We start from the raw sequence: 144179 nt of genomic DNA, 5'->3' as shown, positions 1-144179 counted from the left end.
TCATTATAAATGTCCAAAATTAGTGGTTTAAGGCCTATGACAGTTTAATGATCATAACTCCACCACTGAAACACTTACAGGTTTCAAATTTGGAAATGTGGTAATATAACAGCTACTCTACACACAGCAGGAAGTTGGAACATTTGTGACATCATCAACCACCTCCATGATGTAATAACCATGAATATCTAACAATATGCATATTTCAATTTTTCTCAACAGATGTACTAGATGCCAGCTTAACATTTGAGTGCCACCAAGCTATGGATAGGAGGAAACTTTCCACTGAAAAATAATATTGATTTTTAATGATGGCATGAAGTTATGCCAGCTTTTTTACATATATAAATTACAATTTATCTGTACTCTACAATAACATAAGGTTACAAAACTTGAATTATAATTAGATACAAAAATTGCACTAAAAAAAATTTTAAATTAGTTAGTGTAATGAATTTACAAGAAGTTTTAAAAGCTCAATTATCTATTCTCAGACTTTACGGTGTGACTTGTACTGCTTTATAGCAGCTTCCATTTGTGGACCCAAAGTTAACCCTTCTCTATAGGCTGCTAAGTAGTCCCTCATTTTCCTAAAAAATCTCCTTATGGTGTTCAGTGGAATGGTATCTAATGATTCATCCAGCGTATTTTCTAACCCCTTAAATGAATAATCACAATGAGCTCTGGTAAACTTTTTGCTTTGTCCCCATACTCGTTCTATGGGGTTTAATTCACAGTGGAATTTTGGAATAAAATAACCTTTAAAATCGTTTGAATTCAATGTTTCAACCCTGGTTTTCTCGTACTTGAAATCTGGCATTTTTTGAAGTTCATTTCTCATCTATTCAGCTATCATTTTAGTCACATTAATTCCCCTCTCAATCAAAACTTTCTTCATCCCTTTAGACATACCATCAGGGAGTACCATTTTTTGTACCCTACCCCTCCACATAGTATCCCACATCTTTGGTTATGCCCCACCAGAACGTACATTCATTCTGTTTACATTTAGGGCATCATCAGCAAAAGCTGTGTGACCAGAACTATGGTCAAAAAGCCAAATCACATCATACAACTCTCTGGGATACTTAACCTTAACAATTTTAATAACATGCTCAACTTGGGCAATAAATTTGTCACTGTTCCAGTAACCTTCACCCTCAGCCCCATACTTCAGTAGCACACAGGCTGTCTGCTTTAAGTCAGGATACTCTAATTTGCCTCTTTCAAACTCTTCCATCCTTAACCTCAACAAGCCATTGAATTCATCAACAAAATTGCTTACCATTATCCCTCGACCTTGCCCTTTAGGTCTAATTAACTGGTTTTCCTTCTCAGCCCACATCCAGCCTTGATCCTCGTTTGAATGATATGTGCTCTCGTCATGAAAAAGCAAAACTAAGTGTCTACGTTGGGGCCCGATAAAAGACTCTGACACTTCATCTGTACATAGAGGTGGGGGTGCATGAGTACTAGACAAAATTTCTGAACACCTCAAATAATGGGTTCTGTATTCGACTACATCTTTCCTCTCATGCCCACCAATGTAGACACCCTTTCTGGTGCTGGAGGGCTGAAACCCTAGCTTGTGGAGCCACCTACAAGCTGTACTCAAACTAACATTGGCTGGTATGCTAGGATGGTGCTCCCTTACCAAAGGCAACAGGGTCCCATTTGCCCAATTACAAAAATCACGAGCAGTCATGTTCGGCATACCCTTCACAGATGCATGTCCATGAACCCACTCTAAAGTAAGATCTCGATATTGCTCGTCCATCATCACATGGTACCTATTGTGTCTTCCTCTGGAATCTTCAGTAAATTCTCCACTGTTGCTCAGAAAATCTTTTCTCCACCTTCTCATTCACTCTAAAAAGTAGCCCAGTTTCCTTCGCAGCTCCTGTCTTGGTTAACCCAAACCTCTGGATGTAGTTGTCATAAACTATCATCGTTACCTTCTGCTTATCTGTGCGCTTCATGTCACTAACCCAGTCCTCAAAATATAGCGTGAATTTCGTCTTCAGCAATCGAACCTTCGTAATCTTCATCTTCATTGGCTTCCTCATCACTACTATTTTCTTCTAAAGGTGCCGGCAAATCTTCAAATGGAACGGTGTCAACAGCACTAGTGCCTTCTCTGGTATCTTCACTTATCTCTTCCGACGTTCCAGCTCTGACCTCCTCGCAAGAAACCTCACCAGACCTCAAACGCTTCTTAACTTTTAGCTTATTCATTTCAGAAGCCCTTTCCCTTAGGGACGCCTTGCGCTTTCTTGACATATGCATTTTCCAGCTTGTTGAATTGAGCAAACAACAGACAGGAAGCAACAAAAGGTGCGAAATATTTATTGTTGTGATGCAATGCGCATGGTTGTGCTATGGCAACCACAAATATCAAAGACGCCGCTTTCGATCTGATTGGCTAAAATAAAACAGGTGATACATTAGCAACCATTTGCTCAATTGACGTCAAAATCGATACGTGACTTCATCATAGTAGCACCTACGACTCGCGAAAAAGATAGAGTTACCGATTCTTGGTGAGTGCGATTACTGTGCGATAAATATTTGGACATTCTTGATGACTTGCACTATAGATATGTTTTTAATTCTTTCTCTACTATTGAACCTTCTAAAAACCATCCACTGTGTTTTGAGGTATCAGTCCAACCATTTTTCTTTTGTTAGTTGAGGGCTCTACTGATTCTACTTCTTTTCCACTTGTTTCTTCTACTATAGGTGTATGATGAGTATTGTCAGAAATCATTGTCTACATATATAGTCACTAGTCAAATCGGAACGACTAGTGGTCAAATCTCCATGTAATATGGCTGTAAGGTACTTTAGGAAACAGGTCAATTCCTTTAGCTTGCAAGTTAAAACAAACACCTAAAATTTGGAGCGGTCAAATGCCCCACTAGTGGGGCAGAGTTTCAGATCAAATCAGGTCAAAATCCCCCACTAATCCCCTAGTAAGCCCGGGAGGGGGGTAGTGGGGCTTAACATTGATAGGTGCATTAGCATAACTTTGATTATTTACATTGAATTACATAATGATTAGCTATTGACTGAACAGCTAATTACAATTACCACTACTTTTATGATCAGTGAGCAATTACAATTACTTGAAAATTGCTAATGATTAGTAATTAAATACAATTACAACAAGCCTGATACAAATACAAAAAGAAGTGAAATCTAATCCAAAATGGCTATGGTGAAAAAAGATGTGAAATCCGAGGTGGCAGCCAAGAAATGGCTGTGATGGTAGGTTAATGGTAAAAATTTTAATAACGACATTTCAGGTGAATTTTGTGCCAAGACCAAGTAGCACAAAAATTCACCTGAATTGTCGTTATTAAAATTTTTACCATTAACCTACCATCACAGCCATTTCTTGGCCGCCACCTTGGATTTCACATCTTTTTTCACCATAGCCTTTTTGAGGGCCGCACTCTTTTTTTACAGCTTGGCTGTTTTGGATTAGATTATAATTCTCAAGATTTGTTTGGTTGCTCGACGTTGAATACACTCAAAAGATAAGATGTCCTTGATTAGGTACAGTCACCATAACTGTGAGCAATAGGTGAGATGAGGATGAACTAGAATAATATACAGATTAGGGCTGAGCGATACTGCCATTTTAGTATCACGATCGATACTAAAGCCACTATTCACGATACTGAATAGTTCACGATACTTACAAATAAGTCAATCATAGCTGGTGCCACATAATGTATTGCTTAGCATTTCTGCAGGAAGTCCTTATAGGTGATAGCAAACTAGCCACTATCATCCTTGTTTACAATAACAGTTATTGTAACACATGTTTTAAGGTTGTTATGGTGTTCACACCTCTCTGCAGGGGTAACCAGATGGGTGGACTTTATCATTTACAAGGATTCTTAGCCAACTACTGCATAACAAATGGATTTTTAAGGACAGTAATGTACAGGCATGGTATCACGATAGTTAACAACAAAATATCGCGATATCGATACTTTCAAAATATCGCTAAAACGGTAGTATCGCTCAGCCCTAATACAGATGTAGTTTGACTGATGGGCAGTGCTTGGAACAAAATATACGCCGTATCAAAGTCAATGATTTGTATGCTTTGGGTATTATAGAATTGCAATGTCTTTCCAAGACCACCCCTATAAGTTTATAGCTGACTCCTATTAATACTTTTTTTCCATCAACAATTACTATGTGGAACAGACAGCCAACCTCAGTAGTTGGAGCAGAATTTTCCAATTTACAAACATTCTTACCTCTAATTAATTTGTGTATTATATTGAATCCTGTACTTCAACAACTGTAGTCATGTGCGATAATGATTTTTCAACTATATCGATTTGTATCATAATACGATAGTTCATGATAATATATCTAAATGATAAGATGCATAATGTATTGCTCTAAGGTAACTTCTTCAGTTGCCTCAGTGGTAATTATGCCACTGCTATGTCATACTAAAATACAGCAAAGTACAATCTTGTGAGTAAATCAAAAAGTAATTTTGAAATAAACCAACAAATGCTTTAATTGTAAGAGTACAGTATTTTGAGATAAGAATGTCTGATATTTGATCACGATTATCACAAGCTATTATCATATCACAATGATGGATTTCTGCAATATGATTATCACACTATCGTTATTATTGCACATCACTAAACAACTGATATTAGTATTATGGGTACCTTTTTTTCCGAGGAGGGTGCTTAGAATTGATAAGCGCCACCTCTGAAGAAATAGGGTCTGCATAGCATGAGACTACACTGGTAATATCCCACTAAGGTTTACACAGATGTTTAGCCATCATTGTCAGTCATTTTAGTTAGGTGGTTTCTTTCATATTTCAAGTGATGCTTTTGGCAAGATCCTCACAGGTAGGTAGTCTTGTTAGATCCTAAGTATGTCTAGGTAGATGTTTCATCTTTTCGCCAGCTATTACAGGAATGTTATATTTCTATTGCAGGATAACAACAAAGAATGTCCTCCTCACTAAGCAATTTTACCTCAGCCGCTGAAATGTTCAAACAAGTTTTAGAACAGGTGGACCAGGAGAAACAACAAATGGAAGAAGAGAAACAGAAGTGGGAAGAAGAAAAGGCTAAGGTTAAGAGTACATTTAAATTTCATGGACAAGTAATAGACTTGAATGTTGGTGGCACACGTTTTTCAACTTCACGTTCTACACTGACCAAGTATCCTGAGTCAATGTTGGGAGTGATGTTTAGTGGTAGACATGATTTAGAGCCAATGAAGTGTAGTGATGGTAGTTTCTTCATTGATAGAGATGGGACTCGCTTTAGACACATACTCAACTACTTGAGGGATGGAGAAGAAGTGACCCGGTCCTATCCTAAGTCCTATGAAGCTGTACAAGAAATTCTCCGTGAAGCAACATATTATCAACTTGATGGTCTTGTCACTGCACTAAACCCTTTAGTACGGGAAAGTGATGTTGTACCTCAGAATGACATCCCACACAACTTTAAAGCTGGTACTGGTTACTATAGCACAGATTACTCTCAAGGTGCTTTTAATGTGAGCTACCACTCAAAGCAGGCCATTACATACAAGCTAAAGAGCATGAAAGGATTATCCTTCAATGCCCTGAGATTTCTTCATCCAGTATCCTTTATTAGTTGCAATCTTTGCAATGCCTCTTTCACTTATTGCTCTTTTGAGTCAGATGTCACCTTTGAAGATTGTATTCTTGATGGTACAAAGTTTAATTACATTTATGGACTAGTGACTAACTCTCATAAAATCAGCTTTACTAGTTCCAACACTGACAGTGCCAACTTTGACGCTAACTTGAGAACAGCACTTCAGTCTGCTGGGAAGATAAATTAATTGCTGCAATTGGTGATATTTCAAAACTGTAAACTGCGATTGTATAATTGGTACAGTACAGTATGTTGTAGCTAAATAGTAACATTAAACTACACTATAGCTCTAAGGAATTTATATAGGCATACCATACTAATGTGAGTGTGAGAAATACTAGTATAAATGCTAATGAAAATGTGACATCCTAAATTATGCATGTATAGCATTTTTGGCAGAGAGCTGCATATTGCATAGTTTCACATGAATTGTTTGTACATGCATGTGGGCATACGTGCTATGTGCTATAATAAGTTCCAGGGGCGGATCCAGGGGGGGGGGGGGGGCTTTGGGGGCTGAAGCCCCCCCCCCCCCCCCCCCTTCACTATTAGGCTTTACTTGATCAATATGTTGAGTATTATAATGAAATCTTGTCTTAGCATAATTATATGATCACTAATAATACAAATACTCATAAATCCATCTTATAAACATCTTTCCTAGATATTATCAGTGGATTTATGCTAAAGTTTATGCAACAAGAACCCGGATCAGCATTGGAGGTGTACAAGATCGAGATACTCTAATAGAGCAGTCAGCTAACTACTCTAATAGAACATTCACTGGAAGCATATAGTTGGTTCTGTTATGGAATTTTTCCAAATCTGCCTGCACCTATACATACAATGAAGTGCATTAGTCTGTTTAAAGGGCTTCCTTCATCTACTTGTGTAGTTAATATGTATGGCAATACTTAATTCAGCTACGCAATTTCCACTGAAAATGCTCTCAGATTCAATCTTGTATTGTTAAATTTCAAAATTTTCCACTTTCAACATCATTATTCTAACATGCACCTATTCAGTGTTGTACAATTGTGAGAGGGTGCATCATGTACTTGGTTGTCTAAACCTACTTAAACTTTTCCATTAACAAAATGCTTCAGAGAGCCATACCTATAATCTAAAGGCAGTATATAAAATATCTACAGGCAGAAAATATGAATTTTATTTGGAAATGTCTCAAAATTGCAGTATTTTAGCATCTATTTTTCAAAAATTTCCTGGGGGGGGCATGCCTCCAGACCCCCCTAGTTCCAGCATGCTTTGCACACCTCTACCCAAGAGATTAGTTGCTTGAGTTAGCCCCCCCCCCCTTTTATAAATCCTAGATCCGCCCCTGAGTTCTACCCTATAAATGAAACATATACACCACATGTACACTACATCTAGCTGTATAATGTTATCCATTTTCTTGATCAACTTAGCTATTTAGTACAAGTACTGATAGCATGATTAATATCTTGAATCATAAAAATTTCACCCCATTACAATACATATTACAGTAAAAGTCATCATACCTCTGGATTACAATTAGTTGTCAAACTATCTGATGAGAAGGGGACTCCTCCTGTTGGCTTACAAGTTACAACACTTCCATTGTCTGATCATGGGTCTTCATGGCCTTCATATTACACAAATGATTTTTTGCAATGCTTTCTGTCTGTCTCTCTCTCTTATGGGTGGCAACCAATGGCCCAACCATCATTCCTTCCTTCAAGCTGTGATTGTAGCAAGACTTTTACCATGATCATTGCTTGAGTTGTTCTTGTGGAGGACTTCCTTCTATCAGGCATTATGAACTACATGATAATTAATACTGCAGCTTTTTTATCTGAAGCATGTCATTGTTAGTATTGAACCAGCTTTGCAACCACTTCCTGGCGTATCTGAAGTTATTGTTTTGACCTATACATATACTGCATGCAGGAGCTTGTATAAAGTCAAACTATTTATTTTCTATCTTTTTCTTATTTTGTAAATGACAACAGGTTATACAGCATATATGAATAATGTTTTGTGAGTACTATTTAGATAAAACAAATGGAGTGATAGTAAGTTTGTCTCTTCATCTATTAGATGAGCATACCCAAATAGTATACGTTACTCATGGTCACTCAGTGTTCACCTGATATGCCTAGGTCTGGCCTGTGGTCCTTGGGTTTTGATATGTATCCTTATGACCAATGGTGCCAATTATAGTGGTATTGCTGAAGAGTTCATTTGTAGAGGGTACATAGAAGTTGCTGCATGTGAGGTGCATATAGAACAATTTTGGAGAAAGCCAATTGATTGTTGTTAACAGTGTTAGTAATTTTTTAAAATATATTGTAGATAGAATGTTAAGAGCCTCAATCGTATTGCTTAGCAAGGAGATGAGGTGGTAACATGCAGAATTCTGATTTGCAGACTTAAATACTTGTGAACTTTCCAGAAGTGGAAATTGTAGCAATTTCTTAAAGACATTGCATGATAGAGATGGTGGAGAGGCTTAGACAGTATATAGGATGAACAAGATTTCAGTACCACGGTTATCCACTATTGAGTCCAAAGAAATATAGTGGGATATACTTTGTACTTATAAAGGAGTCAGGAATCTATGGAAACGTGTTGATATTTGGAGATTCCACACTGTTAGGAATAAACACTGAATGATAATAAGGTTGGCTTTGTCAGTTTATTTCTTCAGTTTGCAGTCTCATCTTGTAGAATACATTTTCATCGTAACAACCAACAACTCCTACACGGTTTCTATTCAATATTGAATCAATCATTACATTTGATGACGTGAAGAAATAAACTGACTAAGTCAACCTTATTTTCATTCGGTTTTTATTCCTAACAGTGTGGAATCTCCAAATATCAACACATTTCCATAGATTCCTGACTCTTTTATAAGTACAAAGTATATTCCACTTTATTTCTTTGGACTCAATAGTGGATAACCGTGGTACTGAAATCTTGTTCATCCTATATACTGTCTAAGCCTCTCCACCATCTCTATCATGCAATGTCTTTAAGAAATTGCTACAATTTCCACTTCTGGAAAGTTCACAAGTATTTAAGTCTGCAAATCAGAATTCTGCATGTTACCACCTCATCTCGTTGCTAAGCAATATGATTGAGGCTCTTAACATTCTATCTATAATTTTTTTTTTTAATTACTAACACTGTTAACAGCAATCAATTGGCTTTCTCCAAAATTGTTCTATATATACCTCACATGCAGCAACTTCTATATACCCTCGACTATTCTTTTCTAACTACATCTGTACAGAATTACAAGTCTATGCAACAGTAAGTTTTCATCAAAACATTGCCATATTTAACTACTGTATATACTCCAAGGAGTCCATGTAACCATTTGGCTAATATTGATTTTTCTAATTGCTTACTGTTGCATAGACTTGTAACTCTGTACGGATGTAGTTAGAAAAGAATGGTAGATAATCCTCAGTTGAATTTGGAAGGTTGTGTAGACTAGACAAATATATAATTGTTAAGTATGCAGCTATAAATTTTACCATATCCACCTGCATGTTCAGTTTTTAATGGCTGAGCTACTTGCTATTCATGTCTTACATGGCTGTAACTATCTTATAGGCTATCAGGGTGGGGGTGTCCACAAGGAGCAAATGTATCCCCTCATAATTTTGCCCTACAATACACATAAAAGTCATCCCCAATACCTATATTTTGCTGAAGCATCAAAATATGCATAACAAGCATGCTAAATATTAAACCTCGACTATGATAATACAATAGTATCTCTAATAATAGGCAGCTGTATAGCCATTTCCATGACTATTTTATTAGAGTATAACATTACGTACGTAACACACAAAGCAGTTAACTGATTGAATATTTATTTGAAACAATACTTATATTAAACAGTCCATGCATGCAAACCAAAAGTATTATTATCCATTCACAAACAACAAAAACATGGAAAATAAGGCATCTGATTTTGTGAGTATAATAGGCTGAATTTTTGAACACTAGCATAACATAATAAGTAAAATTAAAAGCATAATAGGCTAGCTGGTGCTAGCTGGTGCTTAGGCATAAGATTTTTTCAGATTCAGCTAGTCTTGTATAATAATAGATTAAGGATACGTATACACCTAACATTGAAAAATAGACTACAAGTAAACCCTCAATTATCTAAACCAGTGACGGATCTAGATGGGTTTCTGGGGTTTCGACAGAAACCCCCTTTTAAATTTAGCTCAGTGGAAGTCTAAATACATAAACATTGTTGTACTGACAATTTGTCATATCAAACAACTATATACCACTGTATTTCAGTAGCATGCATGCAGCTGCACTTAACTGACACCATTTATACATCTATAATTAACCCTCAGCAACACTCCACTTTTCATCTCCCACTGCATTTAAAACGATCGAGATACTCTAATAGAGCAGTCGAGTAACTACTCTAATAGAGCAATCAAAGCTGCAGCTTATAATCACCATCTTTGCCCTATATAGTTAGCTATAGTAATTACAGTTTAAAGCATTGGATTTATTGTAATTGCCAACTAAAAGTAGCCTAAAATCCAATCTCAGGGTTTCTAAAATCTCAAAATTTTCTGGAGAAAGCCTTATTCAGCTATCCAACTTTCAGAAATCCCCTTTTAAAAATCCTAGATCCGCCACTGTGAACCCTTTGTTCTCATACAATGATAAAAGTGTTCAGATAAGTGAATTGTTTGGATAACTGAAGCCCAAACATTTACACTGTATATACAGAGCTCTGTTGAAATACTCTAATAGAACAGTAATTTTCAATTTCTGATAGATGTGAGGGTATGGATAAACGAAGGTCAGATAAGCAAGGGTCTATACCATGCACCATGCCTGAAATACCCTCAGATTTAATCTTAGAGAGCCAGCTAACTCTGATAATGGCTTATTACCATGAAAATACCCTCATACTCGATTTCAAAGAGTCTAATTTCACATTAAACCCAGATCTTTATACAGATTGCTAGTACTCATGATTACAATTACAGCCATTATTCACACAAATTGATCAACTTATAACTATACACTACATGAGGTGCATATAGTTGACCTATATAGATACTGATCTGGTTTACTCAATAAGACTCATGAAACTGCAGCTATAGTCAACAATTTCAACTATTTTAGTATATGGTTGTGAACTTGGAAAGGAGAAGCTATGTTAATACCATAAAGACTTACACTCAAATTTCCCCCAAAGGAGAAAAGCTCATGGACACCACTACTGTGAATATCCTTGATCCCTACAACTTGTGTTCAGTTCAGAAGGCATTATTTATTCACTACCACATTTTAATTAGAGAAATTGTGACTAGATCAGCGAAAAGGGGTCTTATAGCCTTTCCAAGTTTGACTTGTCATAACTCATCATGTGTTTAACCTATTGTCTTCAAAAAATTCATCCAGGAATAGTGCTATGTTAGGAGTGTTAAGTGACCAAATTTCAGGCTGGTACCATACTCACAAGTCAAGTTATGGATTGCCAAGTACATGCAATTGGAAAGGCTATAAGACCAGATCCGGTCACAATTCTAGTCTGTTTGCATGTATAATGCCTGTAGCTTATGCCACCAACCCCTGCATTCATCCCTATTTTTCCAAACCCTGTATTCACCTTTAGATACCACCAAGAGTTCATAATATTTGTATGGGGGAGAGTGTCTAACTCTCAGTATGGTCTGTACAAACACCCTGCGTAAAGTACACCAAAGTTCACCTTTCATCAAATCAACACCTTCACTGGGTATACAAAACTGTTGATTAGTGTTGACGAAGGCAAAGCCTTTGTTCTGAAATAAAGCTGAGCTGTTACTTTACGCAGGGTGTTTGGTGAATGCATTCAAGTTAGACACTCTCCACCATACAAATATTATGAACTCTTGATACCACTAACAAAATATTACATAATAATTATTTAAGCTATATACCTGCAATTGTATGTCTTCCAATGTACTGTAAAGTCTGTAAGCTGCAGCTAGCTAACAATTTGAACAGGGATCTGAGCTAGTAAGGTTTAAACTACTATAGCTGGACCTGGTAGAAAGGCCACTTAGACCAGCAATTAAATTTGACTGTGATCACTAAAAAATAGTTACAAACTGATAGGTTCAGAGAAATCACAAATGAAGTATGCCAGTCAAATTATAATTTAGTCTACATGAGTAGCTACAGCTAGGCAGTGTCTGCCCCTATGTGTATGTTATATCTTCTGATCACAGATAGATTTGGAGTATATATTAGCTGAATTTCTCATCTATAAAATATCCAGGAGGGAGAAACATAGGACACTAATGACATTTAACGTATCCAAATGTGAGTAAATGTGCATTACAAACAAACAATTAGATATTCTTATTATATGAATGGTGGGGAGATGATATCTGTACATGTCTAATGCAAAATATTTAGTAGTTACTCTGGATGGGCTTTTAGGTAAACATTTTATGAGCATAATAAAGCAAACCAAGTTAAGTCTATTTTACAAAGAAACATTCAGTGGTACACTGGTACTTGCCCAGCTAGGGTGAAAACAAGTCTGTTATATAAAGCAATATTCCAAACTAAATAAGAAATTGTAATTTTGGGGTAAAGTGCAGGAAGGAATTTTACACTTGTGTAGGAACATGCATGGTTCCTACATGTGTATAGCTTTAATTTTGGCTGAATTTTGTAGGAAATATTCCCACACTCTTTAATTTTGCTGGTATGAAAGATTCTTATACATTGAGCAAAGTGTAAGCCATCTTCTTACAGTGTAGAAATAATTCCTACAAGTGTAGGAGTCATTCCTAGAGGAAATAAATAAGGGGCCTAGACACAGGGGTACCAAGAAGCTTTAGAGCAGCTGGAGCCCTGGAAAAACAAACACATACACAACACAATCAAAAAGAAACAAAACACACACATACATCAATTATTAGAATTAATTAGTTTAACAGATTTGACAGATCCCACAGTTCTGAGGAGCTATAGCATTGAAAATTCTGTATGAACAAGATATTGCAATTCTGGCAGCTTGACAATGGCTTAATAGCTCTGGATGGTAACTTGCATGTACGAGATACATTGGTCAGCGTCGCAGATGTAAAGTGCCCTAAGCAACCAATCTCAATTGTAGCAAGCTGGGCATACAGGCCAGTACATCAATGTTCGTAGAATGAAAAACCTTAGTAAAAAGAACTTACACAGCAAAGCAGTGCATTAAGAAACAAAGCGATTAAACCGTGCCAACTATAATCAGCACGTCCCTGTTTTACTTTGCTAGACACTAATTCTCTCTGAGTGCTATCCCATTAGGGATCTGTGAGAAGACTAAGAATGAGTTCTTATCCACCCGTCATCTAGAACAGTCAGTTGAACTCAAACACACGAGAAACAAACAATAAGCCAGTGTTCATAGATTATTAATCCCACTGAATGGGATTAATAATCTATGATAGAATGAAATACCCATTAAGAAAGCAATTAAACCGTGCCAACTAATCAGCACGTACCTGTTCTACTTTGCTAAAAATGAGTTCCTATCCTACATCTGTCGTCTGGAACAATCAGTTGAACTCAAACGCAGGAGAAATAACAAAATAATGTACCCACCAGTACAGAAAGTCGAGCAGCATGTGTTAAATAAATTATTATCAAGAAACCACTAAAGTGCTATTGCGAATAAATGAACACCTTGCATTGTCAGTGAAAAGAACTGGTACAAAGGAAAGTCCATGATGCCTGTATTGTACATACTGTGGTTGGTGAAAAGACACATCTCAGGATGAAGCGACGTCAAACAGTGAAGAAATCAAGCTATATCCATTGTCAGGTTTGCTTGGCTGCAGACATCAGTTAATCAGGTTAAATAGAAATTTTATAGAAACTTTTTGAAAGAGTTAGAAGTTGGCATTTTTGGGTTTGGCTGTGCCTAACCAATACTGCCAAGTTGTCATGAATGGAAATTGAGGCTGCTGGAAAAGCCCAGATCATGATCCCTATTATATAGTAGTACCATACTGTATGATGTATTCCCTAATGGAGGTCTGCACAGTATCAATAACAAATAATAACTGTAAGTACATGCTATAATCTGTGTTGTGTTGAAAACACTGAAAACTGATTTTGCTGTGCACGCTGTAATCACGTGATATTTTCATCAGATTGCGGCACACTAAAAAAAGATACTAGGTAAACGCTAAAACTGATTTGTTTACTCCTTGGATTCAGTTTATTTAACAGGTGTGCACTGTGTAAGTATGTGTCATCTTTCTGCGTTAACCACTATTTATGTACGGATTTGCTCCCGGCTCCAATAAGTGCCCTTCACTCTCTGCTGCTTACACAAAGCACGAAAATATGGCCAACGGATCAGGGAGGTGGAACATGCCTCATTCACTCCGCTCGTTTTGTCAGCCACTGGGGGTGGTCTCGCATGGCCAGATCGCTTTTTTTTTCGTGTATTGGGTGGGGGAAAGGGTCTAGTCTCACGTAGCCAAACCACTTTGTTTTCTTTTGTGTGTGTGGGTGGAGTCCTGGCAAAACACACACCCATACGTAAAAAAAAAAGTGGTCTGGCTATGCAAGATTAGTGCAACTCCAATAGCTGTTTGATACTTCTGAACCATCCCCAGACACTGGGGACGCTAAATGAATAACATTGGCTGCAAAGGAGGCACCAATGACATCAGTAAGTAAACTCGAGATGGCTTCAATCTGTTTATCTTTTAAATGAATCTTGATTTGCTCTGATGTCTCTCTTATAACGTCTTGAAAGTTCATCCTCGTCATGTAACAAGACTCACAACCTGTACGAATATATCCACATCATCATTGGTTTACTGACGTCATTTGTGGCCAGTGGTATTCAATTAGCGTCCCCATTGTCTGATGTGATTCAATATTTTTAATATGTGCAAGTGCTGTACCGGCGAGTATCTAGCTTGCCAGCATGCCTACTGGTGGACCCAGCTTAGTACCAAGTCTGTGGTGTAGCCATGCAGCAAGGGGGTGTCACGTAAGTACCCACATTAGGTATATCTGGAATCATGGTTAAAGTCTTGACTTGCCGAAATTTCGCTATGATCTGTGACTAAGAGCCTTTTCCAGTGTACTTAGTTCAGTATGTGACTTAGAATTTGATTGCATCACAGATCTACCTGCACTGCAGCAAGTGCTTGTGTGTCACATCCCTTACTATGCGAGACTAGGGTGTGGCCAAGGGCCTGGCTCCAACATTTTACCTTGTTTCCTGTCACCTATAGCACCTCTGAACTGGTGAGGGTAGTTATATTCATTATTTTCAATCACAATGAGTTTGCTAATTTGTTACACTGTTCACAGTAAATATAAAGTTATCTGTCTTTGGAGAACAAACATATAGGCTTCATATTAGGTGTTCGCTACACAAGAATCCTTGCATTTCAACTTAACACATTGGTAGATTCTATTACATCAATCTTACAGTCATGGTACATACTGTAGCTATTATGTTACAAAGCAGTACTTTTTTATTCTTATATAATTTACACATCAATGTTACATTATATTGCTTTAGCTGTGTAGGTAATCAAGATTGTTCTATTACAGTAGAGTTGGAATGGCTGTTCTGTTACAATATTGGCTAACTGTTATATTAGAATATCTTGATCTATTCGTGGAACTAGACTCGCATTAAAACACTTGTATATCAACTACAGTGGAACCTGTCTAAACCACCAGTCCACCTATGGGCCAGAATTTCTTGGCCTTAGTTGGCAGATGGTTGCTTTAGACAATTGGATTAGTGTACAAGCTTCTCACTTGAGAAATTTAAAGTTGGCCTTTGTAGAGAGGAGGCCTTCCTATACAGGTGGTCAGGTTTCACCGTACAATGTCTCAAGTTAACTTTGAGATTACTAAACCACAAACTGCTATTCTGGCCACATGGATTTAACCGATAAGCGGAGTGTTTCAACTGCATTCGATGGAAGATAACACATGCATGCTCAGTTTCTTATCCCATTTCTGCAGGCTCTAATATATCTATGCTGGCACAGGTAATACGCTAGCTACTAAGGTTTAAGCAGAGTTTTCATCTTTGCAGTTTTCAGGCCTTACAAACTTGATTACCTCCTTACTCGTTATAATTAGACACCACATATCAGCGTCTTTGAGGCATTAATGCTGAGTAAGGGGGTGTTAGCATGATGCAACATAGAAATCGAGGTGGAGCTGAGGTTTGTATTGCGTCATTCTAAAACCTCCTACAAAGCATTTATGTCTCAAAGACAATGATATATAGTGTCTAACTGTCTTAGAAAATGGTCAGCCTGTAGTAAAAATGACATTGTAGGTATGCCTCGCGCCATTGCTAGTGAAGAGAAACTGCTCCAAAATTTACCTGTCTCTCAAGGCTCAGCCACTGAGGCAATGCTTTTACTGATCACACTGCTTATCAACAAGTATTGAATCAGTTTGAGTAAGAGAAATGTGTCAAAAAATAGCAGCATTATATTGCACAGTATACTGTTGGTTGTATTGGTATACCAGATGCTTGACTAGACAAGTATCCTCACAACTGCTACCTATGGCAGTTGAGTTGAGCCTTCTGCTATTATCTTCTTACATTTTTACTGCCTTGTTGAGCAGCAAGTGAAAATTTCTGTGCTGGAAAACATAGTCACATTAAACAGAAATGACTAATAAAAAGAATGGCAAAATCTGAGGCAGTGAGGAAAAAAGTTCCATGATTAGGGACCCACCAATTATGCTGGCATGATAATGAGCATAATAGGTACCTGAAAGCATTGAGCATAATGCTAGCATAATAGGCTTAAAATTTGTGCATTATCATAATTTCTTGCTTATCAAAATATATATCACAGAAAAAATTGATATACTCTAATAGAACAGTCAGAGAAATCAGACAGCTGACTGTTCTATTAGAGTATATCAATCTTTTCTGTGACATGCATTTTGACAATCAAGGATTTAGAGTTTGTGCTTCAGCAACTTACTGTTTTCCCAAAAAAGTGCAAATTTACTAGAAAACATGGGAACTGAGGTATAAATAACGAGCATAATTTGAGCATAATGGGTAAATATTGAGCATTAATTTAAGCATAATAGGCAAAATTTTGAGCAGTGCAGCGTTGCATAATAGGTAAAATAATGAGCATAATCGGCGGGTCCCTATCCATGATCTATGCAGAGAGAAACAATCAAGGTAGGGGTTAGCTATATAGCAGTTGGTTAGACTATAGCAGTTTGTCCAACCAACTGCAAGTTTGCCAGGAAATTTGTCCTGACACTAAAAAAATCTGATTATAAGTCATGCTATTGTACCTCTTTTTGTTCATTAGCCTACTTAATTTGCTTTGAGTTAGTAGAATATGTGCTAAAGGCTATACAAGAATGGAATACTACCTGAATCAGTGTTGGTTGGGAATGTAAAAGATCAAGATGCTCTAATAGAGCAGTCAACTAATAGAACATCAGCAAAACATACGTATAAGGCCTGCAAAAGTGGGTATGAGGGCACAATTAAACTACACCTCATTACATAAAAGGTCATACTGTATCGCAGTATTAGAATAGAATTGCTGCATTCTGTGACTTGTACTACAAAGCCAGTTTATAATTTACTAAGGGTTGAAAATTGATTGGCCATAGTTAATGGCGCAAAAGGTTATGTTATTAAATTTTAAATAATTTTACATGTTCACAATGATGCTTTTTGTGCACATTTCAATGTTAATGTGAACATTTGTCTAAAATTAGGTCTGCTTTTGTCCAGTGATCTCATTTTTCATTACCATAATGCATTTACATATAATTATGTTAAAACATTGCTGCGAGTGCTATATGAAAAATAAAGCATGAAGCTCGCGGCTGAGTTCGCCTCATGCTTCATTAGCATCTCAGCCACATGCCTCGTGCTTTATTTTTCATATAGCACAAGCAAAACAATGCTTTAAATGATTTATGGAACTTTCTAGTCGTGTAGGTTCACCATACACTAGGACTCGTAATTAACACAAGTTGTACGAATTATTAGCAGCCTGAATGCACACAAACTAGTTTAATGAAGTAACTCACACTTATAGTTCACCACAGTTTGGCATGGTAGACATTCATTGCGTATTTTGGCAGGTTTTGGTCACAACCCACAATCGATTCTTTTGTGACACATGGTGAAGTATTTCCGTGATATCTCCAGGACTTGTCCATTTACATTAACAAACGTAACAGCAACGTGACCTTCTCCCACCCATCATCGAAGCATCTTCTGCACTTCTGCTGTAAGACCTTCAGCACTTCTGCTGTAAAGCATTAATAAATAAACTAGTATCCATTTGGTTCTACTTGGGGTACTTAGAGATAATGAGTTACTCTCTAGAATTCCTATGGATATGATTACATGAAATAACAAGGAGAAAACATCCTGACCGCCTGGTAGACTCCTGTAAGCATTCGAGTGTAAATCGGATGGCTGCAGGTTCGAGGCTACCTAGGTCCAGTCATGGATTTTTCCTCCTTTCTCCAACTTTTCAAATACACCTTCTGTAGCTAAAGTCTTTGAGCAGGCTGTAGTACCAGGTGTCCTACAGACCTTCAACACTTCTGCTGTAAAGCATTAATAAATAAAAAATTAAATAAATAAAAAAGCATGTAGGTATGTCTATAAAAGAAAGCAATCCAGTGGTAGAACTCATATTGGCTGGGGTGATTGACCACTCAGCGCAGCAAGGCTATCAGCCTTCACCGGCCTGGGTAATTAGTCATACTGGCGTGAGCGCCACGAGCTACTAGCCTGCACCAAGGCACATGGGCAACTATGCTGTATTGCACCACAAAGAGTGCTTAATTGTACGAATAAAGACTCTTTGCGGTGTATTAGAACACCCTTTGTGGTCAATAAAGCACTGTTTGCCCTAAAGTGTACTTTATGGAATTTAAAGTATACTTTTCCTTTGATCTTTCCCATGTAAAGTTCTATAATACTTCTTATCGTTATTATCTCCTGATTTTATGTGTAAATAAATTATACCATTATTCATTTCAATTCTCTGTGACCAAAACAAAAACCGAAACTTTGGCTACTTGTATCTCATAAATGGCTGGTTCGATTTCCTTCAAATTTGGTATGTGGTCTCTCCTACTTGGTGGATATCTGTACAGCAAAATTAGTTCAATTAACCACATGATGATCATAACAACACAGCAGATAATCACACCACACATGATGATAACGATGATGACCATTAGTGCACAGAGCTACATATGTACGAAAATCATGTTTTCTTTCTTCCTGTCAATGTATGCACACTGTGGTGTGCCGGCTTCTTGGGCTGCACAGCACACTACTGTGTGTCTTGATCTCAGGCTGAATCTGAAAGCATCTTTAAGGTTGCATGTTTTAATTGACTAGTTTGGATAATTCTGTTTCTGAAATAAATCACATTCATGCTACAAAAATGATTTTGCACACATTTTAATTGATTCAGTGAACAGTGAAAGAAGATTTAAATTGGTAAAACCTATATACCATCAAATTTGCCTCTTCATTGAGAATATGAATATCTTTATTTAAGTTATGTGCCATGAAGCAAACATGAGTTATGTGTGTTTGTCTATGTTATGGTAAAATTGTTGCTGTTGATAAGCTTGAACAACCCTTTTGCTTGAAAACATGGGTGGATCAAGGCTACAAACTTATGAATTTTGTGGTGAACACAGTGAGACAATTAAGTCCTACAGTAACTCCATAGTCTGTTGCACTTGTGACTTACGTATGATCAACCAAATAAAATTAATACCTGTAATTTGTTTTCCATACAGTCACAGCATTCTTGCAAGTACAAATCAGTTGTTATGTTCCAAGTATTAGCCGGAAAAGACAAAACTGTTTTGGGAAAGGTATTTTTATTTCAAGGGAGGGGGATAAACACTGATGCAAATGTCATAAATAATTGCTATACTACTGCTATGTTACTTTTACTACTACTTTTGTTGTGTTACTACTATGTTACTTACATCATCTATATATGCCACAGTATTAATTATGTTACCTTTTGTGTATAGTTTATATGGCACATAAGTAGAAATTATCAGATTTTAGTGCTATTGTATTAGGACTCAGTTTTGCAATTATGGTTGAACAAATTGTGGATGGAAAACTGAAAGACCACTGCATGTTTGTCTGTAAGGTATTATTTCATCTCAGTATTCTTGTCTTTATAATATAGCTATCAGCACCCAATTCATCGATTGACAGTTAGTTAATTAGCTTCTCATTTTGTACATGCTTGGTGTTGCTGAGAAATAACAGTAAAAATAAAATAATAGTATACCATATTTTGGCAAGCAGAATATTTAGCGTTTGCTTAATAATTTACATTTGCTAAGAATTAGTTTGATGAGATGCATGTCTAAAAAGTGGAGTCACATATGTATGGTAGCATGTCAACTAGCTACGTGGCTTTCAAGGTGGCTTCTGGTTTTTGCAAAGATATATTATACATGGTAAACACTTTAATAATTACCTCATTGGCCTGCATACTGGAGAGACTTTCATGTGAAACAAAGATGTATTCAATCCATAACTGGTGCAGCAAAATGACTGGAACATTTTCCGAGCAAATATGATCTCCAGCTTCCTTTCAGCAAAAGAGTAGGACCTTAACCTGCGATATTACAGACAATCGTAGAATTGTTTGATTAATGCAGACTGGGGTTCTGTACATCAACCTTGCTTCTTGCCTGATCTCCTGCCTGTTCAATCAGTTAAAATATTAGAAAAACAATATGGCGAGATGTTAATTTGGCAGTTTTGTCTGCCAAATTGCGAATTTTAATTCCACACCAAAATTTGTGCTCATACAGTATGTATACAAGTTATGATTTATGATTAAAGGGAGACTACATCAGCTCAAAAGAGCTGCTTTTAGGTCATTACACTGTAATATCTTATAGTGATGTGCATCTTCCTCAGAAAGTAACTTTGCTACAGCAGCTAGAATGGCGAAGAATATACAACAGGTAGAGAAAGATAAACAGAAATGGGAAGAAGAAAACATCAAAATAAACAGCACATCTACGTTTCATGGACAAGTAATTGACTTAAATGTTGGTGGCACACATTACTCAACCTCACGTTCCACACTGACCAAGCATCCTGAGTCAATGTTGGGAGTGATGTTTAGTGGTAGACATGATTTAGAAACCATGAAGTGTAGTGATGGTAGTTACTTCATTGATAGAGATGGAACACACTTTAGACACATACTCAACTACTTGAGGGATGGGGAAGAAGTAGTCCAATATTTTCCAAAATCAACTGAAGCTTTACATGAGATTCTTCATAAAGCAACATATTATCAACTTGAAGGTCTTGTTGATGCACTAAACGCAATAATAACACGTGAATTAAGTGTTTTCCCCTATGGCAAGTATCTTAATGAATTCCGTTATTACAATTATTCTGAGAAATCTGATTATCAACTTTGCTCAAAGCAAGCTGTCTCATACAAGGATACAAACATGAGAGGAAGTTTTTTTGATGGCGTGAAGTTTGAACATCCAGCATCTTTTATTAATTGCAACTTTACTGGGTATGGTTTCATAAATTGTTGTTTTTTATCAGATGTCACATTTGAAAATTGTATTCTTGATGGAACAGTGTTTACTAACATCGTTGGACTAGTCGCTAGAGTTAGCTTTATCAACACTAAAACTGACTACATTACTTTTGACAGTGAATTAAAGGCAGGACTTCAGTCTGCTGGGAAGATTAACTAGTTTGTTAGCTTGTGTCATTGCTGCTGTGATAAACTGGTATTTGCTGAGTAACTAAATTTTATGTACGTTTAGGCATTTTTAGCATGTAATTACTGATGTATTGTGTATAATATGTACAGTACTATCCACTGCAGGAAGAGTGAAACAATCACACAATCAAATAGACTGCATGAGCTACATTCTTAGTACATGCTGCAGTTGTAATACTGCCATGTAAATTATTTGCAAGTTGCTACCGTGGTATGTTCTAATGTAAATCATTTTTCACATACCTCATAAAGGTAGCATTAATTGTGCTATAACTTACCAATGCATAATTCAGTTGAATACAGCGATGTATGCCACCTTTGTGTAGCAATGTTACTTGTCCTTTTATGCTATAATAGCAGCTATATATACACATTATTCTATACTAAATGAAGTCATATGGGTAGTTGGCACTAGTTGTCAAACAACATGTCCACGTTATTTTTTGTAGTCAGCCTGCACTATGCCAATTATACTATAGTGTTCCTTTACTTGTGTTGTAAAGCAATTATAAATAAACATTGTCAATACACAATTACACATACAGAAAAACAGGTTAACAAAGTTGCATATTGTTGTTATTTATTTGTAATTGCTCCATCATGTTTGATGATTCTACAATATCTATAGGTAATGTTACAGAGTGTGTGCGTGTGTGTGTGTGGACGGGCGGGCAGCCTCAAACCTGCAGCCATCTGATTGACACTCGAATGCTTACAGGAGTCTGCCAGGCAGTGAGGATGTTTTCTCCTTGTCAATTTCAAGTATATATATCCATAGGAACTCTAGAGAGTGACTTATTATCTATTAAAGTACCCCTTGTGAAACCAAATGGACATTGGTTTATTTATTAAGGCTTTACAGCACAAGTGCTGAAGGTCTGTAGGACACCTGGTCCTACAGTTTGTTTAGAGTTGTTACATAAAGTGTGTTTGAAAAGGTGGAGATTTCTTTCTCTTTTCTTTCTTCTTTTAGTTCTTCTCACAATAGCTGGTTAATTCAGCAGTCATGTCAGGGTTGATGTATACATTATTAAAATTTCATTTTGGTGTTTAATCTGAGTTTGTTGATCGAGACAAAATTTTCCATATATTTACTGCATTGTCTAAACATATATGTAAGGGTCTAATCTTATTAGTCTATTCCTTGCCAAGCTGAGTAATCAAAGAAATTTGAGCATCTACACCCAGGAAATTACACAAGTCATTGAAGATGGATGTATCGGCATTCATGGGGCTCTCTGGCAGGTTATAGATTATTAAATTACATATTCAGCTTTCATGATCTGAGAGTTCATTGACAGCATCAAAAGCAGTGAAGGTTCTGAGGATGGAAGAGAGACAGGGGGAGAACATACGTTTAGCTGTTTAAATGATTCTAAACAGTATATACAGTATACAGTGGCTTAAGTATAACAGTATAAAGGGTATAGAGATTGCTATACATTGTATCACAATTGACACCGGCAGGTCCAAGAATTTTATTGTTATTAGGTATACTTAATCAAAGAAAGCACTCATAGTTATTTGCATGTGTATACACACACATCTGTACTGTAATGTACAATTAATTATGATAACAATTTGTACATCAAATTAAAATTGTGACACACTGGCAATTTCAAGAATTTTAATCTTATGTATTGCGTTAATCAAGGCAGCACTTGTGTAGCCAGGGCTAATACCTAGCTAATATATAGCACACACTGGAAGTGGTATAGACATGATTTGGCGATAAATCAGGAAAATTTTGGCGTAGAAAATTTTCATCTCAGTATTAATAAAATTTTGACACAACTTATTTTCGTCCTGGCATACTCAATGAAAAGTTTTGAAGGAATAGCTAACTATACGTTAATATATAGTATGCGCAAATTATTGGCATAGTTAAAAAATCTGTTGTCTTAATTTTCGTCTACAACTAAACCCGACGAAAAATTTTTGACGACGAATTTTTTTCCTGATTTACAGTAGAAACCATTAAGTGTAGTGATGGTAGTTTCTTCATTGATAGAGATGGGACACACTTTAGACATATGTTCAACTACTTGAGGAATGGAGAAGAAGTGATGGAGTCATTACCTCAGTCTCCTGAAACTGTACGGGAGCTTCTCCATGGAGAAAATTACTATCAACTTGATGCTGCACTAAACCTTTTAAGTGATGTACCTGCAGGGGCGTAGGGACGGGGGGTTCAGGAACCCCCCTGTAAAATTTAGACTTCTGCAAGCAGGATCCTAACACACCATTTAGTGTGGCAGGACAAAATGAGTGAGCAATATAGTGTAATGGCACAGCACAACAATTGATAAAACTTACATTCATCTCTCAGGGAAGGATTTACAGAGGTAACATGGGCCCTCTTCAAAACGATCGATATACTCTAATAGAGCAGTCAGGTATATACTCTAATAGAGCAGTCAGGTATACTCTAATAGAACATGCATGTAAATATCCATGTCCATATGAAGTTTTCAGACATTCCAACATTAAATGCGAAACTTAACATGACCTTATACTGCTATAGCTTTGGTGTGCAGTGTTTAAAGATATAGAGCTCCAGTAATTTATCACTTGTGTTATGCAAAATGAATTCATGCTATGCATATTTGTATAGTTATATTGTTTTGATTCATTGTCATTTGTATCAGTGGATTCATGGCTCCTATACCACAGTGAGATATAACCATCACTTACAGATTACTATATGTGTCTCTACGTGTTATGCTGTCTGTTTCCACTAGGTAACTTTATCTAGTACTACCTTCTAGTACTACCTTCATCCCAGTGCATCATAATTAATGTACTTTTGCATAAAATATAGCAATTTGCTGAGTTTTGATTTATTAAAATATTGAAAGTCTCTCAGCGGCTGGGGGTGCAACCTCTGCTTCTAGTAACTCAATGCTGGTGCTGGAACCCTCCTTCAGAACATCCTGGCTACGCCCCTGGGACCTTAGAACATAGGCGGCGGAAAGGGGGGGGGGGGCTAGGGGGCTTAGCCCCCCTCAGAATGATACCACGCCGAAGTTATCCTTGGAGTGGGGCTGAAACCGCGATAAAGATCGAGGTACTCTAATAGAGCAGTCACTCTAGTAAAGCAGTTACAGTATTAGAGCAGTGTGTAGCGAGCTATGTAAGGATTTTTATGTAGTTTATCAGCTATGGATGCGTAGCTGGTGAGGTGGGCAGCTATTGTCAGCTGGTTGCGACCTTTTTTTTTTCTTTTTTTTTGGTCTCGCCATACCACCAAACCAGAGACTAAGTCTGGGTCAGCCCAGCCCCCCATCATATCAACTACTTCCTCCACCCCTGCCTTAGAATAACATCCCATGTAAATTTAAAGTCAACAATGGTTACTATAATACAGATTACTCTCAAGGTGCTTTTAATGTGAGCTACTACTCAAAACAGGCCATTACAAGCAAACAGCAGGAAAGGACTATCCTTTAGCACCCTATGACTACTTAATCTATAGCTAGCATCCTTTATTAATTGTAATCTTTGCAATACCTCTTTCACCTATTGATTAGTTGAGATACTAGTCATGTTTTTTCTCCACTCAGATTGACTCTATAGTGTGCATCACATTGCATGTTCAACTTAATATTGTCCTTCCAGTAGTATATACTCAGGAGCTTGTAATAATGACAGAACTTTAATGTTATTGTTGACAAATGATTAATTTTCTTTTTAGTGTTTTGTAAATGATAAAAAAACTGTACAGACTATGCGGCATATGAATAACATTTTCATGAACGCTATAGCCTATGCCTTTAAGCCATGATCAATATGTATAAAACATTGGGTGGATGTAAGTTTATCTTTTTACCTATTAGGTGTGCACACCAGAGTGGTACATATATGTGACTGAGTCTGACCAATCAGTCTTATAGCCCAAAAATACACAATTATGTTTACTTCATATGGTGTATCATCTTTTCTGTATAAGCCATGACAATTCTGTAAAATTCAGAAAATCTACAGGAATTTTCACATAAGTGGTAAGATGTTGCTTAATTATCATGTTCAGAGATGAAGTTATCAAACTTCAAACTGCTAAATAGTCAGGTCACATAATATGCTTAAACCATGTGTGACCACTCAGGATTCGCCTGATAATAACATAATTATATATGACGGGCCTGCAGTCCTCATGACCAGTGGTGCCAATTGTAGTGGTATTGCTGAAGAGTTTGGAGGGTAGAAGTTGCTCTATATATATATATTCATTTTGGAAAAAGCCAAATTGATTGTTGCATGCTATTAATATTAAGGTTTTTCAAAAAATAGATTAGATGTTTTAGGACCTCTGAGACGTTGCTTAGCAAGGAGTTGAGGAGATATAGCAGAATCTGATTTGCGGACTTAAAGACTTGTGAGCTTTCCAGGAAGTAGAACATATTGGAGTGTGAACAAGATTGTAGTACCATGACTATCCACTCTTGAGCCCAAAGAAATCTGTTGTAGTCAAGAGAGGATAAATTGAGATATATTAACTGTGCTTAAAAATAGTCCGGAATCTTTGGAAATGTGTTGATATTTGGAGATTTCACACTGTTAAGAGTAAACACTAAAATGAACTTTGTCAGTACATTTCTTCATGTCATCAAATGTAATATTGATTGAATAGACCCCATACATGTTGCATAAGTTGTTATGTTGTTACAATGCAAATCCTGAGTAGCCATGGTATAAGTGATATATACTACTCAGCCATGCTCACTTAATAGGTGAAGGAAGATAGACCTGCATTCACCACATTACTTTTATACAGATGTTTGTAAACATTAATTGTGGGTTTAACTTGTGGGCACAAAAAGAAATGATTGTGACTTTTGCTGGTTGTAAAGATACCATTTACCTAATAGCCACTATCATGACTTCTCATTTTTTTAAACCTATCACCTTGTAATTACATGCAGCAAGCAATATAGTGGTACAGTATCTTATAGATATAATGCAATTAAATTTCAGTGATCTTGGAGAAGATATAGCTGTTTAAGCCCAAGAGAAAAAGTAACAGGTAGATTTATGTCTATCTAGTACAACCGATTTTGTGTTGTGATCTCTTACCATTGTAACCCAGATGTATGACGTCTTACTAAAGACCTGCATAACAGGGATCAGAGTCTTGGCATCAAAAGTATTAATTTTACTGTATGCCTATGATACAATGTAGTACTATATAGTTATTATGATTTAGCCAGGCAAAGTTGATTCAAGTTTATATGAATGAGGGTGAGCAGTCAGTTTTCATTATTGAGTTGAATACTATATTGACTTCAGAAGTCATTGGTGATCTGGTATAGACATACCCAATAAGAATTATGATCCATATAATTATGCAAAAATTAATGAAATAGCTACTGTAGTCATGTGCACCACCAGGTACAAATACTATATATAGAGATTCTGTGAAATATTAAAGTAGCAGTGATGCTGTTGTACAATAAAATGGTATAAAATCTGGCATAGCCCTGGCACTGGTTACCTCAGACTGTCTGTGAGATATGCATGGAGAAAATCATAAGTTATGCATTTACTTGTTAATTTGATGAAGGCTAATTATCTGCAGTAGTGCCCAACTGATTTACGTATTAGAGTATTTGACTACTGGTTGTACTGGTATTAAAGATCTTACAAAGTATAAAAACTGAGAACCACAGAAAGCTCCAGCCCTCATAACCATCATTCCAATCTTCTAATACTATCCCTGTTGTAATAATACAAATAATTCAAGGATCAAGATGTCACATGTTAATATGACAAGTACTGTTATTTTGAAGCAATCTTGAAATACCATGACAGTGATTTGCATTAAACTCTTTTCCTTGTCTAAGCATATTATTAATTTTATAGCTATTTACCTACAACCAAATTATTGTACAACATTTCACCTGGGCTTTTAAAGCGCACCTTTTTTTCACAGCTTGGCTGTTTTTGTGCAGATATATATAGTCAATAATAGCTAAGTAAAATAGACATGTCAATAGTCGAGGCTAAAATGACTTCCTTTATGTACTGAGTCATGCACCACCCAGCTGCTCTGGAATATTATTCCATTCAATTAAGCGTAGTATTTTTGACTCCCTACTTCACAGCCTTTATCTTTGTATGGTGGAATAACGAATGAACTTGAATGAAACATGCATTGAGTTTTCTGCTAAGGACAAGTTGAATGTAGAGATGGAAATCCCCTCAAGCAAGTTGTCTGGGGAACAAGTCACCATTTGATCTGGGATTGTATCCATTAATTCGTCAGAGATTTAGTGTTATGTATCTGAGTCTCTGCTACACAGGCCCTTCTTGCTGGCCCCTAGTTGGGGGATATGTAACTAATGTTATAGCTAGAATAGATAATGTATTTCAACTTTACTCTATATGCTGAATTTATTGAGTTTCTTTAGTCAATTAGTTTGTATTATTTGAAGACCCCATGAAATAATTATAGCAGTTTACCACCGATCATTTTCTGGCAAATTTCTTCAAAAATTTGACCGACACTGAAATCATTTTGCAGTATTGTGCAGCAACCTTTCTGTGCATCCTCAATGTGAAAGGTTTTGGTAGCCAACAAAAAGTGACTTTACACCTTTTAAGATGGCTTACTAACATGTCACTGACATTCCAAGCAGATAGACAATGCTTCCATGCTCAAGTATGGGTGTACCTTGTAAGTAAGTGGCATATCATAATACTGTCTTTTGGTACATGTTAAGATTTTTGACAATTGCTGAATGAAATCATGCAACCTGATCAATGAGGATCCCATGTAAGGCCTGTGTAGGCTGAATAGGACAGCCTTAAAGAACACAGATGTTATAAGGCTTGCATACAACCAAAGATGTACAATTACACTTATACTGACATTACTAACATAGTTTGGAGACAATTTAGATACTCAGCTTATGGTACACATTTAAAGAATGGCAGAAGACTGTCAACTATCTGTATGTATGGTAAATGACAAGTTACAGTATTAACATGAACTTGATTCTTAAATCACCTTTGAAGTGAACATTTAGTGGCAAACAAATGATTATATGTACTGTACTTTGTGTGTTGGTCAGATCATGCTGTTTGTGATGCAAGTGTCAGAACTGAAAGTGCAGTATATAACTATACGTAAATGATTATTATTATTATTATTATTGTTTACTGAGCAGTCAGCCCTGCTGGTGTGCTCAGGAATCACATAAACAAATACATTAGGTACAATAATATGATTGGAGTCTAGCTGTAAATAGATCAGTATCTGCAATTTCAATTGTGTCAGTTGGTAGTATGTTCCACTCGTTTATTGTTCTTGAGAAATAGCTGTTTTGGTATGCCGTGGTGGATGAGGTAGGTAAAATATAGTGAAGATGGTGGTATTGTCTTGTTGGTCGTGTTTTTGGTAAGTAATAATGAGGAATTTGGAGTGATAACTGTTGGTAGTGTATCTTATGCAATATTTGTAACCTAGATAATTTCCGACGAATTTGTAATGTAGGCCATTTCAGCTGATCCAACATTAGAGAAACTGAACTGAATCTGCCATAGTCATTCAACACCCAGCGCGCTGCTCTTCGTTGTACTTTCTCTAACTCTGAAATATCTCCAACGTGGTAGGGATCCCAGACAGCAGATGCATACTCTAGTTGTGGTCTCACCATTGTTAGGTAAGCTGATTCTTTAACTTGTTTTGAACATTTGTTTAGATTGCGTTTTAAGAAATTGAGTGTTCTAGATGCTTTATTGACAACATTTGATATGTGAGGTGACCAAGACAGTGATTTATGAATTAAGACTCCTAGGTACATATGTTGATCAGATATATCTAGTATGTGACTGTGAAGTGTGTAGTCGTGAGTGGTGATAAGGATCTTGTGCAACGTATAACTGTACATTTACTAATATTGAACTTAAGTTGCCAAGTATCGGCCCATTCTGACAGTTTATTTAAATCTTCTTGAAGTCTGTTGATGTCTTCTACACTATTGATAACTCTATAAAGCAAGCAATCATCAGCGAACAGGCGGAGTGGTGAGTTGATGTCTTTAGTTATGTCATTTATATACAATAAGAACATTAGAGGTCCAAGAACTGTGCCTTGTGGTACCCCAGACATTACCGACACTGGACTAGAGGATTCACTATTTAAAACAACACACTGAGTACGTTGGGTAAGCCAAGTTTGGATCCAGTTATAAGTACTGCCATTAATTCCATAATATCTTAGTTTGGTCATTAAGTGTTGGTGTGGTACTGTATCGAATGCTTTAGAAAAATCCAATAGGATGATATCTATTTGTTTCTGATGGTCTAGAGCAAAGGATATGTCTTCTGTAAGAGTAATTAGTTGAGTTATGCATGAATGATTAGATCTGAACCCATGTTGATTTTCAATTAATATGTTGTTTTCGTTTAGATGGTTGATGATGGAATGATATATAATGTGTTCCATAACCTTTGCAAAAATGGAGGTCATGATAATAATCTTATAGCTATTATTACCATGTGCAGGAACATTTCATGCATTTCTGACATGAATATTTCACTAATATATATTTGCTATAATCTGTAATATTAAGTAACCAAATTTGAGTAAAGGTACCTTATTCATACACAGAATTTGACTCATAATTTATACTTAACAACCCTTTCATACTATATATGTACATGTTCTCTACTATACACACAAGCAGTCAGAGCTAAAATCATGTATAATGATGGCTGTTGATATTTAGCCGGTCATCTCTATTTTTTTTTTTTTTAACTTACCTTCTTTACAACTAGTGTGTTTGATACTCAAGTTATACAACAAACAACTGGCTAAATAAATATTTGCACGGTGATCGGCTAAATATACGCTTCGTATAATGATATGTCATGAGTCTCATGTTAATTATTCTCTGCGTATTTTACAAAAGTTAACTCCTATTCTTGTTGGTGTGTCTAGTCCTACTTTAGATTTGATTATGCATAGCTATAGTACATTATGACATGATCATCAATTAGCTATATAGTCACAAAAATTTTTAAGACTTCATTTACATGAGGGATGCACCCTTGTATGCCTTTTGGTGCCATCCTGTCATTTTGACAAATTATAGATAAAATATAGCTAGCTACCTATGTAGGTCTAGCTAGGATTCCACGCAAATTCCATTTGCATGTATGGGATTCCAATTCAAATTCCATGCACTGTGTATAATATGTAGGACTTCATGATGCGTGAATTGCCTGCCAGAGAAATTATAGCTACTTATTTTAAACGATAAGTAGCTAGCTAGCTATACATATAGCGTGGCGGAAAGTTAATTGTTAGTCGTCTTTAAACAGACTCAAGTGAAGACTCCAGTTCAAACTACCGTAGTTGATGAACTACTGCTAACGAGTGAAGAGAACTCACAGCATATTATTAAGCAAAGGTGAGTACGCATGCAAATGTCTTTGAGTATTTCACGAGGTATTGGGGCATGCCATATATCAGCAGGGCAGCCATCGCACCGGGGTTGCATCGCACAGTTTTACACAAGACGGTTTGCTGGCACCTCGGCTGGCACTGACATTTCAAATGCCGGGATGTCTCGGTTCGGCATTATTGAGGCAGTCAGTGGCGTTCAGTGATGACTAAAACCCAGTACTAAAAGATTAGCCCTTCGACTATGGCATTAGTACCAGGTAGGGGGTAGCCCACAATTTTCAGCCTTTAATTAGCGATTTCCAACCTACCAATTTTTCACACATATTTTTGCTACTTAAATTATACACCTTCAATAAACGTTTCACAAGCTGCCGTTCCAGTAAATGCAGGCCCGTAGCCAGGGATTTTGAAAGGGGGGTTCTTTTTGACCAAAAGTGGACCTTTACTTGCATGATGATTAATAAAGGTACTGAGACTCAATCTAGGGGGGTCTGGGGGATGCCCCCCCAGGAAATTTCTTGAAAATATACACTAAAAGGTTGAATTTAGTGGCATTTCAGTCAATAAAAATAACAATTTTTAGGTAGGCTCAAGACCAGCTATTTGGATGACATCTGGGAAATATCTCTACTGCTACTGTAATTATACCATCTGTGATTATACCATCTGTGTCTATAATATATTGGAATGTCACAGTGAATAAGAATGGGAAAGACTGAGCGCTTTGAAGCATGGATGCTATTTATGGGCTCTGCATGGGAGGAGCATGCCCACCAAACTTTTTATATTATGAAAGTTCTAGTTTAGACAACAAACATGGTTTTGTAAATAAATTAAGTAATTACATACAGATTTTATAAGAAAACGTAATTGTGACTGTTCTATTAGAGTGATTGTTTTATTAGAGTGATTGTTCTATTAGGGTGGTTGACTGCTCTATTAGAGTATCTCGATCTTGCATTGCATTACAAGTACTGAATGAGCCAGCTACTGGGAGCACTTAATTTAGCTTCTTATCAGTGGTGTTTATTAAACTGGAGCTAATGGACTTTTGCTACTGAAAATTTGGACTTGTATACTAAAATTGTGGACCTTTTTGCTAAAATTGTGGACCTTTTTACTGAAATTGTGGACCTTTTTCCCAAGAGGGCGGTTCTTCCGAACCCCCCGAACCCCCCCTGGCTACGGGCCTGAAATGGTAGCCAATGTTTCGTACTTTGTATTGCACTTTACTGGATTAAAATCCATGCGGTATTTATTGAAATACAGCAAATCAATGTTTGAGAAATAAAAATCCCCATAGGAAGCCCATACAAATAATTGCGTACGTAATTCTAATTGGAAGAATGTGGCACCTGTGATAGCCGAAGTTTCCGAGTGTTTCCGCGTGAATCTGCTGCTGATGAGGACGAAGAAAGTGGTTCTGGGCAAACCGTATATGCTGATTTCGATTTTTCCATGTGTTTTTTGTTTGGAGGACGATTGATGTTGGATTACGATGGAAATATGGCCCTTTTAAAGGTAAATCGCCATCTAACACTGCTCAGAATTCAGCATTACAATCACCCTGGGCTTCAAGGCATCCCCCTGCATCAATGCAAGTATAGTTTGAAGGTGAGCAGTTTGTTGTCTTGCGCGGAATTGCAAAATAAGGTTCAAGGTTGAGCATAATCTTTTCAAAAGTGGAGACTGGCATGTGATACCAACCTTACATGGCTTCACACATACCTGTTGTTATATTCTGGTGTATATTTACTGCTGTTTTGATCCATTTTATAGCAGCTTCAGTGATTGTAATTTTGATCAGAAACTATTTATAATTTCTCTTTGTAGTACAGTGATGTCATTGTGTTATATAATAATTATCATCCTTAGTGCTTACAATGTGACAAATAAAGCTGAGCAGTGTCCAAACAAATCTATTTTAAAAATAATGTTGCTCTTACATTGTGTTATCTGATTGTCATGTTTCCGAAGTACGTGTTAATTGCGACTTGTGATGCCAGTACTTGCCATTTATAAAATATTACCGATTTTTCTAGTTAGTTATCCTTGAAAATGCATTAAGTACCTGTGTATATATATTTAGTATTACACAATACACAGTTTTATTTATGCATCACTTGCTTTATTCATGTAATATTCTGAGTGGTCAGTCTACAAAGAAGTGGTCACTTTTGAGAGGTTTTACTTGCTTCATATGCTGTTCTTCATAAAATAGATATGTGGTGAAAATTTCATGTCGTTATTAGTTTCCTATCTAGATTTATGACACTTTGTATTGTGTTTGGTGCCATGCAATATACATAAAAAGCATTGAAATGCTATACACAAAAATCATCACACTGTCAAATTCTTTTCCTTATATCTTTTGATAGGAACCACTGATTGAGGTGGGGTTTGCACAAAAATGACCCTGACAAAATGCACAATATTGTTCATACCAATGAATGTATGGAATGTTAATTATTTAATTTAGTTGGAAATCTCTACTTTAATTTCGCGAGCGTACAATCCTACGCTACAAGGGGGAGGGGGTAAAATCGCATGCACTGTACGCTTTTTTTTTCATCATGTGAAGAAGTTCGCTACATGGCACGGACGTTATTTTGCTTATAATCACGAAACACTGTAATTTTCACAAACTAAGGCCACTCCAATTGGTAATTATGTTTCTGGTCCTTTGAAAATCAGTTTTAGGTGTGGGCGGGCGCGGGAATTCAGCAACAAAGCAACAATGAAGTGACTGCTCGATTAGAGTATTTTTGTGATTTACTGACTGTTCTATTAGAGTATATCGATCTGTACTATGCACTATGCCCATTTCTTGCATGTTTTCACTGATAAAAATACAAACCATGACACTTAGATCAGTAGTTATACTTGTTGCAGCCCAATATTTGTTTCTGAAATCCGGGTTTTTCAAAAAGCTGATGCGGGAATTTTACCCATGTATTTCTGAAATTTCACATTCTCCAAAAAAGGATACGGGCGGTGGACCAGAAACATAATTACTAATTGGAGTGGCCTAACCTGCAAAACTAATTCACAGTACCATCATCCCAGGACTGGGCAGAGTTTGCCTTTCTACCAACTGTTTAAGTGTTTATTATTGATTTATAGCTTTAAAAACTTGAAAAAATTTACTGCTTTTGTTTCATTGTCAGGGGCGTAGCCAGGGGGGGTTCAAAGGGTTCAGACGAACCCCCTTTTCAGAGTTAAGTTTTTTAAATCGTGATACTGGTTAACTAGAACTGAATTAACTTACACAAATCCACTGAAATGGGTAGCTACAGGTCTTCAGGCAGAGGAATTCAAGTATCTCTACTCGCTATTGCGAATGAATTTATAAGAATACACATGTTTACACGTGTACACGTGTTTACATGTGCACACCTACGAAATTCTATACTTAGGGCAGAACCCCCCTTTTGGAAATCCTGCCTACGCCCCTGATTGTATACTAATGTAGTGAAGGTTAATGCCTTTCACAAGGGGTGACATACATGCACTCACTGTAGATAGATCTGCGACTGCAGTCTAAGTCAAGGCCGCCAAATTCGTGCCAAGTCAAGACTTTGACCGCAGTTGCAGATCTCTCTACAGTACGTACCTATGTGACACCCCCTTGTTTCAAGACATCGAAATAACTCAGAGCATTGCCTTTCAAATATCCACCATACAATTTGCTATAGAAAAAGTAAGTGATTTTCAACCTTAAAATGACTCACTTAAATTTCCTGATTTCCTTCTGATATAGCTCATCTTAATCGTTATTCACTGCTTTTTCCAAATCTGGTTTGGAATCTGAGGCCTATTACGTGTCACGGGTTATTACGCCTTTTATTACATGCCCCTGAAACGCCCAATACAAAATGTATGGGGATTTGCTACACTGGGTCGGTTTAGGCCTTGACTTGCCAAAATTTCTGGACTTCTATTGGCATCATTGTACTCGCAGAGAGTCGCTCTACACATATCAAACCCGAAAAGTTACTAAACAGACTCAAGGTAGGCTAATTAATTTAAGGTTTTTCAATCGAAATGTATTGGACATGCCTGTTCCAGCTGGAATTTTTGCCATCAACAAAAGTATAGCAAAAGTCCACAAACTTCTTGATATGAATGCTGATCACATGAGGTTGCAAGAAATCCGAATGCAGTCCATCAGGCTTTAGTAAACCGCTACTGCTTCTTAATTAATGTAATTTTTAAATGGTGAACTAAAGCAAGCTGATGCTGTTGATGCATGGTCCATGACTAGAAATGGTGCAGTGTGCGAAATAATGTCCAGACACCGGACAATTTCCGGTCAATTACACCAGGTGTTAGGCCATAATTGAATTTGTCCAGAAATAGTGTCCTTTCAACGTTTATAGTGTTAGCATTGGGCTAGGAGGGGAGGCCAGACATGATGGTATTGACATGTAATTAAGTTATGTGTTTTTGGTTGTACTGACCACAAAGGCATGCCCAAGTTAACCTCTAAGGTAAACAGTTTACTATGTTGTGCCAGCCTACTAGTGTGTACTGCAGTACTAGTAGTAAAATGTATTTCAGGAGCGTAGGAAGATATTTAACTTATGGGTGTCCAGTGGTAAAGCTGAAGAGTGAAGACCAAAACAAAAACAAACAAAAAAAAAAAAAAAAAAAAGGCCACGACTGCTTTATTAGAGTCATTGACTGCTCTATTAGAGTATCTCGATTTTTCAGTAATATGTGGTACAATGTGCTGACACCCATTAGTTATGCAACTGGAAATATTTATGAGTGCCCAAACACCCATGGCACCCATGCTTCTTACACCTCTGTATTTATACCCTGATTGCAATTAGTAGCTTTTACTTGTGGTATTCATGATCACCTGTACAGCCAGTTTTAAGCTAGAATGAAGAAGGCATCAGTGCATCTATTCATATTAGGAATACAGCCAATAAATGTGACCGAATTTTGGAAAACTGTCAATATACGCACAATAGTACTTTTGTAATAAAACACTATGGGTAAACAATGCAAGCTCCAGAAAAAAAATTATGCAAGTTTTTATCACCTCACTGGTGGGAAAATTAAGCCTCCAATGGATACATCCTGGGAATCATCATGTTAGCCTGTTCATAGGGAGCCACTTTCGTGTTGTTGTTTCCTTGAACAAGAAACTTTACTCACATTGTTCCAGTCTACCCAGCTGTTTAATGGGGACCTGGTGGCCTGGTGTCAACTGGGGAAGCAGCCCACCCAGCTGTAACATCAATGGGTACCTGGTGTAAACTGGGAAAGCAAATGCCCAACTGTCCTTGTCTCGCTTAGTGGTATTGGGATCGTTGTGGAACTTTAGGTTCCGCGACCTCTCCGAGAGACCTGGACAGTCTTCCTGGGGGTTACTAGCCCTGCCCCAGGAGGATTTGTCTGCACAAGGCTCAAGTGCCTGAGTGGTGCACAGGCATCCCAGTGCTGGTTCACTGGACGGCAATAGCTTTGTTTCACATGGCTGCTGAAGGCTTTGCTTTGCTTTGCTTTGCTTTGCATAGGGAGTACAAAAATCTTTGTTTCATCCCCATACACGAAAGGATTTCAAAGTTACAGACAGTTGTTTACGTTGCGGTGACAAAAGAATTTACCGAAGATTGTTTTTCAGTGAATTTGCCTTCCTTCTCAAACACAGAAGCATGCCTGGGACAAAACTATACCTTGGTGGATGCGAAAATTCACGGCAAACACAGTGAGCCAATATTCAATTCCGTACACTGTTGTATCAGTAAGTTATGATGGTTTATGTAAGCGCCTGTAGATTCTTTTCTCAATAGCTTGTGTACATGTCAATTTATTTGCTCATCCGGCTGTCTAGTGCTGTATTTCCAATGCTGCTTAACTTATGAAGCTGAAACTTAGCTAATCCGTGTCCATTCCTCTGTCCCTGTAGAAAACAAAGAAGAAATAAAATGCATTTTGAAAATTGTGCGAATATCAACGGTTTTCTAAAACTAGGTCACAAATATTCTAAGCCATGGCAGCATACGCAAAGTTTGGCCATATAGCTATATCATTCCAAGGCAAGTAGAAGGCCTTGACTGAAATCCTTATGGCTCCTTTCCTAATTGATTCTATAGAAGTCCTTTCATGTGGCCAGTAGCTACCCTTTAAAATGCTGTACTATCAGTATCAGTGAGTGGTTGATAAATAATCAGCTCTACAGTACATTGGTGACCCCAATGTTTGAAACAAACATCCTAAGTGGTAGAGACACAGGAAAAGAGAAACAATAAAAGTTAAAATGTCCGGTCAAATTTCTTGATGTCCACTCAAATTTTGCAATGCCCTGACAGTACGACAGGTCATGTCTGAAAAGTTATTTTGCACACTGTGGTGTGTGCTTCAGTGAACTCTGGAGGGCTACCAATGAAAAGAGGCTTTATAAGCTGAAGAGAAGACAAAGATAAAGCCCATTGCATCATACTTCACACTACAGGTAACTATCAGCATGATAACACTACAGGCTTTATATACTGCTACGTAGTATAACAGCACTTACTTCTTTAACACTAATAGGTGATAACAATTGTTGCTTTTGTTTTTTACCTGTTGTTGTGGGTTTAGGAATACTATGGGTATGGAAGGCTGGATTTTGTGGGTACTAATTTGTTGACACTACATAGTTATGGTAGTTGTGGGTTGCCCATAGAGATAGCAGAGGTATGCCACATAAATCTATAGTTTGCAGTTTAAAACAAAACAAACATAGCTGTATAGCTTTAGTAATTAGCTACTAACATTAACTTTATGAATCTTCTTGAATATGAGTCCCTGAAATACCCCTAAAACTCAATCTCATTGCACTGTTTTTGTTTTTTCAAAAATTTCTGGCCCAACCCCCGTAGATAGAGCATGCTGAGTGTGCATACAGAATGTTCAGACTTGGGCATGACCAATCATGTGCATAAAATTAAAACATGATAATAATTATATATATTGCCCCACTTTAACTCTTTGCCCTGGGCCCCTTAATTTCTCTGGGCAGCCCTGACAAAATGTATGGAAAAATAGATGCTGGAAGAAAATAGATAAAATGCCAAACAATATAATATTATTTCCAACTCAACATATTCATGCACACGTACATTACTAAGTTAGGAGAAAAGGTGAATATACTGTCTTTATCATATCACTCACATAGAGCTGATCATAAGATGTTATGCACATTTCAAGTGGGGTATACCAAATGGTACAGTAGTACTGTTTAAGTAGGGATTGCCCAAAAAATTTGTGCACTGCCCAAAATCCCATTTCTAAAAATAATCTTAAAGACATTTTACAAGACAAAAATCACCTTTACGAAATAGTACTAGTCCATATAATACATAATACAGCATTAAATATAGCAAAAACACTTACAGGTGGCCGAATATAGAATTTTTTAAAATTGCCAAAACTTGAATTTTAGTCTTGCTGCTTGACTGCCTGACCACAGTTGCAAGGCTAGAGGCCAAACGAAGCAGCACACGGCCACCATTTTACGCCACAATAACAAACTCACCAGTAGGATGTGCCTTTTGGGGTTCCGACAAGTGTAGGCCCTCTGCTCCTTGTCTCTTCTTTCATCTTCAATCAGGCTATTTGTCTTCTTCATCCAACGAAACCATATCAAGGCATTAATTTTCCGTATCAACACTTTCTTTCAGCAGCATATTTAGACGCCACAGAAATATTTCAGAACTGGATTTTAGAAGAGCTTCGTCTCAGTTCTACTATAAGAGGTACACTAGCTGGATATCTGCAACTTCACAATTGGGATCCCATTTGCGATAGGTTCACAACCATGCCCCTCAAATAAAGATGTAGGTGGACTAATAGCATTAGATTATGGAGACCCCACCTATTGACAATCTAGCTATACAAAACAGTAAAGAAAACCACCTCACCCCTTATCGGTCTAGCTAGCTGCACACCCCTTGACTGACCTGAGATATACTCTAATACACCAGTCACTCTAATACAACAGTCATGTATGACAGAACAGTTACAAGTTACTTTGTTATGGTAGACATAGCTATTTTTATAAGAAAAAGAAGCAAGTACAGTATAAAAACATTCTTGTTCTAAAGGAGACAGGTACCCCTCAGCAACAGCAAGGTTGACAGCTGGACAGAATATGGGGAACTCCACTTCTCACTGAGCAAATGGGCAAGATGTTTATACGTGATGGTGTCTGCCTTCCCCATCCATACCTACAGATATGGAAAATACAAGTGGACTAGTACAAGTTACATTGTAGCTACGTAGCTGTGCCACAAGTATTTTTAAAAATTGTTAATTTTAAAATTGAAATTGGGATCTTTTCAATAAAAAGTAGCGAAACAAGAAATGAATGATGGTATTATAGCATAGTTTAATGGGAAAATCCCTACTTTGGCACATTAGTTATTGCTATTATTTTTGTTCAATGCCAAAGTAGGGACTTCCCACTGAGCTATGCTGTAATATCATCATTCATCTCTTGTTTTGCTACTTTGGTCAGTGGGAAAGTCCCTACTTTGACACATTAGATATTATTATTTTGTTCAATGCCAAAGTAGGGACTTTCCCACCATTCATCTCTTGTTTCACTACTTTTTATTGCGTACAGTAGATCCCTACTTCATTTTTAAATTAAATTTTTTTAAATACTAAACGTATGATATAGTGATGCTACAATATTTTTGGATGTGTGACCAGCTGAGCAAAAACTGGCCATTTTTGCGCATTCCCCAAATTCCATATTATTGCATCTCTGTAATCTATAGCAGTGGACAGCCAGAGTTTCAGCCTTTTGTGATGAATGGTCTTGGAAGTATAGCGCTTGACAGTTGGAACAGTGATAAATTCGATTTGTACTGCAACAATACGGGAAATAAATTACAGAAAAGAAATAGTTTACCCCCGTGTAGTTGAAGTTAACCCTATTAATGATTTCTAGATCGTTAGAACTATAATTAAGGTCTACAGTATTAACAATTGCTTTACACATACCCAGTGTTGGGAGTAACGCGTTACGTAATATTATTACTTTTGTGGTAACTAAGTAATATAATGAAATAAACTATAAAAACACTTAATATAACTCAAGTTACTTTACTTACAAATGTAACGCATTACCTAAGTAATATAGTTACTGTAACAAGTCTAATATTACGTAATATTATTACTACAAGTAACAAAGTTACTAATCTCATTAGTAATCCACTGAGTAACGCCTACCCACAACGAAGTAACAAAGCCTACTGAATGAAGCTTATCCACCAGCTTCTTACTTATAACCAAGATTTGCACATTGCCCAGCAATGCCATTATGTCACGTGATAAGGTGGTAGTTTCACACGTGACAGCTTAAGGCTGTGGACACAAAGTAATATAATATCAAGAGTAAATAATGGAAGAGAGAGTATCCAACTGCCATATACTGCATCAAAAATGAGCACGTCAAGTAGAGAAGCCATCCTGTAGTGCTTTCAAAGGCAGTGTTGAATGAAGTAATAAACACCTTCTAGCTCAGACTGTTTGACTTCAAATCATGCCTGGACACTTCAAACAGTCTGAGCTAGCAGGTGTTTATTACTTCATTCAACACTGCCTTTGAAAGCACTACAGGATGGCTTCTCTACTTGACGTGCTCATTTTTGATGCAGTATATGGCAGTTGGATACTCTCTCTTCCATTATTTACTCTTGATAATATGTAATATTATAGTTACTTTATTTTTTGGGTAATATGTAACTGTAACTAAATAGTTCAGTAACTAGTTACTTTGTAAAAGTAACTGTCCCAACACTGATGCTGGCAAACCCTGCATTAAAGGTCTGTGGACAACACGTACCCACAGTCAGACTGATACTTAAACTCGAAGAAAAGCAATCCCAGGTGATGACTTGATCCACAGACAACTTGTAATATGGGCAAGTGCCAGAAGAACCACACAACCTGGGATGACTGATAATCAGTACACTTTTGATCAGTCCCAGGCGCCCTTAGTTCAAAGGTTTCGCTGTATACGTAGATACATAAGAACCGTGAAAACTTTCCCATAACTACAAAAAAAAAAGTTAAATGTGTATGTCTTTTAGTTCCTTATAATTATCAATAAGTAGTCAAATATAGACATAACCATTAACCTAGCAATGCCTTCACTATAGACAATGACTGCAACTTTCAAACAAGCAGTTGAACAAGTGGTCAAAGATAAACAGAAATTAGAAAGAGACCGGAGGAAATTTGATGAAGAGAAAGAGAAATGGGAAGAAGAAAAGGCCAGGATAAATAATTCATTTATTTTCCATGGACAAAGGATAGTTTTAGAAGTTGGAGGCACTTGTTACTCAACCTCACGTTCCACACTGACCAAGTATCCCGAGTCAATGTTAGGAGTGATGTTTAGTGGTAGACATGATTTAGAGCCAATGAAGTGTAGTGATGGTAGTTTCTTCCTTGATAGAGATGGGACACACTTTAGACACATACTCAACTACTTGCGGGATGGAGAAGAAGTTGTGGAGTCCTTCCCCAAATCAACTGAGGTCTTGCAGGAGATTCTTCGTGAAGCATCATATTTTCAACTTGAAGGTCTTGTTGCTGCACTAAATCCTTTGATACGAGAAGTTAATGTCATATCTCAAAATGATATTGCAGTCCACTTTAAACCAGGATCTGGAAATTTTGTGAGCAGCTATATAAAGGGAGAGTGTGGCAGCTTTATGAATCTTACTCAACACTCAGCTCATGTTATCTCATACAAGAATAAAAACATGAAGAGATTATCTTTCAATGCTATTAAATTTGTTTATCCAGTGTCTTTCATTGGATGTGATCTTAGCATTGCTTCTTTCACTTGCTGCTGTTTTGAATCAAATGTCACCTTTGAAGACTGCATACTAGATGATACAATATTTTCCAATGTTGGGGGACTAGTGACTAACTCTCATGTCAGCTTTACTGGCTCAAAAACAGACAAAACTAAGTTTGATCCTGACTTAAGAAGAGCACTTCGATCTGCTAGGAAGATCAACTAGTTTTATCTGCATATTCATTGGTGTGAATTAAAATTTCGTATCACACAAGACTTGTACTGTATATAGCTATATATACAAATGTAAGTAAGTTATGCTATAATCATATCTTTACTACATAAAATCACAAAATGAATAAATAGAGCTAATGCTTAATGTGGCTAAAATTGAAAACTTCAGAGCATACATGACTTTTTAACAGTTCATATTATTTTGATCCTACATGGTGATGTATACATGAAAAGAAATTATGGTAATTTTGCACTACAATCACTCTAAGAGAAAATATTTAACAACCTTATATGGATACATGCAGGAACAATAATAAGTAGTTTGGATAAAAAAAATTGTGGTCTATTTATACCAGTAGATATACAGTTAACTACGTAGCTATGTGTGTATTGAAATTGGCTCGCCTTGCATATAGCATTTTTTGTTGCATAATTGTTTTAAGACATGCAAATTGTTTCTCAACTTAATTTTGTGAATGACTTGCATTTCTGTCTAAGATGAGCGGTGAGGCAGGTATACACTATGTGTCACAAGAGAAACATACATATACATGCATGCAGTTTCAAACTGAATGTCTATGTGATGCAACAATTTACTATCAATTTTTAATGTACATACAGTATATATATATATATATATATATATATATATATATATATAAAATATAGGGTGCAAGAGTTAAACTGTCAATGACTTTCCTTCACACTGCATATGGCCTCTCACTTTAATAAATGACGGACATAAATAAAATTAATGAACACACTTAGCACTGTTTATTATTTATTGCTATAGCTAGCTGCATGTAGTCCTTACCTTGCATGTCTGCATGTCTACACATTGTCTCAATGATGTCCTTATAAATTAGATTCAATCTCTTGCTAATTTCCCAGCTTAAAATTGTACACATGTCTGAGGTGCATGGCTCCAGAGGAGTTTCTGAGGTTTCCAGAAACTAGTCAATTATATATTTTTAAATCAATTAAAAGCATTAATTTTTTTGCAAGGGCACAAATTTTCATATTGAAATAATGTAATAGAGCAGTCAACACAATAACAGAACAGTCATATTTGTATCTCTTAAAATCTATAAGTATAGCCACTTACTTGATATACTTGCACCAACACAATAAAGCTAGTCCCTGCAAAATCATTTATTAAAACCTGAAAATTTTCCTAGGGGCAAACCCCTAGAATGACATCAATGTTGTTGCATGCTTACTCCACCCCTCACTCAATGGACTCTCTTGATACTGAGCCAGCAGAGGCAAACACAAGCAGCTTATATCAATAAATTTCTTTGTCAGTAAGATTTTTGGTGAAAACTGCTACCAGATTAGTGCTGAAACAAATAGCAGTTTTTGCTATTCGAATAGTTGTGACTCATGAACAAAACCGTGACAACCAATTATTCGATTATTTTTTAAGCATGAATATTATTATTATTAATTAGCAAAGCCCACCAGGGACAACACGCTAATGTCCATTACAATTACACACAATACCAATCAGATTGTTCTTAAAAGTGTCAATGTCAATCTTGTCAATATCAGAGATAGGTAGTTGGTTCCATTGAATAATTGTTCGTGGTAAAAAATAGTATTTGTAAACATCAATTCTTGTTGGTAAGTGAAATAGCTTGAGGGGGCAGTTGGAACGAGTGTATGATACTGGAACTGATGGAGGTATACAACGATCGGGTATGACTATTAACCTTCTCAAATTTTTGAATAGCAAAGTAAGTCGAGTCATTGTCCTTCTGTCTTGGAGACTAGGCCATTCAAGGTATGTCAGCATATAGATCAGGGGCTAAAAAAGGGGGCTAGTTGTGGCCAAAAAGCTAGTTGTAACTGACTTTTGGCTAGTTGTAAATGGTGATTTGGCTAGTTGTAAAGTCAAACTAAATAGCAAGCTGCACTACAGAAAAGAATAAAGTCAAAAATTACATACATGTGCTGTGCATGTTTACAGGGACTTAAAAGTACCTCAAGATCCAGTCTTGAGATTGCCATTTTCAAAAACTTCCCACTTGTGGTCCACTAAAATTGCAACTTATGGTCATTTTCCCAGTCCACTATTGACATAAAATAATTGCCTTAAAATCATATAATACAGTAGTTTGATCTAAAGAATTGGTTTGCACGTCACTGTAAGTTTGTTTGCTACGTATTTCCTAGTTCCAGGTCTCAGTCACTTATCTCAAATTGCTTCCAGATTCGATATTGCCACAACTGGTAAATATGCTCCCACACTCTCCTGAAATCCCTTCAATCATTCCCTTCACTGACATTTTGCTACACAACAATCGTGACAATATACGGAGCGAACACAAAATACAAAAATATGTAATTTAAACACAAGGAAAATTTTGTTTATAATTACCCCCCTAGTCTCAGGTTTGGGTTAGTTGTAAAAAATAGTTTTTTAGCCACTGGCATATCTGTTACACTGTCGTGTTGTTGCTCACTAGATCTGAACCATGCACGGTTTGTTTAGAACAAAACGAGCAGCCGATGCTGGATCATTTCAAGTTTGTATATACTTGTGTTGTGGTAGGGATCCCAGATGGCTGAACAATACTCAATGGATGGTAGTAGTAAATAATATTGATATTTTTGTTGGGCAGTAAGGTAAAGCCTGAGAGATATTTCTATCTGTTATAGATAAAAATTTTCAGCATAAACATGCCACTTTGTTCACAATCTGAAGCTTCTTTAATTCATCTGAATCCTACTAGCTACATGAGTGCTAAAGAATATTCGTATCATAGCCGGGGCGGAAAGGGAGGGCTAGGGGACTGAAGCCCCTCAAAATAATATCACGCCGAAATTATCCTTCTTGGGGTGGGGCTGAAAACAAGATCGAGATACTCTAATAGAGCAGTCACTCTAATAAAGCAGTCACAGTATTAGAGTAGGAGGATTTTATAGTTTATCAGCTATAAATGCGTAGCTGATGAGGCGGGCAGCTATTTTCAGGTGATTGTGACCTTCTTTTTTTTTTTTTTTTTTTGGTCTCACCTTACCAAACCAGAGACAATGCAGTAACTCAGTTCATTTCCGCCCCTGGTCAGCCCCCCCTCATATCAACTACTTCCTCCGATCCATCAACTACTTCCTCCGATCCGCCACTGCGTATAGCGTCACGTGTTAACGAATCAAATAATGTCATTCTGACCAAATAGTCGAATAAATGTTTCAGCACTATACCAGATTCAATCTCAGAACACATAATTTTCAAAAGTTTTCCCTGAGCATGCCCCAGATTTAAGTGTGTGTACAGCAGGAATGGAATCCTGTCACAAAATTCCGCCACTTATGCATGATCTTAAAACTAGTCTCAGGTTTTCCATCTCATATAGTCATATTTTAAAATATTTCACTAAATCACTATAATATTATATAATTACCAAAAAATTTTGCATAGTATAATTGTGACTGAATTTGACAAAACAAGGCTTCCACACACATTCAATTTTCTGACTTTAACCGACTGTAACTCGACTACTTAGTAAGCGATTTACCTACAATTTTCACACAATTATTCCATACCATTGTACAATACCAGATCAAAATTTGAAACTAATGGCATACTCCTACATTCAGTTATGGTGCTTCAAATTCGTGAAAGTGGATGTGTGTGGAAGCCTTGTTTTGTCAAATTCGGTCAAAATTATACAGCAACTTAATTTTACAGTACACGAATTCAAAAGCATACACAAATTGTACAACAAAGCAGTATGATGAAGCAGTTGAGTTGACCACCTTGGCACCGAATAAGCCCCCACCTGTCACCATTTGAGAGAATCCAATAATTAAACTGAAGGGGAACTTTCATGTCAATTTTAATGTGGGAGAACTTTTGCAAACTGTACAAGACATAAGAAGTTCTGCAAATGAAAGGCATAACTAGGCTTTGTTGTCGTGTATGGCTACTAGTTGTGGATCACTTGAAGCATCATTACCATCACTCCATCAGGATTCACACAGGAAGTACATGAATGCTGTACCAAAGAGTTAAACAAATTATCAGATGCCCTTCTGAAATGATCCGGCAGGTGCAGAGACATTTCCATCAGTTACCATCCATAAACATCCAAATCAGATTTGCAGGGCCACCCAGAGAATTTAAGGGGCCCAGGGCAAAGAGTTAAAGTGGGGCACCAGAGCAAGGAGGGTTCCACTCTGAATCACAACTCAGCCTATTTGTGAATTAAAGACCCAAAAAAAGGTCATTATCAATCTTGCCAGCGGAGGTTTTCAAACAGTGTGCAGATCAGTTATGTGTCCCTCTGTCTATCTTTTTTAACAAATCCTTAGAAAGTAGTGTACTAGCTGCCAGATGACTGGAATAGAGGATACCCTATCAAATTACCTCTCTGACAATAACTTGCTCTCACCTAATCAACATGGGTTTGTTCCTAGAAGGTCATGTTGTACTCAACTACTACATGCTTTAAATGATTGGACCTTATCACTTGTTGAACGTCCCTCTACTGATGTAGTTTATCTTGATTTCTCAAAGCATTTGACAGCTTCCCACATACCAGACTTTTATTGAAACTTCAAGCTTATGGAATTAACAGTCAACTTTTGAGCTGGTTCGAAAGTTTTCTTACAGGTCGACGTCAATGTGTTAAAATTAATGGTGTCTTGTCACCTTAGGTACAGGTTTCCAGCGGTGTCCTGCAGGGCTCCATAATTGGTCCGTTACTGTTTTCCCTATATGTTATGAACTGCCGTCACTTGTCTCCAGTCAGTTACTGATGTTTGCAGATGATATAAAGCTCTATCGTACCATTCGTTCTTCTGAAGACTAGCTACCTTGTACTGCAAAATGACATAAGTATCTTGCTTGACAGGTCAAAACATTGGTTATTATCTTTTAATATTTAAAATGCAAGGTCTTACATATTGGCAATGCTCCATACACCGGCAACTATACTATAGCAGAAATCCAGCTGGAGCTATTGGATAACATTCAAGATCTTGGCATACAAATTGACTCAAAATTAAAATTTCATGTTCACACAGACACGATAATTAAAAAGGCCTATACCGTATTCTATAGGTCTCATCTGTAAATCATTTGAGTGTAAAGACTCTGATGTCATGATAAAACTATATAAAACACTTGTTCACCCAATTGTTGAATATAACAATGTCATACGTGGACCTTCGATTCTTACACACTTGACAATCAAAAACTTAAAAGAATACAGCGTAAAGCAACCAGAATGATTCTGTCTATATAGATCAGCCATTTATCATACTACAACAGATTAAGACATCTAAACCTACCATCTTTACAACACAGTAGACGAAGGGGTGATTTGATCTATTTGTACCAAATTCTCAAAGGCAGTTATGACATAGATGATCATTTATTTACCCCATCCACTCTACTGCAGCAAGAGGTCACACAAAGAAATTGTTCAAACATCGCACCAATTCATATACAAGATCTAATTTTATAGTAACAGAGTAATCAATGACTGGAATTCATTACCTCAATCTTTTGTTCTTTCAATGATTTTAAAACACTGCTGGACATTAGGCCAGGCCAAATTAATTCACACTTTATCGTCATCGCCCGCATGGGTTTTTAGGAATAGAGCAATAATTCATAATTCATTATTTTTCACGTGATAATCATTGCTTACGCTTCCGAACTCGTTTTTGTATATTAAAACATGGTGTGTGCACCAAACGTGACGATTATCCCCAGCCTGCGGGACTCGTTAGTACCTTCAATAAATGGATTTCTTTTAAAATATGAAAAATGACCTCCCGCCCGCATGACTATCCCGGACGATAAACTGTCAATCAACTTGGCCTGGCCTTACAGTAATTGCTTATTATAGCTAGCTAGTAATTAGATTAGCTAAGTAGCTACATATAGCTAATTTGTTTGTGGATGTACAGGCATAAGCCTTTATACAAATACAAATACAATACAATTTTTAACAATTAGTATTCAGGGGGCCCCTTTCAGGCTGGGGCCCGAGAAAAAATGCCCCAATCCCCCCCCCCCCCCCCCCCCCCCCCCATCGTGGGCGTCCCTGCAGATGGCCTGGACAGCATTTCTAATCACAGCTCGAATCACAGTCCCACCCAGGGCTTCAAAAATCACATAGAGCATGCAAATCTTTTCAGGTCAGTCTAATGTTTCAGCACACACTTTCTTCCTACGGCCGCTAGTAGTAAAAATTAATGATTGGAACTCCTTACCAGTAGATCTTGTTGAAGTTGCAGATGCTGACATTTTTAGAACTGGACTACAATCATTAGGCCCCTATTCGGTGATTATTAGTTTCTCATCCAGCCTTTCTAATTATTATGATGCGGGCGGGAGGGTATTACCATTATGCCATTATTTTATAATATTAACACACTGATGTACAGACCTTGTCCAAATTGTCTTTCTTTCTTACTACAAACATTTCCTTCACCAGCTGATTCTAATTTTCGTGATCACCAACTGTTTTTCGACAGTCAACTGAAAGCCTGCTTTGATGAAGTCGATAGAGCACGATTGCAACTGGCACTGCAGTAATTTGCTAAGGAAAACAACAGTTCTCCTGTGATATATAGCGAATTGTAGCATTCATCAACAAAAATTATAACAGTTTGGTATCACGTGTTCTTCTGAGCATGCGCAGAGTAAATAATGGCTTACCATGCGGTAGCTCAAGAAGGATGCGGGCGGTGGATGAGAAACTAATAATCACCAAATAGGGGCCTTATTGTAATTGTGTTACATGTATTCGGGCAAATCTGAGCACACCAGCAGGGCTGACTGCTCAGTAATAATAATAAAAAAATAAGCTTTTTCAGCCGCCTCAATTAGTTACCGGGCGACACCTCACATGTTATTAATAGTATCAGGTCACGTGACGTTTGAATCTGTAACTGACATCCGAATTGGCCGAGGAGGTGACTCTAACACTGAAATTGACTTAGTTCCGCAGCAAGTAAACAAAGTAAGTATATTACAGTGTAATAAGAGATGTTTAAGCATCATAGATGCTGCAAGGGGAGTGTACACACTAGGCTGTTGGTGTAGGTCGATTTGCGACCGCGGTCAAGTGAGTCAACGAACAACGCCACGAAATTACTCTACAGTGGGTCGATGTGGCCCCTCTAAAATCAATAGTCGAGAGGAGACGAAGAATTCGAATCCCACAATCGATAACTATAAGGTAAGTGCGCCTAACTCCGGACACTCTTTACATCCCGTACTATTTCTCCGCACTGCAAGCATGGAAATTCGATATCTAAGTGTCACTGGATTGCTAATCAATCAGTGTATCTGACAAAAATTTCATCAGAGTATCTCAATCAGGTAGATCACGACGCTCCACAATCTCGTCTCGTGTAAATTTCACATGTGCTCCTAACTCCGGACACTAAGCAGCTGCTACTATTGGGAATTTTTTCCCATTTATTCACCATCTAGTTGCAAGTTATACCGTATATCAATTAAATTTGGCGGTGAACTAAATTTGGCGAATTGGCGATTCGTCACTAAACCGCCAAATTTAAATTTCGTCAATATTATTTTCAAACCTTGGGTCAAGCAGTTGTTGAAGATCAGAATGAAGGTAACGAGATTTATTCACTAAGCCCTGGGTATAGTGGCACTGGGAAGTGGGGCTGGTTTCGAAATAGAAGATCTTATCAGTAGCTTCGTGAAATAGGTGGCTAATTAAATTTCGATACATTACTCACCGATTCTAACTTCTTCGCCTTTTTTAATGAGCTTGGTGGTATTTACAATACAACTCAACACTGATTCGCTTCATTACAGCCTGTACCAAATCCTGAGAAAGCGCCTTTCAGCCAAAACGCTGTCCCGAAACTTGGCCGACAGCCACAGTTGCTTAGCAATTACGACGATTTACATCACGCTGCAAGTCCTCTATATAGTGGGCGTGGCTACACATAAGCTTTCAGACGGCAGCAGACATGAATTCATGCGCAGCCATTGATAAATGGGCGAGTATATCTACAGACAGCAAATAATCCTGAAAGTGGGTGTGGCCACAATATTCGAGTACAATAGTGTCTGTGGAAGCAGGACCCGAGTATTATTCAAAGCGAGTCAGTACAGCGTCGTACTTACGCCATTCGGCAATTTTTCAGTGAGAGCATTTCGCCAAATTAAAATTTCGCCAAATGCAATTTTATAGCAAATCGCCAAATATTCGTTTCGCCAATATTTGTTGTTATACGGTATACTATTTAGCCTTATAACCTGTACTAGCACGGAGTTTGAAGCTTTAAAATGTCAAGGTAGTGTTGCAGCACTAGGTCTGCAAAGCCTGTAGAAGACTACAGAAATTCGCTAGCAGTCAAATAGCGATCAACAACTTTCCACTCAGCAATACAGCCAGCTAAAATGTGTTTCGTGGGTTGTGTTGAGCACTGATTTATATTCGATGTTTCATTACCTCTCGTTTTAAAATTTACACACGGATAACTACGGATATTCATCAGCCGGAAATCCTTTATTCTTAGCGCCACGTGTTTCTTGTGATCATGTTTGTTATGATAAACGAGACTTGAAGGTACAGTTTTAAAAGTAATCAATTACATCTTGTCATTGCTTTTCACTTTGATCTTACAGATTCAGCATAATTTATGAAGTTCGTCTTCTTTGATGGCTTCCTCTTGAATCCCGCACACTGATAGTGAAACTATCTCCAGCACTTGTCACATCCAATCCAGGCCTTTTGCAGTTTCTCATCTTCATCATCATAACATTTTCCACATTCTTGGCAGTTAGCTCTTCACCTTCGAGGAGAAAACATAACAATATGTTGGTACGTATGCAATACGAAGTACTAGTAAGAAATCAGATAACTCCATGCATGCAGGACAACCCTGCCATGTTGATCCAAAGGAATGTGGTCCTCTTAGGTTCCAATCCATACTCTATATACCAGTATGTATAATGCTATATTATATGTAAGTATTGCTTTAATACATTGCAATATACCTTCATCATGACTTGAGTACTCATCGTCATCACCATTTTCATCATTGTTGCTGGTAATAACCGTATCATCATGTCTTTGCTGCAGCCTTCCTTTCCAACCTGGCTACAATCTCATCACTGGTCAACGCTTCTCCATAGCATGTCAGTTGGACTCTTCTTTTACGCTGAGGCGTTTTTTTGCAATGTTTTTTTTGCAAAATTCTGGTGAAATGAAGTGTAATATGAGCTCTCATTGGTGTTAATTCAGCATCACATTTTTTGCATTCCCCTCGTAAGATTACTGACGATGCGGAGGCAGGCTGAGTATGTGATGGTGATGCTGCTTTTGCACCCTGTACTTTCCGGTATGGAATCCCTGTTTGTAGCTGAGAGTCAGTGATGGCTTGTCGATTCAAAGGATGAAGCCCTGCAGTTTTAAACCCAGATGTAAGGTGATTGGGTTTAAAAGAGACCTCCCAAAGCTTTCTCAACAGTGATGGAAAAACAGCTTTTGTCACATTTTCAGCCAGTGTTTCCAATTTATACTCCTTAAGAATCTTAAAATAAGCTTGCTTCAGAGGATGGAAAACACTGATGTCAAGTGGCTGTAAAATATGTGTTAGATTATGAGGTAAACACATCAAGTGGACTTTATATTCTCTTGCCAAATTGATCAGTTCCAATGTAATGTGTGAATGGTGCCCATCAACAAACAGAACCACTGGACCATCCTTCAGCAAGTATTCAACCTGTTTCAGAAACATCTTCTTAAACCAGCTGATAAAATTGGCACTTTCCATCCAACCAGATGATAAAGCACTGTACAAAGCACCTTCTGGCCCTCCCTGTTTCCAAGTGTCGTACAGGTGTTTCTTTGGCCTTGTACACAATGTACGGTGGTAATCGTGTGCCACTTGCTGATCCACAAGCTGTAATAGTATGTAATGCATGATATATGCATAAGTGTTTGCTGTTATATCAGTGCTCACCTAATACTGTTATGTATTCTCTACCTGATCTACCTCCTACTTCATGTACAGTTTTTACACCCCTCTTTGTAAGCACTACTTTGGATGCTACTGCAGTGCAGAAACCAGTCTCGTTACAATTCCATACCCTCTGTCCTATATCTTTTTGGTCAAATTCTTTTAGTTCAGAAGACTCGAATAAGCACTGTACCTTTTCGAACCATTCATCTAAAACTGCAGGATCATTCGCTTCTGCCCTTTTCCTGGAAAGGTGTTGGGGTTTCCTTTGTGCAAGCTGTGGATGACGACTTAGAAAGCCATTCCACCATTTCCTTCCAGGAATGCCTAATTCTCCAAAAGGACTGTGCTTCCCTTGTTGTTTAAGGTAATCACTAACAACAGCACTTACATAAGCTTTATCCAAGGGAAAACCCATCTCAGCTAAAACTTAACAGCTAATTACTATTTCTGATTCTTCAGCATGGCTCAAAACTGTTGGAGCACCACCATACCTCATTGTGCTCTTTCCAGTTTTGTGGTCAGAAAGAGTGCTTCTGGGTATGCCATATCGAATTGCAGCTTGCCTTAATGACATCTCTTTGCTAGATGTCCTTTGCTAGATACTCTTTGAAGTGCGGCCTTCAGTTCAGGTGTTCCCCACTGGTTCTTCTTAGAAGCCATTCAAACATTTGAATTCACGCATACGTATCCCAGGGCAGCAAAACAACAAGCACAACCCTTCATCTATTTGTAATGTTGTTGGTTACATTTGGTAGCACTAGTAAGTGCATTCATTCCATCTTCAAGGCGAAAAGTTACGTGCCATGACCCGCGCAGCCTACAACTGCCGCCAACCCTGAACTCTAGCAACAAAGAAGAAGTCAGCTATTCAAATATTGCTTCACTCTTTGAAAGGGGCTTTTGTTTGGAATAAAATAGCTGTATACTTGTGTATTTATTATATGATTCTAGAAGTTTATCAGAGATTATTTATATTTTAAGCTATGCACGCCAACACAAAGGCAGACACAACTCCAACGAACGATCGAGTTTACCCAATGTCTAAGTATGTGTGTGAACACTATAAGTAGCTTTACTTATGGCAAAAATTTTAAAGCAATACGTTCAGGCGTTTCGAAGTTACAGACCAAAATATGCTGAAGTGTCCGGAGTTAGGGACTGTCCAAAACTAGGCACACTTACCTTATGTTTCAAAGTCTAGTTACGGCAGCGTTGTATAGCTACCATAAGACATAAGAGACTCCGGCAGACGTTTCGTTGTGATTGTAATGATGTTTAATATTTGTCGGACTATCATAAACATAACCACAACATAAGGTCATTCCAACTCAGATTTCCTGTCCCGTCCTGGTCTAACAAACTTTGCCATGCGGCAGCAAATTCCATTATGCTAACTACTACACAGCTACACTTGTTTTGTACATGTATTACACAGCTACAAGGTGTATGTTAACTGCTACTACAGCTGTACCTGCAGCATCTAATGTGTACTTGTGGCCATTCAGTTCGACAGAGGATTGCTTCACATGGGTGAGAAAAATAATCCTTGACTATCCTCATCATTAACTTGTATATAAGAACAGTTCCTGCAGTGTTTATCGTAAATATGAATATGTCAGCACACTGGTGCCATGTGTTTCCCCCCCCCCCCCCCCCCCCCCATAATATTATGAACTCTTGTTAGAATATGTCAGCTTATGGAATAATGGAGTTTCTGGCTTAACCATGCAGGCTGTGGATGAGAAACAAGAAATCAGGTTGGAGTGGCCTAATATACTCACAATTACAATCACTGAGTAGATGACAGCCACACTTGAGTCCTGCTGTGTAGAGGTTTTGGCAGAGGTGTGTATTAGCCAGGGAGAAAAACCAGGATTTGCATACAGCATCTTGTGCAACAAGCGGGAGGGATACCCAGAACCCCCAGCTCTTGGGTAACTTCATTATTATCGTGCTTAGTTGCTTGCAACTTTATTAATACATGCATATTATGCTAGAATAATGCTCAATGCCACTTCCATGCCCAAACTTTTACTAACATAATATTACATGTGACCTGTTGAGCAAAAACCCAATTTGTTTTTTGAACTATAAGCAAAATAGTGTACACAGTGTTACAAACAAAGATTAGTAGGAGAAGCACCTTTGGAGTTAACAGAAAATAAGGATGATTTCCAAATATAGGGAAGCCATTGCACTACTGTAAATTGACACCTTGGGCTGTCAACAAAATGGGACACAAAGGAGGACAAAGGTAAGTCCGTGATGCGTGCATTGTATGTACTATGGTATGCCAAAAGGCACCTGTCAGGCTGAAGTGACATCGAACAGTGAAAATTCCATTGAATAAAAAAATTAATTTTTGTAGCAATCTATAGACCCTGTGCGTACCAAGGCGTGGTCTGGCTAAAACCGAAAAAAAGTTGCTATGGCTTCAAGTTTCATGATAGTTTACAAGAAAAGTGAGGGCAAAAGTATCGAGTGTTCTATTGCAAAAACCTTCCCTAGGCGGAATAACTCACCATGCAGCAAATATGTTATATACTTTTACCCAGTAACTTGCTTTATACCAGCGCTACTCTATCTTTTAGCACGATTCCTTTGTATTAGCATTAAAAAAATTTATAGGCCTATGTTTTTTGCCCTCAAAAAATGGCGGATGCATTATTTTGATGATGTAATAAAGTGCCACGCCTTAGCACGCACATGGTCTATTGGAAGTAGGGACCCGCCGATTATGCTGGCATAATAATGAGCATAATAGGTACCTGAAAGCATTGAGCATAATGCTAGCATAATAGGCAGAATACTTGTGCATTACCATAAATTCTTGCTTATCAAAATACAAACAGGAAAAAATCGATATACTATAATAGAACAGTCAGAGAATAGTCAGACAGCTGGCTGTTCTATTAGAGTATATCGATCTTTTCTGTGACATTCATTTTGCCAAGCAAGGATTTAGAGTCTGTGCTTCAGCAACTTACTGTTTACTATAAAGTGCATATTTACTAGAAAAACATGGGAATTGAGGTATAAATATTGAGCATAATTTGAGCATAATAGGTAAATATTGAGCATTAATTTAAGCATAATAGGAAAAATTTTGAGCAGTGCAGCATAGCATAATAGGTAAAATAATGAGCATAATCGGCGAGTCCCTAATTGGAAGCATTTAGGGTCTTATTGAAGGCACTTTTGGGCTTGGTTATACCTAAGTTAATCTGCCAAGACACCAGGATGGTATTGTGAAGCTGGTTTTTGGGTGATATTTTTGGCCAGAAAAGCCCTAACCTCCATGTTTCCTAATATACAGTATTACCATACTGTATGATAAGGTGTTCCCTGCTTGTTGTAATATGTAATCACATGACACTATTCAACTGTAGGTACATCAAGTTAGTAATGTCTTCACTAAACTGTGACATTGATACTGCAACTGGGATATTCAAGCAAGTGGTTCAACAAGTAGCAAAGGATAGACAGCAGTTAGAAGAAGACAGAAAGAAATGTGAAGAAGAAAAACAGAAGTGGGAAGAAGAAAAGACCAAGATCAATAAAACATTTGTCTTCCATGGACAAGTGATAGACTTAAATGTTGGTGGCACACGTTACTCAACTTCACTTTCCACACTGACCAAGTATCCTGAGTCAATGTTGGGTGTGATGTTTAGTGGTAGACATGATTTAGAAACCATGAAGTGTAATGATGGTAGTTTCTTCATTGATAGAGATGGGACACACTTTAGACATGTACTCAACTACTTGAGGGATGGAGAAGAAGTGGTTGACTCCTTTCCTAGATCGGTTGAAGTTCTACTGGGATTTCTCCGTGAAGCAAAATATTATCAACTTGATGGTCTTGTTACTGCACTTGGGTCTTTACTACGTGAAGTTGATACCATCACTCAAAATGATATTGTGACAAATTTCAAACCTTTTTCTAACCAATATAGTGTGGATGGTGGTTCTAACGTCTATCATGGAGGGCGACATGGTTATGGTGCTATGTTTAATGTTAATTCCCATTCAGTGCAAGCTGTTGTGTACAAGCACAAGAACATGAGAGGACTATCCTTTAATGCCATCAGATTTGACCATCCACTGTCTCTTGTCAGTTGTGATCTTACTGGTGCTTCTTTCATGTCTTGCTCCTTTGGATCAGATGTTGCTTTTGTAGATTGTGTTCTTGATGATACCAAGTTTTCCAACATTAATGGATTAGTGACTAACTCTCACAGTGTCAGCTTTACTGGCTCTAAAACTGACAAAGCCAAATTTGATGCTAACTTACAGGCAGCACTCCAGTCTGCTAAGAAGATTTAAAGCAACTACTGTTGCTTAAGATGATGGTGGACTGACAATTTTGTATTGGTATTTATATAGTACGGTGATACTAGTAGATTATTACTTCATTATAGTGGCATTGAAAGGTGTACAAAATTATGTACATAAATTTTGTCAAGTGTGAAGTCAAGTGTGAAGCAATACTAACAGAGACACCATATTGAATTAAAGGAAATAGTCAAGTAGCCATCATAAACATTATTTTAATTCCTTATGTTTTTGTGTGAGCTGTCTAAATTTCCAAGGCTAGTCCACTATATGGAATGTAATGTCAACAAACCTATAGGCCTCAGTTATAATACCTACACATATACATCACCAGATGATGAGGTCTCCACATGTTAACAATGTCTACCAGCTAACATGTAACGTGATGAAATGTAATACCTACAGTTTAAAGAGTGTTGACAATACCAATAGAACAAAAACAGAACATATATACTTGTAGCTACGGTACATGTTCGTAAATTGTGAAGCTGTCTCATACTCATGTGATGTCAGTTGTGGACATGCGTTATACCTAATAAGAGTTTTACAGAACCCTTGTTTTTGGCTGAAGCATTTAAATCACTTTATCACTCAAGGGAGTAGATATACTTACTGTATGTCACAGTGTTAGTGGCCACATCCTGCATGCACTCAAATTTGTCTCCCTATAAACTTTATTGCAAAACCACTCAAACTGCTTCTTATCATGCATTAATGGTTAATGTTGAGTTCTTATTGGTTACCGTCACTCTTTAAATCCTTGTATATATCATAATTGGTATAGGATTCAACAGTGATGCAATGAATGCTCTATTACAGTATTTCACTATATACAAAGTAACTGTTCTATTAGAGAGTATTGATCTAAGGAGCTATGTACAATACATTTGACTGCTCTGTAAGGGAGTATCGATGTATTCTCATCTGTTTCATGGAAGTAAGCTCCATAGTTTGTAATATCCACCATAGCATTCCAGCCTATTTATTTTACTGGCATATTTGATGCAGGCCTACCAGCAAATTAAATGGTACTAGTGATTACTACAAGTGACAGTTATCAACATGACATGACCAGGGTCGCAGTGCCATCATAGTGTAATTTACACTCAGGTAAAATATATACATACTATGGCTTTACATCACTACTGCATGTGAGCAAAACTTGGTGCACCAAAGAACCAGAATGTTATGTATCAAAGTATGACAGTAGAAAATTCTTTCACCTATTTACACACTGACGTTCACTGTATTGTGATCTGTTTGCATTTCCCATGTGAAGAGATAAACATGTGTTCTCTTTTCACTAGTTTTGCATGCACTGCTTTCATGATACAAGTTTGCATCAATTTTTTCCAATACTGTGTAATTATGGTTATTTTAAAGCCTTACATCAATTTAGGGGTGGGCGGTATCTCGGTTATATCGTAAAACCGCGATATTCTGATGTAACGATACCAGTATCGTCAAAAATCTTGGAAATGATATTATCGCAATATCAAGACACACGGTAGTGTGTCGTGCGGCCCAAGAAGCCGGCGCGCAACCCCGTGAGTATATTGACAGGAAGAAACAAAACGCAATTTTCGCACCTCCGTAGCTCTGTGCTGCCTTGATGAAACAAGACAAATTTTGCTGTGTAGATTCCCTCCACCTTCAGCACTCCACATTCCAAATTTGAGCGAAATCGCTTCAGGCATTCCTGAGATATGCGACTTCAAAAATTGGCTTAGTTTCTTCGTTTTTTCTTCTTCTTCTTCTTCTTCTTCTTATTTTTCTTCCTCTTTTCGCACACTTACAAAAACTGCTATAAAACGCGAACGCGTTATCCGATTGCCTTGAAATTTGGCACACAGAAGGGGAGTATAAAGGCGCATCTCGGTACCAACTTTGGCTGGAATACCATAAACAGGCAAAGAGTTATGAGGGATTATGCACGAAAAATAACACCAATATGTTGTCACGCCTACAGGGTAAACCGCGTATGGGAAGAAGCTGAAATTCGGTGGGTGAATAGGTTAACTATTGAACCTCAAACCTTTTGTGGTTTGAAAGAAATCGAGCTAAAAACCAGGAAGATACAGCGAAAAAATCAACAGTGTGTAACAATTACGCAATCAAGATTAGCTAATTTTTAATTTTTTAATTTTATTATTATTAAGGTATATGCTGATATTTTGGGTCAGGTTGCATTAAGGGTCGCATAGCTTAAAATATGCTCACAGGGTTAAATCCTGTAGATTTAGAAAGAAATGGATGATACTACTTCAGACCAACATAGACAGTGATCATAAGCTAACTGCAAATCCAATTAAGAGATAACTTAGTTCATTAAGCAGGAATACTGCTCTGGATTAGCTACATGTACCTCTTACCATGTAGTAAGGAGCATGAAGATATAAAGTGCAAAAACCAAGTCAACTATGGTGTTTTGAATGCCATTAGAGTACCTATAAATATTTCCACAACATTTACCATAATTGAATATAAAATAATTAACTTATCAAGTAATGAATATTGTGACCCATAATACCCCCATATGACTCATAACAGGAGCACATAAAGTACTTTAGAGAAAAAATCATACAGCCCACCACATGATAGGATAATTTTAGAAATTTTAGGATAGTGTAGTTTATGGGTACACCTTTGCCTACAAGTAGTATGAAACATTGGGGCCACATTATTAGGTGATAGGAATGTTTTTAACTTAAGTGACTCATAATACCCACATATACCTTATTATTATTATGCTTGCCACGCCTACCAGATAAACCACTTGGGGTAATGCTTTGAAAATCGCTGTACAGATGGAGTTATCATCTTAGAAAGGCTCTTCAATGGTGTAGAAGAATCAGACTTAAAGCCACGGAGTTATAACACGAAATCCAACTTGGTGTAGCAAGTGCGAGATCGAGATACTCTAATAGAGCAGTCATCCTAATAGAGCAGTCACCCTGAACAGAATTCAAGAGATCAGTTAGAAATAAGTAACCTGTATAGAGATCAGCTACAAACAAATCACCCTGTAGAGAGTTCAGCTACAAACAATTCACCCTGTTCAGACATCAGTTAGAAGAAGTTTTCTTGTAGAGAGTTCAGTTACAAACAAATCACCCTGTTGAAAGATCAGCTAGAAGATGTCACCTTGTAGATAGTTCAGTTACAAAGAAACCATGATGTAGAGAATTCAGCTACAAACTAGTGACCCTGTAGATACATCAGCTAGAAGAAGTTACCTTGTAGAGAGTTCAGCTACAAAGAAACCATTCTGTAAAGAGCTCAGCTGCAAACAAATCACCTATACAGAATTCAGCTACAAACAAATCACCCTGTAGAGAGATCAGCTAGAAGAAGTTACCTTGTAGATAGTTCAGCTACAAACAAATCATCCTGTAGAGAGATCAGCTAGAAGAAGTTACCTTGTAGATAGTTCAGCTACAAAGAATTCACCCTGTACAGAGCTCAGTTAAAAGAGGTTTCCTTGTAGAAAGTTCAGCTACAAACAAATCACCCTGTAGAGAGATAAGTAAGAAGAAGTTACCTTGTAGATCGTTCAGCTACAAACAATTCACCCTGTAAAGAGATCAGCTAGAAGAAGTTACCTTATAGAGAGTTCAGCTACAAAGAAACCATCATGTAGAGAATTCAGCTGCAAACAAATCATGTATAGAGAGTTCAGCTACAAACAAATCTCCCTGTAGAGAGATCAGCTAGAAGAAGTTTCCTTGTAGAGAGTTCTGCTACAAACAAATCACCCTGTAGAAAGATCAGCTAGAAGAAATCACCTTGTAGAGAGTTCAGCTTCAAAGAAACAATCATGTGAGAGTTCAGGTACAAACAAATTGTCCTGTAGAGAGATCAGCTAGAAGAAGTTACCTTGTAGAGAGTTCAGCTACAAATAAACCATCATGTAGATAGTTCAGGTACAAACAAATCACCCTGTAGAAAGATCAGCTATAGAAGAAATCACCTTGTAGAGAGTTCAGCTACAAAGAATCTATCATGTAGAGAGTTCAACTACAAACAAATCACCCTGTAGAAAGATCAGCTATAGAAGAAATCACCTTGTAGAGAGTTCAGCTACAAAGAAACCATCATGTAGAGAGTTCAGCTACAAACAAATCGGCCTGTAGAGAGATCAGCTAGAAGAAATTACCTTGTAGAGAGTTCAGCTACAAAGAAACCATCATGTAGAGAGTTCAGCTGCAAACAAATCACCTGTAGAGAGTTAAGCTACAAACAAATCTCCCTGTAGAGAGATCAGCTAGAAGAAGTCACCTTGCAGGGAGTTCAGTTACAAAGAAATAAACCATGTAGAGAATTCAGCTGCAAACAAATCACCTGTAGAGAGTTCAGCTAGAAACAAGTCACCCTGTAGAGAGATCAGCTAGAAACAAGTCACCTTGTAGAGAGTTCAGCTAGAAGAAGTCACATTGTAGAGCTACAAAGAAACTACCATGTAGAGTTCAGCTGCAAACAAATCACCCTGTAGAGAACTCAGCTACAAACAAATCGCCCTGTAGAAAGATTAGCTAGAAGAAGTTACCTTATAGGGAGTTCAGCTATGAACAGATCACCCTGTAGAGAGTTCAGCTACAAACAAATCACCCTGTAGAGAGTTAAGTTACAAAGAAACCACCATGTAGAGAGTTCAGCTGCAAAAAAAATTAATCCCTCTGTAGAGAGTTCAGCTAGAAGAAGTCACCTTGTAGAGAGTTAAGCTGCACATAAATCACCCTGTAGAGAATTCAGCTACAAACAAATCACCCTGTAGAAAGATCAGCTAGAAGAAGTTACCTTGTAGAGAGTTCAGCTACAAAGAAACCACCATGTAGAGAGTTCAGCTGCAAACAAATCACCTGTAGAGAGTTCAGCTAGAAACAAGTCACCCTTAGAGAGATCAGCTAAAAACAAGTCACCCTGTAGAGAGTTCAGCTAGAAGAAGTCACATTGTAGAGAGTTCAGCTACAAAGAAACTACCACGTAGAGAGTTCAGCTGCAAACAAATCATCCTGTAGAGAGTTCAGCTAGAAGAAGTCACCTTTTAGAGAGTTCAGCTACAAAGCAACCACCATGTAAAGAGTTCAGCTGAAAAAAACTCAATCACCTTGTAGAAAGATCGGCTAGAAGAAGTTACCTTGTAGAGAGTTCAGCTACAAAGAAACCACCATGTAGAGAGTTCAGCTGCAAACAAATCACCTGTAGAGAGTTCAGCTAGAAACAAGTCACCCTGTAGAGAGTTCAGCTAGAAGAAGTCACATTGTAGAGAGTTCAGCTACAATGAAACTCCCATGTAGAGAGTTCAGCTGCAAACAAATCACCCTGTAGAGAACTCAGCTACAAACAAATATGCAGTGTAAAAAGATCAGCTAGAAGAAGTTACCTTGTAGAGAGTTCAGCTACAACGAAACCACCATGTAGAGAGTTCAGCTACAAACAAATCACCTGTAGAGAGTTCAGCTAGAAACAAGTCACCCTGTAGAGAGATCAGCTAGAAACAAGTCACCTTGTAGAGAGTTCAGCTAGAAGAAGTCACATTGTAGAGAGTTCAGCTACAAAGAAACCACCATTTAGAGAGTTCAGCTGCAAACAAATCACCCAGTAGAAAGTTCAGCTATGAACAGATCACCCTGTTCAGAGTTCAGTTAGAAACAAGGAATCCTGTAGAGAGATCACCTAGAAGTATCGCCTTGTAGAGAGTTCAGCTACAAACAAATCACCTGTAGAGAGTTCAGCTACAAACAAATCACCCTGTAGAGAGATCAGCTACAAAGAAACCATTCTGTAAAGAGCTCAGCTGCAAACAAATCACTTGTACAGAATTCAGCTACAAACAAATCACCCTGTAGAGAGATCAGCAAGAAGAAATTACCTTGTAGATAGTTCAGTTACAAACAAATCACCCTGTAGAAAGATCAGTTAGAAGAAGTTACCTTGGAGAAAGTTCAGCTACAAAGAAACCATTTTGTAAAGAGCTCAGCTGCAAACAAATCACCTGTACAGAATTCAACTACGAACAAATCTCCCTGTAGAGAGATCAGCTAGAAGAAATTACCTTGTAGAGAGTTCAGCTACAAAGAAACCACCATGTAGAGAGTTCAGCTGCAAAGAAATCACCCTGTAGAAAATTCTGCCAGAAACAAATTGCCCTGTAGAAAGATCAGTTAGAAGAAGTTACCTTTTAGAGAGTTCAGCTACAAAGAAACCATTCTGTAAAGAGCTCAGCTGCAAACAAATCACCTATACAAAATTCAGCTACAAACACATCACCCTGTAGAGAGATCAGCTAGAAGAAGTTCCTTGTAGATCGTTCAGCTACAAACAATTCACCCTGTAGAGAGAGCAATTAGAAGAAGTCACCTTGTAGAGTGTTCAGTTACAAAGAAACCACCATGGAGATTTCTGTAATCAATATATGTGACTGGATTTGCGAAAAGGGGTCTTCCACACACATCCAATTCCGTAAACGTTGGAGACCATAACGCAGTGTTCAAGTAACATATTAACCTGAAACTTTCACCATGTATTCAGCTATAGTGGTGCTCACCACTGTCCAAATATCAAGGCAATAGCTCTTTCCAATCTGAAGTTATCAATTGTCAAAGTTGGCAAATTGGATGTGTGTGGAAGACCCCTTTTCGCAAATGCGGTCAAATATGTATTATACAGTATATATAATTTGTACATTTACTGATATAATATTTAAAGTACATCTACTTCATCTTTTCTTCTTCCTGTAGTAAAGAAAAAAACGTAGGTTAAAAAAGTCCCAAAGCTGGTATACAAATACAAAAAGAAATGAAATCTAATCCAAAACAGCCAAGCTGTAAAAAAAGTGTGCGGCCCTCAGAAAGGCTATGGTGAAAAAAGATGTGAAATCCAAGGTGGCGGCCAAGAAATGGCTGTGATGGTAGGTTAATGGTAAAAATTTTAATAATGACAATTTAGGTAAATTTTGTGAAGCGGCACAAAAATTCACCTGAATTGTCTTTATTAAAATTTTTACCATTAACCTACCATCACAGCCATTTCTTGGCCGCCACCTTGGATTTCACATCTTTTTTCACCATAGCCTTTCTGAGGGCCGCACACTTTTTTTACAGCTTGGCTGTTTTGGATTAGATAGTGATTACCGCGATGTTCTCCACATTAACTAACTACTGTAAACATAGTGCTGCTGTTTAGCTCCAGGAAAGATCGAGATACTCTAATAGAGCAGTCACCTATATACTCTAATAGAGCAGTCAAGTAACTCTATAGAGCACTCATGCGAATATGAAAGTAGCTACTGAAGGGACTTTATTATTATTGAGGAAAGAATATTTCTACACATTGTGGCATTATAGCTAATAAAATGTGTATGGGTGAATGAGCTTTTGTTGCTATAGTTAGCAGTCTTTTGGGAATCTGTAGAACTCCTGAATTTATGTCAAGCACTTGGGTGTGTAAGACACATCTTCTCCATGCTTAATTGTAGATCTAGCTAATGTCTATTATATCCATGTATAGTTCAATAAATGGTTAATGCCATGTACATGTATTTTTGCACATCCATTCATGTTGCTGCAGGTTATATCACTTGTGTAGGTAGGTGTAGTTTCATAGTAGAGCATCTAACAAAATATGAAAAAAATATCGTGATAATTAGTAATATCGTGATATTTTTCCCATGATATATCGTGATAGTAAAATTTCAATACCGCCCAGCCCTACATCAATTGTTCTGCTCAGCAGAAAATATCAACAATGGCACTGGTGGCTGTCAATGGCAACAAGTATTACTATACTGCCGTCAAAGTGTCAAGTAAAGGTTGCATGCAATGAAGAACAAAGTGTCCACTAGGGAGCTATGTAGGTGCAGCATCCAACCGACACATTATAAACTCTAGCTCATCTTGAACAACTCTTTCTCATGCCAATAGTTGTTCGCAAATGGTCAGGGCATTAGCCATTGTTTTTATTTTAACTGTTTACTGGTGTCTATAGAGTTCTGGCTAACACAAACAGAATGCTTTAGTTGATCATGAATTTGATTTGAATAGTGGTTGTAACTATCTTTGTGCTGTCATGCTTGCCGGACTAGCATAGCAAGGCATATGTGTTATTTTTTGTCAATATTAATATGATAGATGGTGTGAGTCCTGTCTGATTATGGAGCACTTCATATGCAACTTACGTGCATACGTTTATACTGTAAATGATCTATTTCTTGTGTGTATCAATACATACTTCTATACTAGTACTATTTGCTCCAGTAGCAAAGTGTCATAACAGTACAAGTTTGACTGTTTGCAGTCAAACCCCTCTTTGTAGATCATGTATTATCTTGCATTGTTTTCTTTACATCATACTGGGACTCTGCAACCACCCATGAGTTTCCTGTTTCTATACATCTAACTGATTTATCAAAGCCATTCAGAGATGGTTGCCTCTTGTTGCTCTCTATTTTCTTGTCCAACATGTGTCTATGTACTAGTACTACTATGTACTCTGTATAGTGCTACTGCATGGGGAGTGGCATGTAACATCACCCCCACTATAAAATAATATTAATATGTATATAGTTCTATACCTGGCAGAAAAATTAAATAATGTGAAAATGTACCTATAGTACTAGTATTATGCTATATGCCCTTAATTTTCTAATGTACCGACAGGTCACAGTTAAGCTAAGAGTTATTAGACAAGCAGAAGCCAAAGTAATTACAAATATATTATTATTGAATACTCTTTAAAGAGTGTTGTATTTTGCTAAAATGATATTTTGTGTAGCAGTAATTCAGTCCTTCAAGGGATTTAGCTATAGGGGTGCCAGCATTAGGGTAATTAGCACCCACTCAATATATTTACTGTGTATATAGTTACCAGCTGGTAGTGGACAGATACAATAGCATCTTAAGCCAGCAGAGAATGATAGCCAAAACATGCATATAAGCTCATGCTACATAGCTAGCTAATGAATTCCCCAGACCTCGAAGGTGATATAAATATCAGAGTGGCTATGATGACATGATGGAGTAAGGCTTAATAAATTACAAAGCTAATTATACCCTTAATAGTCAGTGTTGGGCAAGTTACTTTAAAAAAGTAACTAGTTACATATTACATATTACTTGCAACTGAACTATTTAGTTACAGTTACATATTACCCATAAAATAAAGTAACTATAATAATATTACATATTATATTACTTTGTGTCCACAGCCTTAAGCTGTCACGTGTGAAACTACCACCTTATCACGTGACATGATTTCGTTGTCGGACAATGTGCAAATATTGGTTATATGTAAGAAGCTGGTGAATAAGCTTCATTCAGTAGACTTCATTACTTCGTTGTGGCTAGGCGTTACTCAGTGGATTACAAACGAGATTAGTAACTTCGTTACTTGTAGTAATACTATTACGTAATATTAGATTCGTTACAGTAACTATATTACTTAGGTAACGCGTTACATTTGTAAGTAAAATAACTTGAGTTATATTACCTGTTTTTATAGCATATTTCGTTATATTACTTAGTTACCACAAAAGTAATAACATTACGTAACTCGTTACTTTTGTAACGCGTTACTCCCAACACTTAATAGTGCAGTGATTGATTGGTTGATTTTTATTAATTTTAAGCTCTTACATTTGGCTATAAGCCATTCTTCCATGCAGGAGCATACATACAAATACATACCACAAGGACACACAATATCACAGCAATCATAATACAAAAATACACTAACTGTACAAAATAATTAATATTAAACATCGTTACATAAAATATAATCAGTCAACTATACGTACTGTAGCTATATAACTACTCTAATAGAACATTCGGAACTCACAGAACTCATCATATGGCTGTATAGCTATTTATTGCTAGTCCAAGGTATAGCTAGCCTAGACTCACTTATGCCAGTAAAGACCAGTGTATGAGTCTAAACCTATGCACTGTTAATTAACCTATGCAGAGTTGTTGTGGCTTCGTCATTATCTTGCTGATTGACAGCAAAGGGTCAAACTTGGTGACTCGTAGTAATTATGATTGGGAAACTGTGTTGGGTGGCATTCCCCAAGGCAGTGCACTGGGACACCTTTTGTTTTTGATCAATGTAAATGATATGCCCTTACAAGTGAAAAATGGAGTTTTAGTTCAGTTTTCTGACGATACTTGTTTAATTTGTTGTGGAGATGACCACTCCTCTGTGGTCACTCTTCTGTTTCTCAATGTTCTGTGAGGATTTATGTTTGCTACATTCATGGGTCAGGGACAGTAGAATGAGTCTTAAATCAAATGTGATGTGGTTTAATGCTCGGTCTCGAAGATCTATTGAGGCTCCACCAGTTTTGTTGGATGCATGGCTCCCCTCTAACAAAGGTTGTTACTCAGAAGTACTTGCCATGGGTATATTGTTACTTTGGTGGCCTTCTCATATTTCAACTCTTTGCAAGAAAATGGCATATTATTTATACTTAATTGGTTGCTATCAGAGGAATTTACCTGTGGCTATTCTGAAACTTCTTGTACTATCACACCTACGCTATGTGGTGTCTGTTTGGGGGCCATCTTAGAGTCACAATCTGCAGTCCAGATTGGAGAGGATGGTTAATCGTGTTAGGGTTGTTTATGGACTGAGGAAGTTTGACCATGTTAGTCCTCTGTGGAGGAGTCTTGGGTGGCTTTCTGTCCAATCACTGATCCAATACCATCGTTTGCTTATGTTATGCCGCCATTATCATAGTTACACGAAAAATACTATATTATTGAGTCCACCAATTCAGTTTGGCAGACAATTACACTATGAGACACCATATTGCTGTCCCAAGCAAATAATAAATAAATTTAGATTTTCATTTACACAGAAATTTTTTCCGTTCAAAAGGGGTGGAATAATTTACCATATTTTTTATCTTTATGCATCAAAATAGTCATTATGGCTTTAAGAAGCGAACGTTACAGCATCTTTTGGACTCAAAAATGACTGTAAATTTTAATTTAGTTTGGTTTATAATAAGTATGTGTTGTAGTTAACTGCTAACTGTTTGCTGTGTTTACCTTTGTAGCATCTCGATGTGTGTTTGTACGTCAGTTGTACTGTGACTTTTAATATGTTGTTGTATGTATGTATGCCCCTCTGGCAGGGAAGAGCGGCTTTGTATGACTGTTTAGAGGTAATAAAAACAATCAATCAATCAATCAATCAACCATTCTTTAGCATCTTCACTGACACGTGGCGTTTTAGTGTTTCCAAGAAAACACTCAGTTACTCTAATAGAGCAGTCACTAATTCACGTGAGCGACCACGGATGTAAAATGGCGTCACTTATCTGTACAAGAACCGGCAGCGAAATTCACCTATCAACATAGAGGGATGGAGTTTAGTTGAGATCTTTTTCACGTGCAGTCTTTCAGGCCGTGTAGAAGATTCTTGAAGCAGTAAAGGTTAAAGGCGCCAAAAGCATGGCCCAGTCGCGAAAGGGCGGTTATGCATTTGTGAAGGACACGTTTGGATTACCGGTTGCTGTGCTGTGTTCTGAAGATGCTTCGGCAATTTGTAAGAAGAACAGATTAACTTTTGTGGAGCTTTTGAGACCTTTTTGTCAACTGACAACGGATGGTGCGTTATTTAGAGTAACATGTATGCACGGCGTGTGTAGCTGAGATTAATGTGTAGAGTGAAAATTCAGTGTGTTTTTTGTGTGTACTGTATTTTCCTGAAGTTTGTGCTGTGAAATTTGTAATCTAAATACAGAAAACCTCTAGTTTGTCGCACTCTAAAGTGGAGAAATACTGCCATACTAAGAAGAGAAATTTGGCAATAACTTTGTCTTAGTTATTTCCTCCAAAGAGGCATACCTCTATTGCAGATTTTAAAAGAAAATGGGTCAACCTTTTTTGTTGCCTTTGTGTGAATAATTTTATGAAAATCATATACTGTGTACCTATTATTCACGTAGTACGGATTCATGACCACAGTGGACGTTATTACAATGCTACTGGTTTACGTGTCTCCCTGTCTGAACCGATGAAGGATCCTCATAGTGAGGGGAAACTAAAACTATTACTAAGTCAGACAGTGAGACAGACTGAAGGAAATGTTGACCTGGAAATGAGTAATCAGTCGGGAAATGTGGACATTGCTGGTGAGAGCTGTTGATATTGTATTGTGTATAGTTTTGTGTTTGTGCGTTTATTCCTCTTATGGACAGTCATAGTTATTACCTTAGAGAATAGCTGTTTTTCACCATTACAATACTAAATCATTGTTTCCCCGCTACTACATACAACATCATTCTGATAGTGTACATTAAGTTGTGTGTGTATCTGGACTATAAGCAGTAAGCTCAGTCAGTGTTAATGTTTATCCTGAAAGTCATGTTGTATGTTTTAGAATCTATAAATTTGTCCAAATATTTGCTGTGAGATTGTGTTTTTCCAAAGCTTGTTTATAAGAATTGTCAGCTAAGGTTATCTAAATGTGTGTAACTAGAGTAGTTATCAATGATGATGTCTGTAGTGACATGCGTGTATGTGTTTGATCACTGGTGTATCATGCGTAGGGCCTACTCCATGGTATGATAATTATCGTGATGATTTCATCCAGTTGATAAAGCAGTCAGATCACGAGTACATCCGTCATTACATGGGATGTATCCTTTTGTGGTGTGTGTGCATGTTGCTATTATTGTACCAATAAAAGAAGTCAAGATAGTTTAGTCCTTGACCTGCTTAACAGCTCTACTAGTGGTGTCCAGTTATAATGAGAACCCAGTGGCAGCCTTCACCGAGCTGTACCAAGAGCAGAAGAAGATGGAGTCACAGCCTTACCCAAAATGGCTGACCCCTCATGTCTACTGCTGGCATATCCTCCTACATGATGTGGTCAGTGGAAATGACAAGAGGTCAGTGAGTCATAGCATTAGATAATGTAGTGGTGTTAGGGCTTGAGCTATTAAAATTTAGTCCTATGGAACTTGGTACATAATGCTTCAATGGTATGCATCAACCCTTTGACTCCCGTAAGCCTATATTAATTATTTTAGGCTTTGACGTATGCCTCTATATGAACTCTCAGGTATTAATGACCGAAAGATCCCACAGCCACCACGTTACTTACCATGAACTTCGTTCATCACACCATTTAGAAATGACCTGCCTTCATCAAATGTACGCCATGGCTGTACACTGGTTCACTAATCAAGGCATATCTTCGTTGTACTTAATGCTATGGCCTTAAGCCAAGTGCCATTAGAATCCTCATGCGCTACTGATTTGAGTGGTATACAATAGATCACGTGATTTTTAAATGGACGCTCTTATCAATTGAAACACCGTCTAGTTCCAGTGAAAGCGATGTCTGGCATTCATCAATTTGTATCAAAAGTACTCTTTAGTGTTGTGTAAAACTGTTTACATGTTCTTGTAGTGCTTGAATTAAAGTTTTATTGCATGTATAAATATATCCCGTTGTGGCAGTAATCGGAGCCTGATCAGTACACACTTACACATTATTTCATATTCAAAATTTATTCCGTCTTTGAAGGGTTATATATTAAAGATTTCAAGTGAAGACAATATCACAACTCCACCTGTTATGGTGTGCAGCATGAAAGAGATAGAGTCATTTCTACTGCTGTGCTATTGGAGGGCACGAATGTGGTGAATTCTGAAATGTTGTTTGTGAAAGTTGAGCTGTTCTTATTGCTTAATTTAATACTGCCCTATTTCTTTTGTGGTAACCTGTATATTATGGTGTGCTTTGCTAATAGCCACCTGCATAGCAGAGTTTCAGGATGCTAAATGTACTATGTGTGTGACGTTGTTAGAATTTATAACCATGTCTTTGTATGGTTTGGTGATGCCACACTTTCATCTGTACAGGGCTGGTGACTTGTTTGAACGCATGAAAGGACAGTATGGTGCCGGCTCCTGTTATCTACTCCGGGTGAATTCTCGACCGTCATCTGTTGACTCCACTGAGAGCCTGCCGGATCCTTGGAGTCAGTTTATTAGGCACCAACGTTATACCACGGTGTGTGTGTGTGTGTGTGTGTGTGTGTGTGTGTGTGTGTGTGTGTGTGTGTGTGTGTGTGTGTGTGTGCACGTGTGTGTGCACGTGTGAGTGTGGACCAATGTGTGAGGCAGTGTATCCAAGTGACTAGAGCATCAGCTGCTAATTGAAAGGTTAATCTGGTTCTTGTCTTGCTTAGTGGTCTTGGGGTCATTGTGGAACTTGGGAGTTTGCTACCTCTCTTTGTGAGACCTCCTGCAGGTTACAGCATGTGCTTGAGTGGTACGCAGTTATGCATGACTGCTGGAGGCTTTGCTTTGTGTGTGCATGTGTTTATTAGTACGTAACAGTATGTAACATAATTGTTATACAGGGTGAGGTCACCCCACCTGCTAAGAGGTCATCACTATCAAGAGTATTAAAACACAGGGACAGTGCTGATGGTGTTGACTCAATAACTGCCAATAGCATTAATAGTTTGAATATTGGGGTACTTAAACCAGATGATGTCCGAGAGGAGCCTACCCTGAACACAGATGGTGACGATGACACAGATGCACCTATACCAGCAACACTATCATCATCCAATATTGAACTGGGTACAGACCCTTTATCACAACAATCCCTCAGTGTGGGAGGTGACAGGAAAGTCCGCAGTGCTCATAGTAGTCCTCTATTAGTACATATTAATAAAGTTAACAGTAAACGAAGTGCAAGTATGGACACTTTATTACAGCAGCCCCAACAACCAGTTGCTGGTACTGCTGCCAATACTGATGATGGTACTGACAGTGTTAGAAATACTGTAAGATATGGAGACCACTTAACATTGGAGGATCATCAAAGACTGCAAAAATTTCTAGAGGAGTTTGTTACTAGAGGCCTTCTACCTCACCTGGAACAACTGATGAGAACAATGAATGAAAGAGTGAGTGTTGGCTTGTGTTAGTGGTGGTGGAGATGGTTGTGTGTATAGATCTGGGTCTGTTTATAAACATGGTGTACATTGGCTGCTATGGTAATATTTTGTTAGCTGTGTACTGCTAGGTGATTGGGTGACTGGGGAGCTCATAATTCCTATTGGTTTACGCTACAAAGGTTGAGTTTCTGAATAAATCTATTACAACATGTGGCCATTTCATTGAGCTATCCTGTGTGGCATGAATTTAGGGATTGCTTACCCGGATATATTTATCATTATGCTGTCTACATTCCTAGCTGGCCAGCAGACAAGGTTTCAGGAGACAGTTTATGTCTGCTGCTCGTGGGTGGCTAGGGGGTGGTCGGCGACAAAGCAATGCTTCATCAGTATCACACAATAATACAGGTTCATCCAGGTATGTCACAGGCTGGGGGTGATACTGGTGTAATGTGTTTTGTTGTCCTAGCTATGCTCACGATTCGGCAGAACTACAGATGAGGCAACTAGGGGACCTAGCGTTTCTATTACAGAATTATGAACTATCGTATCAGACATACAACAGTGTCAGAAGAGATTACCAGGCTGATCATGCATGGTTATTGTATGCTGGGGCTGTGGTAAGGAGTTCTTTGTTAAACATGTTGTGAAACTGAATACCACAATTAAAATGGTTGTTCTTTTGTAAGGTTATATATACATTTTCACATTCTCTTATAGTAAGAGATGATGCGGTTTACTACTAGTTCCAGTTCAGCCCATACCGTGGCTCTACTGGCGTTCCCACCGCACACATCATACAAGTGTTATACTATTCTCCTGTTACCTTATATGGTGTAATTAGGAGAACGCTTGGGCACTGACATTTTTGACCATGTGTACCTGTATTCTCAGAAGGGGAGTACCTTTTTGCAATTAGGAGAAAACATTTGAATTTTAGTTTTTCGTGAGTCTTTATCAGCCAACATTGTTTTTTGTTGGGCTAAACACTGCTCCTTAGTTCACCAAATTGTCCAGGTTCTCCCTATGGTGTCAATCCTTGTGCGTACAGTGGATATATATATATATACTTGTGTTTTGGTGTGTGTTCTATTAGAGTGTTTTTGTTGTGATCTAGGAAATGACAGCATTGTCATTATTCATGACGGGCTCTAATAGGAAAGACCTCAGCTCTTATTTTGAAGATGCTTTAGCTGTATATCGATCTAATACTAAGTGAGTGATAGTTACTGCTGCTTTATAAAATATTCACACTGTAATTACTGTAGATTTTGGTTTTTCAACAATTTTCTTACTGCATTGCATAGTTCTTACTTAGTTAATGTCATTTATATTGTCCAAATTTGATATATGAATAAGCCCTCCGTCATGGTCACTGGAGATTGTTCTATTAGAATATTATGCCACTAGGCATACCATGTACGTACAAATATTTGAGGGGCATAATTTTTGCGGTTGCTTGGCTGTGCATCATCCTTGAAAATTAACGATTATTAGGCTCAATGCTTTCTAATTGGTAATATCAGTGAGAAACTCGAAAACAAAACTGCAAAAATACTGAAATTTGTTGATCTGTGAAAATTAAGTACCATGTATATGGTATGACCTAGTGTAGCAACAATCATTGGCCAACTTAACAATATAACTTGCTTCTGTTGGCCACACAGCAAGTATATTCTATGTTTTGAAACCGTTCCTCAAAATGGCTACGATGTATCGTACGGTAGTTCTGGTAGGCTTTGTGACAGTTACACTCGGACGATGCGTTAATATTCCACCTGACTTGGCCAACTTGGACTGTACCCTATCCCGGGCCAACCTGTGCCAGCCCACCTCTCCTTGTCATCCCGGTTCAGCATGGCTCACACTGCAATTTGTTTCGAGCTGTGCTGTGCTCTACCCAGGTTAGAAGGTAGTGTGAACAGGGTGTTAGCAGTAATCGGATCGGTTATCAGAATTGGCTACAATCAAAGTAGGTAATTGGCTAAATCTCTTATTGGTGCAATACTAGTGTGCTCTATTAGAGAGGTTGAATGGTTGAGTAGAGCTCTGTGTATCAGTAAATTCATCGATCTGAATATTTATGATTTAAGCTGATACAGAAATGTTTGGAGATAATGAAGGTCTGACTGTACTTATGAATATTGATCCTTTCACCATCTGGTATTCTGATATAATAAGGCTGTATTACCAAACCTACATGAATATAGACCAAATAACTATACGTCTTAGTAGTGTTCCCTACTGACCAAGGAACTCGATCAAGGTGTTTTGTGTACATAACGTTAGCCGTACCTATTATTACTTGTAATAGAGTTCAAGTTGTTCTCTCTCACAACCAGCTCAATTTCTATTGTCACTGCCAATTCGTGTAATAAAATGCTTCATAAAGTACCGTATAGCGGGAAATTTCCAAGGGGGGCATTTTGCGTTTTCACGAATTGGCTCCAATCCTTAAAAAAAAAACTTCCCCTTGGGATTATACAGCTTGGTTGAAATGACATTGTTCAATACATAAAAGATCCTAACTCGAAATTTTGAATAATGGCCATCCACAAAATATTTTCCCCCTTGAAAATATCCCCCTATACAGTAGTTGTAACTGTCCCCAGTGTTACAATTCATCTTCTCCCAATTCTATAGACTGTATATATCTGTTGTATTGTATGGTACCATCTATTGTGTAATTTTTGTCATAGGAACAATCCATCATTGGTGTTACGCTGCATGCTGATATACAGTGAAGTATTAAAGTATCGGTCATTGTATCATGATGCAGCTCATGCGTTTGTAAAGATGAGTGGAGAGGTATGTGACTGTTCTATTAGAGTAGTTAATGGACCATGTTATGTGCATATTTCATTGTGGCTAATAACTACTAACTTCAGTAATTCAGTAACTTTGTATTGTTTGGCTAGTACCATAATTTTGTATTTATCTGTATAGACGCCCAGGCATTTATTTCTTATAATCCACTCATGAACCAGCTGAAAATTCTGTTGCTCCTTGTAGCAGACATCCTTGTGACAAGTCACTGGTTTGGTTAGTTGTAATGAGCCTGTTCTACTAATGTAGCTTGTACAAGATCTCACCGTGCCCCCCTGGCCTTCATTTAGTATTTGGCTCAGTTTTAATACAGATGGTACCCAGGAATTATATAGCCTTAAGTGATACACAAAATAGTGTTTAACATAACTACCATATTGATTTCTTCCCAAAAACCCGCCATTGTAATTGTAACTCCATAACTGCTTCCAGTGAAAGGCTCGGAAAGTACAATTTTACCATTTAATGGTGATTGTATTGGTGTTTGTAGTTATGTCTTGCTGTGATACTACGAACTTGTCACTTCTATAATTTTGAGCTTCATAACTCTTACACTGTTTTGTTGTATGGGAAGGTCACTATTCAGCAGATCAGACGATTCGGTACTTACAGGAAAGTGGCTGATTATGTGACAGAGAAATGTAGTCTTTAGTTTATCACTTACAGCAGTGCAAAAAATTGAACTTGGCGTGTGATGAGAGTGTATAGAAAAAGAACTCAAGTGGTCAAATAAATGGTATTAAAATATTTGTATTTGGGTGATATTTGAATATCGGTTTTGCTGAGCAGATGTTTTTCACTACAATAATGTTTATCATTTTTCATATACCAGTGAATTTGAGCCTCTTGTGTGAATCTATCAGAAAATATGAGAACACAAAGTGATGCAATGCACCTGACTTGTGCCATTCTTTGAACAAGTAGGAATTTTGTATTCAAATCTTTTAAACGAATACTTCTAAAGTTCTTTTGTCGGGTAATTGTGTTGGGTGGATGTAGTACACATTCTATGTTTAAGCCATTATACAGGCCATTGATTTTATCCTAAAACATGCCAACAAGATGTCCATTATTGGTGGTGTTAGTTCCTTTGTAACACCTGTGTGTACTTACATGGTCACAAATGCTACTATGTATAGATTTTGTGTGTTGTGACATAAGCAGCTGAAATTAGCTGGGGGCACAAATGAAGCAATACTACTTCCTTGTGTATCAAATCAAATTACAACTTGACAGTTAGTTGATTCATGCTCCCAGACTGATCAACAAGGTGTTCTTAATTCCCTGACATTCAATACTGTTATTATCGGAATGTACTACCCTATGGTGGTTGTGTTGGCTGGTCCACCTTTCAATGACTGTGATTAAAGTTTATCACATTGTAGGCACATTGGGTTCCACATCTTGTATTCATAGCCTCTAGAATACTCCACATGTGCAAATATGGGTAGACACTAGACAGTACAGTTATAATATGGTTATATACACCTCTCATAACTGTTTGCTGTGTTAGTGTAATAGTGTAGTGTAGTAGATGCTGAATAAGCAAAGGAATTATGAAGTGTGATCAGCAAGTAATGGTAAACATGATTCACCTGATTCATTTGTATAAAGTGGGAAGGTTGTTAGTTTATCCCTAAGATGTGTATTTTATGTGATTTGTACAGGAAGTAGAAAAGATGTGATTTAACTAACTCACTTGTATCATTTTTTCTGTGTTGAGCCCAAGTTCTTGTCAGGATTGAGTCACCAAACACCATGGTTTAGTGGGGCCCAACGTTATCAATTTACTACTAGGACCATTGAATGTACATGTCATGTTGGGAGATGGACTTGTTCCTTACACATGCTGTACATTAGTGAAACCATTGAAGTTTTATGGACGTGTATGTGTCTGTCTAATTTTAGCTTCTTTCTGCTTTTGCAATACTGTGAAAACTGTTGATTAGCTAATCTTACAATACGCTAGTACTTTAAATTAGAGGGAGGTTTGTACTTCTCACTAAAATATAATATTGACCAGAAACAAACCTCATGATACCTTTATGGCAATTTAGCAATATTGGTTAGGTGTAGTCAAGCCCTAAAGTGCCTTCATTGTAGCCCAAAACAGTTTCAATAGTTTACTACAATTTTTGAAAAGGTTTTATTTAGTCGTATTTTCTGCTGACTGGCTAATAATTAATGTCTTCAGAATTACAGCTAAGGCTATGGGCTTGATTTTTTCACTGTTAGATGTTGTTTCAGCTTAACAGGTGGCTTTGGCATATCGCAGTAAGTAAAGTGCACATATCATGGACTTACTTTTGTCCTCCTTTGTGTCCCATTTCTTGTCGCTGACACTGATAGGTGTCGATTCATTGTAGCACATCATGTCTTTCCTGTACCAATCTTCCATATATCTGTGATGCTTGATGATGTCATAATTAATTTACAACCATTAAACAAATACAAGGAATTTGTTCTATAATGAGAGGAGTTTTAAACTGAGTATTGTAAAATTCAAAGTTGTGATCTGTCTAATACAGCCATCTGGAAGATCAGTTTTACTGTACCACACATTAAACTCTTTACTGTTCATTAGTTCAATTAAAAAAACAGAGTTCGAAGATCACTTCAATGTTTGTACTAGCTAAGTGTAGTGTATACTTGTGGTTGATAATTGGTATTGTGGTATATTCTGGCATTTACTGCTGGCAGCACCCGACCTTTGTTCTCCAAATAAGAGTGAGTGTGGGCATCCATGTGGGGCCCTGAGTTACATAAACGTATACCAAAATTTGTGCTATATTGTAAACTTCTGTACATTCCAAGAAGCTATGATTGCACAATTCCCTTTGCTTTTTACGTGGCCTTGTTGGGGTTTCTACAGTATACTTATCACTGTAACTAGATGGTCTACTTATTAAAGAGATGGTTGAGTTAAGAACACACTTACAGTCAGTGTGATATTCACATCAATGTATTCTAGTAGTGTTAGCCTTACTACGATCAGACACTATCCAGTTCATAAACTTCATTGACATCTTTAATTATTGTATGTTAGTTAGCTTCTTCAGAACTAATTAGTACCCCAACAAGTGTTATTATGTTAATGTTGTACCACAGAACAACGATCTGTTATGTGCCCTGTGTATGGAGCAGGCAGCTCACTGTTTTCTCAAACACAAGATGAAACGTAAGTATTCCTTCCATATGATACTAGCAGGACATCGCTACTCTAAGGCTGGACAGGTTAGTGAACATGTATGAGCAACACCAAATGTGTTTCACCAGCAAATATGTCAACAACTATTGTATTCCTAACACCTGTATCTAACAGCTGTGTATTTGCAATGTGATATGTATATCGTGACTAGCATCATTAACTCTTGATTGTGACATTTTCAAAAATTTAAGTCCAATAATTTTTCCTTATAGTTATTACCCTGTATATACTGTCTAGGAAGTAATACATTTAGACTAAAATTGTTCAAACTAATCCTTCAGATTTTGTGGCTGATCAATCAATATGTCACTACTCAGAGCATGCTTGTTGATATTGTAATACAGCTAGATCACTGATATGTATCACGTGTCACAGTAAGTTGTATAATAATGTTCTGGTATTATTTTGTTACAGAGGATGCATAGTGCCCGGTCGTACGTACAAGCATTACAAGTAATCAAAGACAAGTCATGGACACTGGCTGAGGTAAGAAAGGATATTCCTCTTTCTCCTGTTGTGTAATCATTTCATCGTCTATTTCATTCAGGATTATATCCACTTCAGCTTAGCCCGACACTCGTTCAACTTGCGGAGATTGGTCGAGGCTAAACAAGCTTTTGAGAAGTTGTTTACACACAGGAGTGCACAGTTATCGTCTCAACAAGAGGCTAATATTAAGGAGTACATATTTGTACACAAAGTTGGTATTTGTTATTGTAATAGAGTTATTATAATAGTGTGACTGCTACACACAGCAATTACTGGATCAGTTAGGAGTTAGTAATACGACAGTTCGGCTGAAAGGGGACACCACTGCCTTCACGTCTTCTGCCAATACGTCACACCTACCTGAGTTACCGTTACCCATCATTGATGTGACAAGAACTCGTGTCATATTCGGCGTGGACAGGTGGTCACCATTACAGACACAAGACGGCAAGCAAAACTTGGAAGTGATTGGCGGTAGACTGTCAGCGTCACCAAGTCCTGCTGGCTCCAAGTCAAATAGTAGAAACAGTTCACCACTTCTCCCTAAAAAGAATATTGACACTTCTACCACTAGACTGTATTCTACTGGAGCATGTGAGGTTGGGAGACCGAGGCAGAAGTGGGATGAACTGGAGAGCATAGCTGCTGCTGCTGCGGCTGCAAAAAAACAGAAGAAACAGTCTCACAAGCAAATTCTATACCTCGATCACACAACTGATAATACTCAAATTGCATGTGCAGTTAAAAATGGTGAGAAAGACATGACCACTAACTGCTATGATAATTGCTGCATTCATTTCTTGTGTAAAGAAGCCAAACATTTTAGCATTGTTAACAGTTGTTTGTCTCATTCATTTGGCCATTACCTGACCCTTTGCTATTGTCACTAATAAATTATCACCCACTTGTTATCATATTTAGACAGGTGTATGTGTATTGTGTTGCTGTGGGTGGTATTACTAAGTAATACTAGTTCTCCTGCTGTATTGTACAAGCATTTCCATAAGGTATTAAGCAGTGTTAATATTCCACTGTACTTTTCTTTTTGTACTTATAGAGACTATTGGTGTGGAGGTGTTAATGAAGAACTTAATAGATGTTGACATCAACCTCTCTAAGGTCTCTCTTGTTTGGGAGATGGAACAAAAGTTGGGTCAACACCAGGTACGGGGATGGCTGTCTTGAACAGCCAGACTGCTTTATTATGCTTTGGGATGGGGCTACTTGTCAGTGATCTCCAGATTCTGTGGGCTCCGACCTAAAAAGATTATGCATAATATGTAATTATGAACTCTTGGTTAGGCCCCTTTCCCCACATACAAGAAAACAAAAGCAGTCTGGTTGCACAAGATGAGGAGTTAGAGTGACATAACACATTGTGAATATGCAGGACCCTGCTGTATCCTGTGAAGTGATTAAGGACTATCTCCTACCAGCGTCAGAGCAAAGGATGGTAAGCCCATAATATTAGTGTGTGTTTGTGATAACAAGATTCTTTATGAGCTGACCTTATGGTTTCCCAGGCCTTCTATGAGACTTCATCTCCATAATATAGTTCCAATGTCTAGCTTACTTGACTTCAATGCTTACTCCATTATGTTACTTTGATTCATCACATTCCATAGCTCTGTCTGCACATCACTCCATTGTGTGAGGGTGACTTGTGTGTATTGGCGGTCATCTGTAATATTGGTGTTGAGGGATCTCCCGATCTGCCCCCCACCTCCCCCCTGCAATCGCTGCTACACTCGGGACGTCAGTTCAGGTTATCCACCAGCTCCAAGGATAGTGTGCTACAGCGAAGTGATAGTAGTGACTTAGGTAAGAGAGTGATTTGCATATATTGTGGCTAGGGGATCTTTCCTTCATGAACCTAAAAGTGTCACTTGAAAGTTTGTAGCCTAGTGTGAGAGTAGCCGTAAACAGTTTTGTCCTGAATGTTTTCTACTATGGCCTGCAAATCTACCTGCAACACAAGAATATATTTTAGTGCAAACATAACCATATATGTACAAATTTTCAAGGTATGTAATTTTCATGGTTCGATAAATTTCAGGATTTTTGCAGTTTTATTTTTGAGGATCACTCGTTTTTCACTGAGGTTACCTTTGAAAGCATAGAGGTAACCCTGATAATCGTTAATTTTCGAGGATGTAAGTTTTGTGGAAAGCCAAGCAACCGTGAATCCATGAAAATTACGTTCCTCGAAAATTTGTACATATACGGTAGGTGTTTTATCTGAGCGTGTGTGTGTGCATGTGTGTGTGTGACTAACTCCATTATAAATCATCACTATTTCATCAGGGTCATATCTCAGTGAAGGTATTCAGGGCATGATCCCTCTAGCAATCCTTAGACGTACAGTACGTAAGGTAGTAAACAAACGATGCACCCTCGTCCAGGAGGAGGATAATCGGCTCAGCTGGCAAATAGTTCCTGCAATGCCTAAACTACTGGTAAGGACTATGAATATGCACAACAATGTGTATGCTTAAACTGCTACTGTAAGTGTTCCAAATTATGATGTCATTTCCCTTATGATATGGTTTTCACATTGTTTAACAGAGAGAATTTATAATTTTATCACAGAACTGTTGTCACCTGTATACTGTAGTATTGTTATGTTTTTATGTACATGTTCTAATTCATTTGTTTATAGATCACTCTGTGTTTTGTTTTAACTCCCCTATATTGACTTGCTGGTTTTTTGTGGTTATCCCTAATACTATTGCAAGAGTACTACATAATCCAGTGGTAGTTGTTGTCTTGAGAAGGCTAAGTTGTTGTATTACAATGGAACCTCTCTGTAACAGACACTTTGAGACCCTGATTTGTAGCTGTTTATTTGCTGTAATATATAAAAGTTTTCCTCTTTTCAGAGATAAATATAAGGAGTCAAACCTAAATCTTTGTCCTTATTATGGAGGTGTTTTCTATTGTGTCCTTAATTCAGAGTTTTTGGTTAGAAAGGTTCCACTATAACCATGAAGGGGTTAAAGAAGGGTGAAAGATGGTTGAATTTCTGAGATGTGGTATGGCAAACATAAGTGTGCGCACAAGACAGACAGAATCCCTCTAATTGTGTGTTAGTAACTATTAAATTGCCAATGAAATGCGTTTAATTAATTGTCCATCCTCCACAAATACAATCATTTCATTGTAGAGGTAGCTACACCACAGACACAATGAATGGATTGAATTGAGTAGGAGTTGTGTATTGAGTATGATACTATAGTCTAGTCAAAATAGGGTTTGACCCATCACTAATTGCAACAGAATTTTTTTCTTTATAAATTATCTCTAAGAAGTGTATAAATCATCATATTAAAAATGCACCTGAAAGCACCTTGGGGAAATACCAGAAATTTAATTGTAAATAAATTGAGATATGAACTTATGGACAGCTGAAAAACCAGGAGCTCCAGTTTCTATTGAATGTGAAAAAGGACTCAAGAGACAGGTAAATTATACTCTACTACAATAGTATTAGCCCCCCATCACCTCTTTCTTCTTCTTAGGTCTGTTTTCTATATAACAAATGCATGGCATTATATAGAATGTCTCACTTTTAACAAAAGTTAATTTGTGCATATTTTGTTCAGATTAATACTCTACTCTACATCAGTATACTAACCTCCACTCTCTCCTAATCTTTGGATGTGTCTGTATAGCCACAAATGGCATTATTTAGAATGCCTTATCTTTAGACCAAATGAATCTGTGCGCATTTTGTGAAAGTCCACTGGATGATGGTCAAGAAGTTGTCACTCTGGGATTAAAGGGATGCCAAGGAATTGAACAGGCTAGTAAACTACAGGGAAGTAACATCATTACTATACCAGGTCAAAGAGTGCACTCAAAATGCCGTCATAGACATTGCAACAAAAGGAGAATAGAACAGAACTTCAAAAGATCACGGGATGAGATTTCATCTAGGACTCCAGTATCACTTCGGTCAGGAGAGAAAATGTTCAATTTCAAGGAGAATTGTTTGTTTTGTGGACATATTAACACATTTGACGGTAAACATCATAGAGGCCACAAATTGATACCTGTTAGATCATTAGATTTTCAAGAGACCATTATACAGCAATGTAAGAACATGAATAACAAATGGTCAGAGACAGTGATGGCTAGGATTAGCAGTGTGCATGATCTACCAGCTGCTGATGCAGCATACCACCAAATATGCAGCAGTAACTTTCGAACTGGGAAAAGCATTCCACTTGTGTTTATGTCAGATGCAGATGAACAACCAGTCAGTAGGCGTGGCAGATTGAAGGACCCATTCCAGGAGGAGGCTTTTCTTCAAGGTATGGAAGATCTGCGGCAAAATGATGAAGAGCAAACTACTGTAACTGATTTGATAGAAAACATGAAAACATATCTAGGTGACTCTGGTAGTTTGCCTTATGGGTTTACATACATGAAAAGGAGGATAAAAGATCACTACGGCGATGAAATAATAATAACAGAGATTAACGGGAAACCTAATGTTGTTACCTTCACTAATACAGCATCTAAGATTCTCCATGATTTTCACCAGCAATCTGAAATGGGTGATAGCACAAGTGAAAAGATGAGAGTAATAGAAACAGCCGCTAAGTTAATCAAAAGTGATCTTAAACTGATTAATCAGTCCAAGGACTTTTACCCAACATCTGAAGAAATGAGTGCTGAAAATGCTATGGCTTTTGTACCTGAGTCACTTCGTACACTTCTGCAGACCTTATTTCCAGCAAAATCCAGCACAAAAGTTGCTTCACTGGGTCAGGCTATCATCCAAGCAACATGACCAAGAGCTGTTTTATGTCCTTTACAGCTTGGGCTTGGTGTACAACTTCATCATCATTTTTCGTCCAGATTTCTGATTGATTCTTTAAATGCTCATGGGTTTTGTTGTTCATATTCAGAAGTCCAACACTTTGAACGAAGTGCTTCAGTATGTCAAGGTACTGACATTCCGAATCTTGCACCAAACCAGGTTATTCAGTACGCTTCTGATAATGTTGACCACAACAAAATTACAATTGATGGTCGAAACACTTTCCATGGCATGGGAATGATTGCAACGATCACACCAGGTACCAAGAGAAGTTATCAAATACCTCGCATAGCAGTATCAACAGATGACATATGCGCAATTGGACATGTCAAAATACAATACTTTACCTCAGTTGCTGTGGGAGCCAGGTCGCTGTCATATCAACCTTTACCTGCACTTAATGTGGAGGATCCAACTTCAGCAATGGATGCTCTCTGGAAAGCTTCACTCCTACTTCGACCTAAGCGACCAGGATGGTCTGGTTTAATGCAAATGGTACAGAGAGGTGAACACCCAGGGCAATGTTCTGTGTTATATCTTCCAATGATTGATATGGATCCAAGTGATCTCAGCTGTGTTTATTCAACCTTATGCTACATTTCCTCCCATGCCAAGAAGCATAACGTTACACCCATTGTGACTTTTGATCAGCCACTTTGGTGGAAAGCTCTTCAAATACGGGAAAGTATGTCTGAAGACAGTGACCTTCATTCCATTGTATTATGTCTTAGAGGTTTCCATACGATTATGAGTTTCTTGGGTTGCATTGGCCACATAATGTCAGGATGTGGCCTTCAAGATGTTTTGGAGCAACTCTATGCCAGCAATGCGGTCACCCATATATTGTCAGGAAAGGCTGTTGAGAGAGCTATTCGAGGACATTTCTTAATTGATGCCACACTGAATGCTATGCTAATTTCCAAAGCTTTTGACATAAATCTGTCTGCAATTGACTGCTTGGAAGACTTCACACTAAACGATAGTAAATCACAGGAGAACGTTGAACAGCCACAACAGCATAGTGTATCACAGAGGAATGACTACCTGGAGGAACAGCCAGCTACAGGTGAAACAAGGATGCTTCTAAATAAGCTTGCTGAAATTTATGATGACATCACAGAAGGCCACCTTTCAACTACTGATCTGCAAACATTACCTGATATACCAAAATTCTGTGATATTTTGCTGGTTCATAAAAACTCCTTGATGACCTCCAAGAACTCAAAACTGTGGCTCCAATATATGGACATGTTGGACATACTTAGAAGGTTCTTAAAGGCAGAAAGAACAGGTAATTGGAAACTTCATTTGAAAACCTTACATGATATGCTACCCTATTTGGCTGCAAGTGGTCATAATCTGTATACCAAGTCAGTGTACCTGCAGGATATGACAAAGATTCATGAGATACACCCTGAAGTATATGCTCATTTTTTAGAAGGGTACCATGTTGTTCGTCGAAGTGATCGTTTCTGGGCTGGGCTGTCTCTCGATCTAGCCATTGATCAAATTCTAATGAGATCAGTAAAGACCACAGGTGGATTGACGAGAGGAAGAGGTATGTCAGAGATCCAGCGTCTGGTATGGCTGTTTTCACGACCTATCTGTTTGGAAATCAACAACTCTATGCAGAAATTCTCCTCAGTTTCATACAGCACAAGTGACCAACACAAAGAGGTAACACGAGCAAGAATACAAAGGGACCTGAAGGACATCAAGATTCTTTTATCATTTTTGGATGAAAGAAATCCTTTCAGTGATGATCTTGATTTACGTAACATTGCCACAGGTGTCACTGCCGAGAACACTATCAATGCTGAGGATGCTAAATCTATTGGAACTACAATAGTAAATGAAATGGTTGGCAAATGTGCAGCTGAGCATTCCTTCAAGAAAAAGAATCAGGTAGTAACAATGGCCTCAAATAATGCTATCAAAGTAAGTCAGGAACTAGTAAATATTGATCCTCAAGTATTGTTCCAGAGGCTTGTTACAGCAGGCATGAGCAATGAGCAATTACCAGAAATATTTCAGTATGAGCTATCCAGCTACCCCCCTGCATTATTTGACTCAAAAAATATAATGAAAGCTGCAAATAAGCCAGCATTAGCAGATGCCATATGGGCACTTATGCCGGAAGATGTGCAAAGCCTATCGGAAGATCACTATGTATATGTAATTGATGGTGGTTCATTACTCCATCGAATTCCATGGCAGATAGGTAGTACATACAACAACATTAGCCAGAAATACACTGACTATGTGATGCAACACTATGGACAGGCTTCTGTTGTGTTTGATGGATATGATAGTGTGCCATCGACTAAGGATAATGCTCACTTACAGAGAACCAGAGAGCAAATGACTGAGGTGCACTTCACAGGATCAACAATTATGAACGTAAAGAAAGATGCATTCCTTTCAAATACAAAGAACAAACAATCTTTCATACTTTTGTTAAGTAGAAGCCTACAGCAAATGGGTTGTCAAATAAGCCATGCAAAAGGTGATGCTGATATGCTTATTGTGCAAACAGCCATTCAAAGTGCATCACGATCTAGCACAGTGGTTGTTGGTGATGACACAGACCTGCTTATTTTACTTTGCTTCCACACACCTATGAACTCCTCCCATGAAATTTATCTCAGGCCTGAAGCCAAAGTAAGGACACTCAAGTTGCCTCGATGCTGGAATGTAAAACTCACCAAAAGGATTTTAGGTGAACGTGTCTGTGAGAACATACTTTTTGGCCATGCCTTATTAGGATGTGATACAACATCAAGAGTGTTTGGCATTGGCAAAGGTGTTGCTCTGAAGCAGCTCAGAAACAGCGAGTATTTTAATGTCCAAGCAGAAGTGTTTAACAGGAGATCTGTTTCAGCTGAGGAGATAGCTGTTGCTGGGGAAAGGGCATTGGTGAGTCTTTACAGTGGAAGTAAGAAAGGTGACAAATTGGACAAATTGAGACTTCAGAAATTTTGTCAAAAAGTAGGTTCAAGCACTTCCTATATACAGCCTCAGACATTACCCCCAACATCGGCAGCAACACGATACTTCAGTTTTAGAATTTACCACCAAGTGCAGGCATGGAGAGGAGTTGATTTGCCACCAACTGAGTGGGGTTGGAAAGTGATTGGATCAAGCTTAATTCCAATAATGACAGACAAAGATGTAGCCCCAAAAGCTTTACTAGAAATGATAAGATGCTCGTGTAAGACAGGCTGCTCAACAATGAGGTGCTCATGTAGAAAAGCAGGTCTTGATTGTTCGCTTGCATGTGGAGAATGCAGAGGTGTGTGTGCAAACTCAACAGCATCATGTGATGAAACAGTTGATGATCTAACCTTTGATTAATAAGCTTTTATGGACGTATAAATTCATTTTGTACTGCATAATTTATGTGACAGCTTGTTATAATAGCAAAATTAATGTCCACATTTTAGCTACTTGTAACTCTGTACTTAATTCAGCAATCAACTCAAATTTATAGCAGCATTTAGTGATATGTAGTATCAGTTACAGCACCAAATTGCAAGTTAATATCTCATTCAATAGTCACACTATGAGTAGTCAAAAGCATACAAAGTGAAATACTATTAGCCTGATATTGCGTAACACCTACATACTTGTTGATCAAATTAGACATATTTCCCCAAGGTGCATTTGGGTGCATTTTTAATATGTTGACTTTGACACTTATTATAAGTGAATTGTGAAGGAAAAAAATCTGTTGCAATTAGTGATGGGTTGGGCCTAGAAATTCTGTAGATTGACTAGACTACTAGGGTTGATAGCTATATTGTGTGTAAGTGATAATACTCCACCAGAAAATGTGTAGGGTTTCCCATGGTTTTTATGGAATGTGGTTATCAGTAGATCTTATCCTTACCCAGAATTTAGCGGGAAGCAGTAAAACCCGGAATACGGAACAGCGGAATAACGGAATAAGCGAAAATTACATTCTTAATATTTTACTACTATATATACAGTCTATAGCATTTATACAATACTCACCTCGTAGCAATTCCACTAAGGCGATCCTCAGGGCGATCTTTAAATAGAACTAGCACAAAACTAACCACTCTAGAATAATCTAACTAAGCTAAAATACTTTCTAATACACTTTACTACAAAACCGCTACAACACTATAAGTTCTTTCTGCTACAGCTACTTATACCAGCCATCACACACGAGTAACTGCCCGAATTTATTAGTGACAACATTCCATCCTAAGAAGTCTTCTCTGAAATAATCTACTTTGGTTAACCTGTTAGTTATCCATCGCCAAACAAGCTTAATGTAAATTCAAAAGGTTAAGTGCTGTATTTAGCTGACATCACTTTGTGCAGCTTGATTCTAATAAATTCGGGCAGTTACTCGTGTGTGATGGCTGGTATAAGTAGCTGTAGCAGAAAGAACTTATAGTGTTGTAGCAATTTTGTAGTAAAGTGTATTAGAAAGTATTTTAGCTTAGTTAGATTATTCTAGAGTGGTTAGTTTTGTGCTAGTTCTATTTAAAGATCGCCCTGAGGATCGCCTTAGTGATTCTCTGTGGAATTGCTACGAGGTGAGTATTGTATAAATGCTATAGACTGTATATATAGTAGTAAAATATTAAGAATGTAATTTTCGCTTATTCCGCTGTTCCGTTATTCCGTATTCCGGGTTTTATTGCTTCCCGAATTTAGCTCATTACAAAACATAACAAGGGTGAGTGTGACATAACATAGCAACACTTCCCGTAGTGTACCATCTCTAACACTATGGTATTGCTGTGTGATCATTACTGTAGGTGGGCATATGTGGCTTCCCTCACTCTCTGCTGGCAGGAGAGATTTGTCGGGTGTCACTAGAATTGGAGAACTTTGGGCAAGAACCACTACACCGTCTACGACTGGCCTCGTCCCACCATCACCTCATGATAGTAGAACAGGTTGGTACCCCTGATTTGTGTGCTGTCCCTAACAAAGTATCATCTGAATAGTTGAGCTGTAATGTTTGTGTTAACGACCATTGTTCATTACTGCTGTAACAACAATCCTTTAAGAGACCATGTCTTCAAGTAATGAAAAGAGGAGTAAAATAAAAATAAAAACAACTACTTAATTATACAATTCTCTCCTGTTATAATGTTGTTGCATTCCTTGAGTTGGACATTAAATGTGACCATCTCAGCAATGACCTGCCAACAGAGCTGGGATTTGAAAATGTTCACCGTGAATTAGCAAATCAACCCTGTGTTGTATTTGATGTATGTATGGTGCAAAATGGTTGCTAAGCAGCCATGTATCTATGGTAACTAGTTGCTAGTGGACAGTTGTTCCTAGTTATTTACAAAGGAAGTTACTAGTTCTATTACTTAGAAAAGTAATAGTTTTTTTCTTTGTAGCATGCATAATATCACCAATTTTTTTCTCAATGTATTGCTTGTGCAAATCAAATTATTGTGACAGTACACATTTGGTAAACTTAATTTGAAATGTAGCGATTTTGTGACATTTCTTTTTGCCTGTCTTCTTAACATTGGACTTTGTCCATCACATTTCTGAGATGTTTAGTTGCCAGTTAATGTTACCTGAATCATTACTGGTGGGCTGACCATTGAGTTAATCATTACTAGTGTTACAATGTAATTGTTCTGTACAATTGAGGACATGTTATAGCCTTGATGGTGTTATATCAGCTACCATGTGGCTAGCTTTGTCTTTGACCAGTACTGTTCATTGAGTGCCAACTTGACAGTAGACCATGTGTACAAGTGTGTTTTGTGACGCAACCTTGTAGCACATACAAGGCTTCATCAAGCCAATCAGGTACAATGAAAGCCATTTGGATCTTGGTATGATTGACTTGCTTCACTGACTTTTTTACCATGGTCATGATACTGCAACCCTGCAATATGTTGACAAAAAGTTGTGTAACTTGACAGAATGACAGAAGTAAATCAATTAAATGGCTTCTTGGGACATGATATATCCAATGTGGTTTGATTGCCTTGTCTCAGAGATTACGACATATGGTTAATCCGATTGTGATTGTTTGGCCCATTTATACCTGCTATTATCTACACATGGGATTGGTATGCTGGGATGACAATATATATGTTGTATCAATTACTCACCATATGTTATTCATTCATATTAAAGGTGGTCAATGCTGCACCTAATACATGCCCTTATTAGGACATGACATTAATGGTATAACTGAACTGTTAATAGTGGTTACCTGTTTATACAGAAGGATGTGGAGTATGAATGCTGTATCCATTGTTATGAAGTTGTGTATAGTGAGTTTTGAACAGCATAGGGAAGGTTCCTTTGGAAGTGTTATTCTGTAACATGGGGCTGCAGTCGTAAACCCCCCAAGCCTTAATTGTGCTAGCAATTGCATATTAAAAGCACCCTCTAATGCCATGCTTTTTATCAACCTCTTAACTGTATCACAGGAACAAGGAGTTGCATTATATTAACAGATCATGTACCTTCAGTACTCAGGGATGAGTAACAAATATTCACTTAAATGTAACACTGTTGACCACTATGGTCTCTATTGGTGTTATTGTCATCGCAAGCAGAACAGTCAGCATATATTTGGAAAAAGCTGTTCTTTACCTGCGAGGTAAAGTTTGCAGTTCTATAATTGAAAACATACACGCATTCATGATGCTGTTCAGTTCAATTTGTAGGCATGGATTTGCCACAGTAACTTGCCACAGTAACTAGCCATTTGACTGCATACACTAGACATTTCTCATATCAATATGTGCAGAATTGCATGACAAGTACCTGTATCCTATGATTTGATGCACTGACTGATGCTAATCTTTAATTGTCACTAACAATATTGTTACTACCTAAGTTTTTATTAAAGTTGTGATGTAACGAGGTTGCCTGAGGTAAAACATTAGATTAGTTATCATATTTCAGTCTACTTGGCAACTACATGTGTTATGTGTTAATTGTCTACTCCAAACTGTGAATGAATGGCTTCACTTATTGTTCATCAAATTTCATGAGTTCTTTACGTTTTGCACATTCACATACTGTGATACACTGTAACCATGATTCCACCAATGAAATGAAGCAGATTAAAGACATCATTATTTATTCCAATAGGTGAGGTGACCAGAGACTAGCATATACATTATAGTTACAGCATCGCCGCGCGTGTGTACGGAAAATACAGCATGAGGGGGCATGTAGAGAGGCTAATACAGCACGAGGTGAAGCCAAGTGTTGAATTTACCTCGAGACACCCCCGAGTGCTGTATTTTTCGTACACACAAAGCATAGGCGGTGCTTTAAGTGTTATATTGTACTTCCTGGTCATCTGGCTTGGAGTGATTTTCTCTAGTACTCAAACCACTACAATTTTTGGTGATCAGGATATTAGTTAAGTGTTTGTATAATCTACTTCTAGTCGTAGAACAAACTAATAGGATTAGTTTGGCTAGTTTTAGCAATTTACAATGTCACACAAGTGATCAATCGTGCTGTCTTAGTGGAGTCATGTTTAAATAGCTTTGTGATCAGACGATCAGTAAGTGTTTATATATCTATTTCTAGCCGTAAAACAAACGGGTAGGATTAGTTTGGCTTGTTTTAATGATTTACTGGGTTGTTTTCGTAACATTCCTTAAATAAATTCTACGCGTAACTACTGTATTTGATGTGCTGTATTTGCCCAATTAACACTCATACAGTACAGTTACGCAGCTAATTAGTACTGTATGACTTTGATCCTCCCACGCAAAGTACAATATTGTACGCTTCAGAGCTACTACTTATTGTTGTATACTTCAAAGAGTCATTCAGACTTGCCAGACACCTCCCGTCTATATTTAGATATTCTTTTCTAGGCTAGAGTAGTTCTGAAATCCTGTATACTTCAGAACTACTATCTTTGTAAACAAAGGTATCAGTTATGATAATTACCATATTTGGCACTCTAAAAGCTTAGTACATTGTGATATCACTAAATTCCAAGTTAGTGAAATCTGTTCAGTTTATTAGGTGTATCTCAGTATTTGAACAATTTTAGGATGTACACTACAGCTTTGCTGTCTGTATCATATGTGACCATTTCAGCGAAAACCCGTCTAGTTTGCACAACCTCCGAATTTTTTCTGCGTTGTCCAAGGAATGGTTCACCAAAGTTTCAGCCTTCTGTGGTAAGTAGTTTTGGAATTACAGCGCTAGAAGGTAGGAAGAACAAGGAAATCGATTTGTACAGTGACTATACTAAAAATAAACTACAGGCACTTGCATTCACAGCCATAACTTCCGTTTAGATTTGTCTACAAAGTTGAAATTTGGCTTACAATGTTCGCCATGGATTGGCAGATCATCCAAGGTATAGTTTTAGCCTTGCAGTCACTTGCACATAGGCGTATGAAGGCGGTTTTGTTGAAGAAATGGCGAATATTTTGTTTACATCTACCGCATTGTAAACAAACACATGTAACACACAAACCATTGGGACTACAAAAATGAAACAAAGATTTTCGAACTCCCCATGAGTAGGCGAATAAGATAGTGTATAGTGTTAATCAATTTGAATCTTCCTTCTTTGTCCAATAGAAACTTGCATATTTTTTCTTGTAGCATGCATAATTTTACGAATTATTTTTAATTTCGATTTTTCAATACGCATGCTTGTGCGAACTAGATGGGTTTTTGCTGAGACAGTCACATATGTCATGTCTGTTGTTTACAAACTGTTGCATTCTTCTTGTGTGAGCCCATTACAGAATCAATGACAGTTTATTGGTCATATGTATTGCTTCCTTCTGCCAGGATGTTCCTGTATACACTACCATAAGTGGGGTAGGGGTAATGTATGCTTTTGATGTGTGACAGTTCCTTCAAACAGCCTTAATTGTATATTGAAATGTGGATTGTGTAGTTTACTTCTTATCTAAAGATCCCTTTTGTCTTCCTATCAGACCTTGTGGTTCCTATAACATTAGCTACATGCCAAATGTATTGTCTTGTTCCTGCAGGGATCAGAGACGACAAAGAGCACGATATACTCCACATCAGTTGCCGAACAAGCCATAACCGGTAACACACCTGCTACCATCAAGAGGCAGGAAGTGACGGAGTGGAAAAATATACCATTACCTGATGACAAGTTGTTACCAGGACAAAAACTTCAACTCTCAATGTTACTACAAGCTCCTAGTAACAGTGGCCAACATAACTTTGACATGTTGTATTATTACGAGCCACTACAAGTCACCTCCAAACTAGAGTGAGTTGTCAGCAGCAGATACCATCTTGTATGTGCATATTCACAACACTGTGTTTATTGTGATACTTTGGTACTTTGCTTATAAATGTTTTACTTTTTGGAACTCTTCACAGTTCAAAGAGCCATTTTAGTACCTGTGTGTGTAGATTGTTGGGAACATATTATTTTACTTGTAGTAGCTCTGGTCAGCAGTATCACTTCCATTCCCAACCTGTACTGTTGGGTTTTCAACATGCTTGTTTGGAATTTGTTTTTATTGCCTTAGCTAGTCCCTACTGTACTGTAGACTGTTGGCTACTGCATAGTTGGCAGAAACAGTGATGGGTTTGTGATCTAACTTTACAGGATGCCTCCATGTTAATTGTTAATCAATTGATAATATTACCTATTGAGTAGCTGGTTAGCTAACAGACTTGAGACTTTATTTTCTTAGCATATTGGCTGATCTGATGTTGTTGTTTGTGTTGACACCACACTAAAGCTGCCTAATCAGTTTGTTTATGGGACTTGTTTTGTGTGTACTGAATGTCATGGTAATATAGGTTATTCCCCTTGCTGTCCTCCATATAGTCACAGAGTGGTGGAGCAGAGTTGTAGGTTGACAGTACATGACTCACTACATGTGACAATGACACAGTCAGCCAGTCACCAACCTTGTCACAGCAATGAAGACAACTTCAGTTTGGATAGTTTTGTGGTTTCACTAGAAATGGAGAACAAGTGTCAGGTACTTCCTTGGAGGAATTTGTGATTGGCCTGCATTTTGTAAACACAATATAACGTCACAAGTTCATAATATTAAGACCTCTTGCTTATAAGGTTACGCATACAGCCTGAATATTTCGAGAGACAATTTTTTGAGGTTGAGCAGTGTTACCTAATTTAAATTTTTTGCAGATTTGCAAGTGTATTAGATTACGTAGAGGTCAAGTAAAATTTTTTCACTGAACCCCCGGCCCAAGCCTCGAAATCAGCAATAATAAATTAATAAATTCTTCCTTAAAATATATAAGCTATATGGTAGTTAATCACAGAAAGAAGTTTATTTTTTGAAACATTTCAAATACTACAGTTTATCACTACACAGATTTCAAATGATAATGTTACAGTTCGTGAGATAAGAATTCTTCAAGTGACATGTGCCAGTCACCAGTGGATGATCCAACGTTGTGATAAACATCAAGGTGATAATAAATAAAGTGTTCAGTGATAATTACTGTTCATTAATGGTTAACAATGTGATCGGGTTGATCAACTCTTATCCATATAAGATGATATTGGTAATGCTATTGGTACCTCTTAGCTGATAATAATAAAAATTTATTTACCAACTTTGGATTGGTATTTATCAGGAGTAACAGTAGGGGTAATGATTGTTATTTATTATTTCTACAACTGACTGGTTTTTGTGAAGTTATATGCCCTTATATGGTGTGGCCGTGTATCCATGTGTGACAAACTGTGTGGTGGTACTGTAATAGATTGTGCTTACCACACATTTGAAGATTATGCTTACTTCTCTTGATAGTTATTGTGTTGCTTTAATTTTGTACAAACTACTTTTAGTCTTTGTGTGTTCCCAAAATGTTGAGATATCAACTTTAGTATGAAACCAGGAAGTGTTGTAATGGTGTCCACACAGCTATGTAAGAGGGTAATTCCCTTTTCACAGTTTAGTGTTATTTCCTTAGTGATAATCATTCATCAACCACAGCATGTGTTGTTTATCACCTGTACAGGGATTATCAGCTTGCTGCCTGGTATGGCTGCACTGCTACACTTGAAGGTGATGAGGGTCTCTGATGATGATCCCACCAGAAGTGATGAGAATAATATAGTGTTCTCTGATGTGCCTCTAGGTCAAACCAAGGTGTGATGGTGTTAGTAGAGTAGTACATGTCCTATTGTGTATTGTATGTTCTACATGGTTGACTGTACAACGCCTACCACTTTTAGTATAAAACAATATCATTGTACCATCACCTGTAATTTGTTCCTTAGGTGCTTACTGGAAAGCCTCCAGTGTGTGATTTGTTCTTTGCCTCAACATCATGCAATCAATTATGTCACAAGAAATCATCAAATATGCAGACACAAGACAATAGTTGGCCAGTAGTGGACAGTAACAAAATGGCTAACACCTCTCACTTAGCCCTGATCATATTCTGGCAGGTAAAACAGTTTACTGTAGTAAGGAAGTATGATGTCTACCCTGTATTTCAGGCATTGCTGCCAACAACTCAAGGTTCAAAGTACAGCTATGGACAACAACATTTATCAATACCAGTAGCTGCTAGTACTAGTGAACAGGTAAATATAGTCCACATGTACTACACATCAACTACAGCTCTTATACTATACAGAGACCATTAACAGCAACTAATACCTCACTGGAAGGACCAGATTGTGTCAAACTATCACTGCAGCATTCCAGTCATTATCCTCATGACTTCACTGCTAACAGGTATAACAGGTATATAATGTACTATATTACCATCACTCTGTATACGGAAAGTACAGCATGAAGGGGCGTGTCAAGAGGTCAATACAGTACAAGGCGAAGCCAAGTGCTATATTGGCCTCTTGACACCCCCAATGTATTTTTCGTACGCATATCAAGTGTTATATTGTACTTCCTGGTCTTCTTGCATCTTGTGTGCCCTTTCTGTGAATTACTGAATACTGATGTCATAGATTTAGAAACTTAGCAGTATGTTTTGTTTTCTTTATTTTATTTGTTTCCGTATTTCAGCGACTGGTTTTAGATGTCTGTCCATTATAGATCAGGCTTACAAGACCACATGATGTACACTGAGAAGTATTAACACCTGCATCTCTGTCTACAGTATTGCAATATGGTCTGATAAATTAGTGTGGCTCCACATATATGCTTACAAACAGTATCATGCATTCCCGATATTAAAGTGTGCGTGGCTCACAAAAGAAACTGGCATACTGCAAGACTATAGAGTTAGACGTGAATTAGCAGGAGGTCATAAGCACTGCAATTCAGTGCTTATAAGCTCCTGGCTTTAGTGAGCAGTGTGATGCTTGAAGTAACCAGTAGCCATGTGATCAAGAACAAATCGAGCAATCATAATTTTTATGTGAAATTTAAAACAAAAAATCCTGACAAAGTGTTTACCCGAGAAATATACAGTCTGCAAAAAAAAAAAAAAAAAAAATCATATCGCGTCTCCAAGGGATGACATATTAATACATTTAAAGACTTCGAGTTTATAACTAATGTTGTTGACAAGAGTATCCTGGTTGTTAGGTTATCATGTTGTTACCATCTGCATTAATTTTTTATCTTCCTGTGTACATTGAAATAAAGTTTTAACCCTTAAACCCGCATAACATCGTTATGTCAAGAAGGAAGACGGATGGATAGTTCTTTAACTCTTTCAAAGCGAAGCGAGTATCTCTGGGTTGGAAAGACCCAACGAAGTATGAGACCATTCAAACCAAAATTTAACGGTGAGTACGATGGTGTGTGTTGTTTTTAGATAGCTTTAACAGTTTTTGTGTTATAGACTTTAGTTTTACAAGGCATGCATGCGATCCAGTTTACTGGATTATGCGTTTTCAGTGCTTGCATTTTATAAAACAGCTGCGGATTTAAGGGTTAATCGTTCTCTTGAGGAATTTTTGTGTATCTGTATAAAATCTTCTGCTGGTCTGAAATTCATGGATTATGTTACACAAGTCTGTTATAGTATGTTGGTATGCTGTTATAGAATCTGCACAATTACCATTCAAGTACTCCTACACAATTGTAGTCATTGTATGATGGATGTATTACTAGACTTCACTGCTCAAGATACCACTAAAAGGTAAGAACTGATTTTCCCTGATATGGTAGCTGGTAGTTATTCGTATTCATTTGCAATGTAATTTGTTACCTAACAAAACTGTATACAATTTCTTGTGTGTCTAGTTCCACCAGCAGCAAAGTCAACTCCTTCCAACAGTTATCACAAGGATTTTGTTGGGCTGGACTCTGTCGTAAACATCTTAGAATTGATAAACACTCAACAACATCAGTGAACATTCAGGCATGCTTCACGCAACCTGGTGTTTACAACCTGGGAAACTTTACATTCTCAGCAAGTCCTGACTGCAGAACTGTTCCTTACCAGCTGCAGAGATGGCTCAATAACAGTTTAATTACTGTTGGATAGTGGCCAATTTTGTCATTGTGATATTGATGATATATTAAATTATTCAGATGTTTTAATAATTAGTTTCTTAATTGGTACATAAATAAATCGTATAACCTTACTACAGTACAAAATGAAGATAAACAATATTTACATGGCGATTGCGATACAGCTAAGTTATTGTTAAAAAGATTTAATAATGAAGTGTTCAGTCGACTAGTTGTAGAGTGATCTGACATGAGGTGATGGAGCTGGTTGAGCTAGATTGTTTAGAGTCTGTTAGGGATCTCTTGTGTTCCATTTCAGCTATGCTTTGATCTCGAGCATCAATGATCTGTTGATCTAATGTAACTAGTTGTCTTCCCAGAACTGTTAGACTGGCACTGACGTTTCGTTTTCTCTTCTCCAAAGTGTCGAGTGGAGTTAGTTCAGTAGCGATTGTCTTTGGATGGTTGAGAACTGACTTTACTCGTGCTCGGATATTCTTTACATTTTCTTTTCTTTGCTTCACAGCCATTTTCAGCTCTCTTTCTTCACTAACGAGTTCGTCTCGCTCCTTCGTGAGGTCTTTGATTCGTTTGCAGAGGATCGCCTCTGTAGTAGTAAGATCACCTCTTTGGCATATGAAGTCGCTGGATAACTGCAGATCACCGTAGGCATCCATCACCGTTATTACAAAGTAGCTAAAGAACTCGTGCGTAACCTGAAAGCTTTTTTCTCGAATGTGCATTTCTCGCTTTCGAAGGTTATAAGTACTGGAGTGCCCGGATGTGCTTGTTAGGATTCAAACCGCATCCTGTGAGGTTTCGATTGCAGTCATCAAAGGTCAGCCCCCGCCGCCCAAGCTCTATCAGGCGATGGTCTTTGCGTGATCGAGGCTAGGGACGAGCCTAAGGTCACCACACCCATAGATTACCCACGTACACAATTATATATGCCACACCCTGAAGGAATAGGACAAGACTAATGTCAATATAGGACAAGTCCCGTCTGTCCAGTGTTTAGAATGGTGGTCAGTGTAAGATGTAGCTATCTACAGTGAGTTGCAGGTGGCATTCAATGGTAAAGGATCACAATCATCACATATGGATGGCAAAGTATCAGTGATCAAGTCAAGCTGCAACTGTAGATACCGTAGTTATAAAGTGAGCAATGCAAAAAGCTCTAAATAATATAATTTGCAATTGTATGGACAACAAATTAAAGCAATTGGCAATAATTGTGTTAGTAAATGATTAGTACTGCATTTTGCTGAACTGTCATCCTACAGGTGATTGCAACAAAACTGAAAGACAGAATAGGTACCGTAAAGTTTGGCGTAAGGTAATTCGCTTATTTTGTTAATAGCTTGTTTAAATAGTCCAGCATTTGGCTCCATGGTAAGTTGTGCCAGACATTCAAGGGCTTGTCTGTATGTGCTCCATGATTACATCCTGCAGCAACGCAAGTTCTAATAAACACACTCATGCACTTTCTAGAAACATGTTCTTTTTATGTTTCTGCAATTATGCTTAGAGCTACACACAGAGAACCATTACATGCAGTACATACTTATGTTGGAGTCAGGGTAAGAGCCAGTTTGTGATATATGATATGAATGTCACTTAATGCGGTTTACTATACCAGTCAGCCAATGTGTGGCTCTACTGGTGATCCCGCCGCAAACATTAAACAAGTGTACTGTATGTGGACCTGTTAACTTTAAGAAGTTACCAGAATACTCATACACTGACATAGCATGCATGCATGCACCCTGAAAGGATGTTCCTTCCTCAAATGTATACAATAAGCTAAGATAGTGTATTAGATTCCTGCAGCATAGTTCTGCCGGCAGGAAGAGTTTTTGCTGAGTGTTAATTTACTTAAAGTTTGGCGAGTAAGTGGTGTTTTGCCAAACTAAAATAAAATCTTCAAATTGTCCATCCAACTACAAATCTGTATTAGTTACTAACAAATTCAACAAACTTTTATCACATCAAATTTGTCAAACACCGACTTTATGGTAGCTACTACCTCAGTTATTGTGCTGGCTGTTATGCATGAATGAACCTCATGTATAGTGAATTTCTAACATAACTACATATCACTTTTGCATGAGTCAAACTATAATTTACATAAATTGAGTTGTGTTGTTGAATGATTTCAGACCCTATATCTTTATTGAGGTACATTAGCTATGCAGAATAAAGCTTAATCAAACACTATAGCTGATTGCTCTATTAGAGTATTTGAGCATACTGTTTTTCTCTATAATAGATGTATGTAAAGCATGAGGCCTAGAAAGTGCTGTGGTGACATAAAATCCCATCAGAGTTGACTTGCACATAAGATAGCTACACCACTAAAACACACATTCAATTTTCATGCAAAACTGCAGTCTATTGCAGTGTGCATGTATTTGATGGTGAGTAATACATAATGGGGGCACAAATAGGCAGCATCATTTCCATGTGGGGAGGGGGGTTCTTTGGAGCCCCTCTTTTGGAAGAGCCTCAATATCATTTGATGAGCTGCATGCTTGATATTTGTGAGCGTATATGGAGAGACAGTGGGATAAGGAGACATAATGTATCGTTCCTCTACAATCTGGTCACCAAGTGACCAGTCTCTAAATGAAATTACGAACCTCACCTCATGTCTCTAAGTCTATAAGCAGACAAAGTAATTATTTTAAAACAATAAACAAAGATGGAGAATTGATTTTACACGTGAGTGTACTCAAGCACATATGTAGTAAAGTGGTGGGAGAAGGATATGATCTAACATGTAGTGTATGGTCACAAATAACACAATCCTTCTCAGCTTTCAGTCCCATCAACCTATTGTATAGTACATAGCATCGTTGATGACTAACAACACAAATTCAAGATATTTACATCTAATCCAAAACAGCCAAGCTGTAAAAAAAGTGTGCGGCCCTCAGAAAGGCTATGGTGAAAAAAGATGTGAAATCCAAGGTGGCGGCCAAGAAATGGCTGTGATGGTAGGTTAATGGTAAAAATTTTAATAATGACAATTCAGGTAAATTTTGTGAAGTGGCACAAAAATTCACCTGAATTGTCGTTATTAAAATTTTTACCATTAATCTACCATCACAGCCATTTCTTGGCCGCCACCTTGGATTTCAAATCTTTTTTCACCATAGCCTTTCTGAGGGCCGCACACTTTTTTTACAGCTTGGCTGTTTTGGATTAGATTTCATTTCTTTTTGTATTTGTATACCCCAAAGCCGGCCCATAGGCCAGCTTTAGGACTTTTTAAACCTATGTTTTTTTTCTTTACTATAGGAAGAAGAAAAGATGAAGTAGATGTACTTTAAATATTTTATCAGTAAATGTACAAATTATATATATAATACATATGTGACCGGATTTGCGAAAAGGGGCCTTCCACACACATCCAATTTGCCAACTTTGACAATTGATAACTTCAGATTGGAAAGAGCTATTGCCTTGAAATTTGGGCAGTGGTGATTTCTTTGCAGCTGAACTCTCTACATGATGGTTTCTTTGTAGCTGAACTCTCTACAAGGTAATTTCTTCTAGCTGATCTCTCTACAGGGAGATTTGTTTGTAGCTGAACTATCTACAAGGTAACTTCTTCTAGCTGATCTCTTTACAGGGTGATTTGTTCGTAGCTGAATTCTGTACAGGTGATTTGTTTGCAGCTGAGCTCTTTACAAAATGGTTTTTTTGTAGCTGAACTCTCTACAAAGTAACTTCTTCTAACTGATCTTTCTACAGGGTGATTTGTTTGTAACTGAACTATCTACAAGGTAATTTCTTCTAGCTGGTCTCTGTACAGGGTGATTTGTTTGTAGCTGAATTCTGTACAGGTGATTTGTTTGCAGCTGAGCTCTTTACAAAATGGTTTCTTTGTAGCTGAACTCTCTACAAAGTAACTTCTTCTAACTGATCTTTCTACAGGGTGATTTGTTTGTAGCTGAACTATCTACAAGGTAATTTCTTCTAGCTGATCTCTCTACAGGGTGATTTGTTTGTAGCTGAATTCTGTACAGGTGATTTGTTTGCAGCTGAGCTCTTTACAGAATGGTTTCTTTGTAGCTGAACTCTCTACAAGATAACTTTTCTAGCTGATGTCTCTACAAGGTGACTAGTTTGTAGCTGAACTCTCTACACGGTGGTTTCTTTGTAACTGAACTTTCTACAAGGTGACTTCTTCTAGCTGATCTTTCAATAGGGTGATTTGTTTGTAGCTTCACTCTCTACAAGGTAACTTCTTCTAACTGATCTCTCTACAGGGAGATTTGTTTGTAGCTGAACTCTCTACAGGTGATTTGTTTGAAGCTGAACTTTCTAAATGATGGTTTCTTTGTAGCTGAACTCTCTACAAGTTAACTTCTTCTAGCTGATCTCTCTACAGGGAGATTTGTTTGTAGCTGAACTCTCTACATGATGGTTTCTTTGTAGCTGAACTCTCTGCAAGGTAACTTCTTCTATTGATCTCTCCACAGGGCGATTTGTTTGTAGCTGAACTCTCTACATGGTGGTTTCTTTGTAGCTGAACTCTACAAGGTGATTTTTTCTAGCTGAACTATCTCTTTCCATAGTTGCATGAACTCCCTACAAGGTAACTTCTTCTAGCTGATCTCTCTACAGGGTGACTTGTGTGTAGCTGATCTCTATACAGGTTTCTTATTTCTAGCTGATTTCTTGAATTCTCTTCAGGGTGACTGCTCTATATTAGGATGACTGCTCTATTAGAGTATCTCGATCTCGCACTTGCTGCACCAAGTTGGATTTCGTGTTATAACTCCGTGGCTTTAAGTATGATTCTTCTACACCATTGATGAGCCTTTCTAAGATGATTACTCCATCTGTACAACGATTTTCAAAGCATTACCCCAAGCGGTTTATCTGGTAGGCGTGGCAAGCAGTCGTTTTTTTATTAGCTGATCTCGATGGCGTAATTGTTACACACTGTTGGTTTTTTCGTTGTATCTTCCTGGTTTTTAGTTCGATTTCTTTCAAACCACAAAAGGTTTGAGGTTCAATAGTTAACCTATTCACCCACCGATTTTCAGCTTCTTCCCATACGTGGTTTACCCTGTAGGCGTGACAACATATTGGTGTTATTTTTCGTGAATAATCGCTCATAACTCTTTGCCTGTTTATCGTATTCCAGCCAAAGCTGGTACCGAGATGCGCCTTTATATCTCCCTTCTGTGTGCCAAATTTCAAGGTAATCGGATATGGCGTTCGAGTTTTATAGCAGTTTTTGTAAGTGTGCGACAAGAAAAAGAAAAATAAGAAGAAAAAACGAAGAAACTGAGCCAATTTTTGAAGTCGCATTTCTCGGGAACGCAAGAAGCGATTTCGCTCAAATTTGGAATGTAGAGTGCTGCGGCATGTCCACAGCAAAAATCGTCTTGTTTCATCAAGGAAGCACAGAGCTACGTAGGTGCGAAAATTGCGTTTTCTTTCTTCCTGTCAATATACTCACGGGTGTTACGCGCCGGCTTCTTGGGCCACACGACACACTACCGTGTGTCTTGATACAGCTTAATCCAGACCCCAACATAATTTTTACTTGTATGGATTTGTAAACTAACCCTTTTCTTGTGTTACAGTAGCAATTAAGTCTATTACCATAATGTAGTATTTGAATAGCCTGAAGATCATGCTTAGAGTCAGTATAACATTCACATCAATGTATTCTAATGATGATAACCAGCTACAACAGGATGCACAGTGAGCTTCCAGTTCATGCACTACATTAGCATCTTTTGTATGGTTAGTGTACAGTTATAAGTACTCCATGGTTAAGTATACGTGGGTGTAATAAGTATAAGTTAACATCATGTATCACTTCTTCCATGTGATTACTCTAAAGTTATAATGATGTGTGCATGGCCTATAGAATATATTATTATGTCCCTTTGACTCTATACCCATGCAACAAGTAACACTATTATTGCATTTTAAGTGCTCTAGTTGTTATCTGTTTATCAATTAAGGGTACATAGTGTAGCAACCTATACAAGTGATCAAGGATAATGGACACTGGTTGAGGAAGTTCCTTGTTCTTTATAACATTCTGTTATGACTGGTGTAATGTGTACCCAATTGTTAACAGCACACCTGTCATAGTAAACTTGGTGGTTATCTAACGTTATTTCTTCTTCATAACTTATTGTCACTGTACCAGAAAATTCAGTACTAGTATGCAGATGCTGGTTGAGACTATACTGAAAGAAATTGACCACAACAGTTGATAGTTGTGGTTATTGTGACAATCACGTTTCATCTAGGTTAAGATTTACAATACCACTTCCTTCTTATAATCTGTGAATAATTGTGTCACTTCCTATATTTGATGTGACAATACCTTGTGTTCATATTTATAGTGTGGGGAAAGTACATGAAGACTGAAGATGACAAGCACTCTAATACTTCACAAGCTATCAGCTTCATCAAGTGCAGCTTCACTACTTCTTCCTACAAGGATAACATTCTGCTATAAGCATTCTCAACAGGGGCATTAGTAAATTTATACTGATTCCCTATGAGCCAAGTGGCCATTATCCAACTCTTTTCTTTTGTCACTTGATAACTATTATTGCATATCTACTAAATGACCTCACAGAATGTACATCAGTATATGTGGTGGCGTAGGGGTAGTACTGGGAACAACTGGCTGCTCTGTGATGTTTTATCAACAGTTTACATAACTTGAGTATTCCGCTCTATTTGTGTTTGTCAATATACATATTGGTATGAAGGTATTTTAGAGAACCTATCCTTATTATATAGTTAACACATTGAAGACGTGAAGTTGGATATAGCTGCCAGGTGATAGTACAATCTCGTTGTTAAACAGGAACCTGTAGTATCCTGTAAAGTGATTGGGGACTATACCATCAACCAACTACAGTCAAAGGATGGTAAACTCATATTAGGTGTGTTATGATTTTTATAGCCTTAACTTGTGGCTTTTCCAGACCTTCTGTAAGACTTTTCCTTCCTTTAGTTTCATTGTCTAATTCAGATGGATCACTCCATCATATTAACCCACTTCATCACATTTCTAATGTCTATCTACACATCACTCCATTGTGATGCTAGCAAGGTTTCACATGTATAGTGACCACTAAATGTGACTCTTGTTATTAGGTCATTGTTGTTACTGTATGTGGCACAGGATTACATATTGTTTTATCCTTACCATGTCCTGCATGCATGGTGATTGCTAAAATTTGGTATTATAAATAAATAGTATACACTACAATATGCTCATCATTGACTGATTAAGAACATGTGTACCTCAGTGAAGACATCCAAAGCAGAATCATAAAATGTACAGTACAACTCTCCCTTCAGATCAAACAGCAACTGGTATTTGGATCACCAGCAGTTCACTGTATGTTGTCTTTCGAAAGGTTTTTCTTAGCATCATGGTACAGTATAAGGAATAATTTATATTTGAGTATCATAGAAATAAAAGGCAAGGAACAAGGGAAGTCATCTGCACCTGGAGATATATGTATACTAGTGGACATTTAATTCGTATTTATCATATTCAGACTCATGACTGATGTAGTGATTATTACAAAAAGTAAACAAACAAGTATAAGGTAAGAGATTAAATGTCCACTAGCATAGCTGCAGGTGTGCCTTCCTTGTTTCCTTGTTTCCTTGCTTTTTACCCTACAAATATAAAATTTCTATATTTTCCTTATACTTGTTTGTTTACTTTTTGTAATAATCACTGCTGAACCATGCATACTACATGTGCATCAAAAGAAAGAATATCACCAGTCATACGTAACGTTTTTAGCTTTGTTCCACCCATTATAAAGCATTACAAATGAAGAACAGTGTAAGAAGTGCCTCTACAATCAATCCAGTCACTACAAAAATTGTGATTAAACTGTGCCCCAACTATATACTGGGAAGTGAATGACTATTCCACTTCGTTTTCAGGTACACATGTTCAACCCATTTTACAGCATTACAAAGAACAGTAGGAGAAGGGCCTATGCAATCAATCCACTCACTATACAGAAATTATGGATGGTTCTCATAACAGCCAGCTTGTGCCGAAGCCACTGTGTATTACCACAAATCAAAAGGCACATCTCAGGCTGAAGCAACACTGAACAGTGAAGAAATCAAGCCCCATAGCATAAACCATATATATTAGCTAGACTAAGTTGAGTTATGCTTGGCTGACATCAGTTAGTTAGTAGAACTTTTAAAATTCCATAGGAGAAAGGTTTGGGGTCACTTTGAAGGCAGGTTTGGGCTTTGGGTATGCTTAACCAATACTAGTACTGCCAAGCTGTTTTGAAGGAAACCTGAGGCTGTTTATTGGGTGATATTGTAGCCCAAACCTCATGATGATCCCTACTATACAGTACAGTACTGTATGATAGAATTTGTTTTATCTTATATGTCTTGCATAATTATGCTCTGTTTTATGTATTTTGTTATTGTGTGCCTATATTAGATGTTATGTTATATCATTGACTCATTCAAAGCATACCTCGGTGGGCAGTATCTATCCCCTATACCAGCAATTATAGAATGTATGTATGATGCACTACAACAAGGCTCTCCCTTTGCTCTCTTCAAAATGTGGGCTGTATGGCTTTACTAGGCCTTGTGATCAAAAAGTGCACTAAAAGCTTTATTACCATTTTTAATGGGCATACTAGTACTGTACATATCGTTGTAACAATGCTAATAACTATTTTTTGGAAAGTAGTATTTTGTGACAGTCATGTCTTCCTATGGATTTGATTCTTTATGTTTTCTTAACACATTTAACTACAGTTGTGTAGGCTTCACTCATAACACCTATAGCAATTCCCATAGTTGTTTCTTAAGTCATCATTGTTGTGATCATTGTAATGTAGCTGTGTATTGGTTGAATGCATAGGGAATTCCATACAGATCCCAGGTTGTTGTATGGCTCCTAATTAGGTACTTGTCTACATTACAAGTTGTCTGGTAATCAAGCTACTACCTGGTCTGGGATTTTTTCAACATTCAACAGGTCAAGGCTAAGTTCAGCTGTCTTCTACACAAGCTTTCAGGGAATGGGTATATATTGAAAGAATAATGTAAATGTAGATTATGACTAACTTGAAAATCTAAAGACTATTATATTTCAATTGGATAATTTGCAAATGGGTCACTATAATATCTGACCAGTCATTAAATTGACATTTATAGGTAAAGGGAGCCAGTAGTTATTGAAAATAGTTTTTATATCCATGAAATAATGAATCTGTTGAAAATTTTGATGTTCCGCAAAATCACTCAGCATACCCCTGCAGTGATACCTCGCTATCAAGTCTGGAAATCACTCTGGATAAGCCCCTACATTAGTTTACTACTGATAAAATTGCACGACTGATGACATCAGCTGATTTTGGAAGTGTTAGTTAAAATAGAATCAAGGAGTTTTACATGCATAACAAGTTGAGCCAATACTGAAGTAGAGGGATTATTGTGCTATTTATTTCATTTAATTAGTGTTATAGAACTTTGCATGGGCGAGATCAAAGGAAAAAGTGTACTTTAAATTTCATAAAGTACACTCTCAGCCGGCCAACAGCTTCATCAACCACAAAGAGTGTTTTATTGAACTTTATTCGTTCAATAAAGTACTCTTTGCGGTGCAATAAAGCACTCTTTGTGGGCAATAAAGCACAGTTGCCCCATGTGCTCTAGTGCAGGCTATTAGCCTGCGGGACTCATGCCAGTATGACTAATCACCCAAGCCGGTGAAGGCTAATAGCCTCGTGTTTTGAAACTTTAATTTTGTATTTGTCACTTGAGAGACTCATCAGTGGTAATTACTGTTTCCACTGTAACTGTTTCGTGTGGGACAAGTAGATATTGTTCCACATGTAAAGTATTAGGCACACAATTGCTATAAACTGATCATGAACTGTATACCATATTTGTTTACTCCACATCAGCTGCTGAACAACCAGTAACACACCAGCTACCAAGAGGCAGGAAGTGACAGCTATAGAGTAGATGGGGCAGCAATATTTCAACTTACTAATTATAGTAACAGTGGTCAATGTAATGAGCCATTACAAGTCACCTCCAAATTAGAGTTAGTTGTCAGCAGTATCACTTCCTATCAGAGCTTCACTGTTGGGTTTTCATTTTAATGTTAGGCACAACCTTGTTTGCCATACAGTTATATTCCCACTAGCAGATGATACCTTATAATCAGAGTTTGTGTTATGCAAAAAAACAGACACTTGATGAGGTTTTTGTATAGCTACAAAGTATGGTGTCTGCACTAACACCATATACATAGTAAGGGGTTTTGTAGTGCAGGAGATGTGTAGCCATATTCAGTTTTTTGTAAAGTAAGTAATTAACTAATGTGTAACATCATGCATGGAATAGGTTATTCCCCTCCTTGTAGGTTGATACATGATTCACTACAAGCAAGTGACATGAACAGTCAGCCATCACCAATCTTTTAATATGCGTACTGTGTGGATAGTTTTTATAGTTCAGTACAAGTTCTAGCAATCATCACAACATTTCAGACATGATATCAATAATCCAGTTTATGAGATAAAATTTCTTCAAATCACATACATCACTTACCATGGTGATGCTCTTGAAGTAGAAGTTGAAGCTGTAGCCAGAAGTGTATGCTTTGTACAAAATTAATGTCATTGATCAGTCATATACATAGCTATAAAGTGGGAGGATTATTGGTTCATCATACTTCAGTCTAATAAGTGCATGTTCATTATGTGACTAGCACAGGATGTGATTTATTTCCCTAAGGATAAACTTTGGGAGTGTGCTACTCTTGTTGTACAACATTATAAAACTACAGGTAAGACACAATACAGGTGATTATAACACATCATTACATTATACATAACAATGACATGTGTCTCTAATTTAATTTAGTTGGCTGTGAGTCAGCAAGAAAAAGTTTTGCATGTAATGCACGTAAATTGGCATGCGATGGTAATCAGTATTAAGTCTTTAAGGGACGTAGCTGATCTTTACTTCATGTTGTAGTGCACACTGAATAGTTCAGCTGAAGGTTGTTTAGCAGTAAGGATACATGGTCACAGATTACTACTGGGCAGTTATATATGTGATGGTTTAATGTTTAAATTTCTTCCTCAGGATCATGCTCACCTCATTCCATAGCCGACATGCAGAGATGATTGAGAGGCTACACAAGCTTTTGAGAAGTATGACACAATGAAGCACATATGAAGGGGTATATAGAGTCAGTGATGTTTACTGATCTGTTGTATAAACATGGCTGATATGGTCATACGGCTGATACATGCACACAGCAGCTATATATACTGGGTCAGGGGAATTTTAGTAGTGGGATAGTTTTCTGTTATAGTCTGTGAATACTACTTCTTTTATATCTTTTATAGCTATTTATGTCACCACTACCAACAATTGATGTAATAAACAATTCACTCATGTCATATATTCAGTGTCACCATTACACCAGATACAAAAAGCCGGATGGCAAATAAAACTGCAGGAGTTCTAGAAACTGGTGACATATATATATATATATATATATATATGCTTTCAACTAGTCAATGTCTGACAGTCAAAAGTATTTTCCTTAAAAAGAAAATTGACACTTCTTCTATTACTATATTGACACATTCAAGAAATTAAAATGAGTCTAAGATACAGTATGGGCGGCTGCTGTAGGGAAGCAGAGGAGACAGTCTCAAACAAGCACAAATATAATACACAAGTTGTATATATGTGTGTGCCATCAATAATAATGAGAACAAGAGCTCTGTCTTCTAGAGCACTGTGCTAAACCCTTTTGTCACTAAGATCACTTTTTCCTTTGGCCATTACCTGACCCATGACCTTTGTTACTATATGAACTATTCATTTACTACTCACCATATTAAGTCATGTATAGTGCACATGTTCATGGGAGTTGGTGTACATGATCTGGTAGAAACTATTCTGAGATGCTAACAGTTTGATAACTATGAATGTTAGTAATCAATCTTCTCAATTATACATATTACATAACATACTGACTCATTACTGAAGAACCTACCAAATGTATGGTTTCTCTTAATGGACCACTTGGTTGGTTGGGTCAACACCATGCAGGTCTACATACCAATAAAGTATAATATATAAAAGGAACCCGTTATATCCTGTGGAGTAATAAATCAAGAAACCGTCTACTATAGCTTCAGAACAAATTAAAGGGTAAGCCAATACTAATTGTGTTGTAATTTTTATGACCTTAACATATGGCTTTCCCATATGCATGTAGACCCTCTTAAAGACTTCTTATCTATAGCAGTCTATACATAGTTCCAGTGTCTACTATGCTCAATACTCGTTGGCTATGTTTCATTGGTCAGACAGACTCAGACTACACATTCTGCTCAATTGTGTCAGGTGAGTAGTTAAAAGATTTCACTATATTAATATCATGTATTCAGTGCTGACCACTGTGATGCACAAGGTAAGCACTAACAGAATGCACCGCCTTCTTCAGGAAGAAGATAACTGGCTCCTTCACAACCAGATCACTGCACAAGTCCAGTAATATAGTTGTTGTGTTACAAAAAGATTGTTCTATAGCCTGTTGATAATAATATTATTTGAGCGGGTGTTATGCAACTTGATAAGCACTTCAGTAGCAATTTCACATTCTTGCATATGGTATAAGGATTTCATTTTCACCCTCCAGCATTGATTAAAGCATCATTAATGTTATATGTGTTGGTACACAGCAGTGTACTGTGTGCTTGATAGCAATGAATGCTGTTGTGTTACATAAGTGGATTATGTATGTGTCCTTCCAGCAGATTGCTGGCAGAAAAAGATCTGTTACGTTGAATCAACATTGCTATAGGCTTGGAGGACTGAACAATATATACCCAGCATCCGCTGTATATGCTTAGCTTCCTCTCATCATCACCTGATGATGATACCAATTTGTTTTCCCCCATCTGAAGAGTGTAAAGTGCATGCTGACCAGGAGTAACATGTTTATTATTCATTTCAGGGAATGTACATCATTTCCTAAAAGATGTAATTGTTATGGCAACACTAAAGCATTGTTTTGGAATGTGACATGCCTTTCTGAAGATAATTGTTTAGGGCATTCTAAACATAATTAACCAGCCTTCATTTACAATACATTTCTTTGGTACAGTAATTACACCAATGAGGTTTACTCATGTTGTGTCCCAGCCATAAAATCACTTGTTGTCATGATCTTATTACGTATTTGTGTTCACTTACAGTGACTTGAGATCTGTCATAAGTTATGAGGCATAACACAGTCTTGTTGTACATGCAGTCATCTCTTGTGAGCTGGAGATGCTACTGTGCGTCTTTGCTACAGTGCCATTGTATGACAATGCGATGAATGTGGTCTAATTATAATCATTTTAGCGAATCTTACAAACAAATGTTTCAAACATCATTTTACATATCATACTTATATACAATACTATACCATGTAGGTATACAATATATAATTAATTGTGTGTGCTATTCTCTCCACTCTGAGATACTAACAATACTACACATCATTGATAAAGATGAATATTTTTTGTTCCATGTTCAGTAGTAGTTAGTACAGGATGTTGGACATGTGACATGACAATCTCAGCAACTGGCATGTAAGTTGTATAAAGCTACTACCAACTGGTAAAAGTTGTGATGTGTTTGTGAACATCAATGATAGGGCTTTTAAAATGTTACAGTAGCCACTAGGTAAATAGTTATATTTACTAGCAATCATGCTTAAAGCCAAAACACTTTGCACCAACCATACGCACAAGCTACAACCAAATTAAGTATAGATACATTCTGTGTACTACCTGTACTCCATGATTCAGGCTGTGTAATAGACAGACCAATAGTTGGAACTGAGCTGAAATGGCCACTTAATTTTGCTTGTAATTAACTAATATTGGAAGTGTATAATGTGTACTATTCCTTCCAGTGGAATAATCATTCACACATGTTATAGAAGTTAACAAACAAGCATGTGAAAGTAACTAGTAACTCATCCAACTGTAACTAAGTTACATGAGAAAAAAGTAATGAGACCAAACTAGTAACTTGTCCACTAGTTACTTTGTAAAAAGCAAGTTACATGGGATAAATATAAAAGAGCAACTCACCCTTACTCTGATCTGTGGCTATATATAGCCATAAGCATATAGTTTTAAGTACTCCATGCATGGATTATTATTGCATTTTAAGTGCACTGGGTGTTACTTGTTTATGCTAATGTAAAGATGCATAGTGCAGCAGCCTATACACTATAAGCATTACAAGTGACAAAGGATAACCTGATACTGGATACTGGCTAAGGATATTCCTCATTCCTGTTTTGACTGTATACATATATAGTAGTGTAATATGTACCCTACAATTCATTGTTGACTGCACACCTGTTAGTAATAGGTACTATACTTTATGGTCATCTAATCTTCAGGACTTGCTTTTACCAAGAGTAGATAATGGAAGAGTACATAATAATAAAAAATAGAGTTGTAAATGAAAGCATTTAACACGTTGGGTGAATTAAGTTAATATACAGCTTGTTACATCATCTCTTGACTCAGTGCATTTTGGGAGTCTATTCCAGTAGGTATATACAGCAACCCATTCCAGTAGGACTCTCTCTCTATTTTTTATTATTATGTACTCTTGCTTTTACTTAACAATTGATTATAGACACCTTAGCTATATGGTTTAACTAGAAAATTCAATTTGTGGATGCTAGACTAATCGAGACTATTATTACAAACTTTGAGAAACTGTTTGCATGCAACAGTTGACATTTCAACAAGAGACTTTCATTTAGGATTTACACAGAGTTAGCAGTGGTATAGTGGTGTGGTTGTATGTATTATTGTGACAATTGGACATGATTGATCATGAGTTGAAGTATATATACGTAAGAGTAATGATACCATTTCCTTAATTCACATCTTCTGCGAATACATACTTACTGTGTGGAGATGGTTACACAAACACCTGAAGCTATCAGTTTCATCAAGCTCTGCTGGCTCTATGCCTAGCAGTTTATACCACTGCATGCTTACTATAACGATAAAAACGTTTAACATTGAAACTTTTATTGCTATAATTCAAGAGAATTGGTATATATGTACTAATTCACTATGAGCCAAGGCTTTGTAACTTTGTTAATTTGGCCAGTACCCAACCCTTTCTTTTGTCACTTGATAACTATTATTGTGTACTAAATGGCCACACATAATGTTCGTATGAGAATTTACATCATTATGTGAGTATATAGATGGTACGTAGCATATACTGGTAAACTAATAATAACAACCGGCTATAGCTACTCTATGATGTCACATGCATAACTAATTTTAAAAGTATTCCAATCTACTAAATTGTGCACCTATCCTTATTATGTAGCTAGGACACTGAACAGTACTGTAACATTTGGATAGCTGAAGGGTATATAGAGTAAACATAGTACAACCTTGTTGTTAAACAGGAACCTGTTGCATCCTGTAAAGTGACTGGGGACTACCATCGACCAGCTTCAGTACAAAGTATAAGCTCATATTAGTTCTGTTGTGATTTTTATGTCCATAATGTCAATAAAGTGTGGCTTTTCCAGGCCTTCTGTAAAGTTTCTCCTTCCTTTACGTAGTTCCACTGTCTGACTATTCAATACTCATTCCATCACTAACCTGTTTCAAATATTCCTAAGATCTGCCCACACATCACTCCATTGTGTGCAGTCCATAGTAAGCTTTCACATGTATCCATGTTGGCCACAATATCGACTATTGTTGGTAGGTTAGTGATTATGTGGTACAGAGTTAACTAAAGAAATTGTTTTACTTTTACCATGTCCTTACCATCAGTGCATGCTGATTGTTAATTTGATATGATATACTTAGTCTAATTGGATACATCATGTTCAGCATTGACTTATAAGACCACGTCTCAGTGAAGATATCCAGGTCAGAATTTCCTACCAACAATCACAGAATGGAACTTTAATAGAGATACAGACCTCTCACTTGATCACATGCAGTACACTGCATGTTGCCTTACAAAAGGCTTGTTCTAGTATTATAAAGTGGATGTTTACTTTATCAGCAATTGGCATGGAAAGTGCATGGGTGATAAATGACCGGGTATGAAAGATGTTTAAACAAGTATGTATCGATCAGTGCAAGACAACAGAAACCCATGCAGTATACAGGATATGTAATATCAATTACTGCAATTAGTTGCCCATCCCTAATTTGAAGGTGGTAAATAGAATCATATCACATCAAGAGCTACATTCTGAAATGATTTGTGCACATGTATTGCACAATATTAGAAGTAATGTGTGTAAGTGATAATGCTCCACCTGAGAATGTGTACGTATACATAGTTTACTGCTCTATATGATGTCCATAGTCAACAACAAGAACAATTGTGATTGAGTCTGACAAAACCAGTCTTATACATCTTAATATTGTGTATCCCCTTTTCTGTAAAAGCTATAATAATTCTGTAAAATTGAAGTAAATCTCCAAGGATTGTTATTAAAAAGTGGTAAAAGTGTTATCATGCTCAGAAAGAAAGTTATTTAACTTCAAACTTATATAAGACTGCTTTTGCCAGACTGGGTCACAGTTATCCTACTCACCCATTACAAGATATCAATTTTATTGAGGTACATGTAATTTTGATAATTGCTAATTAAGCAGTGCCAATTTGGTTTAGCAAGTGTCACTATTGTCATCAAGTGTGTACAATACTGTTGTTGTTAGTTTGGACAAGAAGGACTACTGCAGTATAACTGCATTTTATGCCATAGACCCTTCATCTCTTGAAATGTGTGCTGGTGGCTTTTCTTGTGGCCTCATAACTGCATGAATAAAAACTTCTACAGTAACTGATGAACCCACACATACTATAAACATCAAAGAATTAATTGTGCTAGACATACTATAAAATTAAACTTACATCTGAATGTATGCCCCAACCATTAACTGAGAAGTGAAGTGGCCAGGCCATTACACTTTGTTTTCAGCTATGTTACATATATATAAGCCCATTACAAACGAAGAAAAATATAAGAAGTGTCTCTGCAATCAATTCAGTTACTACAGAAAATGTGGATGATAAATGTGATAGCTAGTCACGTAAAACCCACTGAAAGTCAAATAAAATCGATACCTTGCACCCGCTGTCAACTGTCAGTGATAAGAAATGGGGATGAAATACAGAGGAAGCAAGGTGATTCCATGAAGCATACATTGTTTATAATGTGGTATGTCAAAAAGGCACCTGTCAGGCTGAAGCGACCTCTGGCAGTGAACAAATCAAGTCTGTAGCCTTAGCGCGTTACACTTGTCTATTCACTTGTCTGAAAACATTAGTAGGTAAGTAAATCATTCATTCAGTCACAGTCAGTCAGTTAGTCAGTCAGTCAGCAGAAAATTTCATTAAACTGTAGCAACTTATTGGAAGCAATTTGGGTTACACTGAAGGCACTTTTGAGCTTGGTTACATGTACATACTTCACCAAAACTGCCAAGGCTGGTTTTTGATCAATACTTTGTGCAAACCTCCATGATGATTCCTGATATATGTATACAGTACTATACCGTACTGTATGACAAACTTTATCATTATATCATTAAACATTAGACATGTACTGTGCACATGAAATTCAACTATTCTTTGCACATCATGATATATCTGTCTATAATAAGTCTATGCCATTATTTGATCAGGTCATGCTGACCAACAGCCCCAAACTTCATAGTCAATTAAATTGTGTTAATAATTGCACATGATAGCCTGCAGGTTTACAGTATGTATCTTGGTGTAAGCAAATAAAATACTGGTAGTCTTTGCAGTACATATACCACATGTCATTTGAAACTTTTGCATTCTTCACACGAGAGACTCATCAATAGCAGGATAGTTTCTCCTCAAGTCTGTATTCTGTTCATAGCCTGGTCCTCTGACACTGTAGTGGTTCCCTTAATACATTGTCATATGATTGGTTGATTTATTATTTAAACTCACAGTACTTGGCCAAGCCATTCTTCTATACTGGAGTACACATAGCATTATTAATGCATATACAGCAACACAATATATACAAAGCTACTGCACACAACACAAAATCTATTACAAACCATAGTAAAATGACAAAAGCAGACCATTGCAAAAATTAGTGATATCATCAAATAAAGTACGTAAATGGCAATGAATATAAATTCCACCACACTGTAGCCTGGTGCCAATGGAAATGCTGACTAAAGTCCTTTGGTATCAAGAAATCTCTGCAAACCATGGTGAACATCTGTATTGTAAGAATGCAAAGTGCCCTCACAAGATAATGTTGACCATACATAGTTCTGAGGGGACGGGATAGGATAAGTGCACATGTGATGGGTTAGTGTTCAAGTGTTGTCTTAAACTAGTAAAATGCTGTTTAACCTGCAATAGTGCAGTGCCCTTTGTGACACTTAATTTAGCTGTGCTATATACCCATGCAAATATATTATTATATTTTCCCTGCAGGGATTAGAGATAAAAAGATACGTACACAATATACACCACATCAGTTGCTGAACAAACCACAACCAGAAACACACCTGTTACTGTCAAGGGGCAGGCAGTGACAGAATGGAAGGATATGCTGGGACTAAAGACTACAAAGATACAATATTCCCAGGCTATCCCAGCAACATACTTATAACGTATTGTACTCAGTGTTATGAACCATTACAAAAGTGACCTACAGCTCGAATCCTGGGGTTGGAGGGATTTTTTTCATTACTTTGGCCCCCTTTTTTTCCAGCTATAAGTCATTACGTCTAAGTCCTTGAAGGTTAGGTAATCCTAAGGCTGCACCACATGTTGCTGTAGGCCTTCAGTGCTGGTAACTGTGAAGTGTTAATAATAAAGTCACCTATAAAATTAGAGTTAGTTGTCAGCAATATCACTTCCTTTAAGTGCTTCACTGTTGGGTTTATTGGAAATTTGAGTGTATAGCTACTAACTTTGTTTACTATACAGCATATTCCCCACACATGCATTGTGACATGATGTCATGACTACAGCACAGTTGACACATTGGTAAGGTTTGTGATCTAACATTAACCTAACATCAATAACAAAATATTTTAAGTAGATGATATACTTTTGATTAGAGTTGTATTATGGTCTGAACAGACAGTAGGACCAGTGAGGTTAATAGTGTGTAGATGTCATCTGCACTAACAGGCACCACATCTGAATCACATCTGAATAGTAAGGGAGTTTTGTATAGTCACATGTGAGAAAGTCATATACAGCTTTTTGTGAGGTTGGTGAATTGTACGATATCATAGATTAAGTTATTCCCCTCCTTACTGCACATTGTTACATTACAGATCAAGTTTTAGGTCAACATTATGTGATTCACTATAATTATTATAATATGAACAGCGTCAACCAGTCACCAACCTTTTAATATTCTGCAACTGTGTGGGTAGTTTGCAGTTTTTCTAAGAGTAGAGAACAAATGTTGGGGACTGATATATCACATAGAATTTTTTTTTGTATGGCCTGCTGTTATTGAGAAAAAAATGGCTTGGGGTTTATTTTTCAGAACATTAACATTATAAGGTTTCTGACACTACCACACAAATTTCAGACATATGATATGAATGCTCCAGTTCTTGAGAAAAATTCTTCAAATCACATGTGTCAGTTACCATGGTGATTCAGTATTGTGATAAACACTAAGATAATGGATAGAAATGGTTAGCACAGTAAAACAGTGGAATTACCAGTGATCAATTTTTGTTTTTATTGATAGTATTTTGGTTGAAAATATAGTACCCGTATGTCATTGGGTGATTGCATCAGTAATTTGGGGATGGTATTAATTATTTTGGTATGCATACCTGTGATGCATTTTATTTCAAACCATGTAAGTGTACGTATCATGTACGTGTTCCTGTATCTGTGGACTAGCAATATACTTTTGATGACGATATTACACAACTAATACAAGTTACAATAGAGTTGAAAGAATATACATATGTACGTATATACAGTAAATGATCATGATATTTATCAGCTCTGTTATATAGCTTTGGTTATGAGGAAAGCAGGATGTGGTATATTTATCAAACTCATTAATCATGGGTAATTCCCTTTCATGGTTTGATTCTGTTCATTATCACTACTGCTGTTCCATAGCAGCTGTTGTTTTTGTGCAAACCAGTGAAGTTACAATTAAAGGGAGTGTATAACAAAATATTCAAACACATGTACAGCTAGCTAACTAATTGGCAAAAATAACCATATTAGTAGAGTGTTAGCTAATTTTGATGAATGTGTTGCACTTGCTCATAGCCATAGGCGACTAAATTAAAAGGAAGCAATTATCAAGTTCTTACTATCAGTTGGTACTTTAGTGATGTGTTGTCTACAATGTTATGTATGTTGAGCAATTATGGTCGGACAGTAACAAAATGGCTAAACACCTCTCTGACCATATTCTGCATGGCAGGCACACTGAGTCTACTGTAATGTATCTACCCTATAGCTGTACTTGAGGCATTGCTGCCTACAGTTCAACATACAACTGGAAGGATCAGAATTTGTCACCACAACATTCCAACCTATTATGTAATCCACCCAGTGAACTTTACACTATCAGCCACTGGTAACTGAGTAGCTATTAAATTTAGACTAGTTCTGATTGTGGAAATGTATTGCCGGCTGTAACTATTATTTTATTAAACTGTGTCAGTTTTGTCTTTTAAACATTTTGATGTTAAATCTCATAATTAATTAGCTAAACAGTAAAATTAAATCGTATGAACCTTACTAACTGTATTACAGATGTACATAAAAGTTTAGCTATAATATGGCGATCTCGATTACAAGTGTTAAAAAAACAGTAGCTAGCTGTAGTTACATTGACTTGGAAAGTATTCAGTTAACTAGTTGCAGAGTGATCTGACATGAGGTGATCGAGCTGGTTGAGCTAGATTGTTCAGAGTCTGTTAGGGATCTCTTCTGTTCTATTTCAGCTATTCTTTGATCTCTAGCATCAATGATCTGTTGATCTAATGTGACTAGTTGTCTACCTAGCATTGTTAAACTGGCGCTGACGTTTCTTTTTCTCTCCTCCAAAGAGTTGAGTGGAGTTAGTTCAGTGTTTGGATGGTTTAGAACGGACCTGACTCGGGCTGGAATATTCTTCCTGTTTTCTTTTCTTTGCTTCACCGCCATTGTCAGTTCTCTTTCTTCGCTAATAAGCTCGTCTCGCTCCTTCGTGAGGTCCTTGATTCGTTTGCAGAGGATCGCCTCTGCAGTAGTGAGATCGCCTTTTTGGCATATAAAATCACTGGCTAATTGCCGACTAGAGTCACTGCGGACATCCATTATCAATGAGATTTTTTAATGTGTCAGGATGAGCTTGATCGCTGTATATAAATACTGATTGACCGGATGTAACTAAATGTATGTAGTGTGACTGCAAAAAGGTCAAGGCTGACTGTCATGACGTCATGCATGTGTCTCGTGCCCATCCAGGCCCGCGCTAATTATTGAGGGTTTTATTTCGCGAATAACACTAAATAACTGACAGTCATCCATCTATACGAGTATCAAGCGATTAGTTGTATGTTGGGGTTGGTAGTTATGCCCCTAATATTCGACTTTAGGGCACGCGTCTAGTAGCTAATTAGTTGCCCCGAGTAGCTAGCTATTCGACTTTAGGCCAGGAAAACTTAAAATACTTGTTTTTCATCCACAAAAATTCAGATTTCCATGCGGGAGGGAGGTCATTTTTCATTATTCATTATTAAAGAAAATACTCCAAATCAAGCTGTCTGTTACTATGAGGGTTAGCTAGCTAAAGCCTTTTAAGAACTAGTATTTACGTTTTACCGACGTTTCTGGGTGCAAGTGGCATTTAGTGTGCTGTATAGCAATAGCCAGCTTTCTTAGCATCAAAATACGTGTGTCACGTGATAGATAACAGCAATAATGAAATTAGAGGAGGTGGGATAAAAAGGGATGAGGGCGGGGATGAGAAACAATGAATCAAGATTCACTGGGCCTGGCCTTAGTTTAGGGCACGTGTCTAGTACTAGTTTCCCAGAGTATTCAACTTTAGGGTACTATAGTATTAGCGTTAGGGTCGGGTTCAGCCTTGGTTTCTTCTTCGCCTTTATAGGTTACGTTCTTCTTACTATATACAGCTTAGACTACTTAGTACCCGACTTAGCTAACATAATTAGCTAGTACTAGTATTGAATTATGGACATGTATACGAGCATGTATACAAAACAGACAAAAGAAAATAATTGTTAATAGGCCAGAGACCTTTTAGTCTGTCCACTGATATCCTGTTGTTGACCAGAAATGGTCTAAATTATTCTTAAAGTTGTTGAGATTAATTGACTCAATGACATTATCAGGTAGGGAGTTCCACTGATTAATCACACTGTTGGTAAAGAAGTTGAGCCTGGATGTGAGTCTACATTGCTGTTTGAAAATTCGTTGATTGTGACCTCTAGTTACACTAATTGTAAAAGCATAAAAATGGTTGTGGTGTGACTCTACTAAGATTGTTCACCAGCTTCTTGATAAGATAGAAAAGTAGGGAAGGAAGGTGGCTAGCATCAGTTGCACAGTGGTTAGCACACCAGCCTAACACATTGGTAGTCCAGGGTTCAAACCCCAGATGAGTTTTGTGGGTTTTTTGTTTTGTTTTAGTAACCCCCTTTTTTGTCTAAGTTTTACTGTCAGTTCAATCGCTAGCTTCCAGCCGGTACGGATTATTGAACCAGCCTTCGGTTCAGTATTCACTGCCTAGTAGTTTCAAGCGTAGATATACTAGCTAACCCCAGGGATCTGGGGTTAGATATGCTTCAAGCACCTGCATGCTTGTGAAAAAATCTAGGACTCGAAAAAGACACGTAGCTACATATGCTTGCCCTGTGTCCATGTTTGTTGCACTTTCTGAATGGATTTGAGCAGTTATCAATTATGGAATTAATAGAACCCAGTCATGTTAAAGTGATTTACTGACTGTTCTATTAGGGTTTTTGTATATACCATAATCTGCAGCATAGTGCAGAATTGGCTCTAACAAATAGAATCATTTCATGGCTGCATGAGCCTATATAGCTAACATTTCCAGAAGTGCTCATGTGCTGTTGTTGTTCTTTTTGTTGTTTTTTTTGTGCATGTGCAGAGACATGAGCATAAAACTTTACTCATGTTACCCCAGTCTACCTACATAGCTGTAAATGGGTACTTGGAAAAGCAACTACTAAGCTGAATCATCAACCAGTGTTAGCTGGGGGAACAAATGCCAACTGTCCATGTCCATATAGCTACGTATGTCTCACTTATAAACTACATGTAGGTAATCAGTGCAGGAAAATCCTTCTGAGGTAGGACCAATATATACCCCACATGAGGCTATGCCATGTCTCATGAGTGAAGGTGTGGGCACCTTGAGGGGCATCTGAACTTCATCTATTTAGTAGTGCACAGGTGGCCGGCTGAAGGCTTTGAATTGCTTTGTGTGACTGAGCATGTGTGAGTACATGCAGTCATCTTTAATGTGGGCAAGTGACTACAATTAAGGAAGTGGAGTATTTGCAACAGAATGTATACCTATACAGTCTGGTTGCGGTGTAAGAGCATGACAGTCGGTTTGTGACTGAGAAAATGGCTCCTGGCACATTGCATGCACAACTGAGCAGTGTATACATCATGCATGCACAACACACCTCAAGAAAGAGTGGTAAAGCTGTAAGTGTTATCAAGCCAAGAATCATGCATCTTGGCTGTAAGATTCTCTTGCCAAAACTAGCACATCTGTATTGGGATAACATAATAATAATTATGTTGTCTGCACATGTACATAAAGATTGTAGCTAGCTATACATTTCATTATAAAATCACCCTCAGGGTGTTTTACACTAAAGTGGAAAGTTGCCTTGGAAATGACATGCACGCAGCTGACCTGAAGGGAATTAAGTTCCTGGAGTATTTTCATGGTAGGAAAATCCTCACAGCTCTGTCCATTTGTGTATAGTGTTCTGATACTGTAGGTAAGTGATATTGTATTACCACTCATCTTGCAGTTTCTTCTGTTCAGTTTAGAGACATGCAGATACAAACTTTCCTTCAGTTTTCTCCAGCACTGAAATATACAGTATGTAGCATTTAAGTACAGAAGTAATGTTTTAGCTATATAGCTGTTATAAGGTTAATTTTTAGTTTCTCATCCACCTATATTCAAAATACTTAGAAGGGTGAATTTTTAACAGATAGCTAAATTAGCTATCTCACATGACTCAGAGTGTAATATTCTTAGTATTCTCTAGCTAGTTAGTTGCTTGTTGGCTTCACCAAAGCTACAAAAACTAATTGATGGGCAGTGTTGGGCAAGTTACTTTGTAAAAGTAACTAGTTACATATTACATATTACTTGCAACTGAACTATTTAGTTACAGTTACATATTACCCATAAAATAAAGTAACTGTAATAATATTACATATTATATTACTTTGTGTCCACAGCCTTAAGCTGTCACATATGAAACTACCACCTTATCACGTGACATGATTGCGTTGTTGGACAATATGCAAATTTTGGTTATAAGTAAGAAGCTGGTGAATAAGCTTCATTCAGTAGGCCTCGTTACTTCGTTGTGGCTAGCCGTTACTCAAAGGACAACTAACGAGATTAGTAACTTCGTTACTTGTAGTAATAATATTACGTAATATTAGACTCATTACAGTAACTATATTACTTAGGTAACGCGTTACATTTGTAAGTAAAGTAGCTTGCATTATATTACCTGTTTTTATAGCGTATTTCGTTATAATTATTACTTTGTTACCACAAAAGTAATAATATTATGTAACGCGTTGCATAAGTAACGCGTTACTCCCAACACTGTTGATGGGGCAACAGAATGGTGATGTGGACAGGGATGAGAAATAATACAAAGTTTATGTAGCTTTAAGTTGAAAAGGAATCTACACACTTCCTGCATAAGTGCACAATTTGTTGAATTATATATCAACTCAGACTGATTGACAAGTTAGTGAATTCCCTGACATGTTAGTTTGTGATGTTATCATCTTAGATTGTTATTAGACATCCTATTGAAAGGATTCTAGCTGACTAGCAGCAGTACTGAGCTAGTTTAAGTATATAGCTGTAGCTAGCTACATATCGCATGAGAGAGATTGTTATTATTATTATTATTATTACTAGGACCGCGTCACATACAACCAAGTACATACACCAACGTGACAGCCCCCCGGTGAGGCTATTAGGTGGTGAATGCATTATCCCCAAATCAACTCAATATGTCACAGTAGTGACAGATATAACACAATAGTGGCATTGTAACTAAAGGCCACCAGTAGCTAAGTGCCAGTACATCATTGGTGTGGTATAAATGGCACAGCGATGTGTACAAAGTATATGTATACAAAACATACAGGAGAGAACTATGCATTATTGCAGTATTGTATGCAGCAATACATTATAGGCAACATCACCATGCAGATAAAAATTATTAGCCAATATACAGCAATGCATATCAACATCAACTAGAGCTAAGTAAGGTTCATCAGTGATGTAGCAATGGCACAGTGATGGGTGACACACTATAGTTATGCATACACAACTTTCAGGAGATAGCTACACAATGCTGTAGGCGTATGCAAACCAGATGAACCAGATAAAGGAAGATAGCCAAGCCACTAGAGCCTAGTAGCTACGCCAGGTGAAGGCAAAAAAGATTAAGCACGTATTGAATTGCCTGACACCAACACAAAGAAAGTTCGCCATGCCAGCTGCACAAGACAAAATTGTTTACTTGTATTTTATATGTAACTGTAAGCTTATTGTAAAGAGCGTGGCATATGTCAGTTTAATGTTTTCTTGTATTGTTTATTTACGTGAATGAATCCACTGGCAGCTGGCATGGAGACTTGAGATGTTACAAACATAAAAACTTACTTGTAATCTTCTTGTTTACACAAGTGGCTTCTGGCTCTCCTGCACGGGCATCACTAATCTTCTTCGCGCAATATGTAAGTAATTAAGTAAGGGTGTGGTACTGGGCGTTATATAGAATTACACGTATGGTCAAGTCATCAGCACAAACAGGAGCGACGATTATACGTTTGTGCCTTCATTCACAGGCGAATCTATCCCCGGTTAGTTCATGTCTCTAGGCCTCGTAGTTTTCTCAAACATTAATTATTAATTATTTATTTATTTATTTATGACGTAATTTTAACCGCGTTTCGTATTATTCTTAGTACTTGGTTGTATAATTATTATTATTGTTTACTGTGCAAAACTTCTTACAAAGAGTATGTACAAGCACAGATAATGAATTAATTATGTGATTAATTGATGTTCAGTTAGCCTTGCTTGGTCTAAACTTGAACAGGTGATGAGGTCGTTGGGTAAATTGTTCCAGATCTTTATACTTGATGGACAGAATGAGTTAAGATACGAGTTTACTATTGTGTTTGGCTGTAACAGCTTCATTGGGTGACCTCGTAAACAGAAGATTGATGGAGCTGGTATGAGTATGGTATCAGTCAGTATATCTATTAATTGGTGCATGATCTTAAACATTGTGATCGTTTGCAGCTGGTTTCTGCAGTGAGCCAGAGGTGGCCAATTCAAATTTTGCAACATATTTGTGACACTTGCATATGAAGAATAATTATTATACACAAACCTCGCACACCGTCTATGAATTGATTCATGCAATAGCTAAGATGCCCTTTTGTGTATAAGGGTCCCATACCACACAGGCGTATTCTAGGATTGGTTTAATAAGTGACTTGTAACAATTCACTTTGACTGAAGTTGGCAGCTGTGAAGGTTACGTTGTAAAAATCCTTTGATACTGTTAGCTCATTTGTTAGTTATTTGTCTAATGTTTTCAGACCAGGATAACTTTGAGTCAATAGTAAGACCTAGGTACTTGGTGTGTGTCACCTCCTGCACAACAGTGTTATACAAAGTGTAATGGTAAAGAATAGACTTTTTCTTGTGTATTATTCTGATAAATTCACATTTCTGAACATTAAATGTCATTTTCCATTTATTTTCCCATCTTTCCAAAATAGTTAGATCTTTCTGAAGTTGGTAACAGTCTTCTTTTGAGTTAATAGGGGTGCACAGAATGACATCATCTGCATATAATCTTACAGTTGATAGTATGTTTGTCGGTAAATCATTTATGAAGCATAAAAACAATAACGGAGCAAAAACGGTTACCATCATTTTCTGCATGTGGGCGGAAAATGGGAAACAATGTATTTTCTTTTAGTGGCCTTAACTTGTTACTGAAGAACCTACCAGATGTACCTCACCATGAATATGAAGCACCTTGCGTCAGTTGGGTTAACACCATATAGGTCTATACACCAGCCGAAGGGTATGATAAAGTAATAATGACACAATCTTATTAAGCAGGATCCTGCTATGTACTTATATTCTGTGGACAGAGAAGTCAACTGGCCCACTTCAGAACAAAGGATGGTAACTCCATATTAATTGTGCTACAATTTTATAACCTTATATTGGCTTTCCCAGATCCCCTAAAAGCTCTATACTGTAGTTCCAATGTCTAATTTAGTTTACCATATTAAATATTCTCACTATAATTATGTTATCCATGTTCCATTGGTCAGACTATGCACACTGCTCAATTGTGTAAGATGAGTATATAGTTGAAAAGGATGTATACTAGTAGTGTTTGACAGTAATGTTTGCTTGTTTGATTCTTCTTGTAGTAACAAAAAAAACACAGGTAAAAAGAACCCAAAGTCATGCCATAATTATAATGGCAGCTTTGTAGCCCCAGGTATATTGGGTGTGTAATGCAAACTACAGGCTTCATTATATGAATGTAGTACCTTTCTTTCTTCATTCAATGGGGGGATATCATGATTATCAATATCATGATTTTGAGTCCCTAATATACAATTGTCTGGAGACCACTTCGCCACCCAGAGCCATAAGATCCTGCCTCCCTGCAATATATACACCATTTATCCCTTCAAGCTATATTTGGGCTTTTGTCTTCTTTGCATGTGAACAGGTCATCTATTCAGTGGCAGTGTGGTTAATCTGCATGCTGTGCCTATTTCAACAATTACTTTGCTCTGCATGGGTAGGTATTTCCCTTTTATGGCCTAATGTGGGAACAAGGGTATTGTACAGGTGATGTGTATTATAGTGTTGTTGTTATTTCCTTTAACTCTGATGAGTCTTGTGACTTGAAGAACTGACCATGTTCTTTGACAATGAAAATTAACTTGAGACTATAGAATGAAATACTCCACATCTATCTGATTCAGTTGCTGAACAAGCCACAACTGGTAATACATGTAGCAATACCTGCTGCTATCAAGAGGCACGGAAGTGACAGAGTGGAAAGATACGTATACCATTACCTGATGACAATTGTTAACAGGACAGAAACTTCAACTATTATTGTTACCACCAGCTCCCAGTAACACTGGCCAACATAGCATTGATGTATATTATTGTGAGCTACTGGCAAGTCACCTCTAAACTATCGTAAAGTGAGTTGTCAGCAAAACCACTTCCTTTCAGTGTTTCACTTTTGGGTTTTCAATGTTGACTTTGGAATTTGAGTACACAAATTTGTTTACCATATGGTTTTCCCCTATACACATAGACATGTATGGATGCTGGCTACTGCACAGTTGGCATATTGATGGGTATAAGTTTGTGATCTATATAACTAAAATTAAAAATATCTCATTGACAAGTAACTGATGCCTTGTGACCTAATTATATTGAAATTGCGTTGTGGCCTGATTAGACAGCAGATTCTGAAATTTTATATGGTTTGTGATTGCAAACTGTGCACCTTATAACTAATAAGTGATTTATTTTTTGTATAGAAATTTAATATGTAGTTTGTGAAACTGCTTTGTATAAAATGTAATTCATCAAGTATACAGTTATTCCCCTCCTTATGGTACATCATCCTCCATACAGTCACAGAGTGGTAGGTTGATAGGGGACATGAGCACTATGTGACATGGACACAGTTAGTCAGTCAGTTTGTCACAACAGGGAATTTGCATCAGGCAAGATTGTTTTGTAAAACTTCACTGGAAGTAGAGACTGAGATACGCCGGATATGTTAGTTTTATGGAGTCTAAGAATGTGATCGATTACATTTTATATATACATTGGTTTTGTATGGTCATTAATTTAAACATTATTACCACCACATAAAATTTAAATGGCAGTTTGTGTGACCTTTTGCAAGTTGCCATGGTGATGCAACAATAAACATTAAGGTGACCTGCTAATTGTATTGTGAGAAGTGTTCAGTAATGGATAAATACTTACCTTAATGATTGACATTTTAACAGTGGTAATTAGTGATAACCAATTTCTGTTCTTAAAGTTTGAGAGTATCTCAAAATTCAGAACTGATTTGGTGAGTCATGTTTTATATAGGGATGGTGTTTGATCCTTTGATGTGGGTGGTAGCATATAATAGACTTATGGTCTTGTCTGTCCAGTTAATTGCATGCATTTGACAATCATGAAAATGTAAAAGTTAGTAATAGTATATGATAGGATTTGAATAAAGGTTTTCTACTGTATGTAGCTCTGTATTTACAGTATGTATGATTACTATAATAACCTTTATGTACACACCAGTGTGATACCTGTTATCACTGTACACTTGACAATTGTGTACTAACTTTTAAGATCATGATGAAAGAGATTAATGATACTATTATTAGATGCAGTATGCAGATTTTAAATTATCCAAACACAGTTAACTCCATTTGCATGGTTTTATCTTATTAATCATCAAAGCTGCTATTCCTTAATTTCTACAGTTAACTGTTTAAACCTATGTATGATGGCATGAGTATAACATATTTTTCTACTGTGACATGCATGGTTTACTTGTGCATATGTACAAGTATCAATGACCCATCTGCACAAAGCAAGAGATATGATTTGATATTTAAAAATGCCTGATTTAAGCAGGAGTTACTGACTTTATTAATGCACACTTAAATGAGACTACAAGCAGAAAGGATTCAGCAAAATCATTGTCTAACAATTCTCATTATTTAATCTATATGATATAGTTAAGCTCTTCAGCTGTGCTTTAGTCATGGTTCTGCTAGCATTGAAGATTTCAGTCTTTGTGGCATTTGCAGCTTGCAGTGATTTTAATTTACAGCTTGCAGTGATTTTATTCAAAACTGCTACTAGATTAAATAATTTTGTACACTACAAGGAGTTGTTGAGGAATCTGTGTTTATGGAAATAGCTACATTTAAAGTCATAACAAAATGCTAAGAATAACTCCCTCATTCACATACATGTAAGTAGACGTCAGCAGTGCAGGCAAATCTTTCTGGGGCATGACTGGCCACTGACATAAAACTGTACCATGTCTCATGAGTGAAGGTGTGGGCTACCTACAGTATCAGAACACTACACACAAATGGACAAAGCTGTGAGGATTTTCCTACCATGAACATACTGCAGGAACTAAATTCCCTTCAGGTCAGCTGCGTGCATGTCATTTCCAAGGCAACTTTCCACTTTACACCCTGAGGGTGATATTATAGTGAAATGTATAGCTAGCTACAATCTTTATGTGCATGTGCAGACAACATAATTATTATTATGTTATCCCAATACAGATGTGCTAGTTTTGGCAAGAGAATCTTACAGCCAAGATGCATGATTCTTGACTTGATAACACTTACAGCATTACCACTCTTTCTTGAGGTGTGTTGTGCATGCATGATGTATACACTGCTCAGTTGTGCATGCAATGTGCCAGGAGCCATTTTCTCAGTCACAAGCACTGTCATGCTCATACTGTGGCTATAGGTAGCAACCCAGACTGTAGACTATGCTGTAGCAACCAGACTGTAGCTATAGGTACAAATGCATTCTGTTTCATGAAGATGCAAACATTCCACTCCCTTAATTTTAGTCATTGGTAGATAGCTACTTTCCTACATTAAAGGTTCTATACTCCCACATGCACAGTCACACAAAGTTTAATGCTGTGTGCACATTCACGCCTACCCATGTGGTGTACTACTCAATCGGTGAAGTTCAGGTGGGTTTGAAAGTGTGTTTGAAAAGGTGGAGGACTTTGAAAGTGTGTTTGAAAAGGTGGGTTTGAAAGTGTGTTTGAAAAGGTGGAGGACTTTAGTTTTCTCCAGCACTGAAATATACACTACGTAGTGTTTAACTGTAGCTAAGTACAGAAGTAATGCTTTAGCTATATAGCTGTTATAAGGCCTCATAAACTTAATTTTTTGTTTTGCATCCACCAGTATTTAAAATACTTGGAAGGGTGATTTTTTAATAGCTATAGATAGCTAAATTAGCTATCTCACATGACTCAGAGTGTAATAGTCTTAGTATTCTCTAGCTAGTTAGTTGCTTGTTGGCTGCATAAAAGCTACAAAAACTAATTGATGGGGCAAGGAGAATAGTAATGTGGGCAGGGTTGAGAAATTAAGTTGAAAAAGAATCTATGTATTCCATCATGTAAGTTATAGTGCTATATTGTTTGACTTGGTAATTTTTTCTCATCTGAATTATCGAAGTTTCTTCTCTTTAGAGTATTGTTATAGTCTGTATATAGTACACAAATAAATTGAAAAGTTAAATTGTTCAGTGATGCAAGATAGATTAGCCTGATAAGGACAAAAATGTTACTAACAAAATTAATGATCTGATTCAGCATTTCCTGCATAAGTGCACAATTTGTTATAATAATCAACTCAGACTGATTGACAAGTTAGTGAATTCCCTGACATGTTAGTTTGTGATGTTATCATCTTAGATTGTTATTTGACATCCTATTGAAAGGATTCTAGCTGACTAGCAGCAGCATGCAGCTAGCTAAATTATATAGCTAGCTAGCTACATATCGCACAACAGAGATTGTTAGCAGGTGAGTTTCCATATCTTCATATGATATGTTCTAGTATAGGATTACAAGGGATAGTGTCATTATTTGACATCAATACACTCTTAATTGAAGCCTCTCTCAATATTTGATTTCACTGATTTATTCAACTGGCTTTGTGGCAACTGACAGCACATAATACAGATAGATAATGATTCTTGAGATGTGCAGTGTACGTACTTTATAAAAAAGTCATGGTCAGTTGTGATCTCACACATGTACAAAGTGGGAGAGTTAATCACTTCACCTTAATAAGTGGACAGCACAGGATGCGATATAACTAACTGTCACACTTGTATTAGCTATTGTTCTCTGGGAAAGTGCATTATAATCATCTACATTGCTCCCTCCTTACCTGAGTGTTTGTGATATTGTGTTACGAGTAGCACTCCTAAGGTTGCATAACTGTCTCAAGTTGTGGGTCTTCAAACAATGCTATACATACACACTAGTTTGGCGTGTGTTGGGAATTTCTCATTGTTATTCAGCAAATGAGCCATATCATGACATAATAAATATACTGATCATGAACAAGCTATAACAGTTGTGACCGCTAATTAACTTTATAGTATATCCCTTTCAGCTGCGTGCCGTTGCTAGCCATTACATGTTTCATGTTTACATCATCACATAAGGAACAGTTGTTAAGGAATGCAGTGTGTATGGCAACACATCATAATATAGTCATAACAGAATACTAAAGAACAGTATACTTCCTCATATCAACTATAGTGTTGTCTGTGATCATTGGTAATGTTTGTATGATGAGATGTATTAATGCTTGTATCATAAATAAACCAATGTCCATTTGGTTCCACATGGGTACTTTGAGATAATAAGTCATTCACTAGAGTTCCTATGGATACGTATACATGAAATTGACAAGGAGAAAACATCCTGACCGCCTGGCAGATTCCTATAAGTGTTTGAGCGTTAATTGGATGGCTGCAGGTTCGAGGCTGCCCAGGTCCAGTCATGGATTTTTCTCCTTTCTCTACCTTTTCAAACATACTTTCTGTAACAACTTTAAACAGGCTGTAGGACCAGGTGTCCTACAGGCCTTCAGTACTTGTGCTGTAAAGCGTTAATAAAATTTTAAAAAAAAGAAAAAATAATTAAGATGTCAAACCTGTCTACTATTGTTAATATACAGTAAAATTAATATCAATCTGCTGCTATATTACATGCCAGTGTGCATGTATTTACTACTTAAGTACTGTCATTTTGTTAAAATGAACATAGTGTGTGTTTTTTGTGGAATTCGAGACATGACCAGATTTTGAAAATCACCCACATCATTATGTAAATAAATGAAACAATAGAAATTATACAATTATGTGGTACATGCTGCAAAAAGCAGAAAGCACATTTCAGAATATTATGATATCAAGTTTAATTCAAGGCTTTTGTAATTAATTCAAATTCCAGGTAGCCCATTCAGCATTTGTTTGGAGCTACTTATTTGATGTGTCAAATGGTTGAATTCCACAATCCAGTCACAAAGTTGTAAAAATAAAGGCCCCATAGAACAAGGCTGCATAGCTTACCTATATACATATCTAATAGACTATAATTATTATACTGTGTACATTCAGGCTGGAAATTTATATGCTGTATAGGTATTACTGTATAAATAACCTATGTCAGAATGTCAGCTTCAAAGTGGAGGGTAGTAGGCCTATACCTCTACAATCAAAAGATATAATAATGCTCATACCCTGGAAATAATGCAACAGAATGTTGTAAGGAGGGAAAACACACTGTAATTTGCCTTTGCTCCTCCATGCTGGAACATATCTCATGATGATGCATATGTGTGTATTATTGGTAAAGGTCTCTATTATGTAGCTCTGTATGCTGCCATAAAGTGTTCTCTAGATTCCTATTGTGTAGGATTGCTACACCGTTGATGATGTAGTGTATCAACTGTTCAGTGTGTATAAGGATTCAGTTATAGACTTGGGGTGATTTAAAAAAAAAAATCTTCTAAATAGACTACAGTAAGTGCATTACCACACTTCTATGTGCTTGCAGTATACATGGAGCTGATGGTTTAAAGTTAGTTCAAATCCATGTTTACTAATCAGCTATATAATTATGTATACCATCACATGATCTTATAATATGATTATAAACAACTGACACATAATGGAACCAGTGTAATATTGATACAGTATATGTGCTCAGCATTATGAGATCTAGTGTCGTACGTACATATATGTTGCAGTGGCCAATGATGTTTGTATATTCAAGTAATGTTATCCCACTGGGGACCCACAAGAAGGCTTCACACCCTATATATGGTGGATTTCAAGTGGAATGTATTGCACAATCTGTTACACTGGTACTGCATGCACTTAAGGAGTCAAGGAATTTGAATGTGATCCAGCAGTGTTGTCCCCTTCTATCATCTTTTACCATATCATTTACTTATAAAACTTGACTAGGTCATCACCTTCTCCTGGTATATAGTACAACTGAAGTTATTCTCGTCTTTGAACAAACCATGTACATGAAGGAGCACTAAACATGTTCTGCTTAGTTTTGACCACTGAATAATAGTAGTACTAATTTTCAATTGTCTGCTCTTGTCAGCCACCATGCACACTTTCAATCTTTGAGGGATAGTTGATCTACCCAATTTTGCAATTTCACCCCAAAAGACTCATCTGAAGGTTGTTACAACAATAAGGATACAATACAAGGATACAGTAATGACTTGACTTTATGATTTGCATCACCCAATACAACTTACAAACATGGTGTTGTTAAGGAATCAGAGTGTACACAACAGCCATAACAGAATACTAAAACAACAAATCATATCTGAGATAATTCAATGAATAGTTGCACTGCTTTTGCAAAGGCTTTAAACCTCATCGACCACTCTTTCATTTGGTTATTTCTTAATAATAGTAACCCTTTATTCACTTTATACCCTGCAATCTCATACTTCAGCAATCTAAAAAGCTATTTGTACAACTATCCCAAATCTGAGATTTGGATGGGGGGGGGGGGGGGGATGGGAAGTTAGCTATGTGTTGAAATTAAACAAAAAAATTGCATTTAATATGTTTGAAGTGCGTATTTCTATATTTTGTCATGATTGTTTGAACAATGAAAAAACGTGATGAAAGGGCTTGTGTGGCAAAGTGCCAGTGGAGGGGAAGACCAAAGAGTATTCTCATCAATAAAACTTACTTCCAAAGAAATTTTTGTAAAATATTGAATATGGAAGCAATTTATTAATAAGAGAAATAATTGGGATCTGGAAGGAAATAGTTATCTGAAGGGGAAGATATAAAAGAAAGTGTGTATATTATAGTAGCTACAGTATCAAATAAATTAATTTTTACATGTAAGGCAATTTTAATATATAATTGACTATAAAAAAGAAAACAACAAAATAACTGACTATAGGCTGGAATGTAAGACAATTTTTAATGGAGAAAAAATAGCTATGTATTAAGATTGGATCATGATCAGGTATTACTTTTAGCCTAACCCCTGTAGAATATATAGATAATAGTACACACCTGTAACTAAGACTATTTCTGCAGTACATGCAATTTGCTTTATAGTCTTACAACTAGCTCATCACAATTTACAACTAGCCAAAAGTCACTTACAACCTGAACTTGGTGCAATTGAGTATAAAAAAGTTAACTAGCAGAAGCAATTAAAAATATTATTATTATTATTAATTTAAAAGGGCTCAGACCAATGATAAATAGTTGTGAAACAAGATACATTATATGATAGCAGCTATTACAGCATGTGGGAAAATCCCTAGAACAGATGTCGATAACATGCCAATGTAGGGATTTTCCCACATAGATGTAGTTGTGATAGTTGCCATCATTATATTGTCTTCATATCTTGTTTCACTACTTTTGATCACTGGAACCCTACTTCATTATTTTAATTGCACTGTAGTAGGATATTATATGCTTGAAGTAGATGTTGAAGCTGCAGCCAAAGTGTGTATTTTATAAAGACACCATGATCAGTCACAATCTCATACATGTATATACAGAGTAGGAGGGTTATTAGATAATCATCACTTCACCCTAATAAGTGTTCATTATTTGACTAGTATAGGATGTGATATAACACACTGCATGCTATTATTTCCTGGGGCTGTGCATTTCAATCATTTATGTTGTTTCATTCTTACTTGTATCTTTGTAAGGTTATACATAACAATACCACACTTTTAGGGTTATTGTGAGTCAGCAAAAAAGTGCATGTAGTGACTAGCGTGCGTTGGGAGTTTCATCCATCTACACTATTTTAACTATGGCTTCCCTAACAGATTCTGTTGGAGACTATATGTATATGGGACTCTGCTTGAAAATTCATGAACAACAATTGTGACTGCTGCACTACTGCACTACTGCATGTTAGCTGTGTGACTAGCTGTTTTCAGTGTGAGATATTATAGCTGATCTTTACATTCCACACTAATAGTTCATGCAACTGAAGGCGGTTGCAACAATATTAAAATGCATAATAGTCACAGTATAGATGTCTAATATGCAGAGACAGCTCAATTTATAGAACACGCTTTTGAGAAGTATTTCAGCAACACAAACCATGAAGTGTGCAATTTATTATAAGGAGTCATTGTAAGGTGGTTACCAAGCTGATCTATTGTATAAGTGTGATTGTCATACACAAAATCTATGCTGGGCTGGTTGGGATAGTAATGGGATAGTCTATTGTTAGTCAGCTGAGTGAGTAGAGAATACGACTTCCTGTACAATATTTTACTAATGCATCTATCTCTGTGTTACCACTATCTGTATAAACAAGAATTCCTGTATTTTAATGTCACCATTACAGCAGATATACAAAGATGGCAAAAAACCCTAGAGTGATTAGCGACAAACTATCAGTTTCAACAAGTGCTGCTATTGTAGCTCAACAGAAACTCTTCACCACTTTAATTGTGATTGTATGATATCGATGCTTCTATTATTATGGGTTGGCTATGGTAGGGAGGCAGAGGTAGGAAACACTGTAACTTGACCACGGAATAGCTACTGAGATAAATCTTAGTTGTGGTCCCATCAAAAATACATAATAAGGTCAAGAGCTCTGCCTTCTATGACAAATTAGCACTGATTCATTAAAAGCTAAACTGTTTAACTGCTTATTTCTTTGAGCATTACCTGGCTCATGACTACACTTACTAATATTGACTGCACTATATTGCATGTGAGTTGATGTGGGGCAAGGCTAAACTATGTGTTCTGAGATATTGTTTCCATAATGTTAGTATTCTATTGTGCTTGTTCTAGTCCATGATGGAGATTATTCATGTTGACTTGTTACTGAAGAACTTACCATCTTACACATGGGTCAACACCATGTATAGCTACACCAGCCAGCCAAAGGATATAATAAAATAATAACAGCAAATCAGGATCCTGCTATGTACTTATATCCTCTGGACAGAGAAATCAACTACAACCCACAAGGATGGTAACGCCACATAAACTTACATTAACATAATAAAAAGTTATGGCTTACCAGATCCCCTAAAACCTCTACAGTGATCTGGCTATAGTTACTGTACAGTCTCTATTTAGTCAATACTCCTATACATAATAGGGTCATTCCATACCAAATCAACAAAAAAAAATCCGGACCCCTTTCAATTTTCGTGAAATTTGGCACAAACATGGACCCTTTCAAGAAACTTTCTTACACCAAAATTTGGCTCATTTTATTGGTCTCCCTTTAAGTTATGACCACTCAAAGTTTCTGTTGAAAATTTTATGAAGCTTACATGTCTTCAATAAAATGGCCATAACTTTGCTTGTGATTCACGTAGAACCTTCTGGGTTAGATTGTTAAAATCCTTATAAAATTCCCTTTCAGGTGATATATAATAGTTTATAATTGCTCAAAGGAAAAGGTCAAACCACAAAAATGTAGCTTTTTCCTTTGATCTTCATTTTCAAAAATATATATTCTTTAATTACATTTATTTTTGGTTTACATGTTGCTCTAATACCTATCATTCATCACTGTGAATTTAAAGTTGGGACCAGTAGTAGATCATGAGTTATAAGTGTTAATGTGTAGCCTTGTAATCACTGCTGTTTGTATGGTTCAAGTATGCAAAGATGCAATACCAATTGCAAGTAACTTTATATAATAATACTATGTCACAATCATTAATACATTGTTGGTTTGTAAGTAATGTTAATTTGTTTATGTTTTGTAAGAAAACCCAGTAAAAGCTTATACTTAAATACATATATTCAATTAATTTACCCTGATCAAGCTTGTATATATTGTTTCCGATTATGATGCCAAGTCTATTATACAGTAGTGAAATATTGAACTTGATGACATTTTCACTAGCTACAGTAACTGCTACTGTTAGCATTTAATGCTGATTGTTGATATGCAAGTACGTATTTTGATACACAAATGTAGCTATAGTGAAAACTGTCTAAGCCAGTCAGGGCCAATTTTTTTGGCCTTAATATTCAGATGGCTATGATGTGTATAAATGTCTTACTAGAACAATTTAATGTTGGCCCTTAATAGAAAGGTGGCCTTTCGTTACAGGTGGCCACTAAGACAAGTTCCACTGTAATTTGAAACACTTACAAATAAAACATGATGTTATGTAGCTGCATTCTTTGTTCTTAACACAGGCATGAATGTTTTAATATCGTAATCTACTAGAGATTTTCTAAAAAGTAGTAATGAATGACTGATGCAGTATTAGCAGTCTTTTCAACTTATACGTACCTTCAAAATTCAATTGTGTACTGATATCAATACATCAGATTTTCATTGCATATCAAAGTTACATGTGAATGATTGTAGAGACTGTCATGCAATATGCACCACTTTCAGTCTCAAGTTTCACTATAATGCTCCGATTTAACTTTGAAGTTAATTGCCTTGACCCTTTCTTTAATTGATTGTTAATGTATTTCGCTTAAAGCTATAGACATGTATCAGTGAGCAATTGCTGTAGTGAACCTTTCTACAATGTAGTTTCTATGGAACATTTCTATGATTCTAATTATAGAAGAGCTACATTGCTATTTTTATCATGATACAGTTGATGTATGGAGTTAAAGTCAGGTACCTTAGGGCCAAAATTTCTGGGCCTTAATGTGCAGGTAGCTGCTTAATACAGTTGCATAAGTGTATAGCAACAATTTAAAATTGGCCCATATGAAGTGGTGGCCTTTCTATACAGGTGGTAACTTTCCACTCTATTCCATCAAATTTCTGACGAGTAAGTGGTTTTAAAAGTGTACATTTTTCCAGCAAAGGCATTGTTTATAGGTACAAACATATAAAGTTGGCCTTTAAGTGGTCAGTAGTAGGCTTGCTCTTTCAAAGTATGATTCAAAAGTGATATACAGTGTAACATACCTTAGCAGCTACCTTAAAGGCCACCTTTTTATAAGAGCCAACTTAAAATAGGATATTTCTACTCTAGTGCAACTATATGAAGCAGCTATCTAGGTATTATACCAAGAAGCTTTGGATATCACTAAGACATGGCATTTCAATTCCACTTTACATGTACATATGTATGAATAACTGTGTCGTTTGCATCCATTATACACACATATAAGATTGGAAACTATCATCATAATCTGTGGTTGAATATTACTATTATACAGTAAGTAAAATTGAAAGAATAGATTGGAATATCATTAGTTGTACAGTAAATCCCTTATGAATATAGCTACCTCTATAATAAGACCACCTTGTTATAGTGGCCACCTCTATTTTATAGGACACTGAACTTACAGCAAAAACATAACCAGTGATTCATTTATTAGGCAGCCTTATTATTGCTCCAACTTTCTTAGCTTTAAAAGTGGCTCTGTTAATATGGTTTCACTGTAGTGAGCCCTTGTCAATACTATTTTAATGCATAAATGATATTTAACATACCAATATAAGGCTACTTGCAATTGGTATTAGAAATTACACTGTAAAAATACCATACAAACAGCAGTGATTACAAGGCTACACATTAACACTTATAACTCATGATCTACTATTGGTCCCAACTTTAAACTCACAGTAATGAATGATAGGTATTAGAGCAACATGTAAACCAAAAATAAATTTAATTAAAGAATATATATTTTTGAAAATGAAGATCAAAGGAAAAAGCTACATTTTTGTGGTTTGACCTTTTCCTTTGAGCAATTATAAAATATTATATATCACCTGAAAGAGAATTTAATAAAGATTTCAAAAATCTAAACTAGAAATTTCTACATCAATCACAAGCAAAGTTATGGCCATTTTATTGAAGACGTGTAAGCAAAATAAAATTTTCAGCAGAAACTTTGAGTGGTCATAACTTAAAGGGAGACCAATGAAATGAGCTAAATTTTGGTGTGAGAAAGTTTCTTGATAGGGTCCATGTTTGTGCCAAATTTCATGAAAATCGAAAGGGGTCTGGATTTTTTTTTGTTGATTTGGTATGGAATGACCCAATAATGTTAATCATGTTCCACTGGTGATTCTAGACCTGACCTACAGAGGGGGCCAAAGTAGGGCACAGAATGATTATATGGTTGTAATATAAAGTAGAGTCTGGGGCCCCAAAAGCTGCAGGAGTTTTGCGATTTAAAGGCTTGAAAACAGCCTAAAATTTATGCTAAAAACATGAAAATAACAATGCCAATCTACGTAATATATACTGCAACAAGATTTTCAGAACTTATTTTTTAGCAGGAGGGTCATGGTCCCCTCTTATGACATTTGGTTAAACCACACATTGTTCAATTGTGTAAGATGAATAGTTAACAAGGTTTCACTATGCATGGATTCAGTACTGGTCACTGACTCACTGTTGACCATTGTTGGTACATATATAGGACTTTTATAAATGTTTGTTTGATATGACATTCTATAGCTGTGTACATTATGCATATAGTATCATCAACTAAATACCGTAGTTGAAATAGACTATACAAATTACAAAGTCTTGATCTCAAGATTTATCTTCTTCCTGTAGTAAAGAAAAAAAAACACAAGTAAAAAAAGAAACCCTTAAACCAGCCATAGGCCAGCTTTGGGGCCAAAAGGAAGTGATATCTATAGCCAAATAAAAGGGTGTATCCCATTAAGGTTAGGGAGAAAGGTTGTGAATCAAAGACGGCATGCAGCCAAGAAATGACTGAAATGATGTTAAGTTTCACTCATCATTAAAAATGATTGGCATTAGCATCACTGCAGCCATTTCTTGGCCACCATTGAATTCACACCTTTTTCTACTTGGCATCTGAACCTTTTTTTCACAGCTTGGCTGTTTTGGTGTGGATTTATACCTATACACAATTTCTTTATGTTGTTTTGTGATACCATATAACGTATGGAATGCCAGCTTAGTAGTGTTGGGTATTGGGTATGTAATGTAATGTAAACTACAGGCTTATTGTATGAATGTATAAAACACTTTTCTGCATTCAACAATATCAATATTATGATTCTGAGTCCCTAATATAGAGTCTTCAGCCTTATTGTGAGTCCCTATAGTTGGATAACAATTTAACTGAGTATTAATATTGTTGATAGCAAAAGGAATTGAAGATTCTTGGCTGTGTGCTAGATCAGGTACTTGTTTAGACTACCAGTTGTCTGGAGATCAAATCATTGAATAGAGTCATAAGATCCTGCCTCCCCTGCAATGTGTGCATCAAGCCCTATTAGTATTTGTGTCCTTTGTATGTGAACAGTATTTAGGGACTCATGATCATCTATTCAATGGCGGTGCATGTGGTTAATCTGCATGCTGTGCCTATTTCAACAATTACTTTGCTCTGCATGGGTAGGTATTTCCCTATGTGGGAGCAAGGGTATTGTAAAGGTGATGTGCAATATGTGACCGGGCCTGCGAAAACAGGGCATGTGGGCACAAACTACACCACGTCGCTCTATAGGTCATATCTCAGTATTGCAAAAGTATATTTCCATTCTGTAACTTGCATCATGATGCCAATGAAATGCTTACAAAAGGCTGAAAATTGCAATGCTATAGCATAGTGACCCAAAAGGTTATGAGCGATGAAATTGTGAAAAAGTAGGCAAAAATCATGTGCCCACAAGCCCTATTATCGCAGGCCTGGTCAAATATAGTGCTGTTGTCTTTTCCTTTAACCCTGATGAGTCTTGTAATTTGAAGAACTGACCATGTTCTTTGACAATGAGAATTAACTTGAGACAATATGTCAGAAGCCGTGATCTTCCACTTATTGCTTGCTTGCTCAGCAAAGCTACAACACAAGTCTGTGTGTACAAGAAGCTCACCCTTTGGACAATCCTGTTGATTTGAAATACTCTATACCAGTTGCTGAACAGGCCACAACCAGTAACACACCTACTACCATCAAGAGGTAGGAAGTGACAGAGTGGAAAGATATACCATTACCCGATGACAAGTTGTTACCAGGACAGAAACTTCAACTCTCAATGTTACTATAAGCTCCCAGTAAAAGTGGCCAACACAATGTAGACATGCTGTATGTCCCCACAAGTCACCTGTACCAAACTACTACAAAGTGAGTTGTCAGCAAAATCACTTCCTTTCAGTGCTGCACTTTTGGGTTTTCAATATTGACTTTGAAATTTGAGTACACACAGCCATATGGTTTTCCCCCTAGCTACATGTTGAATGTTGAGTGGTGCACAGTTCAGTGGCATATCAATAATGGTTTGTGATCTAACTAAATTCTCAAGTAACTGATGCCTTGTGACCTAACATATGTGAATTTAATATAATAGTTTGTGATTGCAAACTGCATGCACACCTTATTGTAGGCTGGATGGTTTTGTAGTTTTACTGGAAGCAGAGAGCAAGTATCTTGGGGGGAGGGGGTATGTTACTATTATTTATTTGGAGATATTGTACATGAAGAACCCACTGAATGGTAATATAAACATTTTAAAGCAGTTCTGGACCTGCATGTATACCTTCAAAGTGGAGGGTGATATACCCCCTTCTTCCTCTCCTTACAACTAATGAATGATGTAACCTGGAGTACATATTTCATATTTGTAATATTGCAAGCACTGCATGTGACTACCAATTTTGTTGTAAGAACAGCAAGAGCCACCCTTAATAGTGTTTGTCATTTTTGTTTACCTTTACTTAGCTCCATAGCTAGCTAGTCCATGTTTTCAGTGGTGTTGTTTGTAAAGAATGACTTGTCTCAGTCCTGTATGTGCATTAGCTCTGCCAATACTCCAGAGAAATCACTGTAGCATAATACATTTGCTGTTAGTATTAACAATTATGCTGTCAACTCATACCAGTATACAGTATACATGCTTGTCATGTGCTGGAAATGATATACAAGTGGAACACTGTACAGTGTGCACATGATATGGTTATTGAATCATGCACGGTGGGCTTGAGGTGAAACATATGTTGATGAATTGATGCATTTCCATATATGTAACATGGACTTTTAGTGCTGGCATTGTTTCCCAGTCAAACTATTGACTATGTCATGCATGTGATCCTGGCATTACATGTGTGTACTAATGTGTACATTTCTAAAATCATAATGTATGGATTACAAAACATTGCATAATTGATTGCTGCGACATTATGCATAAAGTGAATGTCAAATACATGCCTATTGTTACGAACAACAGCTGAACTTGTTCCTGTGTCTAACCCAGTGATGTGAACTGCTTGTACCATGTGCTAATGCAAGCATTGAGAAAGCATGCATCCCCATAATACATAACACATATTAAAAAGATTACAAAATTAACTTTAATCTGAGCTGCGTAAAACCTGTTGTGTGATGGAATGTAGTTTGTGCTCACATGCCCAACTTTTGCAAGCATAGTCACATTTAACAAAAGCTGGAAATGAACCTGTTTACATTTTGAGTATTTTTTATACCTTCAATGATTTCAAAAGATTACTGTGGCCTTTCATAATGACATTACCAGTCACCAGTGAGTGATCCAACATTGTGATAAACATTAAGGTTACCTGTTAATTGTATTGTGATCAGTGTTAATACATTAATGGTCAGTGTTAATACATTAATGGTTAATACTTAAACAGTGACTATCAGTGTTAATACATTAATGGTTAACACTTAAACAGTGACTATCAGTGTTAATACATTAATGGTTAACACTTAAACAGTGACTATCAGTGTTAATACATTAATGGTTAACACTTAAACAGTGACTATCATGTTAATACATTAATGGTTAACACTTAAACGGTGACTATCAGTGTTAATACATTAATAGTGGTTAACACATAAACGGTGACTATCAGTGTTAATACATTAATGGTTAACACTTAAACGGTGACTATCAGTGTTAATACATTAATGGTTAATACTTAAACGGTGACTATCAGTATTAATACATTAATGGTTAACACTTAAACGGTGACTATCAGTATTAATACATTAATGGTTAACACTTAAACGGTGACTATCAGTGTTAATACATTAATGGTTAACACTTAAACGGTGACTATCAGTGTTAATACATTAATGGTTAACACTTAAACGGTGACTATCAGTGTTAATACATTAATGGCTAACACTTAAACAGTGACTATCAGTGTTAATACATTAATGGCTAACACTTAAACAGTGACTATCAGTGTTAATACATTAATGGCTAACACTTAAACGGTGACTATCAGTGTTAATACATTAATGGTTAACACTTAAACAGTGACTATCAGTGTTAATACATTAATGGTTAACACTTAAACAGTGACTATCAGTGTTAATACATTAATGGTTAACACTTAAACGGTGACTATCAGTGTTAATACATTAATGGTTAACACTTAAACAGTGACTATCAGTGTTAATCAATTTCTGACCCATATTAATTACTTGGTTGGCAATCAATTTATCACCGATTTGGTGGTCATGTGCTAATTTTGGGGATGCGTCCGATGGACGTGTCCATTTTATAATCTTGTCTATTCCAGTTAGGATATATATAGCACAAAACTAAACCACCCATCTGTCACAGGTGTAGGCTGACAAATACAGTGGAACCTGTGTTACGGTCACCTGGATTAAGCGGTCACCTCTGCATAACGGCCATGGACACGAGGTCCCAAATATTTTCCCATACAAATGTATGCATTGTTGTCTGCATTAAGCGGTCACCTGTCTAATGCGTATAACGGCCAACCAAGAATTCGCCTATGAATCACTGTATGCATAACTTTCTCCTTTATATAGCGGTCGTTACCTTTTATGGTGGCTTGTTAAGCCATAGATAAATATCTATGGTTAAGCCAACTGCCTGGCACCACGGCACCGTTTCAATTAATGCACAATTATCACGCTTCCTGCCTTTCAATGAATACTATATAACCTATCAGGCTTCATTGCTTAAACGTATTCAATAGCTATAACCAACATTCATAACAAGCTCACCTTGTCCTTTCTGTACTAAAATATTACTGCATTGCGGTTGGCGCGAGCCTCTTAATAATAATCACTCATTTATAACGGCCATAGCCACTAAAATGCTGCTGACCACCTTATACAGGTTTTCTCTATAACAGCTACCTGTATATAAAGGCCAGATATATCTGGTCCCAAGGTGACCATTATAGACAGGTTCCACTGTAGAAGCTGAGGTATACCTGACTGCTCTATTATAGAGTCAAAGGTAGTGTGACTGCTCTATTAGAATTTTCTGACTGCTCTGTAGTACCTCAATCTTCTGTAATTCAAACTCAGTTTCCTAAGGCAACTGCTTTGGTTACCTCATTGATAACTACCCCACTGTCTGTGGATTTACTGGATTATGATCACAAGTACACTATTAAAATTAATAAAAGTGGTACGTACGTATGTCAAAATGCTTTGTTCATGAGGCATAAGCCAGGCAGGCTGTGCTGTAGATCGTCTAAAGTAAATATTAATGGGATAATTCCTCTTCACAGTTTTATATTTTATGATTACCAATACTGCCATTTTACAACAGCAGTTATTTGTGTGTAAATGCTGTCTAAGGGAAGAATCCATGAAGTCAGTACATAAGCCACTGTGGTTTAATTTATGGGAATTACATTAGGTGATTCAAGCATGTGTCATCATGGTCATGCTGATCAACATGCAGCAACCTCTCACACTGGGGCAAGTTATATATTGCCACAATTTACCAGGTGAACGTCACATGCTTTCATGCATGGCTGGTCTTAGCTGGGGGGTCCTTGTCAGCTCAAAATGTTCTGTAGCATTGTAATTTATTAATAGCTATCCACTAATTATATCTGTGTTGTATGTTGTATGGTAGATTAAATTTAAAATGTTCATGAGGAATACAAACAGTTAGCTACTGCTGAGTAGGTATGAATTAAAAATAGATCGTATGAACCTTATACCGAGACTAGATAGTATATAGCTACAATATGGATACAAAAATGCTAGGTTACAAGCATTAAAAAAGAGTATAGTTGCACTGTCTTCACGCAGCTATTCAGTTGACTAGCTGTAGTGAGATCTGACATGAGTTGATTGAGCTGGTTGAGCCAGATTGCTCAGAATCTGTTAGGGATCTCTTCTCTTCCATTTCAGCTATTCTTTGATCTCTAGCATCAATGATCTGTTGATCTAGTGTGACTAGTTGTCTACCTAGCATTGTTAAACTGGCGCTGACGTTTCTTTTTCTCTTCTCTAAAGTGTCGAGTTGAGTTAGTTCAGTGGAAATTGTCTTTGGGTGGTTGAGAACGGACCTGACTCTCGCTCGGATATTCTTTCCGCTTTCCTTTCTTTGCTTCACCGCCTTTGTTAGTTCTCTCTCTTCGCTAATAAGTTCATCTCGCTCGTTCGTGAGTTCCTTGATTCGTTTGCAGAGGATGGCCTCTGTAGAAGTGAGATCCATCCCTCTCTGGCATATAAAATCACTGGCTAATTGCAGATCACCGCAGGTATCCATAGGTTTCGGTCAAGGTAGACTTTGTCACTTGTTTCCTCAAATGTCAAGAACTAGCTTACTGCCAAGGACTGCAAATCATAACGGTTATATACTCGTTAAACCGGATGTGCGTATCCGACAAGCTGTTAGTGTCATATCCGCGGCGCCCGTTAACTTGTGCCGGGAAAAAAAGAAAAATGGAAGGGTGGGTGGGGACTAGGAGGGATCTACTCATTTACGATTGCATGTCACGATTAGTCTGGCAGCGCCCGCCACTTCGCATAGCTTCCTCTGTGCAAAGGGGCGGGCGCCGCCAGACTATGCCACGATTGGAACGTTCTAGCTTAGCCTAGAATACATAGATAATTAACGAGAGATCAATGCAATGCATTGCCCATATGGCCAGTAGTACAACAGAATCATGCAATGAGTGTTTGGTGCATATACATGCATGGGGACAATAATAGAAGTCAAATTTCTTAGTATACTTAATAGCTAAACCAAAAGTGTCCTGATGTATCCCATCTATTGGCTATTATATCCGTATGACCCTTTATTACTATATTATATGTGGAGTAGTGACCAATTCAGAACATTGGTGTGATCATAGAATTATCCACTTAGGATTGTGATAAATTTAAATGTAAAAAATATTTTAACCAAATGTATTGTGCATTATTGGCAATCTTTTGTATTTTGTTGGGCAGCCACAAGATTCAGCTACAAGCAGAAAAAATTGGAGCAGAAAAGGATATTCTATAATGATTTTATGACAGGAATAAGGTTATTCATGGCAATTTATTCACAATATTTTAATATGGAAATTATATTTCTAGCCTTTGCTAAGAAGTTACTGAACTGATAGAAATGGACAAAACACTTTCCATCCAGCTACATAAAACATTTTAATCAAATGCAAAAAATGTATGGGAAAATAGATGCTGGGAGATTAAGGGATAATAACTAACTGGTATACCAACACTACCACACTTGAGCGAACAATCTATGATTACTGTACAACAACGTTACTTCAGCAAGGTCAAACAGTTCAATTGCTCAACACCAGGCCTGTAGCTGTACACCTGTATAGGATGGTCTGAGCACTCAATAAATGGCTACACAGGATCCTGTGAAGTATTCAGGGAAATTGCCTTAACCTGATAGGTATACTGTAGCTTCAGGCAAAGGATGGTAGGTCCATATAGTGGTGATTTGCGACCTTAACTTATGGCTTTCCCAGACATTCTATAAGACTTCTTCT

At 37.2% G+C, this 144179-nt stretch overlaps 5 protein-coding genes, 3 long non-coding RNA genes and 1 pseudogene across 10 annotated transcripts; 7 read left to right on the top strand and 2 right to left on the bottom strand.

Moving 5' to 3' along the window:
- The first annotated feature begins 2451 nt into the window (after window positions 1-2451).
- Window positions 2452-6110, top strand: LOC136264406 (BTB/POZ domain-containing protein KCTD6-like). Of its 2 annotated transcripts, none has more exons than XM_066059132.1 (2): window positions 2452-2540; window positions 4985-6110. In XM_066059132.1, the coding sequence occupies exon 2, from the start codon at window positions 4999-5001 to the stop codon at window positions 5866-5868; it is 870 nt and encodes a 289-aa protein (XP_065915204.1). In that variant the 5' UTR covers window positions 2452-2540; window positions 4985-4998; the 3' UTR covers window positions 5869-6110. The 2 variants fall into 2 exon arrangements, with proteins under 2 accessions (XP_065915204.1, XP_065915206.1); XM_066059134.1 differs by lacking the exon at window positions 2452-2540 and adding an exon at window positions 4815-4895.
- Window positions 6111-20693: 14583 nt separating this feature from the next.
- LOC136263783 (uncharacterized) lies at window positions 20694-21473 on the top strand. Its single transcript, XM_066058410.1, has one exon. It carries the CDS (start codon window positions 20694-20696, stop codon window positions 21471-21473), a length of 780 nt encoding a protein of 259 aa, XP_065914482.1.
- Window positions 21474-28644: 7171 nt separating this feature from the next.
- Window positions 28645-29968, top strand: LOC136264446 (uncharacterized). 2 transcript variants are annotated; one of them, XR_010705114.1, is made up of 4 exons: window positions 28645-29298; window positions 29460-29527; window positions 29577-29829; window positions 29913-29968. It is a non-coding gene; the product is annotated as an uncharacterized lncRNA (long non-coding RNA). The 2 variants fall into 2 exon arrangements; XR_010705113.1 differs by having other exon boundaries at window positions 29577-29946.
- A 765-nt stretch (window positions 29969-30733) lies between these two features.
- On the top strand, window positions 30734-42100 carry LOC136264298 (uncharacterized). The gene is made up of 2 exons (XM_066059012.1): window positions 30734-30915; window positions 41075-42100. Exon 2 carries the CDS (start codon window positions 41078-41080, stop codon window positions 41945-41947), a length of 870 nt encoding a protein of 289 aa, XP_065915084.1. The 5' UTR covers window positions 30734-30915; window positions 41075-41077; the 3' UTR covers window positions 41948-42100.
- A 6733-nt stretch (window positions 42101-48833) lies between these two features.
- On the top strand, window positions 48834-56414 carry LOC136263386 (uncharacterized). Its single transcript, XM_066057897.1, has 2 exons — window positions 48834-48935; window positions 55311-56414. Exon 2 carries the CDS (start codon window positions 55327-55329, stop codon window positions 56245-56247), a length of 921 nt encoding a protein of 306 aa, XP_065913969.1. The 5' UTR covers window positions 48834-48935; window positions 55311-55326; the 3' UTR covers window positions 56248-56414.
- Window positions 50565-52495, bottom strand: LOC136263782 (uncharacterized; annotated as a pseudogene).
- An 11121-nt stretch (window positions 56415-67535) lies between the features above and the next one.
- Window positions 67536-96061, top strand: LOC136262955 (trafficking protein particle complex subunit 8-like). Its single transcript, XM_066057375.1, has 28 exons — window positions 67536-67863; window positions 68204-68389; window positions 68807-68896; window positions 68983-69148; window positions 70128-70278; window positions 70631-71185; window positions 71476-71594; window positions 71646-71796; window positions 72294-72391; window positions 73876-73984; window positions 77111-77236; window positions 77625-77696; window positions 77758-77910; window positions 77966-78449; window positions 78757-78863; window positions 79090-79152; window positions 79325-79520; window positions 80004-80155; window positions 87318-87458; window positions 91527-91777; window positions 92348-92504; window positions 92865-92961; window positions 93517-93647; window positions 93779-93949; window positions 94001-94087; window positions 94141-94241; window positions 95518-95613; window positions 95718-96061. Exons 1-28 carry the CDS (start codon window positions 67707-67709, stop codon window positions 95959-95961), a joined length of 4611 nt encoding a protein of 1536 aa, XP_065913447.1. The 5' UTR covers window positions 67536-67706; the 3' UTR covers window positions 95962-96061.
- A 23754-nt stretch (window positions 96062-119815) lies between these two features.
- LOC136263198 (uncharacterized) lies at window positions 119816-122271 on the bottom strand. Its single transcript, XR_010704496.1, has 2 exons — window positions 121981-122271; window positions 119816-120144 (listed from the first exon to the last, which is right to left on the bottom strand). It is a non-coding gene; the product is annotated as an uncharacterized lncRNA (long non-coding RNA).
- A 38-nt stretch (window positions 122272-122309) lies between these two features.
- On the top strand, window positions 122310-125768 carry LOC136263197 (uncharacterized). The gene is made up of 2 exons (XR_010704495.1): window positions 122310-124574; window positions 125017-125768. It is a non-coding gene; the product is annotated as an uncharacterized lncRNA (long non-coding RNA).
- The last annotated feature ends 18411 nt before the right edge of the window (window positions 125769-144179 follow it).

The sequence above is a fragment of the Dysidea avara genome, chromosome 8, assembly GCF_963678975.1.
Source record: "Dysidea avara chromosome 8, odDysAvar1.4, whole genome shotgun sequence".
Classification (NCBI taxonomy): domain Eukaryota; kingdom Metazoa; phylum Porifera; class Demospongiae; order Dictyoceratida; family Dysideidae; genus Dysidea; species Dysidea avara.
Note: the sequence above shows the minus strand (reverse complement) of the source record. Positions and strands in the feature narration are given on the sequence as shown.

Bases quoted from the DNA above. Each gene is read 5' to 3' on its own strand.
- LOC136264406 (XM_066059132.1), top strand. From the start codon at position 4,999: ATGTCCTCCTCACTAAGCAATTTTACCTCAGCCGCTGAAATGTTCAAA.
- LOC136263783 (XM_066058410.1), top strand. From the start codon at position 20,694: ATGGCGAAGAATATACAACAGGTAGAGAAAGATAAACAGAAATGGGAA.
- LOC136264298 (XM_066059012.1), top strand. From the start codon at position 41,078: ATGACTGCAACTTTCAAACAAGCAGTTGAACAAGTGGTCAAAGATAAA.
- LOC136263386 (XM_066057897.1), top strand. From the start codon at position 55,327: ATGTCTTCACTAAACTGTGACATTGATACTGCAACTGGGATATTCAAG.
- LOC136262955 (XM_066057375.1), top strand. From the start codon at position 67,707: ATGGCCCAGTCGCGAAAGGGCGGTTATGCATTTGTGAAGGACACGTTT. The intron at 67,864-68,203 runs GTGCGTTATTTA...TTATTCACGTAG, and splicing joins TTGTCAACTGACAACGGATG to TACGGATTCATGACCACAGT. The intron at 73,985-77,110 runs GTATGTGACTGT...GTTGTACCACAG, and splicing joins TTGTAAAGATGAGTGGAGAG to AACAACGATCTGTTATGTGC.